We start from the raw sequence: 121,896 nt of genomic DNA on the forward strand, positions 1-121,896 counted from the left end.
AGGTAGCCACACAACAGCCATTTTATCATGTAGAGTTTGTTTGCAACCCGACTCTAACGTTGTTGAGGAGCTATTGGCGCATCTTTCCTAATGAAAGTTGGTGATGTGTTTAAAGCTGACCATTCGTCCCCGATAGTCAGCCGTCTTTCTCGCACTATATAGTCAATGCAGGAGCGGTACTTAACTATGCTGAAATAAAGAGTCCTGCTGTGAATATTTGCATCTGGGTTAGACTATTCGTTAATTACTAATTGGATAATTCGATACGAAAACAAGGATATCAGCCCACCAACACACACAGGCACACACATACGCACACGCACACACACACCCACGCACGCGCACGCACATACGCACACACGCACACGTACACACACAAAAGCGCGCGCGCACTCACGCACACCAGTGTCCCAGTGAACTTGGACCAAGATTTAAAAAAAAACCTAAGAGCTCTAGAGTAATATCGTACCGACTGCATAGCAGCGGCAGGCCTGTGTAGTCACGGCTAGTATTCTGTATCATCACGAATTATTAATTAATTATTTATTAATTAAACAAGTGCTTTAATTGTCACACTTTTTAAATTATTGCTTGCATCGCAAACATATCAATTGCAAAGCTGTACGGCACCCTAAATAACCTCCGAATCAAGCATTTATTTCATGTTGGAGTGCGCTTGGTTGATTTTTTCAAGAAAAAAGAAAAGCCCGCGAAACACGCGAAATATGAATAGATGCGCGCTCGCGCGCCGCTGCTCAAGCGCCTCCAAGCAACCTTCGAAATATATACGGCTGCACTCGTTTATCGTCGCATCGTACAAGGCTTCGTCATGCAGGGTGGCTCGAGAGGTTTCTCGACCTAACTAGCGCGGTGCGATAAGCAGTTGTGAACTCAAGAATGTTGTGCTCGATCATGAGGCACTCGGGATAGCTTTAACCTTCGTGTATCATGAAACAAAGTTAGAAAAGAAATTCAACCGATATTTAAAAAAAAAATAGCGCGCAAAGGAGCATGGAAAAAAAGAAGGCAGCTCTCGGAAAAACAGAAAAGAGCTACTGAGGAGTTTATTTCAATAAAAATAAACGAAAAGCACGTAAAGCGTCTCAGCCTTTTTTTAAATCCTCCACACTGATGACACTGAGGTTCCGGTCTACGCACAGACGTCGCGTACACTACTATGAGGGTTAGCAGCAAAGGACGCCAAACATCCGTTTCCGCTTCTTTAACTACCGTCGCAGACCTGCGTCGCTTTTTTTCTGAAGCTGCCCGTCTCGCAAAGCACTTCGTACGGTCTAAATATTGTTGACGGACTAGGGCGTCCTCCACAATGACACATCCGGAATAGCTTGGCTGTCTTCCTCTTGTCGTGGTGCTCCACCCCAACAGCCAGGATCATGTTAGCCTTCTGAACATTCGTGGAGGGCACGACTGTCTTCTTGAAGAGCAGGTCACTCCATGGCGTGGCACCGTTGAGATCTCCCGTTATCACCTACGCACCGGCACGTCAAGCGAAAATGAGTTACGTAATCGACAACAGCACATGCTGGACGTACAGATCCACCAAAACGCATTAGATGGACATAGTCTGCGCAACGTTTGTTTGTATTGCTAAAGGGAACAAAAGGAACATACGTTCCGGGCGCGCGTATCTAAAGAACAAGATGAGTGCGCAAAATTACAGTCCCATGTGCACCGCCACGGTTTCCCGGGGCGCTATTCTGGACATTCCACCATTTTCTTCGATGCGTGACGTAGGCGCGACGCAAACAAAATGGCGCTGGTGGCCCGGTTTTGCTTACGTAACGTGACGCCAACTTGACGTCTCGCCTAAGAAACTGAAATGAAGGCACTCAATGTAGCATTATCGGTAAAGCAAAACAGTTTTGCTCCGCAGTAAAAATAAAGCAGCTATCTCAAAGCGTATGATTATTCCGTCGAAAACGCTTCTCGCTTCCGTCGTCTGCTGCGTACAAGCCGTCGTCTGCTTCAATAGCTAGTATGCGTGTCCCTGGAAAATGGAATGAGTCATCGCATGTTGGCGCCAACGCGCTTGTTTTCTTTCTTAAGACAACATACGCGACCTACCAGTGGTGATGCGAGGACGATCTAGGCTACGTTATCGCTATTTCGTGAAACGCAAGTGACTCAGCCCGACTCGGTTGGCTGAGAAACGGCCGAATATCACTGATAGCGTTGCGCGCGCCAGAGATATCCACTAGAGCAACGCAAGCGCCGGCGCTGCCATCGCTTGTTCATTTCGCTGGTTTCTCGCACCACGGGAGGAAACTTCAAGGCGCCGCCTTGCGTACATTTTTTTTTATAAATTAGAAAGAGGCCGTTGTCATAACGTCTGATTGTTCGAAAAGGCATTAATCTCGATTACAATACAAATGCAGCAGTGAAAAGTGGACAACATTGCTGAAAGTTTGCTATATCCAACCAATATTATTTCGTATAAACGCCTTCTTTTAAAAAACGATGGCCCCAAACACAAATGCCAACACTACCCGAGAGCGATGCAAATACTATGAGCACTCGTTATGAACAAAAGATTTTCGTAGCGCCAAACGAAGGGGGAAATGTGGCGATACGCGTTCCTCTCGGCTGCCATTGCATATGGCTGCCCATTAGCATAATTCGCGCGGCTCGTCGCAGCAAAAATTATGGCGGAAAATCTCAGCAATGGCGGCCCAGCGCAACGTCACGCATCGTCAAAATGACGATTACGAAACAGCCCTTCCTGTGACGCTCCTCACGAGATATTCCTTCAGCCAATCAGCAAGCTGGCATGGCGCATATCTTGGATCGCCACCACATATTCGCGCAATTGCAGATGCATTGCACTGGCTTCTGCACGCTACCGCTCACATTCTTTTTGAAGCGCTAACATCACAATATATCTGCCAAGGACCAAAAAAATGTATTAGTCCATAAAATTTGCAGCTCCACGTCACGTTTCGTCATCTTGATGAAAACGCAAAATTGCATTTTGCAATACTTCCGCTTCCGGCACAAATTTCAAAACACGTGACCTTTCGACAGCCAATCAGAGAGTAAACATGGCGGATAATGGCGGCCGTGCAGCCGCCATGCGTGTCCAGAATAGAGCCCCCGGCTTCGAAATCCCTCCCCCTACGGCTCCGCTCCGCTTATCAATGGGTCAGCGGTGTGTTCTCACGATGCCGCAACAAGCACGTAGCGTGAAGCCCCGTGTCGAGTTGCCGCCGCTAGTAAAGCCGTGTATCCGTGGCTATTCGCTTGGGAGCGCTTGAGTAGCGGCGCGCGAGCGCGTATCTACTTCGTATTTTGGATGTTTCTCATGCTTTTGTTTTTTATCGGAAAAAAACGAGGCAAAGCTGAGCACGAAACAAATGCTTGATTCGGAGGTTATTTGAGGTGCGACACAACTCTGTAATATATATGTTTACGATTCAAGCAATTATTAAAATGTTCGCTAATTAAAAGTGATTGATTAAGTAATACTTCGTGATGAAAAAAATACTGGCCGTAAGTACACACGACTACGGCTACTATGCAGTCGGTACGATTTCTCTAGAACTCTTGGGTCTTTTTTGCTTAAATCTTGGTCCAAGTTAAGTGGATCACCCGATATATATATATATATATATATATATATATATATATATTATATATATATATATATATATATATATATATATATATATATATATGGTCTCTATCCTTTCATAACGTCAACAGACGGGAAATGAAAAGGGGACTGGTGGGCTCAGCACCACCCCCCCCCCTCCTTATGATGCCGAACAAGTGCAAAGAGGTGGTTACAGACTCTGTCAAAACTTTAAAATCAACTGCGCTTGCGATCGAACATGTCGTCGACCCACGCACTAGTGCCTCTGTAGAATTTTCTTTACTTCTACGCAGGCGAATAAAACAAATAAATGAAACGGGCCGCACATTAAGCTACTATTTCTTCTGATGAAATCAACTTCACTTTAATAACACAGTTAAAAGTTTATTCTCGCTTACTATGCGCAAATTGCCGGCTCACATTATTTTGACTACCCGCAGCAATGAGGATGGCACTCTGCTGCTGAGATCGCGAGCTCTCGGGTTCGATTACCTACCAAGGAGATTGCGCATTTCGATGAATGTGAAACGAAAAAAAAAAGAATAGAAAGGGCGCTGTGTGTGTACGTGTGTGAGCGTCTGTGTGTGTGTGTGCGCGCGCGTGTTTGTGTGTGCGTGTGTGTGTGTGCGTGTGTGTGTGTGTGTGTGTGTGTGTGTGTGTGTGTGTGTGTGTGTGTGTGTGTGTGTGTGTGTGTGTGTGTGTGTGTGTGTGTGTGTGTGTGTGTGTGTGTGTGTGTGTGTGTGTGTGTGTGTGTGTGTCAAAAAATAATTGCACTTGTCAGTTTTATTAATGAAAGAAGTGACAGGTGCATGCCCGTGTTGCAATTATGTTGACACCGTGTCGGGTTGAAGGTCAGCCGCTCACATCCACCAGCTGCTGCGAAGCGACAACGTGCTCTCCAGCAGTGGCAACGCCAACTGCTTCGAGCGCTAGAATTTACGCCGATCGCACTCTTATTCGTGACAGCCGCTTAAGGACCGGTGCACCATTAAGAAAAGATTCGTCGGTTGTTAATGCGAATAGTATTTTTGGCACTCTCAGACCAGTTTTATTTCCGGCTACCTAGATATCTAGCGGTCCCTCCAAAAATGTGGGCCGATCCCGAAGATCTAAAAAAACTGTGCCGTTCTGCAGTCTAAAAGTGTGGGCCGTTATCGTGGGTGCGTGCTACTGCGTATGTGCCACTGGGCATGTGCTGCTCTTCGATGAACCTCTCAAACACCAACTTTGGTCACTGCGTATTTGCCACTAGATATGCGCGGACTTCACGGCGGCGACGCCAGAAGGCGCAGCGTGTCCCCAGAAAAGCGCAAGAGCACCCGCGGATACGGGACGCATTTCGGCCATTCGCAAACTTGGATAGTCACCGTAGGTAAGTACTGGTTTTTCGTCTGTGTTGCAGACGACAACCATCTATGCCCCGTTTCGCATGCAGCAGGCAACGCTATATGAAGGTTGGGGAGTTCTTTCATTACTCATATTCGCGACAAAAAAGAAGAAAAAGCAACGTTCCGATCACACGCAGTGTAGGAATCGATGTAAGCCAAGCTTTCTACGCTGTTTGCGTTCATTGACGGTATTTCGTGGTGATGTTGACGGCATTCGACAGTCGGGATGCGATGTGTAATGTTACCTTGCCTGCACCGCTTGTGTTTGTCCACGTAGTACACAGAACACACAGAGAGACGTGTTTGGTTGAGGCGTCGTTGTGCTCCGTTGTTCGTAGCCAGCGAAAAAAAAAGATTTGCACTGTCATTGGATCGCGCGGTGCATCACATCGTGGCAGAAGTGTTCATATGCTAAATGGCCGCTTGCGTATATATAGTGTCATCCTGATGCTGCGACGCCGGTAGAATGACAAGCAAGGGCGCGTGAGCGGAGAAGTATGAAACGCAGTGCTGAACGTTGACCGTCCGAATTCCCCTTGCAAAAACGGGATCGATTGTACCATCAGCTCTGGAAGTTGGTAATATTATTTTGGAGTGGCAACTCACGAGGCGCACACCGAAGACCTACCTCCTGCATAATAAACCTTGGCAGCCAGCCGTTTTCGGGTTTCCTCAAATCGACCTCGAAGTCCCCGGTGAATCTCTCAACGGCATCCTATTTACACCGCTGCTGTCACAACCAGGGATCAATGCCCCGGGTGCATATTGAGCGAACCTGAGCGCAAGTAAGCGTTTGATTTCTTTTTGCGTCGCCGAAGGGCTAATGTAGACAGCTGCCAGTGCAACGTCGACGTCCCCGTACATGAGTTGCATGACGCATGCATCAGCAACGCCGTCGACCAGTGCGCACCTCGCTTCTCAATCTGGTGGCACAAGGACAACACTGCCGGTCCAGTACATAGATGGGCGGCCATGTAGTTCTTGTAAATGGCCATTCCAGCGCCATCTGATAGACTGACGCTTCCAGTTGGAAACGGGCAATCGGTGCAATTGCGGGTCGGCACTCCACGTCTCCAACACGGCCATGGTGTGTGATTTCGGCATTACGCAATACGCCTCTATGTTCGCGGCGTGGGCGTGTAAACGTGTAAACTTTGAACATTGAAGGACACGATTGAGACGTCTCCGTTTCCTACGGCTTGTTGCAGCCTATATCGATCGTGTGATCGTGCGAGCCAAGCGCTTAATTTCGGCTAATTTAGCAGAACCATCTCATCACGCAGAGTTCGATTCGCAGTAGCATTGCGATGCTTAAATGTGAAGTCACCGCTTCTATCCGTTAAGTACAAGCCTTACTAGCCGCAGAGGGTGCCTCTTATCGTAGTCGTACCCAACCTGTGCATATGTGCCACCCTGTGATTTGTGCATTGGTTTGCACTGGTCGTGATTGCATTGGATCGTATACGAGAGGAAAATTGACCCTCTCGTATAACGTTACCGCGCTTGCACTCACTGGGGTAGTATTGCAGGCTGGTGCCGTGAGCTCTTAACTACGCCCCGATGGGGCGTGCAAGGCAGCAGCAGAAGCAGCAGCAGCAGGAGGACCAGCAGCAGCAGTGGAAAAGTAAAAAAAGGCAGAGGCAAAGAAAGCTTGACTTTAAAAATTACGGCAAGTCCTACGCATTCGTTCTATGCGACGTTGAGCGAAGCTTTCAATTAAATTTCATGCAAGAAGGCGCATGCTGCGGGCAAATTAGTCATACCCAACGCACACGTTAGATTTCACGTGAAGCGAAACGTTCGTGAAACAATTATTAAATGTTGTATAACTTCATTGGATGCATACATTTTGTTTTAATCAAATACAACGTACACTCTCGTGTAATGTTTATGTACCGCGCAGGTTCAAACTTTAATGTGTAATTTCTATGTTTATGCACTACACTGTTCGCAAACTACGTATACATACGCCGAAATGCGGATGCTCAATGTGGATTGTCGACGCAGAAATGTCACGAGGACAAAGGCAACGTTTGATGTTTGTCGAGAGAAGAATAACGAGGGAATGTGTAAGAAGAGATTACCTGCCGAAACGTATGTAAATACGTTAAAGGCTCACATAAGCCTTATGTCACGGTGGCACATATACCCACTGGCCCAAGAATCTGGGAGGCCAAATATATTAAATATACGAAAATGAAACAAGTCCTTGAAAAACAGGAGCTATTCCATTAAGATTAATGCGTGGTTTAGCGATACCGATAAGTCGACGTTATACTTACAGGGTTTTTGCAGTAATTTATTGTTTAAAAAACAGGAAAGATATGTCTGCTTATTGGCACTATACTTTGTTGCTCAACATTCCGTATCTATATAAGCCTGAGCACCCAATGGGGCACACACAATTTAAAATAAAAAATAAAAAATAGAGAGCCCGAATGCCGAAAATCAAGTCAGTCGTTCAATATTGTGCGCTATTCCATTAATGGGTCTGTCGGCTTTTTATATATATATATAAGAAGCTACATTGTATGTACTACATAAGTTGCATGTCGTGATATACTTCTTTTATTACGCAGAACAGAGGTGTGCTAAAACGAATGATTAAACGCAATACAATATATATATATATATATATATATTAGCACGGCAAGCGAAGAAGAAGGCGCTGCGGGGTCCCGCGCGCGGACGTTGAACGCCTTGGCAAGCAGATTAATTCCGCGACAACCGGGTTTTGCAACTTCCCAGACGCAGCCTTGACTTTCCTACAGCGCTGCTGTAGGGGGAGTCTCGCGTCGGCCCGTTGGTCTAGGGGTATGATTCTCGCTTTGGGTGCGAGAGGTCCCGGGTTCAAATCCCGGACGGGCCCTTAGTTTTATTTTTTTCGGTAGCCTTCTGTAGCCTTGCGCCCACAAGTTGCAATTGTAGTATCTGAAGTAGGCATCATGCGGAAAGTGTCGCCGATGAAAAAACTGCGCTGCGAAATTGTCTGTTTTCAGGGGCTTTACGTGCAAAAATCGCACAGTGCGTGACCCCTATATGTGACGGCACGTACTATACTTGCGGAATACCCGGCCGCGTTGCCTGGATAAGCGTGAAACGGAGCAAGTGACGTCTATAGGGCTGTCTATAGAATTATCTAGGAAGTAAAGACAGCTGACCGCAAGGCAGGCGCAATGGAAGATCGCCGGGAGAGGCTTCCGTCCCGCGAGTGGACATGATGATCACGCATGTGGCACGAATCTCTGCACGGGTCTCGGTATATCGGCCAAACTTACAAGTGCGCTGCCTTCAAGAGCGCGGTTCAGTCGGCACCCCCACGCGAGTGTCGTGCGACGTATAGTGTACTAGTACTATAGTGTACTATAGTACTAGTGCATCATAGTGCGACGTTGCTCTGCATGCATGCGTGGTGAACGAAAAACTAAGACGGTTGTGCGGGCCGAAAAGCGCGGCGAACTTCACTTCAGAGGGACGTATAAGAGGAACACGCGAAGAGACACGTCCACAACGAAGCTGCCCAGCGTCGATGGAGATAAACCCTGGGCGTTCTATATTCCGGGCATTGTCCAATTCCGCCATCTCGTCAGCTCTGATCGGCTGGCTCGGAGGGCTCCCCGATTGGCTCAAAAAAAAAAGAACAACAAAGAAAGAAAGAAAGAAAGAAAGAAAGGAAGAACATCCGTTCCAGTATTCAACAACATGCCGGTATTATAAAAATGTCCCGAATGGCGCGCCCAGCCGAGCTCAGTATGCGAGGACACTATAAAGGCCTATACGCGAAGCTGCGTTGTCTGACGTCTCTCAAAGAATCGTACTCTGCCTACGTGAGTGCGGCGAACCACTCCAACTGTACATCGCGAACGGCGACGACGTGAACTCATCACTGCAGCTTTCGAAACGGCTATACATGCCAAGTGCGCCGGCACGCGTATACCGCGGCGCGTATACTCGCACCACGTTTGAATAGATTCACCCAGTAAAGAACGGCGTCGCCAGCGCCTTCTTCCGCACGTCGAAGAATCATGCAATCCATTTTTTTTTTTTCATTCTTCTTCTGCCGTTTCAGCACGGCAAGCGAAGAAGGCGCTGCGGAGTCCCGCGCGCGGGCGTTGAACGCCTCGGCAAGAATATGAAATCCGCCAGAACCGGGTTTTACAACTTCTCGAACGCAGCCGTGACTTTCTTGCAGCGCTGCTATTGGGAAGTCTAAGCGTCGGCTCGTTGGTCTAGGGGTATGATTCTCGCTTTGGGTGCGAGAGGTCCCGGGTTCAAATCCCGGACGGGCCCTTAGTTTTATTTTTCTCCGAGCCCTTCCCCGCCCCACTCCCCCCTTGAGCATGAATGAAATGATTTTCCACGAGAGCGATGGCTAAAGGAACTCTTTCGAATGAAGGAAATGGTCGAGAGGACGTTCGTCGATGCAGCCCGTTTACAAGTCCTATGTGCAGTCGTTCTGGTTCAAATGCGAACTGCAGCTGAGTGTGTGGCTTTGCGCAGCCCAGCGGAAAGCGCAAGAACTTATTTATTTAGTGTCAATTGGCTTTGCACCCATCATTGAATACATGTAGGAACGGGACCAGAGACAAAACAGGGGCGGTGAGGGAAGCAGTGACGTCACCGCATAATTGTTAATTGAACGACGGGGCTGGAGCGTCGAAGGAAAGCAAAAGAAGATAGAAATAGTAACTCTGACAGTGTCGGTGTCTGGAAAGGGAAGAAAGGCATACGGGCATCTATAGCCAGCACGGCGGTTTTAAAATACATTTGCTTTCCTGCGCCTGCGTGCCTGCTGATGACGTACACAAGTGGAAGGTGGCCCCCTTGCTGGTGCGTACAAATTGTAGGCACAGAGGCCACAAGCGGATGTGTGGCGCACAGCAGACCATATCCAGAGGTCGTTAACTTTTTTGCGCACAGAAGAACGCAAACCACAGCGATGAGGCAATGTTCATTCGACAGGAAGTCGTACTTCGTATATATGGTTAACGACAGCGGTTTGCTTGCTGCTGCCTTCGTCATGCAGCACAAATTTCGCAAGTAAGAAGAAAGGAAGCAAGAAATAAACAAAGAAAGAAAGAAAGAACCGCAACAGTCTAGGAATCAGCAGATGTCCGGAAACGCGCCCCACAATAACATAGCAACGGAAAGCGAGACGAATGACTACGTTTCTACGTATTCCCGAGGTCATATACGATCGGCAACAAAATAATTGCGAGAAAAGGAGAAAGCAAGATGGGATAGTCTTGGCAAGGCAAGTTGACGTTGGTCTGGGAGCGTACAGTCTGCCACGCGATGACGTAGGAATGCAGCGGCCTGATGTACGATCACCGCACGTTATAGGCGAAAAAAAATTAATTGCTAGAGGAGAAAATGGAACACGAACTTGCCTCTTTTCGAATTTCGCGTCCAAACCCCAGAACTTGTAGGGGTCAGCACGACGTCACAGATTTCAAAGTGTTTTCAGGCGTTCAGGCCGTTTCTGTGCTGAAGAAGTCTTCAAAGTTATCTAGTTTGTGTCCTTGCTTACTTTAAGACAAACCTTCTTTACTTTCTTTATCTATAAGCAATAAACTAATTAATGGGTAGACGCTGTAAAAATTCGTGATGCATAAACGGGAAACTGTCGCGCGGAAACTTGATGGCTTCGGCCGTCTGTTTGTCTTTGGCCGTCTCCGATTTGACATTTAGGACTGCTCAGCAGTGCTGGAAACGCTGCGCACGTCAACGCTCGTTGGCTGGAAGCAGCGGCTGGGGCAATCCAGGGACCATCTGGGGCGAGAAATCGAAAACGTCATTTAGTTTTTGCGTTTGTTCCCGCTTACCAAGCATTACGAAGTTTGTGTCCTTGCTTCCATTAAGAGAAACCTTCTTTAGCTTTAAACAATGAACTATTTATTCAGCAGACACCCATATAACGGGAGCTGGTGCGCGGGACCTTCTAGGTGACTTCGGTCACCTGTTTGTTTTTGGCCGACTCCTATTTGACGTCCAGGACTGCTCAGCACTGCCCGAGACGCTGCTGACTGATTTGATTTCTTTTCTGTACTCTCAAAAGTAAACTTTACAAATTCGGCTTTACCTAATATTTCCATTTAATGTACCTTTTACGTAGCACTACTCTTGCCGCCACGGCTTTATCGGTCATGCCAATCAAGAACGAGTATGCATTTGTGAATGCAACGCATTCAAGGATAGTGCAATGCCGGCGGTGACAAGCACTTTCTGCACTACTGCCCATCCTTGGAAAATGGAAGTCTTGCCCTCCCTGCAGCTCCAAATCAGCCACACGGAAGACCGTTCACGTTGCACAGTATAATTATATGTATCTTAAGACCACGGTCTCGCATATCATAGCTCTATAAAACCACAAATGTACTGCTGTTATTGCTGAAGCCAACCAGACTGACTGAATTAATTATTTCTGGGGTCTTACGTGACAAAACCACGATTTGATTATGAGGCACGTAGTGGTGGGGGACTTCAGATTAATTTTGACTGCCAGAGAATACTTAACGTGCCCCGAATGCACGGCACACGGGCTTTTTTGCATCTCGCTCCCATCGAAATGCGGCCACCGCGGCCGGGATTTGATCCCGCGACCTCGTGCTTGTCAGCGCAACACCAGAGCAGCTGAGACACCGCGGCTGGTGCCAGCCGCACTGAGCGGCCTTCTGTGAAACACAACGGAGAACTTTCACTACGTTGGCGACAGCACTGGACTTCCCTTCTCCTAATCTCATCACCCCGTGCCCCAGTACAGGGTAGCCAATCGGGCTCAGTCCTGTTTGACCTTTCCCGCCCACAAAAAGGTAAATGAATATTTTTTTCTCTTTCTTTGTTACCGTCACGATCTAAGCGTCTTTCTGTTTTCTTTCTTTTTCTCTTTTCCTTTTTTCTCATTCCGAAGACAGAGATAGTGGTGAAAACATTTTGTTCGTAGGCTGGCTCAAGAATGGTTTTGCTTAATCATTGCAACATATACCTGCTGGGTAACCCGGTGCCAAGGCGAGCGTACACGAAGCGCGACAAACGAGGAAAATACTCTGTAAGCTTCCGGCTTTCACTGCTTAGCCACGTCACACCTCGCGCGGCATAGTGTAAACGTTAACGCGACAGTCGAGGAGAGAAAGGCGCGCTAAGGTGTACGTGAGCGCTGTCGAGACGGGACAACTATGGCTTGGGATGCTGAAGTTAGCGTCTTGTCTATAGTTGAGTAAACTTTGCCGTCAGATCTCAAGGCGCTGGACGAAGCGCGCTGCGTAAATCGTATGAGTTGCGTCAGTGCGGGGGACTCACTTGAATTATGCGAATGACGTCGAGAACGAACCTAAGTAGCAATGTGCTACAGGATGTGCTACAATGTAGCAATCAGAAAATGCTACATGATTTGCATTATTAAGGCGAAAGCATTATATGTCTCGTCGTCCAGTAGACCTTCGAAATCCTTGAGCGAAAACGCAGCGACGATATGAAAGGTATAACCACTATCATCATCATCCTCATAATCGTCGTCATCATCATCATCAATGGCTTATTGGCCTCGAGCTCCACCACTGGAAAAGCTGGCGCCACCGTCGGCGTGACGTGCTAGGAGGGATCACGTGGTCATAGCGGCCGCGTCGGCTGCTTCGGGCGCGCCGAAGCGAGCTGAAAACGAGAGTTTAAATTCCCTCGTATGCTGCGGTCCTCATTTAGTGGCAAGATTTTTCGCTTCGAGTGTCTCCGTTACAACGCTTGAAAGCACTACAATAGGTAGTGGCTACCTTTGAAGGCGCACAACATGGTAGGCTACTGCTCGGTGCCGCAATGCCGGACGCACGCAACGGAGCACGGTGTCAGCCTTATTCACGCGTAGCCGCAGGACAAGAAGCTGTGTGAAGCTTGGCTCGCGAAACATAAAACCGGCAAACAGACATCGGCTACAACTCGGGTATGCAGCAAGCACAGACGCGAGGAAGATTTCTGCTACGGCGCCCGGTCTGCGATGTTCTGAAAACACGCACTGAGACGCTCGCTCGAGTCCGCTGCCCGACTGTCTTGACGGTTTGGTCTATGAACTTGTCGATGCTATAGAAACTGGCAAGTTCAGTGGAGTGGAAAGGCAGCGGTAAGAAGCACATTAAAAAAAAAGCATGGCATATGGTCATGTTTGTGTTATGAATTAATGCACTGGATTACAAAAAAGGAGCAGCGGGGAAGTGCACGCTGAGAACACCGATAAACATACAGTGCAACGCAACTCGAGAAATAGTATTGAAAGATCAAAGAATTTAGAAGAAAAAAAAGATTGAATCGTCGCGACGGCACATCAGTCTCCGCGTCGAAGTCTCTACAATGAAATTATTTTTGAACAGCTCTGATAGCGCCCACGCAACAATGGTTGCTTGTATACTGTCAAATGCTCATATTCTGTGGCCTAAAGCTCATGGGACGATGCGAAAACGCGCGCGCGGAGAAAGCGAAACAGTGCGCGGACAAGCATGCAGACGTGCAGTCGGTCGCTGCGAATCTGCGCGATCGCTGCATTGAGGCTTCATTTTATTACGCTCCATTTAGTTATACAAACACTATAAGAACATATTTCAGATAGTTTGCTCTCAGCGTTTACCCACCTTTCACGCAAGAAGCCGGTTCGGGAGACTCCATAGCGGCGACCGCGCGCAGTGGCGTTCACTGTACGCATTCGGTAAAGAGATAGCGTCTGTAAACGATTGCGTGCTTTCAGTTTGCCCAAGATTATTATTTAGATAGTAAGAAACTTTTCTTGTTTCGAAAGTACTTACAGAAATGTCCGGGAGAGCTCGCGTGTGGTGTTTTCAGTGAGCGCTGACAGCAAAACCTATGAGGAGCGCGCCACGTGATCCCTCATACTACGCCAGCGAAGTGCTTCCGATAGATGGCGACTCCGTAACTCCTCGCCGCCAATACCCCAGTAAGCAAACAAGATGGATGATGAAGATAGATGATAAAGCTAATTAAGTAGATGACTAAGCGAGAGGGATGACTAAGCGAATTAAGAGGATGAGTAAGCGAATTAATAGGAATGACTAAGCGAAGTAGACTAAGGGAAAAGTACGTCATGTGTTCGTCTTTAATGCATCGGCACTTGGGCTTTTGCCTTCAAGTGGTCTTAGGGATAACATAACAGACCCTGTGATTTTGAATCTTTACGCTCGTGTGGGGTCATTTTAAGTTCACCTTTTCTTCTTCTTTTCTATGCATGCATGTGGTGCTACCGTTTATACGAGGAGTGGATGTCGCTGCGGGTACGTAGGCAGTTGCCCTACGGGCGCTGAGGGCCGGTGAGGTCGGTCTAGGTGGCGAATTCCCCGCACAGATAGCAGACGACGTTTCTGTGTGTCCAGAGGGAGATCGGGGGTCCCGCACCCTATATCCAGACCATACAGAGTCATTCGTTCTGCAAACAGATGTTTCATTATTCATTCCTTCTTTCACTCTACCGATACGCTAGGTCGTGGTTTGGCTTCTCGGAAGAGATGAAATCTCAGGAATACGAAGGCGTGAAACGAATGACACTGGTTAAACAATGGAGCTGAAGCCAACGTAGCGACAAGGAGACTTTTTTTGTCTCTACCACTTGCCAATAAAAGTCCCCGACGATGACGAGTCTCATTGTGGAAACGTTGGCTTCGGCGACATTCCTTGTTCGACCGCTGTTATACTCGGAAGAGGTGAAGTGTTTCGCGGAAGGGCTAAGTTGGATTATGATTAAAAAAAAGAGAAGAATATGCACATAGAAAGTTCTTTCGTTAGAAAATATAGTAAGGACTAGATTGAATAACTTGATTTTGCCTTTAACGCAGGGACTTCCGTGTACACGTGAACGGAGAAACCATTTTCCTCGGCATTCGCGGAACATATTATCATGAAGCTTCTTGCATACGAATTAGAAAGCTAAGTGTAACGACTCTGTGAGCAGATATTGTGCTTTAACTTGCGGGAGCCTGACGAAAATTAAAAAAAAGCATAAGAAAAACACTCAGAGGCCGAAAATGTAAAAAAACTTTGAAGCGTCAACTTTGCAGTGACGCAATCTTGCACCGAAAGCATGTCACACTTACGTAAACGTCATCGATTACAGCTTTCAAATGAGTCAAAATATGTTATACAGTGGCGCAAGATTTAACATTTATTTGCTCGTAGGACTTTCGCCCAATTGATGTAAGCGACGTAGCGATTTCACAGGAGCTCTTGAGGGATATGTGAAATTTATTTTGAAGTTTTTAGAAACTTTTTTGTTCGCACTAGCCTTCTGGAGCTTTTTAGGCCTATCTAATTGCCGCCTACGCACCCTGGATCATTTGTTACAGCTCCTATTGCTGTGAACCATTTTATGCTTACAAACAGAGCTCCCGGAGTACTTCCGGTTAAGCCCTCTGGAACAAGCCCCGAACAACACAAGTTACAATAGCCTACAGATTTATAGAACTCTCCAGCTGGCACCGGTTCTGCTTTAAAGTTGGAGCGTTCAACAAGTGAATTTTGCTGTTAAGTACAAAAAAAGAAAGAAATCGTGTACATGCATGAGCTCGATGCCTGGCGCACGTTCCTTATATCTGAACACATCAAGAATGTGTGTCCACCGTATACTATGCGACATAATACTTCTTTTTTGTCTTGGCTAATTCGACCGTCATAAAACGCAGGGCAGGAAGTTCTCTGAGATACTGAACACACTGCAGTGACAGAGAGGATAAAAAGCGTCTATGCCGTCGCGAGAACGCAACGCTGGTCTATTACAACACCCGTGGCTAGGCGCGAGATCTAGGAACACGTATCCTTTCCGCCCCGGTATGGCCGATACACCAATGAGAGACACGTGTGGTGTCTGCGGAAACTGTCGAATGCCCTTTGTGCGCTTGCCTTCAAGATACGCGGCTATCCAGGGCATATCTTATGCGCTCGCATTATAAAAGCTGACGTAGCTCCAACGGAACACTTTCTGAAACGGAAATCCTTTCACCCTGGCCACATGGGTTGATGGCCGCAGAAAGCTCTTCGTGCGCTACTGCGGTACGTTTTACTGGAAACGTTTCTTTTTGTTTATGTGAAGGCGCACCAGTTTGCGCAGCACTGCTGCAGTGCGTCATGATTTGTATTTTAGTTATACGAGCGCGGTAACCAGAGTTAAGCGAAACCTTAGCGAAGGCCGGCATATCGTACTTACGCAATGTCGCAAGAAAAAGCCCACCCGCGGTAGTTCCGTTAACCTTGTCCAATGCATACGTTGACGGCTTTGTGGGTTTTCATCGCAACTGATCATATCTGCAACAGGCTGTAATTGAAGTATATCGTAACCGCGGTTAGTGTTACCGCGTCTTATAAGATATTACGAGCGGAAAGACAGAGAGAGAGTAATCACTTCATTCTAAGGTTTAAAAAAACGCATCGATGCCCTCAGTTCAAGGCGTCGCTGGTGACGTGCTTTAGCGTTAGGCCGATAAAGTGCGCAAGGACTTTAACGATAAAGACTAACGATTGTCGGTCGTGAAGGGCGGTTGCGGCGGTTAGCCACTCGGCGGAAGGGATAGGTGGGAGAGATGAGGGTTTGGGTAAGGGGGCGGAGCTAGTGCTAGTCGCAGTAGTGTTCATAAACATCACAGAAACAAGCTCATATAGTGTCTCTCAACATGCGTCAGTATATATATATATATATATATATATATATATATATATATATATATATATATATATATATATATATATATATATATATATATATATATATATATATATATATATATATATTGTGGAGAGGGGGGGGGGCGTTCAGATAGCGAAGCTGCCTGAAATCCGAGATATCAATGTACGCCGATGACATCTGCGTGTGGACATCAAGTGTAACACGTCCTCGGGTGCGCGCGAGGCTTGAAAAAGCTGCGAATTCAAAATCGGCGTATCCTGGCGAACAAGGTCTCCAGATTTCACCTGAGAAATGAGCGCTGGTCGCGTTCCCGCGGGCCAATGACGTCCTACGCTATATTTATCAACGGGAAAAATCTCTGTTACACCACATATTCTTAGGGATGATCATTGATCAAGACCTCTGCTGGAGTCCCCATGTGGCCTACCTGAAGAAACGCCTAACGGCCATTTCGACCTTTTCAAATTTCTTGGAGTTAAAACGTGGGATACGTCAGCACGGACGATGTTACAACTCTACAGGACGCTGTTTCTCGGGTATCTGAGGTATATCTTACCTGTGCTGAGCCATACCTGCAGAAGTAACATCCGCACAATCGAGAGTGCACAGACGCAGGTACTCGGGGTTTGTCTTGGATGGCCGCACTGCACAACAACAGCGGAGACAATTGCGATAGCTCAAGATTACCCAGTCACAACTCATATGACATTGGAAGTGCTCAGAGCACACATCAGGCACGTTGCACTCGCACCTTTCCACCACCTCGCCGTGCTACCGAAAGACCGGCCCACTGCCTCTTTTTTACCAGAAGATATCGGCGTACCGTGACTGCCTCCCTTGAGGTTACACCTCTGCCGAGAGGCTTCCGGCACTTCCTTGGAGTTTGGCTCGCCCATACGTTAGACTCTCAGTACCGTGAATTCGAACCCCCAAAGCAGGACATTCTTCGCCAACTCTCAAGCAGGTATCTCTAGTCATGCTGCACGAGACATACAAGGACCATCTCCATATTTACACTGATAGCTGGACAACTGTGGACGGATCTACAGGAGCTGCGATCTTTCCCGGAAAAGCCGTGACCATTCAGTTTAAAACATTTCACCGGATAATGTCGACTGCTGCGGAGCGTGCTGCACTTCGCATGATCCGTGGAGGTCTACCACGAAGATGGAGCATACTTACCGACTCGAAGGCACCCCTGCATTGTTTGTTATTCGCTCTACGCCATGGACCACAAGACTAACTTGTGCTAGAAATAAGGCAGCTACATCACCAGCTAGCAGAGAAAGGACATGACATTACTTTTCAGTGGCTCCCAGACCACTGCGACACCAAGGGCAACGAAAACGTCAATGAAGCTGCTAGGAGGGCTCACGAAGATGCCGTTAAGGAACCCATCCCCCTATCAAGAACTGAAGCAGCAACAATGCTTCGCATACTAGGGCTCGATGCCACACGATCCATGTGGAACACGCCAGGTTTGCGACATACTCGACTGCACCGCCTGGACCCATCCCTCCGACTACGCATTCCACCTGGATTATCTCGAATCGATACAACAGTTCTCTGCCGACTATGGCTAGAGAAGGACTTCAGTTTGGCCTAGTTGGCGTTTACTGCATATCATATTGACCGCAAATAAAGACAGGGACAGCGGAATAGAATACAAAAACGACACGGGCGGTAAAGGGGAGTGTCTTTCACGAATGCATTTGCTTGCCGCATCGGAATGGCTGACAGTGCTACCTGCGATAGTTGCAACAGCGAGAAAACAATCGAACATATCCTCTGTTACTGTCCACGCTACAGCTCAAAGAGACAGCAGCTCGTATCGGCTTTGGCACACCTCGATGACCGGCTACCTTCTCAGCAGACCAACTTGGAGTGCTGGCTAATGCATTCCTCACACCAGAAGGCGATGAAGGCGCTACTGAGGTTTCCCCGGTCAAGCAACCTGCTTGAACGACTGTGCCACTCCTGTGTTCCTTTCTGTTCCTTTGTGTGCATGTGCGTGTGGTTTTCTTTTTTCCCCTTTCCCACTCTTTTCGTGTTTGTGTACTTTTTTAAATATCTTTCTATATCCCCTTAGCCCTTCTTCCGTTCATGGTAGCAAACTGGATATCTATATCTTCCGGTTAACCTCCCTGCCTTTCTCATCTATTTTATCTCTCTCTCTTCATTTATCTATATATATTTCGTATATCTACTGTCAGTGATAGATAGTGTTGTATTGCTAATTGCTTAGGTAATCATCGTCGGCTATGCCCAAAATGCCTGCCTGTATTAATGATTATTTGCGTTGTAGTCGTCAAATTGATTGTGTCGTTTGCTTGTCAAAAGGGTTGTCTTTCTCTTTATTGTATTTCTGGAAGGCTGGAGCCAGTTAGGGTATATTTTCCCGGCTTCCCTCATCTTTATGATGAAATAAAGAAACTAGTACTGTCATTGTTTCTAAACTCCACACTCCTCATTGCTGCTTGTTTCTAGAGGAGCAGACAACCTGACATTGTCGTTTCTTAATATATTCGTTCTTATCGCGGAGACGGACAGCTGCGCCTAGAATTAGGGCCTTGATACTCTGGGAACGCTATGCTCTCAAATTAGAAATAATAGAGAGTTTTAGAATAGGGGCCCCAAACGTTTTGGGGCCCCAAAGAAATAGCGTCGAAGCCACTGCGCATGCGCGAGACGCAAACTGCATTTAGGTTTTGCGTTGGGAACGCTTTTTCACCGATTTAGCGGGAGCTCAAATAGCGTTCCCAAAAGCTTTGCGTCAACAAACATGGCGGCAGCCATCGAAGTGACGGCTCTAACCTAGCGCCAAACTGGGTTTGATTCGTGGTTATAACGCGTGAAGTTCGCAAGCTAGGAGAAGTAAATGCGGTTATCGCTTTATCTCAACTAGCGTGTGTAATGAAGATTGGTTAATTAGACGCCGCTGATTCCGAATTCGATTGGGGATTTTATGGCTCCTAGGCCTAACACGGCTAGGCTTGGCTGGTGAAGGCAGGTAAGGATGGTTTGCTCAAAACTAAGCGCAACTAATTGTTTGCTGCTTACAGAATAACCTCTAAATTGTAATTAAACGCGAATACACGCAAGCCAATATTACTATTCCTATCATAAAATGGTATATTTTATTTCATTATTTCTAATAGTTTTTCTTTGACGCCGTAGTGGCGTTGTCAGCGCAAGACGCTATCCGCAAACGTAAAACCCTATTTTAAAGCTGTTCACTCCCAGCTGCGTGCCCCAACGCCAACACCCGCAAAGCTCTTTGGGGCCCCAAACTATTGGATTTTATGGCTCGTAGGCCTTAACAGCTTTAAAATAGGGTTTTACGTTTGCGGATAGCTCTCTAATGTTAGCACTTGTGGAGGCGTCAAAAAAGAAAAAGAAAAGAGAAAAAAGGGGAAAAAATAAAGGAGAAAAGCTTGGTCCAAATTTTCGGGGCGTTTCCTTCCTTTTTTTTTTAAATTGATCGGCGGCCTTCGCAAATAGTACATCCCAGAATTGCCTGACATGCTAAAGCGTATAGTCATAAACCCTTTTCTGTACATACGGCGTTTAAAGCACCAGCAAGCAAGCAAAGAATGAGCGAGAGGAAGAAACAAACAAACAAAGTGCGGGAAAGGAAGAAACAAAATGACGATTTGTGCGCTACGACGTCGCCTCAAGGTTCAGGTGCCGCGTCGCAGATCGCTGAGCTCCGTTTATTTTTCTCCTTCGTGTACCGCCAAACTCGTCGCATCGCATACAGACGGTTTCGTCCGCGTCTCACAGCGGCTGATCTTGCGCACACTCTTTCTACCACGCGGCTGACGAAGTCCCGTGCCGCAACGACAGATGTCGCGCCGTTCGACGAAGACATAAAGCCCCTGAAACTTCGTAAAGATAGCGCCACTCTCCTCCTCCGCCTTCACTCCTCCTCGTTTCTCCTCTCTTTCACGCTCCCTCCTCGACCATGGCGCCGCCTACGATGCTCGAGCGCAGCAGACGACCTTTCGCAGAGTGAATGCACGCATAGCAAGGCAGTGCTCTTTAGGCGTTCACGTTGGCTTTCCAGCTCCGCGTAACTTGGTGTACAGCATAGAATTTCTAGTCGGATGCTTATACAAATTCGGTAACGGCAGCTTTTGTTTCATTTTTTGATAACTATTTCTTAAAAAAGTATCTGAAGGAGTGTTAACGCTGTGCGTTGACGACTGCGAATGTATCGCGTGCCCTACAATTAGGTACGCAGCATTTGTCAAGGACGTGTCGCAAGATCTTGTTGCGAATGGTTGTAAATAACACGTTTACCATCGAATGACAACCTCTTGGCTTCCAGCAAGCCCTCAGCCTAAAGAATCCGCGCCGCCCTTACCATGTGAATTCGCGGCGCGTATCAGCTATGACGTACAAAGGCTGACGGAGATCACTGCTCTGAAGGTTCGAAAGTGTATTACAAGCTACAGTGCCGCCAACGTGCGTGCTTGCCAATCTAAGCGCGCGCAAAGCCTCAGAGGTGGGCGCTGGCGCTATTATGCTTCTCGTGTCTCAACGCCGACAGAAATACCGCGGCCGATCATCGAGTCGGGACTGTGCGTACACAAGAAAATAAAATGAGTTTTTAGCGTTCGTGCGCGAAGCGGGAGCGCGAAAACAAGTCTTGACTCAATCTCAAACAAGACCACTGTGGCCTTCAGTAATTTTTTCAGGTTAATGACTTATCCCGAATAACACTTCATCGTGCGTTCGTTCGTCCGTTTACTAAGTGACGTACTTGTCGCGCACTGAGTTGCACTGAGGGGCATGGATTGAGGACGGTTGCACTCCCTTCGAAGTAACATTTGCGAGACATTACTTTATTAGTGAAGTCATGATCGCGCAAAGAATCCCCCCGCAATGACGCGGCAGGAATTGCGGCTAGTGAAATGATGTTTTATCCATAGGTTAAAATGATATGTAACGGCATTCGAGTTGCAAGTTAACAGTTTATTTTCACATAGATGCATTACAGATTTGCCTTTGCAGTCACAAGTCCGTGTGCACCATTTATTGTCTCATTGCGTAAATAAACGCACCAGCAAGAGTCCTACAGCAAGCGCGTCTCAATTAGGCATGGTGAATGTAGAAACTAATAGTGGCATAGACGAGCAAGCGAATGACTATATGAGCGCGCGAACTAAACGAGCGAGCAAACGACTAAACGAGCGTGCGAACGAACGAGCAAACGACTAAGTAAGAACGACGACTAAACCAGCCAGGGAACGGGCGGGCGACCTCACGTTTTCTTTGCGAGTGCTCCACCGCCGCATGTTAAGCTTCGCACACTTTGAAGCTCACGCGAATTAGCACATACGTCTCAGTTACCTATGATGCGGTCGCTCGACTACGAACGCACCGCGTAACACGGTTTCGGGAGAGCACGCACGCTTTTCATCGGTGCCTCTGTATCCCAACTCCACCGGGCGACCGCCAACGAGGAACACGAACAAATGTGGCAAACAAAGCTAGTCTATCTAAAGAAGGCTAGTGAGTAACCACAAAAGGCAGAGAGCTGCTCTCCTGAGGCGCTTTCATGATCGAGACTGAAATTTTATCAAAAGGACTGCGCTGAATCTTAAAAAATTTCGTAATCAAGTTATCACACGCAACCTCGCGTGCCCGCGAACTCAAGCCGGTTGGCGTTCAAAACGATTACGCGCACCAAATATGACTAACACGAGCACGTAGTGCGCATATAAGCAAAGCAGACGTTGCGTAAAAATCATGTTAAAGCGTGCGTACAAAAGACAACATGCACAGTGAACTGTGCAATATGTACTACGATATTGCCCGCAGCACAATACGCAAGCCTGGCACATACAACACTCTGAGAGAGCCACAACTTACATCACATAGTCGCGCGGAGGAAGTTGGTCGGAAGTTCTCCCTCCTGATTCGGTGACGCCATGTCTTTCTTCTTGACCCGTTGCGCTTACCGGACGGTATCGCGAACATATTCTTGCCTTTGCTAAAACTATATTGGCATCCAAACGCGCAGCAGGTCATGGTAACAAAAAATTATGTGAAGCGACGTCGCACTTGCCACAAAACATCCTTCAAGGCGTTCACAAGATCAAAACAACACAGTATAGGAACGGAAGGAATGCCGCCAACAAGCGCCGCTTCTCGAGCAAAGATGGCACTGAACCGCGACTGTAAACAAACGAAGCCGGCGCAAGGGGCCACGTGATGCCATTAGGCCAATAGCGACGCGGCGTCGGCTTCGGCCAGAGCGCTGGAGGAGGAAGCGGCATTCTTCAAAGCGTGGCACTACTTTACGAAGTTTAAGGGGCTTTACGAAGACATGCAGATTATAAAGGACAGACTGCAGGCATGGGTAGAGAACGAGGGGGTACTTGGAGAGGTACAAAATGGGTTTCGGAAGCATAGGAGGCTAGAAGATAATCTGTTCTCGCTAACACAGTGCATTGAAATAGCTGAAAAGGAACACAGACCCCTATGGCTGGCTTTTTTGGACATCAAGGGAGCCTATCACAGTGTACTTCAAGAGGGCTTGTGGGGCATTCTGGAAACTTTAGGAGTGCAAGATGGAGTAACCAATTTCTTAAAAGATATCTATAAAGGTAACCGGGTTATTATACAATGGGAGAAGCAGGTTTCGGAGCCTGTAATGATTCGGCGGGGGCTTAGGCAGGGGTGCCCATTGTCACCTCTGATGTTCATGCTGTACCTATACAAGGTTTAGAGGCCAAAATACAGCAAAGCGGACTCGGCTTCAACCTATCATTTTTCAAACAAGGAAAATTGATTGAACAGTCATTACCAGGACTGATGTACGCGGATGACATTGTATTAATGGCTGACAATGCAGAAGATCTGCAGGAATTAATGGACATATGTGGTACAGAAGGAGACAGATTAGGCTTGAAGTTTAGCAAAGAAAAATCAGCAGTCATGATTTTTAATGATAACATTTGCGGCGAGCATAAGATACAGGAGGCCACGCTGGAGATAGTCGATAAATACAAGTACCTTGGAGTGTGGATAAATAATGGCATTGAGTATCTGACAGAGTACGAAAAATATCTAACGACTAAAGGTAACAGAAGTGCAGCGATTATGAAGAGTAGGGCACTGTGGAACTACAATAGGTACGAGGTAGTACGAGGGATATGGAAGGGGGTAATGGTACCAGGCCTGACTTTTGCCAATGCAGTTCTATGTATTAGAACAGAGACCCGGCAACAGTTGGAAATTAGGCAACGTGGTGTGGGTAGGCTCGCTCTGGGAGCACATGGCAAGACACCAAATCTTGGAGTGCAGGGGGATCTGGGATGGTCTCCTCTCGAGAGCAGAGAGGCTAGTAGCAAGGTAGCATTTGAGGAGCGATTGAGAAAAATGGGAGAAATTCGGTGGGCTAGGAAGGTTTTCAGTTACTTATAGACGAGGAATGTTGACACGAGGTGGAGGAAGCGAACTAGAAAATTGACAAGCAAATACTTGGGCAGTAGCGGGGGGACAAGTAAGGAATCATCTGTCAAGAAAAAGGTTAAGGAGACAGAGAGGGGTATGTGCAGTACAGAGATGCACACCAGATCGACATTGGAGACATACAGGACGTTTAAGCAAGAAATAGCCAAAGAAAATATTTACGATAACTCTAAGGGAAGCTCATTGTTGTTTGCAGCCAGGACAGGTGTACTGCGGACTAAAACGTAGCGAGCCAGATACCAGGAGATAGATTTGGTGTGCGAGGCGTGTGGAGAGGAGGAGGAAACGGCTGAACAGCTGATACTTGCTTGTAAACAACTTCACCCTGCAGTTGAATCTAACGGGGAACTATTCAAAGTTTTGGGTTTTAAAGACAGTGAAAGTAGAATAGACTTTGAACAGGTAGAAATAACTAAACGGGGACTATCTGATTGGTGGATAATATCAACGCAAAAGTAAAGGAGTGAATACATAGGTATGCATGCATATAGAACCATTAAAGGCTAGGTGGCGCGCGCCGCCGCCGCCCGATTCAGAGGGTTGAGCCTCAATCATCCATCCATCATCCATCCAGCATCCATTTATCCATCCACATCCGCTTCCGTGTCTACGCGAGCGTCTGCTGGATGCACCTTCCTCTATGGATGCGCGACGAACAAATCCCCGCCGCATGTCAACGCGCGAGGGGAGGGGATGGGGGATCGAGGTAAGCATACCGACGTCTACGTGGCACTATAGTCGAGAGGCGGCCAGTCTCACGCAATCGCGCGCCAAGAGCCGAGTGTGCCTCGCACAGTCGCATGACACATCGGCGAGGGTCACAGGACAAGCGAGCGCGTCACTTGGCCTTGACGAAGCGCGGCGCGCCCCTACGCGCACAACGAAACCTGCTTCGCGCGGTGGGGGCGGCGGGCGGTTGCGCTCCAGCGATTGCCCGCGCTTGCAGAGACGCTGCCGTAAGGAGGCGAGGTGATCTGGCCACCGATTAGGGGGCTTCGCACGCTCCGCAGTGGTCGAAAAGCCTTGCCACCCCGAAGGTGAGGCTTCGCGGTTTAAGAATAACCCGCTTACGTCATCGACACAACGGGTGGAGCGCGCAGCAACCCTGCAAACGTGCGTCAAAGGTCACGTCTACTTACGTGTGACTATACAAGCTTAAGAAAACCTTTCTCGATCGGATCGCATATTGGCGTCAATCGAAGCGCCTCCAAAAGTCCGCTCTTGCTTCGCGGCACTTGGCATGTTACATGATGACCACGCTCGGACGCAAATAGAAGAACGTAGCAATGCGATGCGGGCGTGCATCTATAGCTCAAGTAATTAGTGGGGTAACGACCGCCCAGCGAGCACAAAGGGTATATCGAGAATACGGTGAACTGTGGGACCCATCAAACGTAGCGGTACTAACACGAAAAAAAAAAATGACTGTGGACAAAAAACAACACCAATGACGGCAGGCGAGGAAAGTGATGAACGGCAGTGCCGACAGTCCGTACTGTTTTCTGTCACAAAGCTCGCGCACCGCCTTTAACTGCGGATTTCCTAGACGCAATAGATGGTGAACCCTTATTACACATAATTTTTTTTTTAGAAGAAACGAAATAGTATTCTTTATCAGCAACTGCACACTAAGAAGAGAATGTGCGTGTCACTTCACGACACTCATCTCACTTGCACCGAGGAGCGTAAGTGCACTCGGCTTAGTTGTAAGAGCGAGTGATAAAGGCTGCATCGCGTAAGCAGTGGTCATTCCTTTTGAAACGTGAAGACGTGTCAAATGTTCTGCATTCCGTAGCTTCTAAAAGCTTAGTGAAAAAAAAGTACTAAAACCCTAAACAAGGTCAGAGGAGGCACAATGCAACGGCGACATAAACTTGGGCTCATAAATACACTTCGTAGAAACTCAATAAGGTCAAATTTACTTTCTGTCGATTGTCGATTTTGTCTCGCACAGATTATCCAGTTGTCCGCACTCGCAGTTGAGCTTGATGTTGAGGTTGAGTTTATTCAACCACGTGGCAGGTATACATAAGAGTACACATAGCCGTGGTTAGGTGTGATGGAGAAAAAAGCTGCATTTTACAGCTTGACTGGCCCCATCACCACGAAAACAAAATTACACAATTAGAAAATTACAAGCAGCGGAGAGCGACAATACAAAAAAAAACACGCATGTGGCCCGTCACAGCAAAGCGTAAGATAAAACTCTGAAATACATAAAAAACATTAAGTAACAAAGCAGTAGATAATTGCATGACACTAATTATCCATACCAAAAATGGCCTCATATTATATGAGTCGAACATCCGGGACATCCTATGTAGTATATCAGTTTTTGACAAGAAACGTAAACTTTCAACTGTTAATTTCCATTTGTTCAGCAAACTCGGAAGACAGAAATGTAAAGTTTGCAGTCCATAATTAGTACGAGGACATGGTACTTACCAATTCTCTCTATGTCGAGTGAGGCGACTGACCGGATTTGGTTGCAAATCGGCCAAAGTACGTAAGGGGGTGCTTCCTCTGCGTATTTCTGATTTAAAAGTTAACAAAATCTGGTATTCTGAATAATTGTTTACTCTTAAAATTCTATACTTTCTAAATAATGAAGCGGTGTGTGCGTTATGTGATACGCCTTCAATTCACCGCAGGATTTTTTTTTTTTGCAGCACAACCAGATTATTTAATGATGCTTTAGAGCGTGTGGACCAAACCAGGTGAGAATAGTATAAATGTCAAGAAAAAGAGCGTTATATAATAATAGTTTCTTGTTTTCCAGGTAATATATTCTAACACCGGAGCAACACATCTAAAACTCTGCAAAATTTATGGCTTATGTGTTCAATATGGTAATTCTATGCCATATGTTCGGGAAAGAGAACACCGAAAGTCTTAAGTTTGGGAAAATTCTATTTCGTTATTTTTAAGGGTTAGCTTGAGAGACGTTTCGTATAATTTGGATTTCGCATGGAACAGTACAGCCTTGGTTTTAGAGCAATTAATGCGTAGTGAATTTGCTATATTCAACGCATATATTTTATTTAGTACTTCATTATATTATTTAGTACTTCAATAGCATTAATATATATAGTAAATAACAGGGGTGCCAATATGCTGCTTTGGGGTACCCCATTCTTAACTTTCATGGATGATGACAACTCTCGGTTGATTGATACGCACTCTTGCCGATTTGATTAATAGCTTTTTATTAAGGTTAAAACGACACCATGAACGCCATAACATTGGAGCTTTTCTAACACTGTAGCGTGATTTATCCTGTAAAATGCCTTGGAGAAATCTTGGAATATTCCTAGGGTAAGTTGTTTTGCTTCCTTAGCCCTTAGAATCAATGCGTTTTGGTAAATTGAGGCACTTTCGGTAGACAGGCCTGACTGTTAGCCGAACTGTGACAACGTAATAACGTTATGTCTATTAGAAAACTTAGACAGTCAAATGAAAATAAGTTTTTTCGCGCCCCCTAGAAAAATCCCGCTAAATTGAAATCGGTCTCTATACTTACCTAAAATTCGCTTGTCTCCGCCCTTATATATAACCGTTACTTTAGCAGTTTTCATTCTCTGGGGAAACACTCTTGTGGTAAACGCGAGGTTATAAATCTGTACTAAGCAGGCACATATGACATCTAAGATAAATATTATAGGTTCTAAACTTAAGCCATCTATGTCCTCGCTTTTACTCATTTTGAAGTTTCAAAAAGCACTGATGACCTCCTGTGCGTCTGTGGGATTTGCAAACAAAGAATCAGTCAGAGCGAGAGGCAAATAAGCTAATGAATCGCAACTATGAATACTGTCAACCAATGAGGTAGAATACTCATTGAACTTCTTCGCGAGCACTGCACCCTTGCATAATTCATTGTTGATAGACAGCTCACAAATATCGTTAGGCACTTGTTTAGTAGGTATAATAGAGTTTAGTTTATTCCACATCAAACATTAATAAGTAACAAGTGTGTTCAGCTTGTTTTTTTTTTATTTTAGTGAGTTTGCTTCTGTATGCCTTAAAAGCTTTAAATTTATCCGGGTCTCGCTTTATCAAAAACTCTCGATATAGCCAGTATTTCTTATTTACCATATTAGGTATTGCTGAAGAAATCCAAGGTTTGCGCGCCCGCCTTGGTCTCTTAGAAGCTTTCTAAATAAAATGCTTTTATACATAGAACATGGCGTATCAATGAAGAGATTATAAGCGAGATCAGAGGAGGAACAAGATAGAACGTTACGCCACTTTTATTGTGTTAATTTTGTCTATGTTCACATCTTACATTTCGCACAGTTCACATCGAACCCACTACAATGCCAGCTACAATGAGCAGAAAGGCTGATAGGACCATGCGTGGGATTTCCTCTCAGGCACGCGTGGTGTCCTCCGAACTGAACCGAAACTGTACTTCTTTCTCTCAAACAGACGAAGCTACGCGGCAGCTGCAGGAATCCCCACCGAGGTGGCCCGCTGTGGTTACGAGGTTTCGCAGCTAAGCTCGACGTCGCTGGTGCGATTCCCCGGCAAAAGAAGGCCCACGCTATACCTATGAACCGATCAAAAGCCGACGACATCTGTTGAAGCCAGGCTTCAGCTTTGGGAGGGAAACAAAGTCACATCACTGGGAGCGAGGGTTGTAGGGGTTGAAGGACGGGCTTCGGGATGAAAACCCAAACTTGGGAGTATTTATTCTACATTATGTACAGGGAGGTGAGCGTCAATTAACAGACGTACAGTCATTACGGGCCGGCAGCAACTCGGACGCTGCGGCCCGCGGCAAGAAGTTCGAGAGAGGTGAATCAGGGAATCAGGGACTGTCCCAGCATGCTCAGGTCTCTCTGGAAGGCTTCTTATAAACCCTTCGAGCACTGTAAGTCACGTCATGTTTGACCAATGGGAGAGTCCGCTCCGATGACGCCACTTTCAGCCAATGGTAGGCGCCCGTGTCGCGGTGTCACACCTGGCGGCTCTCTGCGGTCTTGCCTCGCAGACTGGCAATGCACTTCTAACGAGGAGAAGGGGAGGGCTGCTCATGGAATTGTCCGAGGCCCACCTGCTAATCCCGGCGGCGCACGAACTTGTTGGCACGTGAACTTGTTGCCTTAAACTTGTTTGCTCGGCCGCTCCTCTGGAATGTGCTTTCCTGCTTCGGCATTCCTCAATTAGCTGTGCTGCGACTCGAAGTGGTTCGGGGAACTCGAAGTAATCGCAGGAAACAGCTCCATATCTAACAGCTCGTCCTCGCCCCGGTTGTTCTGAATGGCCGGTGAACTCAATTCGCTGGCCATGAGGAACGCTGAAAGAAGCTGCAGGGTACTGGGGTCGAGCCTCGTTTGACAACCCTCGGGATCCTGGGCCCTGGAGAACATACGTCAAACAAACCAAACAACACAGCGCTGCACCACGCGTAAGCGCAGGCTCTTCACCCCTGACTCGCCAGGCTATTACTGAGTCAAAATCAACCCTGATCTTTTAGTTCCCCAATTTTGACAAAGCAGTTCCAACCACCCTTCCAAACAGCTATCCATTTCTCCTCGATTGCCGACAAGACCAGAGTACTATTGTTGTTGCAAAACAAAAGGGTCGTTGACGATGCAAACAACAAATGAAAACAGCCGAACATAACTTAAGTGGCCTAACCACACGAACAGCATGTTTCCAATCTATCGCAGTGGCGTACTTATCGCAAGTATTGGTGCCACTGAACAATATGGTCAACCTCACAAGTACGTAATCACAAGCGCACTAGCCTTGTGGTCACTAAACAGAACGCGTACTTGCGTTGTAGGCAAACTTTTCATTCACGCTTACTCACGTTTCTTCCCTGAAAGTCCTACAGGACACGTGACATAAACGAACAATTAACTTGCGGGACTTATACACTCCGCAGAACCCTTAAAATGATGCGTCTTTTACTAACTCTTTCCACGCACGTTCACTAAAGAAGTCAGAATACGGCTGCCCTCCACACACACTAGCAACCCAGTCATAAAGTCTGCTTCCTTCCGTCCACACAGGACACGCGCTAATGGAACTAAGAACGCTTCTCCGTGCAAATCACGCACTTACTGAAAATCTACGCGCTTAACCTTAAAATTCAAAAAAACACTTAAAAAGAAAGAAGGTTAAATAACACACACGCACGTTACGATAGGCCTCTCAACGATAACCTTGACCTTCAGGTTACTCACATACACACAAAAAAAGAAAGCCTATATACTTATTAATGAACATCTCGCGAGACTACAGGTTTACATAAAACGCGTCTTTCAAATCACGGAGCTTCTCAAACGAAAACACAAACAAAGCTCAAACCTTACATATTGAAAGAGCTCCTAGTCTCAAATCGCGAAAATTTGCAAATGTTCAAAAATAAAACAAAACACGTTTCACTTCTGTGGAAGCTCTCTTGGCTTCCCGTTCCCGATTGCTTACGACTGACTCATACTTTCAGCCGGACCCGTGGTGGTCGCACTTTACAAGCTACTCTGGCTACGGAGGAACAACAAAAGGGCTGACTAACTATCAGCTCCCCCAAGACGTTACGGTCTCCTGCCAATTTGCGTCCTCGCGCCCCGCTTTCAACACAAACTCGATTGACCGCGTCGCTACTCCCCACCTGGTCTCGTCCTGCCACCTTGCGTTTCTTCGAACTGCACGCTGAGCTATGAAAAGAACTACGGAACGACGAGGAGTTTAACAGCCTCGTGCCCTCTGTCCGCGTCCGTGCAGAACATTCTTCGCGGTCCCCCTTTGACCGGTGGCTCGAACGTTCTGGATGCGTCAACATCGTCCTAGACGACCGCACCTTCTTCCTCGCGCCCTGCCCTTTTGGGTTTCTCGCCATTTTTGGCGGCGCTACATTAATTACCGACTTTCGGTCTCTACCGCGCTTCTTTTTAGGGCGCTTTCTCTTTGCACTCGCTTTCATGTCGCCTTCTCGTGCTTCGTGCTGGCCGGTACACATTTCGTCGGCCCAGATCGGCCTCTTACCCGCACAGTCTGAGTGATTTACATTTAAACCTACTCTCACTTTGCCTCGACTGGCGGACAGCCCAACCGACTCTGGCACAATGCAGCAGGCTTTACTCGAGTTAGACAACTCGCACTCTTGCGAACTGCCCTCTACTACATTGCCCAGCTCACGCTGTGCATCGGCACACAGCCCGTCGGTATCGATCGCTGTCTCACGCGCACAGTCCGAATGATTAATAACGGAATCATCCCTATCTAGGCTATCTAGACTGGCGGAGAGCCGCACCGATCCCTGAACAATGCAGTTGTTCTCTCGTGAACTACGGAGCTCGCCATCCCGAGAACCACTCTCAACTGCATCGTCCAGTTCGCACTTCACTTCTGCACGCAGATCTGACCTGACATGGGTGCTCGCGTCTGTCGCGTCAACAGTACCCTTTTCCTCGCTAGCAACCTCGCTAACCTTACCAGCGACGCACACACGCGGCAACTGTGCCAATTTGTTCGCAGCTGGCCTAGCTGTCTCTACAGTCATCTGTTGGCACAGCACCTCGTCGCTCTCACTACGGCCTTTAACGGCCTCTGTTGCCACTAAGGCATCATTAGCAGCTAGCCTTTTCCCTTCACTTATGAATCGGCAGCCAATCTCACAGGCACTACTCTTCTCGTCGGCTTCTGGCGAAAATCTGCTAGATGCTTCCTCATTCTTTCGCTCTGTACTACCTACAGAATTCTCAGACAGCCGTTGTCTCTGTGCCAATAACTGATCACAATGCTGTATCTCTTTGATCAGTGCTGCCTTCTCTCTCTCATACTTTTGCTCACGCTCAAGCCTACGTTCCTGATATTCGCGTTCGCCTTCCTTCTCACGTTCGTGACGCTGACACCTAAGAGTAAGTTCTTGAAGCTCCTGCTTCCGTTCATTCTCGCGTTCTTCACGCTGACGCTCACTCCTAAGTTCACGACGCTCTCGCAAACGTACACGACGCACACGCTCCCGTGGCTCCTGTATCACCTCCCAAGCAAGCTTAATGCTTTCATCATCATTGCCACTATCATTAATCGCCTTTATGATAGCTGGCGTTTTCATCCGTTCGTCCGCCTCAACTCCCAAATCGTCGCACACCAACAACAAGTCTAACCTCGTCAACCTTCTAAGATCCATGGCAGCTGCCCCGACAGGTGGTTAGAACTGTTTTCCTTAATTAATTTGTGCAAACACACAATGCAACAAACTCCCGATTCCCAGAACTATCAAAATTGAACACACAACCTTTGAGTCTGGCGAATCATAAGGAAAAAAACCACGCGCTCACTTACAGTTGCAGCACCCTGCCATCCGGCTCATCTGTCCGCTGTTCCCGGTTCCTCCGGACTCCCTGGGTCGAAGGCTCGCTCCTTCTTCGCTACTCCCAGTTTCTTCGGACCTCTTTCGACGAAGGCTCACTCTTCTTCGCTCTTCCCGGTTCCTTAGGATCTCTCTCGACGAAGGTTCATCCGTAGCGCTGCCACCAGCTGTTGCATTCGGAGGCGATCCTACCGCTGCCAACCAGATGTAGGGGTTGAAGGACGGGCTTCGGGATGAAAACCCAAACTTGGGAGTATTTATTCTACATTATGTACAGGGAGGTGAGCGTCAATTAACAGACGTACAGTCATTACGGGCCGGCAGCAACTCGGACGCTGCGGCCCGCGGCAAGAAGTTCGAGAGAGGTGAATCAGGGAATCAGGGACTGTCCCAGCATGCTCAGGTCTCTCTGGAAGGCTTCTTATAAACCCTTCGAGCACTGTAAGTCACGTCATGTTTGACCAATGGGAGAGTCCGCTCCGATGACGCCACTTTCAGCCAATGGTAGGCGCCCGTGTCGCGGTGTCACACCTGGCGGCTCTCTGCGGTCTTGCCTCGCAGACTGGCAATGCACTTCTAACGAGGAGAAGGGGAGGGCTGCTCATGCTCCATTGTCCGAGGCCCACCTGCTAACCCCGGCGGCGCACGAACTTGTTGGCACGTGAACTTGTTGCCTTAAACTTGTTTGCTCGGCCGCTCCTCTGGAATGTGCTTTCCTGCTTCGGCATTCCTCAATTAGCTGTGCTGCGACTCGAAGTGGTTCGGGGAACTCGAAGTAATCGCAGGAAACAGCTCCATATCTAACAGGGTACAGTGACTCTATAGCGAGAGTGTGAGTCGCATCGTTGGGAGTTTCGTGTCGATTCGCGATAGAAATGTAACAGCATGGTAGCGAGCGCTTGCGATCCCGAACAACCGATCCTTAAAGGAACTCCATTGCACAGTGCAACAGAATTTATTCTTGGCACATTCTCTTCACGTGGTGAGCGCTCCGAACGAGACCGCATGTACGTGTTTCTATGGCAACTGCAACATCCGATTGCGAAACGAAAACGTCACGCCTATACATGGAGCCCGTCGGACCACTTAAAAGATAGCTTTTGAAACGGAAATTTTGAACCGAAAATAGAAACAAGTGTACAAAAAGAAGAAACGTGTATACAGCTAGAGAAAGCGCTTGGCAACGTTTGTGCGATCACGCCACGCGAAGGTCTCTGCTTTTTTTTTTTCCTTCTGTAAACACGCGCGTTGCTGTGGGATCTCTTGAGAGAACGCTGCTGCGGCAAATAAACGGCCGTTGACGCACGACAGCAAGACACATAGAAACCACCCTACGCAGGACATCTCTATCGCGCTAGAAGAAAAGAAAACAAAGCTATAAAATCGCTTGTTCACAACGTGTGCAGCCTCGTAATAGCGCAATGATCGAACACGATAACGTTCGATCACAATAACCTGTGCAGAAACTTCGCCGGTTCCGAGCTCGCACGCTGCCCAATGGTTATACCCGCGGGAAAAAGTACAAGCGTGGCCAATAAGTGTGGCCAAGTGTTTGCCTGCGGATTATCTCGTGTTCCGGGCTCCCTTGGCAGCGTCTCGCAATAGATCGCGAAGCTCTCGTGTTTACTCGCACGATTGTGCCGTCGGTATTTTTACACGTTAAGATATAACTCCCACGGTACGCTTGGCTACGCTCTTGATGTTGCGTCACACTTGCACAGCCGCTCAGCTCATGTAGGGGCAGATTAACCTGTGGGCTAAGGGGGCTGCAGTCCAGGGCCCTCGAAGGCCAGGGGGCCCCACGAAAAAATATGTTTCCATCGCGCACCTCCGCACAACTTGAAAGGGTCCCTCACCAGTGCCCCGTCGGAAATTTTGGTTATACAATAAAAGCACTGAAGCGTCGGCCACAGTAGCGTTCTACAACGAGAGAGAGATAGCAAATGATAAATGAAAGGTAAGGAGGTTAACCAGGACTTAGCCCGGTTGGCTACCCTACATTGGGGAAAGGTCAAAAGAGACGGAAAGGTTAAAAGAACAAGAGAAAGTCCACTGAAGATATCATTCGGTCACTCAATCCGGATCACGGACGGTGACTCAATCCGGTAGCTTTAAAATATCGCAGCAGCGCTTTTGTGGCTTTTTGTAGCTGCGATATGCGAGGCCATGGTCCCAAGATCTTGTTCGAGGTGAACGGTTTTCTATCTAACTGATTGAATGCTGTGCAGATGCCATGTCTCTCATTTTCAAAAGATGGGCAGTAGCACAGTAGATGTTCTGTAGTTCTAGCACGAGAATTCTTAAAAGGGATTTAGTAGTAGCCGAAACAACAGGAACGAGTGCGTTTTGCGAGCAGGCGACCTGCCATTCGTCCAGAGGGGCTCTCTTACTTCGCTCGACCATCGCCCGCAATAAACGGCCTTCCTCTCAATAGCCTTCCTACAATACAAGAGACGAGGGTTCACTTCCTCGTCCTTTTTTTGTAACGACACCCGCACCGCAAATGACGAAATACGTCCATCTTATACTTCCAAGTCGACCTGCGATGACTTTTGTCGACGTGATGACCGGTAATTAATGTAAGTAGACGGATCGGTGAGGAGGTGCAAGAAGCCAGCTATTTCTCCCTCGTTGTCGATTCCACGCCAAACGTCTGCCGTGTTGACCCACTTGTTTATATATATTTTTTTCTCCAGAGGAGGCTGCGCGGCTAAGTTCACACAAAGTAATTGTTGGGTTTGGATTAATTGAAATGCCCACTGGTGAATTCCTGGCAGCAACCGTGTATTCTCTTCTTCAGGAGAACCGCATTCCAATCGACAGCTGCCGAGGCCAGTCCTGTGACAATGCCAACAACATGGCTAGGGCTTATTAAACCCTGAATATGGCAGCGGAACTCGAGACATGCAGGCTCCCATCAAGAAGAACCCATTAGCTATTTACGTACCATGGTGCGGTCACTCTTTAAACCTGGTTGGTATCTTGAGTGTAGTTTTCTGTGTCGAGGCAGTGACAATTTTTACCCAATGTCAGGAGTTGTATGCGTTCATTTCCGCCTCGACAAAGCACTGGAACTACTTGAACAGCCTCGAACAACATGGAAAGCCTCCTTTTTTTTTTTGAAAGTTTGTCGAATACAAGTTGAACTCGGCATGCTGACTCAGGCAAAGAAATGGTTGCTAATTTCCGACGAATGGAGGATTGTCTGCGAACTGTCGCTCAATACGAATGAAAAGCTGCTAACACTTTCGTAGGGGCACGACATCTCCTCAACAAAGCTATCGAAACTCGAAACCGCTTTCATCGCAACTTTGTGAAACAAAGTCTTTTGGAGCAGTTTGGCAAGACCATGCAGTGTCGCGCTCCAGAAGCCTGGTTTAGTCTTTGCAACGACTAAGGCCTTGCTAAATTTTTTAGACACCCATGTCGGTTCTCTCCGCCATAAGTATCCATATTTTTTTAGTACCCCTCGTGTACCCCTTTAGTATCCCACAGTACCGCTCGTGGTCTCTTGAAAATGTTGTAGCAAACAAATGTTGGGCATTTCCCCCTAATGTCTCTACAGCCATTAGTATTTGTTTATGTATTACCGTCTCGAACTGTGAGACCGAAAGCTCATTTTCAAAGCTTCCCTTTATTAGGAATTTCCTGCGCTCCACCCTCGGCGAGAGGAAGCTGCACTTCCTAGCCATTTTGTCTACCGAACGGAACTTCTTGAGGAATATCTTTTTGATGAACCATTATCAGAGCGCGCTTGCAGCGAAAGCTGCAATATGCATTTTGAGACGGTAAACTTGTTTTCGCTACCCGATATCGTTATCACTTCATTTAATTTTTTGTATGTGAATGACACCAAGTGTAAACAGAATATACTGACACAAAGACAACCGAGCGCCCTATTTTTATTAGCCATATCATAAGAAGCCAAGAACCAAAGACAAAGACACCAGGAACAGCATAGGGGAAACTACTTGCACTTACTAATTGAATTAACGCAGTGTGAAATTAATAGAAACGAAAGGGAATGAAAAAACAACTGGCCACAGGTGGGATACGAACGGACGTCTACGCGTATATGTGAATATGTATGTATACAAGAGATGATTTTACCGGCACCTGTCTGCACACCTGTGCCCTGATTGGCCACAGCTTCGGGGCCTCACTTGCAGCTAAAGCGATAGCAAAGTGGCAGTCGCACTGGACTGTTCCCTTTAAAGTGGACCGCGTTGTGCATAGGAGCTGTTTAGCCACCTATAGTTAGTAAATTTCCTTTTGAAATAATAGTTCTTACGGTAGGACCGACTCCAGGAAGGTCTGATGGCAGTAACCTGACGACATTGGTCGATTGACTGATTGACTAATTGTGGCATTGAAGTTTTTCTACTTGTGTCACTGAAAGTTGTTCTATGCATAGCCTCTTGATCCAGGGCTATCCGATTAAGTGGTTTTCCCAGCTCCTTATAGCATTTTGGTGTTGTTGTTGTTGTTGTTTCACACTCAGCTCATTTGAACGACTTGTGGGTGCTTTCCTCTCTTCTCTTTTTCTTATCATTTGATTACTTTGTCTCCCTTTCCTGTGCCCTTCTTCTACTGTTCTGTTAAAAGTAGCCGGTTGTGCATGGTGCCATTTCCGAACTTTCCAGCGACAACCCATCTCTGACCATTTCGTTTTCGTTTTTTCGCTTCAAACAACAGTAACACCGCGTCTCGCGACTGTTCCTAGCAACCTCGAAGCGTTTTTAAAAGCAGCGTTACCCATTTTGTGTTTCGTAATCACCGCAATGGGTATACTTTCTTTGCGATACAGGGTTAGTCAAACGCATTTAAGGGATATCACGAACACGAAGAGCGGAGTGTGTCGTTCTTGATACATGCAGTGCCGTCAAACTGCAGTCGGAGTAAAGAGCCGTACGTGCGCAGATACATTACGGAGTTCACGACTTCGCGTCCTATCTTCTCGATCTTCCTATCCTACCACGACTTCCGTCCTATCTTCTCGACCGTCGCTCGCGTTAACATAATTTTGATATCATACTTGCGGAGCGCTGCAAACTGTATGCTTTACTGCGAAGCTCGTCAGTAGCTGTATGCGCCGTCTTGTTCGAAAGGCAAAATAAAAAAGAAATGAACCTATGCCCTCTCGTGTATGTACGTCAACCGTACGTCAACCGATGAGCATTGCAACAAAAATAGAGTTGCACAATGCGTGGGGAGCTTAGTGTCAGCGCATGAATTTGGGCCACTATGGCAGCGGGTAGATTATTTCGCTCCTTCGATGGCTCGAAGAACGACGACAGGTGGGCAGATGTTACAGTGGGAGGAAAATAAACTGGACGTTAATGTGAGCTGACGTATACATAGAGAAGGACAAATCACTGAATGATGTAGGTGGCAGTGGTGAAACTTGCGCAAGAGGCGAAGTCTTGCTTTCTCACGGCGAGCTGACAGGCTAATCATGACGCTAGCTTTACCTTTGAGCTCAGTACCGCTGTAGTTACAAGAGTGGTTGTTTTAAAACGTATATATTTCATAATTTTGAACAAATGCCGGTACCTGAGAAAGGGCAACTAAGTTTCTTTTGCCCCGAGTGCAATTACGTCACTAGCGAAAGCGAAGTCGATGTACTTTTCCAATCTTCTTTGGGTTTTAGGCCATAAAATGGTGAAAGATGGGTGTAAATACGCTCGAAGGAAAACATGATCAAAAATGCGATAGCTCAGGTCGATTCCCACTTTCTCAACGTCGTCGCAGTTGTTGTTGTTGTTGTTGTTGTTGTTGTTGTGAGGCACACCTTATTTCTGGCCAGTTTGTATTTTGATTTTTGGTATTTCTTTCATTGTTCTTGAGTAACGAATTTGGCGTTTTGAGATAGCCGGGTCGGACCTAGCCTACCTTCCACTGCTTCTACATCTAAAAAAAAAGAAAAAAAATAACTCGGTACCTGTTCTCGTCCCACTCAGTCATCGGCCTGCGCAGTGGTGGTTTTACCGGGCTACCTGCAATGTCCAACGCAACCCTGTATTCAGTGTCTCCTCATCATTTGCATTCAAAGACACTGCTGTACCACCCTCACAGACAGTCCAGATAACGAATTGACCGTGAACTCACTTCAGCTCTCGGGGGCCATTTGACCGAGGCGCGGTAAGAAGGCACTGTTACGGCAGCAAGTCTAGAACAAACACATGCGTGGAGATTAAACCCCGATATTATTCCGTTTAGTCTAAACGAAGGCGCGTCGAACGGCGCGTCGCGTACATATATATATATATATATGCTAAACACAGGAATACCCCAGAAAGTGATATCAGTCTCGGTAATCGAGCAAGGAAGGTCGTTCGTTCGCAGCTGCGATTGTAATCACGGCGCGCTGAATTTATGCTCAACGACGAGACACACATTACAATTGCTTATTTTTTTTTTCTCTCTCTCTCAATGGTGCGCTGGAAATAAATTCCAGAAGGCCAACCGCGCCCCTTTCATTTCTTACGTTATTTTTCTTATATAACGTGCCGGTCGATCACCTGAAACTATGCCGTTAAATGAAAGTCCTATCGGTCGTACGTTCGCTTTCTTCCTTTTCAAGCCACGTGACTACTAGAACTTATGGCAACACGCGTTGCTGCCATTTGCATATTCTCAAACGGGTCCTTGAAACGGCGCCGAAAGCCGTTTTGAGACGTCTGGGATGGCATACCGCTGAAACAGCCTCTCACGCGGTCAAACTCGTATCGTAATAAACAGATTGGAACTGGTTATTTGAAGCATCGAGAGTTGGAAACTGAGCGCTCACCCTGTCGTTCTTTTATCTTTCTTCGTCTATTGCGTTGTCAAGTTAGGTTGGGTTACGTTAGGTTAGTTTTGCTGTCAGCGAGACGGACCAACTTGCCCAGATAAACGTATTACTGTAAATAATTGCGCGATGTGCCTCAAGAGACCAGTACTATGCGGAGATGTCGTACTGTATTCATAACAAAGTCTGCGAGATTTTTGGCTCTGGTTTTACGCTGAAGAAAAAAGAAGATAGAAAATAAAAGTAATGATTTGAATTCTGCGGTTTTACGTGCCAGAAGCACGATTTGATTATCAGGCCCACCGCAGTGGGGGAACTCCGGGTTAATTTCGACCACCCGGGGTTCTTTAACGTGCACCCAATGCACTGGACAAGGCTGTTTTTTTTTTGCATTTTGACGTGAGAAATACTGGGAGGTGCAATTTAAGGATTCCTTTCGCTCAATTCCAACTCTTTCTTAGCATCCACCGTTCACGGTCGGGCGATACCGGCGATTGGTGTGTTCCAATTGTGGCCAGTATCGAAGACAGTCTACGTGGACAGCTAAGCTGCTAGCTTCGAGCCTAAGTAAAGAAAAAAATGCATTTGGAACCGCCTGGAAGACGCCCCTGCGACGTGACGCCAACTAGCTGCAAAAAAAAAAGCTGTAAAAAAACACATATTATCAATGTATTTTAGCTCTCTGCGTGTGCGAACCTATAATAAATGCAACGTAGTTTACATTAAGCGCATAAAATGAAGCTTTACGACGTTTTCTTTTGTGCAGATCGACGACGTTCCCGTCTAGTTTTCAAGCTTCCTGCTAAGCCGCCATCTTGTCTGGGCAGCAAAGGAGCCTGCATTGTTTTCACTTGGATGCTGCCTTCGCGAAGCTGTCTTCGTTGGAACGAGAATTGGAACGAGAGTTAAGATGCTCGCTGTCCGCTTATCCGCCTATAGTTTGCCGTCTACGGCGAGTACTGCAGCACAGCCAACGTATGCTATAGGTGGACCGCGGCTCGCAATACTTACGATGTGCGAAAAGGAACAGCATTGGTACAGAATTGTTGCGTCATCCCTGCGACGATCGTGACAGGGACTTTTTTTTAATGATGCTGCGTGTTCAAGTCGGCAGTCGTGTGAACACCTTCCTGTTCGCCCCACGACGTAGCGGCTACAGCGCATGTGCGGAATCAAGTGCACACAGTACTATGTGTGCGGCATTCAACGAATATGCGAGCACATCTCTTAGAACAACGCTATTTGTATCGTTTCTCTCTTGACTAACCCGCCTGCATGGTGCACCAAGCCTGTTAGGTGCACTGAAAGTTACCCATGTTCCGGCCTTGCGCGCTACTTTCTTCCTTTTTCTTTCTTTCTTTCTTTGTCGGACACGCGGTCCAGCTGCCGCCTGAACACACAGAACTTGTACACGTAGGCTATTTGTGCCAAGGCTGCCGGCAAAGAGACGGCGGAACTGGGCGAATTCATATAGAGCGAACTGCTGCTGGGCGTTCTTAATCCTTTCTTTTACCGCAATTTGCCGCCATTAACGTGTGCCTCTTGTAACCCTATTACAGGCTTTCTGGCGGATGTGCAAAAGCAACTGCAACGGCAATATATATATATATATATATATATATATATATATATATATATATATATATATATATATTGCATTTCGAGGCTTTAATGAGCATAAAAGTCTGTCCTCCCTTACACAGTTAAGCAAAAGTTTAGCTAAAGATCGGCGTTCTCCCCGATATCGTTGCGGGGCAGAAAACGTCAACCAGCGTACGCGTGTTCAACGAAGCCGCATTAGGGAAATGATCCGGAAACGGGAGCGACGACAGGAAACGGAGGGCGCAGGAACAGCCAGCCAAATGCAATGCGCGTAAACGGGAAACCGCAGCGTTCTGGAGGCGGCACTCGAGGCCTTATAAGAAAGCACAAAGTGAAGCACGGTGGACAAAGTAATCAAAGACTGCTCTTGTGTGGCCCCTCATTAGTGTACGATGCCTTTGATAGCTACTTCATCGAGTCTTTCCTGTCCCTGTTAATGTTATACTTCAGCCTCGCCCAGTTGTTGTTACTGCTGCCTCAAAACATCAGTCATTCTCACGAGGGGTTACACCGCGCTGCCAAACTGGCAGAGCGGTGTACTTTAACCGAAATAAATGTTCGCTGAAGTCATACGCATCATTGCATTCGTAAGACATTAAAAAAAATGACCCCCTGCATTGTGTACGTTTTCTGCTGTACGCCTATCAGTCCTATCAGTATAGCCGCTTTCTTACTTCCGACCTCTGTTATGAATTACTCGTTTATTGGAAGATTCAGATAGCTAATGTCCCTAGATTCCGTTTTCTTTATTTTTTTACTTAAAGAATGAAATAAAGAAGGAAAGAGCAAGAGTAAGGAACTTCAGCGTCCGTCAAACAGAGCACGTCAACGATTCGCTAGTGTCAGTCTAGGATGCAAATACAGGGGACAGCCAGATTATGGCACACCGCTACTGATATTTGTCTCTGATCGCTGAACCTTCGCGCGTTTCCTTTATTTATTTTCCTAGTTACTTTTCTTGGCTGACAATTTACCCAACCACTCCATGTTTAATGCTCCATCGAAAAGGACCAGTATGAGCCTAGTTCAAACATATATGCATTCAGCTCCTACACAATTCGAGCCATGTATAACATAAATGCGCACATCTGTGAGTGTCGATGCCGTGAGGCCATCGATTACAAAAATGCGCCTTTGAGGAAACTTCTTAAGAAGTCGTTACGACCTCTTGGAGTTACAAAATTTTCCGAGGGATCCCCATTGCCGCTACATTCCTCACAAATTCAGTGTTGCATACGGTACGATTTCGTCACCTAGGTAATGACAGCTCAAGTACTAAAAAGGATGAAACTCAATGCTTTAAGTATAACTAGTTTTAATCTGCTTATCCCGACGCGAGTTTAACCACTTGTACGGCTGTTTGTGGGGTATTCCATGCTAGATGTCTCAAAACAACTTTCAACACCGTTTCAAGGGCCCGTTTAGATAGCATTTCGTATTAACGATGTGGTGTTGTGTGGTCGTGCGCTGGTGTTTTTGGTACGATTACGAGCACGACCACGAAATAATCGCGACGCGGAGAAGCGCGATTTCAACACCGAACTGCTAAGTGAGACCTGCACGAGATGACGTAGAAGAGGCGAGTAGAAGCAATGTTCACTGGTGTTATAGAGAGGCCGCAGCGGATGTGGACTTGGAGTGAAATGACGTTAGGAGATGCAGGAAACGAATGCAATGCGTGCGCCATTCCCTGGAATGCCGGTATCGGGCGGTGTCGGCACGGCGTCGTTCCTTTTGTTTGTTGCGTTCGCAACAGAGTTCCCCGCTCTGCGCAGCGCAGTTAATTTTTGGTCTGGCGTAATCTGTATTCACGCTGATACATTCCTGCGCTTCCGTTCTTCTTCACTTAGCGGATGCGGTAGCCTTGGCGCCATTACGGTAAATGCGACTGCGCTGCGGCGATACGAACTGCTGCGGAAGGCCGTGCAACGTGAACTGATGATGCAAGCAAACTACTGCAGGTGGCGGCGCCAGCTGCGCTGATGACGTTCTGATCCGAAGCTCCACAATTCTGGCGCGCGCCCGATTGTACACGTCACGTGGTCACAGAGACGCGCTCGTACCCCTGCTCGCGCGATCGTCTTCTTCCACAGCTGGCTGGCTCTAGCTTGAAAGCGATGGTCTTACGCGAATGAGTGACGGACGGACAGTGTTCTCGTCGGGTAACCATAGAAATGCTTACGCATTTAAAATATGCATATGGCAGCAACACGTGTTGCCACAAGTTGTAGATGTCAGGTGGCGTTAAAAAGAAGAAGGCGAACACGGCGTAGGACTTTCATTTTACGGTAGTTTCAATTCATTACCTGGTACCGGGGCGTTATGTAAATATAACAAAATAAATGGGAGCCGAGTGGTTAGAACTCTCGAATTAATTACCAGCCCAAAATTGGGAGGTCGACAAAGAAAACAACAGAGCAGTTGTAATGCGTTTCTCGCTGCTGTCTATAAGTTTAGCGCTGTGATTATAATCGTAAGTAACTGTAATGCAAAGGAAGGCATGTGATTACGTTTAGTCAATGAGTGCATTCACTGCGCGGAGAGATAGAAGTGTACGTTGTCAATGGGCACATGTTCCTTGTGTATACGGGTGTTAGAGTATCGTGTGCACATGCTTTCCCACACGTGTTTTACCTAGAGATATTATATCCGCTTTTTTTTTCCTTTCTTTTTTTCTCCTTCTTCTGGGTGAGTGGTGGAGTGGGAGGCACTCTTGTGTCGGCTGTGGCAGGCCATTGTCAATTGTGGGCCACTTAATTGTGAAGTGACCGGTTCGACTGCCAGTAACAACTGCGCGAATGATGTGTACTTATACAACATCTTCTGTTGAAGAGGCACCTCCTTGTATGCCAGGCCAATAAAAAAATAATAAATAATTCCTCTTTTCGCTTTTTTTCCCGTTCATCTACCCACAATAGGCCGAGGAAACACAGACGTTGGTAAAGCTTTCGTCCAAATTCTTCAATCAGCCTTTGTCCGAAAAGATCACCTTGTGACCTTGGCCGGATCCCTGCCGTTGGCGACAGTGGCCTGGACTTTGAAGAGTATTGGCGGTTCAAGTTCATTCTATCACCGCCATTTTCGTACGCATCACCAACACGTTTCTCTCTCTCTGTCTACTCTCATTTCCCTTCCCTAATGGTAGTTAGTAGGTGAGAACCTTGGTTCAGGCCGACGTCTCAGATTTTTCATCATAATCAATGCCTATCTCTCTATATCTCTATTTCTGCCCATACTAAGCATATTCATTTAAGAAGACATTTCTTTGTATACGCTGATCACATCGCCTTGAACTCGTCTTTACGCGCTATCTGCGTCATGTTTCCTATATTACAGTATATAGACTAAATTCTTCATGTTGCACACGTACTGTTGCGATCGTAGCACATGAAAAAGGAAACTGCTGTGTATGTGGCTTCGTTTGGTGATTGTAGCCCTCCCACCGTAATTTTCGTGAGCATAGAGAGAACGCGTGTTAAACGTGCATTACTAGCCATATGTAGTAACTCTACTTTTCGTACTAGATTTCGTAGACATCGGAGAACATTTACCACCCACGTAGTTTGATTTTGTGCATGACGACAGAGGTTAACAAGACACATGTGCAAGATATTGAGAGAAAAAAAAATATTAATTTAGTGGAGCTAATGACTACGATATACTGAGTCATGTTCTATATACCGAAGTAACTGCGATCTTCCTCCCATAGTCATCGCAGTATTTTTCAACTTGCTGTTTCTCCGGCATACACAGGTACTGCGCACATACAGCGCAACGTAACAACAACAATAACAGCAACGAAACTGTACACATTTATATCCGACAGCTTTCTCCTAGCTGCTTTTCACCTACGCTTAACCTCAGACCTTTACGTTCGCTCTCAGTGATGTAAACATGTTTTTAATGCATAAGAGGGTGCTGCCTAAACGCCGCATTGAATAAGAAAGTGCACCCGGCAATCTTTGTGCATTTGTTCCCGCAAGAAATAACATGTAAACTGAGTACCTGGGGCGCTAAGCTTGCGTGGCCCTGAAGACGATTAACACATACATAAATGAAGAACGAATACGCCGCTTTAGCGTCGCAAATGTCTAAAAATAGCTCGTGACTGTCACGGCCGCTCGTTCGTTACTGCTGCCTAGAAGAAAACAAGTAGGCTCGAGAAAGAGAGCCAGAAGCCCACCTTTACACCCCAACCACACTCTACTTATGGAGATCCCCAGTGGTTACTCCGCACGATGTGACGTTCGTTCGCGGACCGCACGAAAAAATGCTCCACAAAGCCCGCGTAAGCAATAGCAACACTCGTTATTGGGATGTTCGGTTCATAGTTTCAGAAAACCAGAAAAGAAAAGCGACCGACAATGACCTCACTGAAGAGAGAGAGAGAGAGAGAGAGAGAGAAACCAATAACAAGGGGCAGCGGGGGGTGGCTTCTTCGAGTACCCAATTATCCGAGGTTCGCGAAACAAGGAATGCCTAAGGAGTTCAAAACAAGGTAGCCGAGAAAAGGTTCGCCTTCTACGAAACCTGGAAAGGGATGGCGCAGCTGCTTGTGTAAGAGGGCACGGATTAAGCTCGCGCCGTATACCCATAGGTGGAAGGGCAGCTTCTGGGGGAAAAAAAGAGAGAGAGAGAGAAATAAACCGCCCAGGTGCGTGCCATCCGAGCGCATTCAAAGTGAACTCCACCGCGCGAGCGGTCGACGGTCATACGGATTGACGTCATAGGGGATTCGTTTGCGATGGCGCGATGTATAAGGACCCTCACTGTGGAGAGAGGCGACCGGCGCCTCGGGGTGGCGGTGTGCGACGTGGAGGGACTTAGGATTTGGGGCGTCTGCGTTCTGTATAAAGCCTGTGCACATTATATACTCAAGAGGGATGATCGGAGGGAATCGGGTGTAAAGACGCGAAGGAGGCTTCTGAGAAGCAAGTCCGGCCGTGCCGCATTCGTATTGCTGTAGATATGACAGCGACGCAAGCACCCCGCGGAGCACTGGTTGATGCTATTGATAGGCGTCGATTGATGACGCGATCAGAGCGGCAGATACTGCGCTCCAAGGAAAAAACGGCGGCTGAATTATTCATTATCTCTTCTTACGTGCTCGGAACGAAAAAAGAAAATATGAGAAGGGGGACACAGGCAAGCAAGCACGCACACCACATTTTTGTAGCAAAATGGAAAACGAAAGTAGACGGCGTCATTCGGGCGATAGCCGATGGTGCGCGAAGATTGTCAGCACACCACGCACCAAAGCGGAGATACATCGACACAGCACGCATTGACGTGGCTGGTCGCATCGACGAGGTCGATGGATCGAGCTCGCGGACGAGATTTTTGCGAGCACGTGGGGCGGTGGACGTCGCGAACCGGGCTAAAACGGGAGATTAGTCGTAACCGAGGTGTTTCGCGAATTGGCTCCTTACGCGTGATGTTCGCGCAACTTCCCGCTTTATCTCTGCCACTCAAGTAGTCGATCGATTTCAACCAGTTTTAACGCGACAGCGTTAAGGAGCTCATGTCACAGAAAAGCCGGTGTCGTCGGCGTCGGCGGCGTTGCCCATGAGCGATAAATCCCAGCAGGCACTTTTCTAAAACGCATCCCAATACGCACGAACAATCAATGTTTTAGTTATTATACGATATGGCAGAAAATACAAGTTAAGGCAATGGACCTGTGCAATTTATTACAGTTGGAATGAATCAAATGCACACTTGTATAATTGGCGACAACCGAACACGATTTGTTTCCACAAATTCCTCGTTTTGCGGTGCTTAATTCAAAAGCAATTGTTGACTTCATTTCCATTGGTGAGTTCTGGAACTATTACTATATAAAACTGCAGCAAGCTACGCGACCGGATACTGCTGAGACATCAATTAAAAGCTCGATGCGGAGTTTGGTGTGTCCGCCGGCTGTTTCCGCTATGCAGTCGTTGTCACCGCCAACTCGTCCTCGTTATCGTGTCGTCGTCGTAAGGCCATTTCGTCCTCATCCTGACGTTCACCCTCGCCACATTTTATAAAAAGGGAGAGAGAGAGAAAAAAAAAATGGCTGTGGCTTAGGTAAGTTTAAGCCCAGGATGCGAAGCATACTAGCCTTTATTTTAGTTGTTGAACCACTGTTTAGCCTGGTGAACTGCTGTTGCTTGGCTATATTTGGTTCGGCTAGACGAAGAAACAACTCATGCATTACTGCTTCGCCTTCAAGAGTGGAACGCGACAGCGTTCCCGTCGACCCGCCAAGGCGTGTAAGACAATGGGCTACAGGGCAGCGACTACGTGCCCCGCATTGGACGCGGTGAGCGTCGAGCAAAGCAGCGTTCGGCGCGGCAACGAAATGTGCGCCTGAGCAAGAGACGCACGCCTTAGAAACAGCTCGTTTCTAAGGCAACACCGCATTCACTAGAGGCGCTTTTGTACCGCTTTGAAGCATCTTACTCGTGGCTCAGTGGTAGCGTCTCCGTCCCACACTCCGGAGACCCTGGTTCGATTCCCACCCAGCCCGTCTTGCAAGAGTTGAGCCAAAGCCACTTCTCCTCTGTCGTGACGTCACGGTGTCACGTGGTTTCATGGCGACACCGCCGCGCCTGAGGAGCTGGGTTGAGCTCTCGTAATATGCTTCGCATAAAAGAAAAAGAAAGCTTTGCCCACTGCCACCACAGTGTATCTAATGCTGCTCCTGCAGCCATGTGCGGTCGCAACTCTTTTCCCTAACGCTCTCGGACCACAAGGCGAAGCCCGTCAAAAGTGGGTTAAAGGCCAACTGCAACACAATTTCACTTTGGTTACGGCAATCGTAAATGGGTAGTATATACTACTAAAGCAACCTTTGAAAAGCAAGCTTGCAGTGTCAACGTCTCTGACAGTGTGGCGCCGTCGGCACGCACTTACGCATTCACCACCGCGTCTTCCCTTCCACTTCCTCTCCTTTCTATTCCTCTGTTCCCTTCCCCCAGCGTAGGATAGACAACCAGACGCTTTTCTGTTTTACGTCCCCGCTTTAATTCTCCCTTTCTTCTCTCCTGCCAGGCAAAATTAAAGGGCTTCTCTATTGCCTCTTTCCCGTCCCCCAGAGTATAGGGTATGCCCATCCAAGCGCATTTCTGATTAACATCCCTGCCTTCTCTCTTTCTTTCCCCCTCCTCCGCCTCCTTGTATTTCTGTACTTTTCTTATTGGCTGGACCAAACAAAACGATGACGCGTGCACCACGGTGGTTAGCGGATGTGACGTACGTACCAGCACGTCGCCTCCGTGATTTTTTCAGCGTGCCGCGGGAAGCCGCGGGTGCTGCCTAATCTCAGGGATAACACCAGGATTTGCAGCCGATATCTTGTACGAGTTCGAAAAACCGACGTTCGGTTCCGCTTCACGCGATTGTACAGGCCGTCGATATCGCGGCCTATAGGTCTATATAGGCCAATCGCGTGAGGTGAAACCGAACGTCGGCTTTTCGAACTCGTACAAGATAGCGCCCCTAAGCCAACGTTCGGTTTCACCCTCACGCGATTGGCCTATATTGACCTAGGCCGCGATATCGGCGCGGCCTGGTCACAACGTTCTCAGTAACTTCCGGTGAATGATAATGACAACTTTCTCTTCTTTCTTTCTTTTTCTTTTTTTTACAGTTTCACTATGAAAAGCGTCTACTTTCGCGAGCTTTCCGTGATTCATCCATTCGCACTTCTCGCGGAGATATAAGTATTATTTGAAACTACGCTTCTTACAGGGTCCGAACTTTCTTTGCAGTTGGCCTTTATGACACACGCGACGATTTTTATACATCATTATTTTCATTAGTGCTTCAGTGATTTTCAGAAACTATCTTGAATATATATATATATATAAACTGCCTTAACTGAAGTACATCTTTCCGTGGTAATGTTTCACTCTTTCGTCATGCTCTCCTCCTCCACCTTCCTCCTCGCACTCTCTTCTTTCACCTCCCGCTGCGCTCTTCGTTCGCTTTCATCTCTCGACTGTGCTCGTTCGCTCGGATACGCCGAGGAAAGGCGCCGAGGCACGCCGACGCTCAACGCACGAACGGGTGTCTAAGAGCTGCGCTCTAAAATACATTGGCGGTGGTGAGTTTCGAGCCTACAACCCCACGCTCAGGAGCCGAGTGTCTTGCACACTGGACTAAACTAGCGCCTCCTATATGAGGCCTGTGCACTCTGCTTTAAGACACCATGCTACTTGGATCGAAATTTCCGCTGCCAATTGGTCGGCGTGACGAAATCGGTTACGTCGATATCCTCGCGGCTCACTCGGGAGCGTCCCCATTCGATTCTATGGCAGTCGGGCAATGTAGCATGACGTCACGGATCAAAGTGCACCGGCCTTGTGCGTCTCAACGACCTCGCCCGCCCGCGAGGAGTTCATAACTCGAAGGACCACTTGAACAGCGTCGTTCAAACGTGCGTCAATGCTTTAGCATTGACAACTCATAGGAGGTGCTGAGGTGTCCTCGGATACAAACTACACCAACGTAGCTCCGTTGAGTTCGTTCGTCACACATCGCTCTCACGCCGCGAGGCCATGAAGGACTCGAGAGTGACTCTATACTCGTGCAAAGCACCGAGACAACGGTGAATAACACGTGATTACGAGAGCTGAGTCGCCGTACCACGTTATTCACGACAGCCATCGTGCGTCGAGCTCGCTTGGTGAAGGAGAGCCGGTTACCGGCGCGAAGCAGTCGGCGCCCAATCAAAAGTGTCACCAGGATACAGCGTTGAGCGTTTCCTCTAAACACCGTCCATCTGTTGCTTCGGGACAAGGCGAGGCTTCGCCTGCCCGGCTGCGCGTGCTGCACGTGCGACGCTTCGGTCTCGTATGCAGACAGCGCTTGAGAGCCCGTGAAAGGAGCACGGTTGCGTGGCATTGCTGATTTGCTTTGCTTTTGCCTCGAAGTGAGGACGGACGGTAACTAAGAGACGCAATCGCCACGCGACTGGTCGCTCGAGGCACTTTGCGTGTATTCCCGGGCTTCTTTTGTGCTTGGAAAAGTGCTTTCATGTAGCACGTATTGAGCAACAGAAAGCTGCGACGGGAGTTTTTCATGTTGCTCTAGAAATTTCTCACTGACACTTTTAATCTAATGGTAATATTTGAGAAGTTGACGCATTAAGGATATAATTATGTAATTAATGTAAACAGAGTATCTCCGAGCGACGGCTAACAAGATTACCTTGGTTCTGTCCAGCTACCTGGCATTCGCATATTTTTAATGTTTGAATCAAGTTACGTGGGATACCTTACATACCGGGTGTTTCAGCGAACACTAAAATCTTTCATTCTTTTTTTTAGTCTCCTGTGGCAGATGGCACAATTCTAGGCCATGCGCTGGTCTAATCGAAGAGGCTGACATTACTTGGACAAACAATTGAAATAAATAATGAACCAATGAACATTCACGAATTAAGCTTTTAACTAGTTAACTTCTGGCACGCATTGCAAGTTTCTAGATACTAATTCTCGAACTTTGTGGAGAAATGCATTGGCGTTCCAGTTACCTTTGAGCTTCAATGCATGAAACGACGCCTGATTAAGAAAGTACGTGGAACGACAGTGCATTTCTACCGCAACATTGGCGGCGTTATCTCGTAAATGGCGTCATCTTATTTTACTTCATTTTTATTCATGAGGCCAGCGTGTCAAATGGGCTGTAAAAGCGCCAAGGCAAGATAGTGTCCGGAGGAAAGTCTTGGGGGCCCGTAAGGCGCTGCAGCGAACCGGAACCCGCCACGATGAAGCCAACAGTTGCGAAGGAGCGGCTGCTCCTGTACTTTGTCTCAGTAGTTTCGTGCAATAGGGCCCAGGCTGCAGCGAGCTCCCCGTAAACGCGGACGCTCGCGCGGGCACCGAAGCGCGGGTCGGCAGAATCTCGGACGGATGCGCTCTTCGGATTGGCTGAGACGCCGGTAGCTTCCACGGTGTTGCACAGAACTACTGTGAAAGAGAGCGTACGTGCCTGTATACGATCCCGATTTCGCGCGCGTCATCGCTCGGAATTGGCTATCAACGCGAGTCAGCTGGGTGGTGCACGCATCGAGCCGAGTCGACACGCATGAACGCGGTGGGCCTGCCGTCGCCGACGCTGACGAATTGTCAACGTATCACCGCGATGACCTTGGCTTCGAAGCTTTTCCTTGGGTTGGCTTCGGCCTATCTTGTATTGGAGAACGAGTCTACACTCATTGGATTCTGGAGCGGGGGGCTATCTCGTCCGCCGCGTTGCAGCGTAATCACTAAATGTAACTCAAATCAAATCAGTAGCTGATTTGAGTTGATTTCCTTCTGGGAATAGCACGTGGTCATAGTGCGAAATAGGTCAAGCATGTGATATAGGAGTAGAAAAACACATGAGGTGGCGTCCAAGAAGCAAAGAAAAAAAAAGCTTTGGGGGGAAGAAAATGAAAAATAACAAAGATGAGCTAACAAATAAGCCCGGGAAGTGCTTTGAAACAAACAAAAACTTCTCTAGGGCAGAGTGAGCATATATGTCTGAAAGTGGGTCCAAAAGTGGATGCGGTCAGAGAAACAGTATTATGAATAACATCACTCCGGCCAATTCGCCGAAACAGTGCACTTAGAATACTTCTTTTATTTTCTTGCGATGACGGAATAAGAGTGAATTACCAGTCGTTTTGGCGTCTCCAGAAAATGGGCATAGAGGGGCAGGCCATTTCAAGCCCTACGAAGATAGAAAGTTAGGGCAAGCGTGCGGCAACTTGATATAGCAAAGAAGTTTTCACGTCTTCGAGTTCAGCAGAATTTTCTGTGGTGTCAATGCTATAGGAGAGATCGCCTGATGTGGCGTAATATGTAATAAGCAGAATTGCGTCCCTCCGGAAGCGAGCGGAAGCCTAGGAAAAAAAAAAAAGGAAAGGCCACAAATGGACTCGATATGGATCATACAGCCATGGTAGCTGATCACGAAGCGTGTGGTCGATAGCCCTTACAAGGACGCTTAGCTATCTGATTCCGGAGAAGACACAAAAATAGTGAAATGTGACTCGTTGGTATACCTGTCATAACAAAGGTAAAGAAAGAAAAACTACCGCATTTACACGAATTTCAGCAACCTGTTTCGCCGTTTATTTTTAGCGCAGTATAGCGCTTGCACGGCATTCTGATGCGATGTCGAGTTCCGCCGATGTTGCTAAATTCTTGCTTTCGACAGATTCCGGTCGTCTAACTGGTAGAGCAAGACGGAAAGCGATAGCCTCGGCGCACTGTATACTGCGGACACTAGCACAGAACATGATGGATCGTCCCCTCTTCGCCGCAATGGTCACAGACCGCGGTGTCAGCCATACATAAGCGGAACGCGCAGGCATTGATAAACGCGACACGCAACCATAGCCTACGTAAAAGAGCCGCGTCTCCTCGGGGAAGCATTAGTGGAAGTCGAAGGCTCAAGGTTTGATACAAGATGTATAATGGGGCATGCGTGAAACGCGGGCGAACAGTGACGTAGATTTCGTTACAAATGTTTGAATGTAACCCAACAAACATTGGGCCTCTTCCGTAGCTGAAGCCAAGAGCAATTCATCCACGAGATGAGAGAGAGAGAGAGAGAGAGAGAGAGAGATAAGGAAGGCCGGGATGTTAACCAGTCAAGAGTCCGGTTGGCTACCCTACGCTGGGGGAAGGGGAAGAGAGAGAGTATAGAGACGCGCACGGACAGTACTAGAGTCAAAGCCTCTCGTGCAAACCAGACGTTCTCAGAAAGCACAAAAGTGCCTTCACTGCCTTCTGAGCCGTTGATCGGTGGGGACGGTGCTCTAGTACTGCCTGGTCACTCAATGTGTTGGACAAAGATAGTTCTGGTGCTTGAAATTGAGGACAGTGGAACAATAAGTGGTCAAGGCTCTCCTCGCATCCGCAAACATCACATGCAGGACTATCAGCCATTACAATTAGTGCAGGCAACGTGAAGGCAACTGCCAGCCACAATCGACACAGAAGAGACGCTTCGCGTCTGTGCAGTCCTGCAGGACGTCCGAGTTGCAGTGAAGGTTTTAGTATGTGCAGTCTGGTGAGCCTTGTATGTGCGCTATCCAACTTTGCTAAGGAGAGCATGCGTGCTAGAATGCGAAGTTGTCTCGTAGCGTCGGTCCTTGAGAGAGAAATGGCTACGCAGCGGTGTTCTTTGTTTGACGTCCGAGCTGCCTTATCTGTGTCATCATTTCTAATGATACGGCGATGGCCTGGCATCCATTGAAAAGCGACATCATCGCATTTTCTCTCAAGTGATGGACAAGTTCTACGATTTCACACGTGAGCTGATCGTGCGTTCCATGTCGAAGAAACGACTGCACACAGTGCAAGGCCGGCCTTGAATCGCAGAAGACTGCCAATTTTCGACGACTTTCAGCATTTGGCACATCATGCGCGTCGCGGAGAGCCGCGAGCTCTGCAGCTGTAGACGTAACTAGTGACACGGGAAGTCTTGAACCGCTGGGTTATTCACATTGTTGGTATAACTACAGCACAACCTAAACTGGTTGATGTAGTTGAGCCATCAGTATAGACGTGTGTGTAGTCGCTGTATTTTTCGTACAGGAGTAAACTAAGTTGCTTGAGTGCAGATGGCGGCAAGTCTGACTTTTTCTGAGGTCCTGGGATTGTTAGGTTTGCTTGAGCGCGACTCACACATCATGGAGGAATCGTAGGTTTTGCCGCAGGTGCGTAATCTGATCGGAGAGAGGCACGGTGTGCGAACACAGTTGTACTGAATGTCGTGCGAGCCTATCTACTGGGAGAATTGGAAGGTGGTGGGTAGGGGTCCAGGCGAAGTGTCTTATGTGCACACGCATTGTTTCAGTGCTAATGTGCGTTCTAATAGTGGAATCTTGAGCGACTGCAATAACTTCAGTCGTTGACGCACTCGGCGGTAGACCAAGGCATATCTTGAGGGCTTGGATGCTTTGGATTGTGTTCAGGTTAATTCTGCAGGTGTTGCAGATGACCGCTAGGCTGTACCGCAGGAATCCAATAAAGAGGACCCTGTAAGGTTGCAGCGTAGATTGTATTGACGCTCCCCACATTATTCCTGCTAGGAACTTAAACATATGGCAAATTCCCGTCAGGCGTTTTCTCACATAATTCACATGAGGGGTCCAGGAGAGATTTCTGTCAATGCCCCCCCCCCCTCCCCCCCCAAAAAAGATCTGTGGATTGCGCTGTACGAGATCAGCTGTCCGTCGACGGATATCACGTATGGAGACATTGACTTCCTGGTAAACGCCACCACTGCACACTTTTCATATGATATATGAAGTTTTTGTTCTCGAAGGTAGGTGGATGTTAAAGTGGCTGCCTTCTGAAGCCGCGCGCGAAGCTGCAGTCGCGTGACACCCAAAGTCCAAACACAAATGTCGTCGGCATAGATGGAGAGCCTAACGGTGCATGGAAGGATGTCGGTGAGTCCAATGAGTGTTAGAGTGAACAGCGTTGGGCTCAGTACTCCGCCCTGAGGCATCCCACGGCTACTGCAATGCTGGGAGGTCGGGCCATCCTCGGTAAGCATGTAGATAGCTACTAACCCAGAAAAAGATCTTGCCACCAAGTCCTACTGCCTCTAACGCGTTGAAAATTGCTTCGTGCCTTTCGTTTTCGTACGCTCCTTTAACGTCCAGAAACAGGGCAGCAAATAGTGTTTTGGGGGACTTCTGGTGCTCGATGTACGTCACCAAGCCGATAACATTGTCTATGGAAGAACGGCCACACCTCAAACCGGCCACTGCATCTGGACATACCTGGTAATGTTCGAGGTACCATTTTAGCCATGCTAGAACCATCCTCTCCATTAGTTTTCCGATGCAACTGGCAAGCGCAATTGGTCGGTATGATGCAATGTCTACCGGCGACTTGCCAGGCTTGAGCAGTGGAATTTGGCGACTGGTCTTCCATTCCTGGGGAACCGTACCTGTCTGCCAGGAGCTGCTGAACAAAAGCAGGAGCACTTTCGGAACCTCTTCGTCAAGATTACGTAGGGCACTGTAGGTGATACCATCGGGTCCTGGTGATGATGAACGCTTGCACAAAGCGATTGCAGCTTCGAGTTCGTCCATGTTAAAAAGACTGCCCATGCGGGGGTCGCGTGAAATCGGTGAGTGGGCGAGCGTCGATGTTCCAGGGGACCTAGTTTTGCCTCCAATCCTCCTGTAGAAATCGTCAGCGACGTCAATCTCTCTGCATTTTTGGTGAAGGGCCAAAGAATTGAAAGGGTGGCGCTGCTGAGGGGTTCCACGGAGACGCCGTACAGTTCTACATATGTGAGACAAAGGTTTTCGTAGATCCAAAGACTCACAGAATGACATCCATCTTTGCGATGCAAGCTTGTCCATGTGAAGCTGAATTTTCTTTTGAGTTGTTCTGGCCAACCTCAGGTCATGTACAGACTTTGTGCGCCTGTATCTTCGTTCTGCACGGCGACGAATTGCACGAAGCGTCTCCAGATCAATGTCGCATTCAGTGCGGGTAGACGTTCTCGTAAGAGAATGCGTGGTAGCCTTTATGGCACCCTTTATGGTGTCCTGTAGGCTAGAGGACAACTCATCACGACAGCCATATCTGACAATTGATTTGAACATCAGCCAGTCGATACATTGTGTGACGCCTGCTAACTTGGAGTCTGTCAACCCTTCAATCCTAAGATAAGTGGGTAGGTGGTCACTTCCCCGCATTTCAATATCCGGAAATCACCTGACCTTTCTAGTGAAGGAGCATGAAACAAAGGTGAGGTCCGGGCAGCTACAGTAGACAAGTTCCACGCAGAAACGTGGGGCTTCCATCATTTAACAAGCACAGTTCTTGTTCGGAGGCAATTGACACAATATTCTGCCCCTCGAGTTTATCTTAGAACTCTCCCAGATATAGTGGTTGGCATTAAAATCTCCAGTCATTACAAAAGGCTGCGGAGCCACTGTCGTGATTTGCCGTAACCGCTCGCAGTCCAGCCGACTTGAGGGCGATACGTAGGCTCCACCTAAAGGAATGTGAGCTTGCCTTTCTTCCCTGTCAGACTCTGCTAAAAGACAGTAAGCCTTATCTTAGTCCATGTTTCCGCGAAGTATGTTGGAAAATCGTTCTACTTGGCGATTGCTTCCCATCGACCTTTGGAGAGTATTTAGGTGAGCTATCGCTAGAAACCGTTCAGGAGTGGTTGGCGGCGACAGCAATAAACCGATGCAAAAAAAGAAAAAAGAAAAAGAAAGCAATACAAAAAGGAAAGATAAAACTTAGATAATAATCTAAAAGTATGTGCTCTGTCTGAAATGAACAATGTAATTTATGTAATTATAATAAAAACAAATAAAAAATAAATGGAGGTGTAACCGTATAAGAGTGTACAATTTTAAAGCTACTTTCATGCCTCTAGGTGTCATTTTTATTCGTTAATTATTTCATTTATTCATGTATATTTTCCAGGGTGAATCTCCTGTCCTTGAATGTACCTTAGACATAAAGCTATCCACGTATAAAGGTGCTAATAAATGTGAATCGTAACGCACATAAAATGCAATATGAATTCAAGTCTGATTAGAATGACGACATCGAATCTTGAGTTACAACATCGGTAACATTGTCGAACCGAACATCCCCAACAATCTACGAAGGAACACTTGACGCAAAGGATTCGTAGGGAAAATTACGTACGCTGAAGTACGTAGCGTGGCACAACCCCTCTAACAAGTGAAAGCGCATGCGTTATATATCAGTGTTGTAGTGGCCATGGTTTAGCCTGAAGAAAGAGAGATAAAAAAGTTTGATTATATTAGGAGAGGTTACATGTGAAGAAGCCGAAAGAAACGTTATACTGCCGCATTGTGTTGTTTGTCTATAGTCGGGGGACCTCCGTAACACAGTTGTTATCATGTTTGGTTTACTAGCCATACCGGCGCGATCCTCGTCGTTCACCGCTTGCTGACCGCCACAAAACATTGCTGTGCTCGTGTCGAATGCTTTTGAATGTGCGTGTCCGTGTATGAATATATTCTCCAAAGAATCGGCACAGCATTATTCTTGCACCGACTGTCGGCGGTGGCTGTCCGCTTCATTGCCACATTAGTTTCCTTGCCGGGCACAATTTCGACCCAACAAAGGTGTTCCAAAGATCCTTGGGTGCTGTCACGTGACAGTTGGCGAATTTGCGTAAGCAGACTTCCCCTCAAGTTCAAGTTGCCCTTCACAATATGGCCGACCTCATGCTCGCCGCTCTGCTAAAGCTCGGGTGCAAAGAGTGGGGAAGGAGCGTGAGAGGAGGGGGGAAAGATAATTTATGCGCGGATACCACGCTCTTTGGGAATCGGTGTAAGAGCTTCTCTCTTTGGTGTTTGCGAGGAATAAAAATGTTACTGCTTAGCCACGATCAGCGAGCACAGAGCACGCGGCCAAGTTGGACACGCTCTCACCGAGAAATGCGCCTCTCGCGACATAAACTTGGGGCCCCCCGGAACCACAGACACGTCCGACAGAAACTGTCGCACGCACTACAAACGAACAATTAAACTCTTCCGGCACGAGTTATTTCTCAAAATTGGCCGTACTGTATCAACCCGAGTCCAACAGCCAACCACCGCTATACCACGTGGCCAATGAGGATAGTTCTGGTCCTGACTGTTCGTGATACACCGTGCAAGACAAGACGATAAGCAAAGAGGGAACAAAGTGAAAGCGGGAGCCAGCGTTTCTACAAGTGGACTGGCCTTTTTCAAGGCATTGACGAAGATAAGACCACTTGTCGAAATGTTGGCTCCTGCTTTCACCTTGTTCTCTTTTTGCACATGGTCTTGAATTTCCATTTCCCGCCTTCCTCCTGTCTGCCGTGCAAGACAGTGAGCCAGTACCCACAAAGTGGAGGCATTAAAAGTTTATGAAAAATATTAGCACGTTTCAGACAACCAGCTTACAAGCATACCAAAAGAGTAGGATCAGCGACACTATAACACATGCGATGAATCCTAATTCGGCTTCAGTTAATTCTTTTATGGAGGGTAGGTCAGCGTGTATACGTTATAACATTGGGTGCGCTATTTCGGAAACTTCCCAACTTCTTGAGTAACCTGGCAGTGCGTACAGCCATGGCACTCAAATCCACATTCTGCTTCAAGTTTACTTCGCAGCTCTTTGGAGTTGCACAATATTCTTGCACACTGGAACAGTGCTGCTGCCAATATACGCGCACTGAGGACGGTTTTAGTCCACCTCCGAGGTGCTATCTTGAACCTGAAGCGCTGGACCCTCGTTACTGTGTATTCTTGTGCTTGTTACCTGAGCACGTTGTGTGCGAGTGTGGAATGTCTGCGCACGAGTGCGTAATTTCATGCGTTACCAACCTTATCTTGAGTAGCATGGTAGGCGTATGGCCGCGCAAACATGACCCATCACTCACTAAAAAATGTCACTCTCTCTCTCTCGCTCACCGAAATTTACGTTCATTTCTATGACTCGTGTTCTGAGTCACGACAAAGATTCACTAAGTATATCTACTTTCTCTTCACGGCGGGCGCTGCAATCTATATACTTTTCTGAACCGCCGTCAGTTTATCGATTTCGTTTTCACTCGAAGATAAGATCGTTCCCGATACAGCTTTATGTTCTGTAACCTCCTGTGGCCGACAGCGATACACATATATATATTCGTCGAAGCTATCCTCAGCCTGATAACTGTGGTTTTACCTACAATATCACTCGCGATAAAGCTGCGAAGTCGTTTGTGGTTTCCTGTTTGCACTTTCCACCAGTAGCAGATAGGCGCCTGACATTCTTCTATTGAGACCTACTGTGGAACAGGGCTCCGATAACTTTTTTTTTTTTTTACAACGTGACGATGATATGTTAACTGACAGAGAAATGTGGTAATGACTAAGGAGCTCACATTAGTCAGCGAATGGCAAACGACACATTGTGATATTTTTGACGGTATATTTTCTAGTGACCGAGCTGGCCTTTATCACTTTCTTATACCCCACCCTTCATTGACGCTTTTTTTTTTTTCTGAGTCACTAACCTAGGCAGACGTACACTTAAACCGAACACCGTACGTTCTCTTTTTAATTTTATTTTTCGTAGCAACATCAGCCCATTATTCAAGAATATTTCTGAAGCGATAAAAATTGACTCACTTATAAAAACAAAAGCGTGATTTATTTTTCTGAGTTTGGTAAGATGACCACGCGAAAGGTTGTCGTCAGAAAATCTCGATGGACCGAGGATGATTCCACGTAATGTCACATTATAACGTGATAGCGTTAAGCACCCCCTGTCGCAGAAAATCTACTCTTCTACCACCAAAGTTCCTCATACCTTGTCTTTCATTCTTTACAAATTTATTCCTCGGGATTATGAGAACGGCAGCCCATAAACCAATGTAACGAAGAAAAACACCGACAGCGCATATCCTTTATGTTAGCTCTTCTCGGACCTAAATATTAAAGTGCGAAACAATAACAGGAGATCGGCCCGTGCAAGAGGCGGCGTGTCTACCAGAAAGCTTGCCTTCGTGCATAGCGTTCGCCGCCAGCGTTTCCCGGTAAACGTTACGGTTACGTAAGCTACAGTTGCCGGGAAGCAGGAAAAGCAGAAAAGGGTCTTTGGATGCTATCGCGTTCCACTCTTAAAGGCGAAGCTTTACAATCATCCATTAAAAGCTCGCCATCAACGCACAGTGATAAAGATCCACCGCCTTTCACACCGGACTGAAGTTCAGCATGCGAAAGTGACAAAAGTAAATTCGATGGCGGAAATCCAGTTTTCCACGCGCTAAGTTACTAACTGTTTCTGTGCATCGTATTTCGTCAAATTAGTTGTGGGTCGGTATTTCTGTCATGGTTCAACTAGCAGCCACTTGAGGTGGCCAGTATAGGTTTAGACATCCACCTAAGGGTCCGTGCAAATCACACGCAGCGAATCACTGCATCCGTATATAACATTTAGTTTCCTTTTTTTCCTCCTAACATCAAGAGGAAATGTTTTGGAGCAGCTAACGTGAAAAATAACCGCATACTGCATGTGAAAAACGCAATACAGATATCTAGCATGCGATCGAAGTGCTCGTAAACTTGCCTAACATCTACGAAGCTCACATACATACATACATACATACATACATACATACATACATACATACATACATACATACATACATACATACATACATACATACATACATACATACATACATACATACATACATACATACATACATACATACATACATACATACATACATACATACATACATACATACTCCATTTTGCGAAACGAGGTGTGGGCTCCGAACTAATATCAACTGCAAGCATCGGGAGCCATTTTCAACATGCTAATAAAAACGAGCCAGAGAACAACCAGAACACTAAGTATACGAGTTATCTTGATATCGGTTGCGTTTTCGCGCCTTTTGCATCTCCGCTTCAAACTGTTACGAGTAGGACGTGCTGTGCTGTACGCCATTAAACATGCTTGCAAATAAGTAAATAAGTAAATAAGTAAATAAATAAATAAATAAATAAATAAATAGAAACGTTCTATGCTGGGAGGCAGGAGTTCAGTTAGCTTCGCCCAATTTCCCCTCCACTTCTTGAGACGGAAATGAAGCCGTCATTACTTGAAGGCGGTGAGTTTCAGTTCCGTGAGCTCTTTGCCCAGCAACTTTCCACCCGTTTCCACAGGTGAGCTTCTGTCCCCGGACCTCTTGGTCGACGTGGAACACGCGCACTGCGCACAATGGACATAACGGCCTTGCGCAACTGATACTCGGCTATCGTAGAGGCTTTCCGTTGCCCCAGCGGGAACAGACCTAGTGTAAAGATCAGTGTGCCAGTGCCGAGCATGCTGCCCAGTTTTTCACATTTAGCTACCGCTATGCGCTGTTCCCCCAGTCAGTGAACCCCGAAAATTACCGGGACTGCGTTTGACATGTCGACAAGGAGTGAAATATATGGGAGTGTAGCTCCTGCCTGTTTTCTTTCTTCTTTTTTTTTAATGACAAGAAAAGAAGAAAGGAATGTCGAACACACGCGTGCAGCTCGGGACGCAAAAACACGTGACCAGAAAGAGACTCTCTCTTCACGGCCACCCCTCAAAAAGGGAAGAATAGTTGTCGAGGATCATCCGAGAAGCAACAGCGCGCTGTTTTAAAAAGGACGGGGGATGGATGAGTCAGGCCTTTGGTCGCCATAATAGTGCCTGAAACAGGTCTTCTAAACTCTCCACTCCACTGTCTCCTTATTGTTATACAGATTTTTTGTGGTTGTTTGTTTACGGCGTTCTTGTGAGCGAGACCACTCACGATAAAAGAAGAATGTTGTTCAGCTCTCGTTGTTTACACACAGAACGAACCAATAAGAGTGTCCAAAACCCCGAGACCACTCTACGAACGTTCTCCTCCCTCTGCCACATCACCCTTCGTGGGAAAGAAGCAATACGGTCCCTACGGACGCACGCACGCTCATCTGATGCCAACAACCTCTGGCTGCGCGAACCGGTGAAAGTGAAAGCGCCGGATCGGCTGTTAGGAACTGGCTGCTGTCGGGAGGCGAGGAGAGGACGAATAGCGTAATCGAAGCAAGAAAAGGGGATACAAATACAGCAAAAACCAAAAGTAAGCCATGTCAGCGCATACGGGGAGGAAGTGGCAAGGGCTGAGTGGCGTTTGCACTGAGCGCGGAGGTGTCACGTGACCACTGACGTCAACGCGTCAGTCACCTCCCCTCTCCTCCTCCTCCTCGGAGCGCGTCTGTGTGTTCGCAGTACCGCGGGCGACGGCGTCCGGCGTGTCGACCTTGGGAGCTGAGAGCTCCCCTCGAGGCGCATATAAAGAAGTGAACAGATGCGGCGGCCGTTGCAGAGAGAGAAACTCTGGAACGTAGCCGCAGCGCGAACTTGGTCTCCTTTTCTCTTAGTACTTACGAACCCGAAGCAGCAGTCGGTCGACTGACATTGGCCGCATTCACTTCCGCGCTCCTCTTTTAACTTCGCCGCCGCGCCGTTGCTTCCGCCGCGCACCGTCTGCCGCCGGAAGGGATTGGCAGACGACATTTCGACTGACAGACGAACACGGTGACTCTACGGAGGAAGTAATTCCAGCAGCCGTCGCCGCCACGCGAGGGGAAGTGTTGGAACTAGTGAACAAACACCACGTCCATTCGAAAGGATTTGCCATAGGAATCAAACGACGCCCTCACGCACCATCATGCCACATCTCAGGCCGGGGGATGACGAGTTCGGCGAGCACAATGTCATCGTGACGCGCGTTCAGCTGGAGGATTTCCGGAAGAAGATTCTCGAGGAGATGGCTGCACACCCAGGTAAAAAAAGCAACTCAAATACGATGCGGGCGATTTTATTCCTTACTCAATCACTCAGTTCCGCTAATTTCCTTCCTTAGTTCAACTTTCCGTGTACGCTGGTCGAAACTCAATTTATTGACTGAGCGACGAGAAAAAGTGCAAAAGCTTGCTCTGTTTGCTCTGAACTATGCAGGGCTAGTTAACTGGGACCTATTCTTCTGGTTAAACCGCCTTTTTCCAGTATTCTTCTCCATTTTCTACTCGGAGCTGACAATAACATTTCATTGCCAAATTTTATTTTACAATACAGAGTTTACGAGAAGAAGAAGAAAAAAAAAACGAGAAGGGTAGGAAAACTGGCTTAATAAAGAAGACGGCTGTAAGGTGCGCAATTACAGCGAACGCGAAAGGTCATAGGGTCCAATGAATCGCACTCCGACAATTTACAATTCAATACCCATTATTATAGCCGCGTCGAAAGGCCGCTTCATATAGCAAAGTCATTTGTGACTCATTCAATTTGTCCATGTCATTCAAGCTGTCCTGTAATATTCGTTGTGCATCGAAATCAGGCGTGGCGTCATGGAGACGCGCTGTGCGGGATCGTGACTCATTCGGTTTGGCTGATTTCCAAAAGCTCTCGAATGACCATAGGGACGAGTCACAAACGAGACTACGTAACGTGGTCAAAGACGGTGCGTGCCATTCGGCCTGACTCAGAAATCGCATGCGGCAATGGAAGCTAATCATCACGTGTTCGGCCCTTTAATTACAGAACAAACGTATGTGAGGCCGTTTGGAAAAGTGAGTCACGCCGCCTATGACGACTGTCACCACTGTATGCGTCGCGGAAAACTTATCATACGTAGTTTATTTATTTCTGTTTTTTTTTTCATCGAGTTATAAGCGCGCTGCATTTCCGTTGCTCTGTGTATAGTGGTTTTAGCTCACCTTTGATGGTTACGTATGCCAATGCGGTTGCGTTCGTGCCACTGTGTGTGTCCGCAATTGTAACAAGCGCGCTTTCGACCCCTTTTCCCAAGCCTATAGCTAATCACTAGTGCTATTACGAAGTGATGGGTACAATGACACTTCCCTTGCGTTTGTTCGTAATGCGGCACCTTGTATTACATTACCAAAGCGTGTCGAGCGCCATCACCATCGCCCTCGTCATTGGTTTCACTAAACGCCTCAGCGACCTGATATACCTCTTTTCGTGAGTCGATGAGGGAACGGCGCTGTCAAATATTGCCACGCTCTAGCTACATAGTCGCTATATAAAAAAGAAACAAAACGGTGGGCAGATCACCGTGGGCCACCTCTTTCGGTTTCCCTCGAAATAGGCTATGTAAGTTTTTAGCCTTAGAATGCAGATTAAATTCAAATATGTCGGTGTTCCCGGATTAACGCTGCCTGATTGGCGTCGCTTCAACTGAAACGTCACAGAAGCGATTAAGATGGTTATCAAGGGCCACCGAGAATGTCGCTTTAGGCAGCGTTATAAGCGGGCATCAGACCAAGATTAGTGTTGTCCAAGAACGCGTGAAGCATGCAGAAATAGCAAATAAAGCGACGGGTGGGAGAAAAGAGGTGGAGGTCGGCGCAAATGCGGCCAGAGTGTCACAATGTGCCTATCACGTAACGGCGGCGCTTAGGCGGGAGCAGCAGTCACATAAATTGGGTTCAGTGAGAGAGTTGCGAAACTTGCGAACCCAGCGCGAAGAAAAGAAAAAAAATCGCGAATGTGCATATACGCTTCGGCACATTGCCCACTAGGACAGCCACCATGAGCGGCCAACTGCTAAAACAAAAGTAGCTGATCTCTTTGAACGCAGATCTATTTGGCTGACGCTTATCGAATCTCCTCATACGAGATGGCCGTGGTATATATACAGTCCGCTGAGCGCGTGCACTTGTGACGGACCAATGAGGGCTTCGGGGAGCGAGATAGAACCTCACCGGAGAGAGATGGCGAACATATTTCATTTCACACCTATAGTCCGGTCTCTTATGGCCCCAGGAACGCCCTGACATGGGATATTAGTGTATCTTGGAAGATTACCAAGACAGCGCAGGGCAGGGAGAGAGCCAGCTTCAGAGGGATGTGGGGCGAAATGACAGAGAAGCTTCGAGGAACGTTTGCGAATATGCAGGGACAACTTTATGAGATACCGGGCTTATCGGAATGACCGCCACAGCGCCTTCAATGTGGGCGCCCCGCAGTTTGTTCGAATGCCCAACTTTCAGTAGCTGCTGCTATGTGCTGCGGAAGGCAAGTTTCAGCAACTTGATATCTATCTATCTATCTATCTATCTATCTATCTATCTATCTATCTATCTATCTATCTATCTATCTATCTATCTATCTATCTATCTATCTATCTATCTATCTATCTATCTATCTATCTATCTATCTATCTATCTATCTATCTATCTATCTATCTATCTATCTATCTATCTATCTATCTAATCTATCTATCTATCTATCTATCTATCTATCTATCTATCTATCTATCTATCTATCTATCTATCTATCTATCTATCTATCTATCTATCTATCTATCTATCTATCTATCTATCTATCTATCTATCTATCTATCTATCTATGTTCTTTTTTCATTGAACTGCGTTCAATTATATTTCATTTCCGAAAGGTCATGCTTCAACTCGATACGAGGCTTCACAAAGCTGCATCAGGATTCTTCTCAACCACGGGACTGGACTCCACTCTGTAGTGCGCGTAATCATGTTTTGCGACGATATCGCTGGCATACGCTATCGGCGTGACTCGATCCGTCACAACAATCTGGCTGGGAGCCGATCTAGATGCCTCGAAATCGGATATCTGCTTCGGGGTGCGACAATTGCACGTTCGCGGCCTGCTCCGTTTCGTTGCGATGGCAACCGTGCCTGCAGATATATTTTGACAAAGAGAATACAGGGACATGTGGCGGGGGAGATAAGCAGGGGCACGTTCGGCGAATGTTTCGAACGCCACGTCAGTAATGGTCGGAACCAGCTTTCGAGGGCCAATAAAGAACGGTGAAATGACTGATGTTGATTACCACTTTAGCGCAATAGCGTTGAGGGCCCAGTGTCGCAGAAAATCCGGCGTCGGTGTCGGTGATGCCCGTAGGAGAAAAATCATCCCGAACCAAGCATCCCGATCCTCGCAGGCCTTCCGCGTGGATCGGGACGCCAGCGTTTCCAGGAAAACATTACGGTTACGTAAGCTGCAGTTGCCGGGAAGCGTGAAAACCGGTCGGGGATCTTTGAATGCTACCGCGTTCCACTCTTAAAGGCGAAGCTCAAGGGTCCTCCCTATCTTTCGTCTCGTTGCAGCGACCGCGAGACGCGGCGTAGTAACTTGAACCGAAGGTGCAGCTCTCGAATTCTCATACTTGCCTTTGAAAGTCTATGTTAGGTGACAGCATAACCTCACGCGTCACAGACAAAAGAAAATATGGAAAGACGGAAGGCATGCGTCTACATTGCCTGGCTTCTGCAATGCAACTCGTCAGCTCTTTCTGTTTTAACGGCGTCACCCAAGCAACTAAAGAGCTTGCAATGCGTGAAGAGCTAACATTTAAAATTCCACCTAAACCTTCTGACGATTGCATCGTGCATAACTACAGCGGACTAAAATTTAAGATTCACCGCTCCATGCCTTCTGGAAGGAAAGACGCTACATTGAAACCTTGTGGAAATTCACAAACGGGCGCGGCCTTGAATAGTAAAGCTTAACGCGATAGCATCGACACGCAAACGAATGTGCGCCCGCTATTACAGGCCGGTGTGACGTGGTTTTCAGTATAGTGAACTCTTTAGGTGTTACGAAACTGGTTTGAACGCACCACACGCGAGAGGTCATTTTGAAGTCTCTACAGGCTGCGCCTTCACTTGACAGTCGATGCTATAATCCTCGTTAACCTACCGAGCACTTCCTATCACGACCCCATCACGTCACGCCGCCTCGTTTTTTTTTTTTTGTGCTTCTGTGGAGACTATAGTGCGTCGTGCGAGTTATACCCGGTTCCTAGAGCAACACGACGTGGACGGCATTAATCGCCCCCGCCCGGCGTTCGACAGTTCTTGTGGTACCGCCTAGTTATGCTGTGCGTCCTAGCCCCGCTGCCGTATCCGTATACGTGACTTAGTTTACGCTACTATATATGCATCACTTTTCTTCACGCACGGGCGTGTTCTACGCAATGCCCGTTCGATGTGTAGCAGCTGTTGTCTTCACAGCCGTCCTCCATTCTCGTCTTCTCTGTTTCCACACAGGAGGTTTAACCGGAATGTTGGCGAACTGTGTAAGCGCGACCTGTTTTAGATCACTTGTGTACAAATAAGGTATAACTCAGTGCCTACACGACATTATGCTGCTGGGCACATTGCAAAACTAATTTACACCTTTATTCACTAAGAGAGTTAGTTATGAACCGATTTTACACCCTTATCACTCTCAAGGTGTGAGTTATAGGCCGATTTACGCCCTTTTCGCTTTCAAAGGCGCAAATTAAGGAGTGTAACGGTATGAGTTGCAGACTGATTTGAACCCTTTTCACTTTTAAGGTTGCAAATTATTTTACAGTGCTCAATTAGCACAAAGCTCGTGCAGTTTTATTCCATGTCTCTACGACCGCATTCATATGGCGACGGTATACGAAAAGAGTCGCTCACGTTGCGAGTTTTTGTGCACGGTTAAAATTTCAACCACCTGACTGTGGTAGCAAAAGGCCTCGGTAAATCTTGATGACGTGGTTAATGTTCACCTGGAGCTCTCCACTACGGCGTATATCATATCCTGCATGTTCACTTACATCGATAAATCGAATCAATCAATCAATCAATCAATCAATCAATCAATCAATCAATCAATCAATCAATCAATCAATCAATCAATAAATCAATCAATCAATCAATCAATCAATCAATCCTTAAAAACTATGAAGTTTTGCCGCCTTTCACATAGTTGCATACATAGTCGTTGCGGCTTTCCTGCAAGAGGAAAGCTTTCTGGAATGTTTCGTTTGGATATGAACACGAAGCTTCGTTGGCTAATTTTGGTCAGTGACGTCACTGTATTCAGATCGACGCTTTAAAGTAAAATTTCGCTCTGGAGGACGAAGAGAAATTTCACGGAGCCAATGGCAGTAAGCATGGAGGCTAAGCAATAAGTGTAATTGATTTGTTGGCAAAAACTCTGTCATCAATAATGCCATTGGGCAGGGCTGAATGTACATCTATTATGTACATTTTACCCTCCTTAGCCGTCCTAATAGATGCATGTAGTTCGCGGGATTGCGACAGCGGGTTCAGTTGCGTATGGAATAACAGTTTAAACTTGACCCAACCACTTTTAATGCGAACAATTTCTATGCGAATAATTTTTGCCTCGTACTAGGTACTATGCTGTAGGTAGGCTCCTATTTCACCTCGTTTCAGACCTGTTCAATAATAAAGAAAGGTCGTGTCCGATCGTGGGCTTCCTCCCAGGGTACCCCAGCGCAATAGCACGATGCTCTATACCCATTAGGCCACACACATATGCGCACATTTCTCGTACGAAAGCCGTCTAGCCCTTTGAGGCAATTGGCGCATGGGGCAAATCGAATAGCAGAAATTAGCTTTTAAGAAAGAATATGCAGGTCCCACGCACTGTGGGAATCGATGTAAGCGAAGCTTTGCCTGCCGTTTGCGTTCACTGGCGTTATTTGGTTCCGATATATTGACGGCATACGACAGTCGTGACGTGATGTGAAATGTTACCTTGCCTTCTACGCTTGACGCTTTGTGCGAGCCTTCGTCTCCTCGGCACTAAGTGCACGCTTCGGCGCCATTCTGGGTTGTAGCGTTGTAGCTCACAAAACTGCCTCTTCTCTCTATTCCCTCGCTAACCGCAGCCGCGCAGGCCCTCCAGGTGGCGCTTACCTTGTCTTACGTACATTCTTTACAAAGTTATTTCCTCGGAATTTTGAGAATGACAGCTCACAAAGAAATGTCATGAAGCAAAACACCGACAGCGGATGCCTTTTATGTATTTTTGTGAGACAAGGCCACGCGGCCGTTAGTGGCATGCGTCTCAACTAAGTTCCGACGTGGCCGGAATTAGCGGCGTGCAAGACCACAGCAACCGCAGCAGCAGCAGCAGCGGGAAAGTCGAAGAGGTAAAGAAAACTTCGCTTTAAAAGTGAAAACATATGCCCACGCGCTGGTTTCCATAGGCCGCAGACACAGGAATGGAACGCGAGAATAACTGCCAACATTATCACTGTCCTTGGCGTGCGTCACGTCGCATAGCAAGAAGTCGCTTATAAACGCGGCAGTGCGACAGTGTCCGATCCTTCGATCGTGGCAGCTGGAGCTTTGCGACGTTACGCGACACTGTACCGCCTTCGGTATACGCCCTGTCGTAACTGAACAACTTGTATCGTTTACTCGCCGGAGCACAATAAATCAGCCGCCGCTGAAGAACCCCCCTCCCCTCCCGCCTTTCTTAAACAAGAAGCGGTGTCTGCCCCGCCCCCTTGCCGAGACGTGCTGGCACTTCAGCGCTGAGGGCATCGTGCGAGGGACGCTACCCTGGATCCGCTCCTGGAACCTTGATACAGGTCGGCCGGCACACGCTGTCTGTAAGGGGGTTACCGCTGCAGACACCCTGGTCAGGCAGGGAAGTCTGTGGCCTGCGCCCAAACATGTTAATTAACAGGCGTCGGTGGCAGAGGGATCGGGTACCTGAAATCTTTTCCCAATTTTTTGTACTGTACGTTCGCCTCATCCACTTTAGGTCCAACTTTCGGCAATTCTTTTTCTGAACAGGGTAATATCTCAAGAACGCATCCACTGCGTGCACGCGGTGCCTGATAGGTGATAGGTACGGGTGTAGAATGCACCGTGCTGAGAAGAAAGGAAGAAACCGGAGCCCAGAGGCAGGAACGCAGGCACCGAAGCGGGGGCTACGTGCGGCTATCGCTTCCTCGCAAACCGACGGAATGCGATGCGAAAGCGACACCGCGCTTCGATCCGGCGGATGTGTTTCAGAGGCTTTCTCGCGAGAGGGGCCGGCCTCTCCCCCTTCGGTGATAACGGGTGTCGAGCGCAGCAGACAGTTACTGCACTGCACTTTAACCCAATTATTTCCTTCCCAAACAAGAACCTCTCTCCTCCCCGTCCTCTCCCTTTAAAATCGTGCTTGCTTTCTCGCGTTCGTCTCAGCGTGTAAGGGCACTCACAAGGGTGATCACATCCACGACCGGCGCCACGTGTGCGATCGGGTTTTTCACGTGGGCCGCGACGGTTTCCCGCGTGTGTGCGCAGCGGCGACCTTCGGAATGCGCGCCCGACCGTGTTTCCACGCTACATACGTACGCCACCGAACCGGGGTGTATCGGGATAGCACGGGTCTCGTCGCGCCGTTCCAGCTCGCAGCGCGTGATGAGAGCGCGTGCGCTAGGCGACCGATGTTATTTCTTCCTGTCGCGTCGCCGGAACGCGTCTCCCGCCATCGTTGGGTCAAGGACCGAATCCCAAGGGGCGGACGTGCTACATTCGTTAGGTGCTCGCCCCTCTGTCGCGACATAATGAGCGTCGACCTTGCGGTTATACTGGTCTCCTACGCGTGCATATACCGGCGCAAACAACGCGAGACGTCCGTCCGTGCTTCCATTGTTTCCCTCCCGGAGGCACGCCTCGGCGTTTGCGCTAATTTGCGAAATTTGCAACGGAGTTGGCTTGGCGTACGATGCACAGAGCAGGTAAGCAGTGGCTCGATTGGGAACAGTGGGGATACACGCACAAAAAAAAAAGAAGGAAGGGAAAGGCATTCGAGAACGGAAGAAGATTCGGTGATGCAACGAAGTTTTGTAAGTATGGGACGAAGTGAGAGTGGGAAGAAGGCAGGTGTATGATTCGGAGATCGTTGACAGAGGCGGCAGAGGACTATGTGGTGCGAAGAAATTGGGAAATTCGAGGGTGCTAGTTGGAATCGGTTGGCTCAGGACAGGGGTAATTGGAGATCGCAGGGAGAGGCCTTCGTCCTGCAGTGGACATAATATAGGCTGATGATGATGAGGAGGAGGATGGTGATGAGAGAGGCGTGCGTCCTGTAGTAAATATGTAGAGTGACAGATGATGACGATGATGGTTATGACGACGACAACGCCATTAAATATCTGCTATGCTACACATTTTTAACGTCCTTCGCACAGCATATACAAAGAAGATGTTCTGGGTTGTCGCATAAAGTCGATGACGTTCTTTTCAATGTGAATAGAAAAAAAAAAAGACTGTATGGGGTGGAATTCTTTTTATTTACTTTTTTGTTTTATTTTTACAAGGAAGGGATTTACGCCCTAAACTATGAATTGTCTGCAAGAATAAAGGAAAATCGAAAAAAAAAATCGCCCAAGCACTCCGTACAGCCGGTAACCAGCGAAGCTGAAACGTGCGGCCCCGGTGTTTATCTCTGGCTTAATCCCGACGGTTCATTGAAGTCGTTCTCAATTATTGGTAACGTCTTTCTTAATGAAGTTACACACACCTTCGGCGGCGACGGAGAGAACGATGTTAGTGACGGCATGTATGCCCGCAGTCCACCGTTGTCGCTTGCTTTCGATGCCTCGAGTTAGCTCGGGGGCGTGGTTAGCAGCATCCGCCCGCCAGTGACGCTTGCGATTCTTCAAAATTAAATCTGGCCGTCACGTTAGACAACGAATGGCTCATACCCTCTTAAGCAGTGGCTCAAACCCTCTTAAGCAGTGGCTCATACCCCCGCAAACGCGGCCTCCCTATTACGACGACAGAAGAGAAGTGAAATTCTACACTGGAATGACGAGCGGCAATGGGGCATGCTGTGGAAGAAGACGATGACGCTCGAGCCATTGCTGATGATGATAGTTTTCTGTAGACAGGCGCGGACAGACGCATTTTCGTTTCGCCTAGCTATAAAGTGCTCCGCTTCAAAAAAAAAAAAAGAAGAAAAGAAGAAAAACGAAAGAAAAACCGCTCACAGAGAGACGGCAGTTAACGAATGCTTGTGCTTCTCTCCTGCGCGGCTACTTCTTCACGCTAAACACATTGCGCAAGAACAGGTTGTTGTCGTCTTCGCGCACCGAGAAACACCTGCGAAGAAAGCAAAGGAAAAGTTGTAACAGAACAGCATTCTGCCGAGTAGCACAAGAAGTTTGCTTAAGGCTAAAACCCATCCAACCATATACCCAAGGACGCGATGAAATCAAAGCTTTATGAGAGGGTTGTCTTGACGCATTCAGCACTTTTTTTTTCTTCTTTTTTTTTCATGGGGCACGGCGTTTAAACCAAATAAGAGCCGCGTCACGACACATAAGGGAATGGCAGGACAGGATTTCTGGCAACGTCGCAAAGAGATCGCGCTGCGATTTGCGGCCGCACGCCCTCGCGTATACTAGATGACGCAACCAAACGTGTTTGAAGGAATACAGCTGACGTGCACCGCGAAAATCATGAAGACTCGCGCGAATCTCTTGCGAATGAAACGCCCATGTCCTGACGCTTATGGTTCATTCCGTCGTCCGTCTTTTTTTTCTTCTTTCTGAAGCGCCCAAATGACTTCTGTGCATTTGACGCTGCATGATGCATATAATAAACAGAAGTGCCTGCTTTGACGAAAGAAGAAATCACCCAAATAACCTCGACCTATACTTTTCCTTATAATTGCGCTTGCGAAGAAATAAACGGCTACGTCGTCTTTTCAGTGGTGAAAATGAGCGGCTGACACACCCGTGCTGAGAGGTAATTTTCCGGAGGGACCCGTAATGCGTCGCCATTCCAGCATGAATTCACCGCCAAAAAGAAAAAAAGAAAAAAAAAAGAGGGACGCGGAAACACAGAGATGCGTCGACGCCACCGTAAGAACGAAGATGTCGCTTAGGTTGGTTAACACAGTCTCAAGGCCGCGGTTAGTACGGGAGGACTAAGAAGAAAGGCGAACGCCAGACTGTGCCGTATACACTCTGTACCTGCGGTTTCTAAGAGGCTATACGGCCCAAGTGTGGCGGTAGACCCTAGGTTCAGACAAGCTGTTTCATGCGGAACTTACGAAATCTGCACGCAGAGAGAGAGAGAGAGCGACAAGTCTCTCAGGCGTAAAGTTACTGCATGTGTGCTCCCTACCGGGAACATATGCAGTATAACTCTACTCAGACCGCATGCTCGGGAGTTCTCACTTCTTTTTAGTCACCCTGTACTTGTTTAGCCCCAATAACCTAGCACAATAACCTAGCAATAAGCACAATAACCTAGCAATAAAACAAAAGGGTGCGCTGTGAATGTTGGGCATGCCTTTCAAGAGTAAAGCATACATATGCCGCTAGTTACAAACGCTTCCTATTCAGAAAGCTTGAAGATATGTCGTCACCACCATCGTCACCATTATCATCATCTTCTCTAATATCTTCATTTCAATTATCATCAACACTGAGAAACTGTGTCCTCTTGCCTTTGGGAGCAACCGGCTTGGGAGCTTTCGAGCAACGGAAGTACCATACGTATTGCTGTACTGCATACACGCCGTAATAAAAGGGGCGGGGTCCTGCTGTCCTCGCTTTTGTATACGCGCAGCACTTTTTACACACGAAGGCAGCGGTCTGAGGCTGTCCAGGGTGCGTTTCCTCTCTGACTCGCTCCTGTCATGTATACACACGCTCTGGACCACCCCCCGACGCTGTGTGCCAGACAGTGGCAGGCACAACAGCAGCAGCAGCAGCGGCAGTGGAAAAGTAGAAGGAACAGGCAAAGAAAGCTTCGTTTTAAAATGCAACGACAAAAGGAACGCAAGCGTACGCGCTTGCCCTTTGGTTGTGCTACTGCAGTCTCAGCCGGCAATCCTGTCTCGTTCGCCCACTCTTCACAACAACGCAAGTCTTCATCCTTTCCTTTGACGCCCAGTACTGCGAAAAGGATTTGCGTGTCGAGTCTTCGCGTCCTGTGAAAGGGGGTGTCGTTAGGTCTCTTCATGTTGATGACACGTCCAGCTTAAGAGAGAGAGGTGTCGCCGACCAACAACACCACCGCCGTTTCACTGTCAGTGACCGTGCTGTTACGGCGAAAAGAAGTAACAATGAAGAAGTCGTGCGACAAGCGAACGAAATGCCAACAAGTGCCAGTCTGAGTCTTAACAGGAGGGCACCACTGCCACGTTGAAAATGGAAGTGAACAGTGCGCTTGGCACTTTAAGGAGGAACTCCAGATCACTGTATACGGACAAAATATTCTTTCTAAGTTATATCTCTGTAAATTTGGAGGTAAGGCGCTGATTACTAGAACAGAAAATCAACGCCAAACTTGCAACCTCGGCGACCAGTATACATCAGTGTGGCGTCACTGATTTCAAAGTTGTTGTCTTTTTCTTTTCGGTATTTTGGCCGTTGTTAATAATAATATTTGGGGTTTTACGTGCCAGAACCACTTTCTGATTATGAGGCACGCCGTAGTGGAGGACTCCGGAAATTTCGACCACCTGGGGTTCTTTAACGTGCACCTAAATCTAAGCACACGGGTGTTTTCGCATTTCGCCCCCATCGAAATGCGGCCGCCGTGGCCGGGATTCGATCCCGCGACCTCGTGCTCAGCAGCCCAACACCATAGCCACTGAGCAACCACGGCGGGTTTTGGCCGTTGTAGCACAGCAGAAGTTCTCCAAACTTCATAAGCCCAGTCACTGACTATACTTTAGAATATAAAGTGTAGCCTTTACCGAGGAAAACTTAACTCAAACCCAAGCAGTCGGAGCAGACGCAATCAAAATCCATGACGTCACAGTGAGCGGGCGCGGGAACTTCGAAGTGGCGTCGTCATATCAGTCTTTCGTTTTATTGATCTTTTTTTCGTCCTTTTTGGTCTATCAAGCTTCCTGTCATGGTAAGAGTGGCCTTTCTTGTCTCTTTTTTTTTCTTTTTGTATCCTATAAGGCTAATTGGTTACTAATACGGTTTGTTATCGCGCCTTCGTTTGTCCCCGAATTTGCAGACCTTAAAGGTCGTTCAATCGCTAAGCCGATAACTTTCCCAGCCGGCGCCGAGGGTCGCCTTCACGACGGTCGCCGTTGTTTTGAGCTAGGATAACAGAGAAGCTTTATTCCATAATGATCTGCTAACATACTAACCTTACCCGACGCGGTGGCTTATCGGCTATGGTGTCGGCTATGCTGCTAAGCACCAGGTCGCGGAATCGAAGTCAGGCCGCGGCGGCCGCATTTCGATGGGGGGCGAAAAGCAAAAAAAACGTCCGTGTCCCGTGCATTGGGGGCACGTAAAAGATCCCCTGGCGGTCAAAATTAATCCGGGGTCCCCAGCTACGGCGTGCCTCATAATCAAAGCGTGGTTTTGGCAGGAAAAACCCCGGAATTCAATTCAATTCAACATAGGCACCCTATCTCTCGTATGCACGGCCAACTGCCACTGGCCCCATTGCTTAAATGATATTGCGCGACATAAAAAACGACACGGACGTGAAAGAAGACGACACACCAAGCGCTTGGTGTGTCGTCTTCTTTCACGTTCGTGTCGTTTTTTATGTCGCGCAATATCATTTAAGCAATGGATTACCAACTTGCCCGGAATGCTGCTCTCACTGGCCCCAACGTATAATCTTTGAAGCCATGACCACGTGGCGGGAAGTGGGTAGGAGGGGGAGGGTCACCATTGTCTCGTTCAAGGTTAAAGCAGACAGCGTTGGCGACTCGCCGCGACAGCACACGTCCTGATTTCTCGCAAGACACGCGAGGGATGGCGAAATCACCCCGGGTATAGAGCAATTAATGTACGTCGAGAGTTGAAATTTCCTGCAATTAAACGAGAAAGTGTAGCTAAAACCAAAGCGGTGTCTTTTGTCTTCGGAGTACATGCAATATGCATGCGGCGCGCCAGGATTATCACTTCTTTTTTTTCCCTGCAGCGGGACCACATAACGAAGCATAAGCGCGACAGCGAATGAGGAAACACAGTGCCGATCGGAAGTCGAGATAGCGTATAGAAGAAACGCACAGGCGAGCGCTGATCACTATAATGTTGCGAACCGCGCGGCGTCTACCCCGACAATGTATACGAGCTACACTTCTAATTTATTGGATCCCTGTGTATATATATACGTATATAAGTCGCAGAGGCTACTACACGCATGCATTTGCTGAGAAGAAATGCGCATTATAGGCGAGGCACCCGCGCCCCGTAAACGCCTGCTGCCGACTGTACGTGGTTGGATCGGCTTCTATTAGAATCCATGCACCAGCTTGTCTAACTCCGCGCACTCACTTTCATGCAGGACCCGAGCCAGCTCTAAGAAACCCCCGATTTAGAGGTCACGTGTTCAGACTTCGCGTAAAATTTAGCTTTCTCTCAATTCCAGCATTCCGTGATTTTTGCGGCCCATTCGCTACGAGCAGACTACGCAAACGACAAGAATAAGGTAGTGTCGTCCATTGTTTATGGAGGGCAAGGGAGCCGAGTTTGTGTCGCGCGCCATGCGCATTAACGACGCAAAGCGTTGGGGATGCGCCGGTCGCGCTGCGTGCGCAAAGCCCCGCTTGAGTATACTAAATCTTAAATCTCCAATTATTTTTGCGTTCAACCACCCGATTCTTGGCCCATCCCTCAGTGTGGGGACGTGCCATGTTTTGGAGTATCGCCAACATCGTTGTCGCTTGCAAAGCTAATGGGCGCTTCGTGTCCCATCTTGTTCTATACTGAGCAATGCAACTATTTCTTACAGCGATCACAGTATTCCTAAAACGTATATTGCGTGTACAGCATTCAGAATAGACATTGTTGTACGTATAAGAGAAAGTGTATGCATTGCATACATGAAATGCAATTCGCAACTTTTTTTGCTTTTGTTTTTAACTGGGAAAACAGTTAAGATTCAGAAGTGTGATTTGCCTATGTCCGTATGTGTATACGTCAGTCCCTTCCGTCCCTTCAATTACGCCGTCGTGCCGCCTCCTCACACTAAGCTGCTTGACCGTATCCATTTGACGAAGATTTTTTTTTTTTTTGGTCTGCTGCTCTTTATTCTCTGTTTCCCGCGTTCCCTCGCTCAAGCAGAGCTAAATGCTTCGGGAGTAACCGACTATACTCGTGCAAGGTCAACATCTGCATTCGCCCAGCAATAGACGTCTCTCTTTCAGACTCCGCGTTGTGACACGACATCGACACGAAACAATTACACATCGTCCGGATCAACGAAAGTGTGAGCGGCAGCGGCACGCCGTTTCTCAGCTTCACTGCCGGCATTTCAGCCGCGGTCATCGAAATATCTTGGTTTCCGTGAAGACAATTACTGACCTGCCGTTCGCGGCAATGCGCGATACGCTTTCGACCGGGCTTTCGCTGCTTTCTAAATCGAGGCGCCCGTTCCGGAAGCACATTCCACTCAGATAGCCGGTCTTGCATATGTATATGACCCGCTGAATAACAGCGTATAACATACACGGGTATACGACCGGTATACACATCGAGCAGCCGATATAGAATCTGTGCACGCCCGTGTCCTTGGCCAGCCGAAGCAGGCGCGCTTGTGTTCGAGTGGCCCCAGCAGGTGCGTCGGATAGCGCGACCCCCGATACGCATCGATGTGCCCCACGCGCGCGAGATCGGACCGGCGATAGCCAGCAGAAGCGATGCATGGCTCGAGGCGCACACATTGGGAGCGCCTATATACTGCGGAGCCTTTTCTATACAGACCGGAAGTTGTCAAGGGCGGCGGTTGCGGGAATATGTATATGCGCGGCATACGTGTTACTATACGGCACTATGTTCGATGGGAGCTGCAGTTATTCGCGCAGTTAAGCGAGCGTGGTAAATGATATAGTCAATTATAGTGCCCGAATTTACCCATAACTTCGTCATTCCGGTTTCGAACGGCTTTAAGGCTTTGCAAATCGACCGTTTTCAACCTTCTTTTGTTTCACCTTTACTGTGCTACGTGCAGTCACAATCCGCGAGGTTTCGGGGACGCAAGATACGGGGTTTCGCGATCGCCTTTATATGGTTATTGCAGCACCATACTGTTGACGAGATAGTCAGGCTCTATACGTATGCATGGCGTTACTCTTAAGTGGTGTCACGATTAGCTACTGGCCTTCGTCGAGGCTGACCGGGGCTTTTAAGTTAACATTTATGAGCTTTTTCCTTCTTTACTTCCTTTAAAAAAAATTATGGGTTTTAACGTGCCAAAACCACTTTCTGATTATGATGCACGCCGTAGTACGTGGAGGACTCCGGAAATTTGGACTACCTGGGGTTCTTTAACGTGCACCTAAATCTAAGCACACGGGCGTTTTCGCATTTCGCCCCCATCGAAATGCGGCCGCCGCGGCCGGTATTCGACCCCGCGACCTCGTGCTCAGCAGCCCAACACCATAGCCACTGAGCAACCACGGCGGGTTTCTTTACTTCCTTTGTTGTTGTTATTGTTGTTGTATGCATTGACTATTGCCTGTGATACGATTAAACATACTACGAGCAATGTTAGCAGAAAACAACAACAGCAAACAAGTCGCAATAATTATTTTTAAGAGCAATGCTACAAATATTTTTATCATACTATACTGCATGCATTCAGATCGCTTTCAGTATCGGTCCACAGAAAGGAAGCCAACGTACACGGTGACTCAAAGGCTTGCGTCACAGTAGTTCTTCTTTAATTTAATAATGGTGGGACCTCTTACCGCAAAATTAACAAAGATATACATGTTTTTAGAAGAGTACTTCGTCAGTCTTAAACCGATTTTACTCGTTAATTCTTCCTTTAACACTGCCTTATCATAATAAAACAATCTATACAGCACTGGTCCACACCAGTACAGTGTCTACTTGTGCTATGTACATGAATTTGTTTCAAGTTTAGTCCTTTTCCACGGCTTCGAACGACTTTCTTGAAGCTAACTTGTCATCTGGAATTTGTCGTACGGCTGTTGTACAAACCTAATTAAGTGTGACTCTTTAGACTGATTTGATTATTTTTCAGGACATTACAAACAAAAAGACAAACAAACAAACAAGCAAACAAACAAACAGAAAATGTCATCGCATAAATGATGTAGTGATGATGGGAAATTTGTGAGTTCAAATTTTGACGTCAGAACTTCATTATATGGATTCGTTTGTCAGAGATGACATGTTATATCTGTTGTTACACATTTAATTACCGCAAAGCCGCAATTAACCAACATTTAGTTTATCAGCTATTAGACAGGTAGCTTCTACAGCAGTCAATTCTAAGGTCACTCCGGCAGTTGAAACTTTCGGCGACAACGATGGATTTCACATAAATCATCGTCAGGCTTAACGGGCTGACTCCAATAAGTTAAAATATGCACTATACATCTAGACATATTACTTTGAATCATCCATCCGAAACGGAGCAACATAATCGCGCTTGCTTCAATGACTCGCAGCATCTCGCACAGGCTTTCCTACATATGGCCAGCGGGGAAATATAACCGAAAAAGAGCATACAAAAACAACAACAACAACAACAACAAAAAAGTGTTGCTTTTGTTCATGTAGAGACGACGTCCCATCGGTTGTACTGCCCTGAACGCCATCATCTGAGCGAACCAGGACCGCAACACGGCACCGTTCCAAGAAAACGCGTACGAACCTCTACTATATATATATATATATATATATATATATATATACATATATATATATATATATATATATATATATATATATATATATATATATATATATATATATATATATATATATATATATATATAGCTTCCACAACGGCGGCGTAAAGCTGTGCAAGGTTTCTCGCTTCCGGCAAACAGAGGCCATAGAGTTTGGTTGGAGAGCAGCTGGGCCTGTTAGGCATATATATACACACAGCCGCGCAGCACCTCTTCCTATAGCCCTCCTTTCTTTCTCTGTCCTGTTTTACTTTCTCGTGTCCTATTTCCTCCACGTTAGCCTTCTACCGACTTCGCGAGCGTTGTGCAGGCTTGACAGTTGCGGCACATGATTCACGGTACCGCGAAGGCAGACATAAATAAAGAAAAATAAAAAAAAAGGAGGACACAGGCTTAGACTAGTTTCGCAGCTTGAATTCATTTACTGTGCAATTTACGGCCGCGACGACTAAAGCAGGGAGACGACGGCACGACGTCATCGACAAAGCCGGCCGCATGCTGGACGGCAACGATAGCCGAATGTTCGATGAAACTGCGTTTGTAGGAAAGAGACAGTAAAGTGAACATCCAAGGAACACGTTTTTACAGGATGCGCGCAAAACTGCCGCAACGGCGAAGTGCATGCACTCATCAAATGCAAGCCCGCATTTGCTTTCGACGTGCAGAACACCGTAATGTGGTGACCACATGAACCTTACTTAAGGCGTATTTCTGGCGCAGACTCGACGTGCCCATGTTAAGATGTACGCGATGAACGCGCTATAATAATGACTGAAGTGCATTTTACGCGCGTGGTGGCTGCGTGGTACGCAGTTCGTCGACCGTATCAGCGCCGTGATTCCCCCACTACAGAAATGGGGTGCGTCGACGCCGGGGGTCCCATTGACTTATAGTTATGTCTGAAGTACGTTCCGTGCAGCCACAGCGCAAAGGCACTGAAATCCAGGTGGTACGAAGCTGTACCATTCACCTTCGATCTTCGGGACGGCGCAGTCTGATCATTGCCTTTCCAACGAATCGTCAAGCGGGGAGAAGAAGGAGTCGACTTGGGCGAGTCCTTGTAGTCATCTAGCGTGTAGCATCAGCGCAGAAAGAGAGGGAGGGAGACAGCTAGAGAGAGAGAACATCTGATCGCTCTGCAATTCTCGCCGTTGCGACATAACACGCCTTCAGACATGCGACACGACGCGTCGCAACCGTCACACGGTAGGATGCGCTAAACGTAAGCGCCGGTGCAGGCTTTAAGACGATTATCGAGCTGTGCGCTAGTAAAATCAATAATGGATGGAACTTACATAGAAGATAGACAGGAGCCCACGGAAAGTCGGCGGTGTTTGAAGAAAGCGGATGAGATCGCGGCGAAGAGGGCAAAACAGTGCTTTGCATACCTAGGCATTCCAAGCGGGGCCCGCTTACGTCATAGGCATAATGTGTTCTCGTTCCCGCTTCCTTGTCTCGTAGTGCACCGACCTCGTAATCCTACATGTGACTTGTTACGTACGTGCGATAAGCTGTTGTTTTTACCTGCGCCACAGAGCGTTTGTCGTGTCGCTTCTATAGTCAACAACGAAGAAAGAAAGAAAGAAAGAAAGAAAGAAAGAAAGAAAGAAAGAAAGAAAGAAAGAAAGAAAGAAAGAGTGGGCAAGGTTCCTTGCTCACTCGTCTCGCGCTTGTAGCTCAATATGCACCTAGTCGCCCTCTCCGCATTATCCATTGCGAGCGAAATAATAAAAAGATGTTCTTTTTATTATTTTATAATTTTTGTTATTATTATATTATTTATTATTTTATTAGAAGCACTTTTTGTTCGGGCCTTCTTCCAAAGTTCTTTGGAAAAATAAACATGATTTTGATTTTGATTTTGATGTTCTCAAGTTTCAGTGCGCGTACTATAGCCGCTTATACCAGGACACACGAAGAAGCCGCGGGAAAGACCGTATTTGCGGGTACTGAGAGGACCGAAAGAAGTCGCAGTACCCGAACGCTTTATCTCTATACTCCGAGGTACACCGCTCTATATATAGAACGAAAAGGAGATCTCGCTGAAGGGAACTAAAAGAAAGGTATTCTTGATATGATTGACTGATTCTCGAGTGTAACGCCCAAAAGAAACACTGGGGATATAGGAGACTCCATAGTGGGGCGCTACCTATTAAATTTGCCCGCCAGGGATTCTTTAACGTGCGCGCACTCTAAATGCGCGAGCGATTTTTTTTTTTTTTGCATTTCGCTTTCTTCCATATGCTGCTGCTGTTGGGGCAGGGAGTCGAACCGGCTACTTCGTGCTCAACTGCAGAACGGTTATTGAGCCACCGAGGCGCGCGTGGGCATACTTTGTAACGCATGTACGTGCACGTGCGTGCACGCGCGTTTTTTTTTGTTTTTTGTGGAATGAGAGGAAAGGAGAGCTAATGAGGGATAGGTGCTGCGTCGCATGTCCCTGGCGCCGACGGTGACCACCGCAGCCGGCGTCACTATCCTGCGATGTGATTCCCTGGCGGGATCGACGTAGCCGACTGCGAGCACACGCGTGGCCTGTTATGAAACCCCGTATAGCAGTTATCGCTGCAGCCAGCAGCCTGTCTTCTGCACCTGCCCTCCGCTGCTCGCGCCCCTATGCACGTTTTTCTCTTCCTTGCGAGGCACGTAGGGAAAGCGCTATCGGGGCCTGCCATCTCGAGGGCGACCGCATATGCATGCACGCGAGCTGCTTTGCGTCCGTGCATTTGCGTGGAAATATATAGCGAAGCTCGAGGCCGCGTTACGTTCGCTTTCGGTTGTCGGCCGGTTCTTCGGGAAATGTAATGAGTGACGCAATCGATTACGCAGTGTCCTTCTTTTCTTTCTTGCCTTATTATACATTTTTGTCGCGTGCATTTCAGTGAAGGGCGATAAGAAGGTCCACCGGAAATTACTTCTGGAGATAGTGTGCGTTCGATATTGCCTCACTGAATTAATTTATTCGCACATTCACGGGGAACGCGAGCGCAGCTTCGTGGTACTGAAAATAGACTGCTGTAGCCTTCTGAAAAGCTGATAAGTGCCTCGTTCTTGTCGTTGCATATCCCTCTGGAGACATGCACTTAATGTCGGCGAATCTTTAGTGGTCTTCCGTTTACATGGTGTGCATAGTGCTTATATACAGCGCGGGAAGCAGATAATCGAGAATACCTCTACACGCTTACAGGTATCGAGAGGTGAACTAGTGCACATGTCCGTTCTTGATTTCCGCAGTCTAAATAGCGCATTCAAATTAAAATATGAGTCGGGTCTAAATCTTACTGCAAGCGTCAGCTATACACCGCGTTATGTATAGACGAGTTATAGACGAGTATGTATAGACGTTATGTAGACGAGTATAGACAGCGCGGAGTTCTTTAACGTGCGCCTACGGCACGGTACACGAGCGTTTCTGCATTCCACCTCCATCGGAATGCGGCCGCCGTGGCAGGGCATCGAACCCGGGACTTCAAGCTCTACAGCAGAACGGCATATTGCCACTGAGCTGCCACTCTATATGTCTATCTATATACTCAAATACCTCGCGCTTTCACAGAGGGGTCTATCTTTAGTATGCGCTTTCGTAAGTCGCAGAATGTTCGCGTTATTTTCTGGTATACTGCACCTGAAGAGCTGCCCTCCGCTTACGTCCGTTTCAGCGAACCGAGCTCACGCTATCGAATATTGCCAATATGCCGCAATGTCGAGTGCGTACACCTAACATTAGCTTGCCCCATCTTCAAAATACCGGACCGGATCTCAGAGAGAAGGGGGGGGGGGGGGCGCTAGCCTACAGCTTTGATCAGCCTCGTCCATACATAACTTCGAGCGACGAACCCGCGCGAGCCTCTTGGGGCTGACCATGGCCCCACGAGGCGCGCGAACGGCCGTTTATTAACGGCAGATGCAGCGTGGTCTCGGGGTCAGCGGCCTCGCAACATCTGTCGGTTACGCCGTTGTGTCGTAACACCTCGCCCGGCCGGACGGTCTGCCCCTCTCGCCTCGCCTGTATGTGTATGACCGCGGCCGCTTTCCCTTTAGCGTCTTGCCGGATGCCGGGCGGAGGGCACGCAAACACGCGTAACGTATTCCTGGCGCATCGCTGCCTTATCGATACAGGAAGCTATAGAGGTTTCATTGGTCTTCGAACCGTTAACACGCGTCGACGACTCTTCTCGTCAAACGCAGCCGCGCTTCCTTGCTGTTGGTACCGACGTCTGCGGCGCTGTGAAGTGATCACCAAACGACGTTAGGTGTGATGTTGTTCACAATGGAACAAGGGAAATGCAAAAACGCCCGCGCGTATCGTGCATTGTGCGCACGTTAAAGAACCCCAGATGGCAAAAATTAATCCGGAGTCCTGCAGTGTGGCGTGGCTCATAATGGTTTTGGCAAGTAAAATCCTAGAACTTAATTTTAAATTTCACTGCTTACAATCAGCTGATCCTGGCGATAACGTAGGCGAAGTGCCGTAAAGACCACAGGCGGACGAAAACCAATCGGAATAAAATAGCTACCAGGACCAAATTTCGCAACTTGTTTTCGAGGGAACAAACAAAAAGCACAGCGGCTGCTTGCGTATTCAGCACTGCATCCAGGCAGCGCGCGCTTCCCCACCGGCCTGCTCCCCCCCCTCCCCCCTCCTGCAGTACACATAACCCACAAACAACAGCTTGCTACAGCCGAGTAGCAACAAGGAGATTTGACGAGAACCGCTTTTACATACGGAGCCTGTCGAGCACGCACTCGGTGACGTCAGAGACGGTTTCTGGTATTTTTCTTCTGCGGGCCTAGAACACGATCCCAGTCATGCGCAACCGGTATCTGGTGTTGTCTCTCTCGAGCCGGCGGCCCACGCCCCTCTCCTGGTAATGTACACACGAGCAGGGGCGCCGGCGAGCTGTCGGTGAGAAATGCCACGGCTGTGCGCGCGCGAGAAAGAGATCGAAGCGCCGCGGACGCCCGTCTTGTGTTGCGTGTCCCGTATCGTGCTCGGTCCAACGGCGGCTCGAAATGGAAAGCGAGGGAGAGGGGCTCGCGGTGACCCGCCGAGCTGCGTGCGTCAGAGACGTGACCTTTTAATCGTGCAAATCTATGCGTGTGACCCCACCGTCGGCAGATTCTAAAATAACTTTGACAAAATATAGGCATACATTTCGTACTGCACGGGGCGCACATGTTTGCAGGGATGCGAAAGATCAATACTAAATCAGTTTAGACTTTATTAGCTCTCCCTTTCAGAACTTTAATTCATTTAGCAGGAAATAAAGGGTTAAAAGGGGAGAATAAAATAAAGTCCGACCATAACTCTTTCTTGTTCATTTCCTTATTTTATTTAAGTGCGACCTCACTGCAAGTACGTCAGGATGACGTACGTTACAGATGATGCAATTGCTTCTATTTGGACCATTTTGTAGCGCAGTAAAAGTTCTACAAACTTGCTATGTTGAGTCGTCGGTGCTTCTTCGCTTATAAGCAATTAATTAGACAAGTGTAAACTGTCATAATTTATGAAGTCACAGCGAGCTGGTGCAGGAACTTCAGGGCCGCGTGTGTGTGTGTGTGTCCCTCTCCATCTCTGGACTTAGAGATAGAGAAGGAGGGAAAGGCAGCGTGCACCTGCAAGATTGCGTTTATTCGGGATCGTTGGTGTGCATGGCCATAATACAGAGCACCGCGTACACGGGGCATCTGAAATAATCGTAAAGAGCGCTTGATGCAGTACGTCTTTTGTCTGTGCCACGCGCACGCGCTGTTTTGCTTTATTGTATCCTGCCCAACACGAAAGGAGAAAACGGCGAAGCTATATATTGCTCACGCATCGCGCTTTCCCGCCACGCACACTCAACCCGACGGCGGCGATGGAGGTACATGTCGGCACAAAGAGAAGGCAATGGGATCTGGAAGAAACCTTACCAATGACACACGATTCGCCTACGCTTCCTTTTACAGAAAAAGCTGTATATGACTAACCTTCCGTAGTTTTTTCGGCGTCCGGCAACAGAAACGGAGTTAGCGATTTCTAACAATCCTATACGGGTGCAGCAGTGTGGCGACGTAGATGTCAAAATGCGAAACAGATTAGAATGATCGCATTGAAAAATAGCGTGACGTCGAGGTTATCGCAGTAGATAAGCAGGAGAGGTATCGGCGCCAAAAACAGCTGCGTTATCGATGGGGCGGACACGTATAGTTCGAACACCCGAAGAACAACATGCGTTCGAGGAGCGCCGGAAGGAACAGAAAATGAATGTAAACGGCGCCAGCGCGAAACGACCACCGACGAAGAACGTTCCCGCGATGCTGATCGAAAACGACAATCGCGAGCCCGGGCAACCATTCCACTCTGTGAAGATGGAATGGCACCCAAAGCACTTTGTTTTTCGTTTGGCAGCTCTGACTGTCGTCAACTTTCGCTGCCATTCCATCTTGTTAGAGTGGAATGGTTTTCATTTCTTTCTATTTTTCTTCCTTTTCGGAATACGGACGTCGTTGAGCCCCCTGTAGAATGCTGCTTGCTTTGTCCCGTGTGTCAAATGTACGTCCTTGATACAGCCGGCTGCCTCACGTCATAGACGCTTTTCAAGCGGAATACCCAAGGACCATTTTCAACAGTGCAACACCTCCTAGCAGTGAAGGGAGAGAGAGAGAGAGAGAGAGAGAGAGAGAGAGAGAGTTGAAAGCGGAGGCGTAGATTTGGCGAGACAGAGCTGTGCTCGGCAAGGGTGACGCTTTGTGAAACGCTGACGCATGAACTGGTCTTATAACGCGAGAAACTTATTTCACGTTTCATCGCAATCGTCTCGAAGCGAGGGGAAATCAAAGCAAAAAAAGAAGACGCGGAGAGAGTGGCGCAACGTGTGCAGGAGGTGATGGCGGACAGACAGAGAGACGAGGAGAGACTGCAGCGCACCGCTAATCAGGGCAACGGAAGAGGCATTGCGATATTTCTCCCGACTAACAACTAACCGGCCACGTGTCGAAGCTCTCCACCACATGCATGCACTGTCGCTCGCGCTATATGCCTCGTGAATGCAAATAGTGACGCACGCATCAAAGAGGCCTTCCCGGCCTTGTTCTCACACTGCACGCTGTATACACGGACACGCGTACGTCATATAGGAGACACAACGGTTGGTGTTCAGTGTCGTCAGAGTTTCCTGCGCAAACAGCTCCTCCGTACGTTGCACGTGCAAGCGGCGGGCACGAGACGCTGAATCACATAGCACCGCCCCCTCCCCCCTTCCGTCCTCTCGAGCGGAAAACGCTATCCGACGGGCTTTGACGCCTCCAACGAGGAGGCGCGTGACTCTGCTTCCTCCTTAGCCTCAGGCATCGAGTTTCTAGGGGAAACTCCGTCTCGCCTGCGGGACGTGCTTGTATTGGCGGTTCAGCTGTACTTAACCTTTGTCCTTCCGGCTTCAGACGACTTGGCGACTTTGCTAACCGATTATCCACAACAACATGCTTCCGCTATAAACGCCACATTTTGAATTGAGTGCGCGCGGAGACTAAATCGCCTCGCTGTGTTTAGAAAACTATACGATGCACTTGAAAATTTAGAAAGATGAAGCGTAATGTACTGCGCCGCAAGAACGTTTGAAGCCACAAGCACGAAGCTAAGATAAATCCATGCACAAGCACTCATTCCCGTGGTGTAAAGCTGAACGGTTGTGGTGCTGGAGATCGTTCTCAGTTTCTTTATTATTTTTCTTGTTGCGGGACTTTATCGCTGCAAGCTCCCATGAAATGATTGATGCGCGAATAAATTGCGTCTCAGTAGCTGCAAACGCACCACGCCCTTCTCACCAACCTCTAGTCAGCGACGTTGTACCCTGACGAACTCTGATAAGCCGATATCCGTTATCTGCGTTCTCTTACAGCAGTGCAACAGCACTTGATTAAAAGGCAGGGTGGTTGAGGGGAGAGGGGGGGGGGGAGTTGCGGTTTCGAGAGGTGACTGCGGTAGTGTGGATGGAGCACGTTTATCGTTAACTGTTTTGCAAAATTTACGCTTGCGGCAATTTAATGAACATAGCTATTTGTGTTAGTTGCGCCATAGATATTGGGAACACGCAAGATTACCCGCAGATGGTGTATATAGGCAGGTGAAAGCTAGGTCAAGCATTCATTTCGGGACCCTCCATCCTACACCCAGGTCGTATCGCTCAGCGGAATAATTGTGCAAATATGCAGTATAAGTCACTTTCGTTTCAGAATATTTTGGCTTTATTGAACGTTTAAATGTGTAAATAAATATAATGAGAAGTTGGATCCGGTGACCTCACATTGTGTTGCCATTACTTTGCTTTTCAAAAAGCGTTTCACCTTACTTTTGTCCCTGCATCATGAGCTCGAATGCTGAGCGCACGCAGTGTATTAAATCGGAACTGAACCAAAAACAGGAGGGAAAAGAAATATCTTTGCGCAAACCGGAATTGAACCGGAAAGTTGCGAATTTTTTAACTCCTGAAGGAAAGCGAAAGGGAAAAAAGTAGATTTGCGGTTCATGTTGCACACTATCTCTGGGGCTTCCGACGTATAGAATTGCCTGAACTTGTGGATCAAACATACTACCTAATTTGTAAAGGTTTGCGGTCACTTTAGAAGCGACATCACCGCTAGTGCGGTTTTCAACGTGTGACCGTCAGGAGGCAGGCATGTTCATGACACACTCATGAGAATCTGAAATTGGTGACTGTAATATAGCTCGCCAGCGGCGGGAGACATATATTAGTGTTCAAATGAAACATTTCTTAACTGGGCTGTCGCTTTTGACCACACTGGCATGTAAACTGAAGGAAGTGCTATATAATTGACATATTGTTTGTGCTGTGTGCTTCCGCAGTTATTATTATTATTATTATTATTATTATTATTATTATTATTATTATTATTATTATTATTATTATTATTATTATTATTATTATTATTATTATTATTATTATTATAAGAATCAGCATTAGGACCACTCCTTTTTAATATTCATTATTGATGTTCCTTCTGCTGTTAGTAACTTTTCATTCCATCTATACGCCGATGACATCAAGATTTCTAAGGAAATTCATACTGTTGGTGAGTGTCGCATCGTGCAGTCTGACCTGTTTCCTTTTTCTAAATGGTACAAAGATAATGATCTCATCTTGAATGCGGCTAAGACCAAAGTCACTACTTTCATCCGCAAAACAGCAAGCATTTCTTTTTCTTATTCTGCATATATTCTGTAAGCTCTGTCAGATAAATGATCTCAGTGTACCTTTTAATACAACTTTACGCTCTTCAGCTCACGCTGAACGCGTTGCAGTGCGGAGTATGGGCTCTCATATAGCGCTGTTTGCGGACTATCGACAGAATTAAATTCTCCTAAACCGTTCCTCAATTTGTACACAACAATCTCGCTTCCTCAACTCGAATCTGCGTCGGGCGTCTGCAATGGCATTTCTGGATCCAACAGTGACATTACAGATCGGGTCCAGAAAAGTTTTTTTAAGCATATATCATCACCGCTTTGCTAACACGGACGCTGGACCTTGTTCTAACACTGTTGGATTATTGTCATTTTGTCTTTACTTCGGTGCCGATGTAATCGCCGCTAACCTTCAGTTTCTTTTCAAACTCTTTCACGGTATCCTCACGTACCCCTAACTCCTCAGTAGTATCATATTTCGTATTCCGCGCAAGATCACCAGAGAACATATATACCTTTCCATCTTCCTGCCTGTCATGACCTAAGCTCAACCGTCCACAGAATACAGAGTCTTTAAAACGCTTAATTTTGTGACCTTGATATTTTTCATAACTCGCTGTCTTTGTTCTCTTCCGAGATCTGCGCTGCTGTGTGTCATAGTTTCTCATATTGTTCATCTGCCCTTCTCCTCGTTTTCTTTTGTATTCATTTCGCGCCTTGTTGTATGTGCACTCTTCTTTTCAAGATTGTTCTTTTCATTCAGCGCTTTCTTTCTTTTTTTTTACTTATATGCCCCTGTCATTGTGCTTTCTTCTTTTTTCTTTAATGCACGCGTGCGCCAGCACTTAGACCTCATGGTTGTTCATGGGCACAGTAAATGATTGATTGATTGATTGATTGTTTGATTGATTGATTGCAGTTTTATAGCCTTTCTGTGGCAGCCGAGGAGCACCGTCCATATTTACTGCAAAATAAATCTTTGCTGTTTTCCTGTTTATTTCTCAGGTTATACGAATGAACGCAAACCGGTTTGAACCGTTATTTTGTCGCTCCGGAGTTGGAAGCGTTTTCGTCTGAACCGGAACCAAAAATGCTTTAGTTGGCCTCTCTGGTTGCGCGTAATGTGCGCGCGGCATGCACACACGTCTACACAGACAGTGAGAATGTTGCTCACGTACGGCATTAAAGAATCGCACAGCCTCCGTTTCCAATAATCCGATATGATCAGCGGGCTATTCCACGCGGATTAAGGGCTGGATAGCGATCGATGCCTGCGTCGTTCCTCGACCCTCTCATGTGTCACTGATCTCACTTTAATGCTGTTACACGATTTACCTGTTGGCAAGGAGAGCGCTCAGAAGGTGACGTTGTGTTTCGTTAGATCAAGCGGCTTGTGCCGTCGCCTTTGACTGCTTGACATTTCTTCTCTTGCGAGCATGTTTCTACGAAACCTTCCCTTTATCTGTCTCTCGGCTCTGTATCTATAGCCTCCTGTCGTGCATCGTATCCAAGCGGAAGCTCTTCCGGTAAACTTCTCTACCTCTTTCTCATTACGCCCTCTCTCTTTAACGAAGTGCGCTCGACGCTAACGAGAAAAATAATCTACCAGGTATAAGAGCGAAAGAGTGGGTGCGTGGCGGTCGTTCTCTTCGAAACCACTTGAATTAAGTAGTAATTCATCGACACTTCTTCCGGACGTCCAAGAACCTACAGATAGCCTGCACGCGAGTGCACATGCGTCAAGTTGCTACAAGCGTGTTCAGACTCCCCGTATATTGCCGACAACTCACAAGTGCCTCTCTCCTGAAATGCATTGCCTTCCTGCATTACGTCATATCATACACCAACGTCCTGCCAAAACAGACTCCTCCGACGCGTACGTAGGAGACACGTGCACGCGACAGAAGTGCGGCGCAAATTAGGTAGCCCACTACAGGAATAGGAGAGGCCATGGTGGGCGCCCATAGCGCGCGTCAGTGCGTGCGTCGCGTGATCCATCAAGCCCGGTTATAGCAGCGCCGCCAAAAAAGAAGTGTCACGTCACCACCGCATTAGGAATACATAAGCAGCATTGTTGCTGCGCGCGTCGCAAAGACGGAGGAAGGTGCCTGCGCCGGCCGAAGGTCACGTGGGCTTGTGGACAGAAGGCGTCCGCGATGCGGCAGAAAGGCGGGGGACGACGATAAATGCCACTTCCACGCCAAGCGGAACGCGTCACGTGATCACGGCCGCGAGGGTGTGCGCGCGTATATAGTATATACCTGTTACGTGTCGCATCCGAGCAAAGGAGCGCTGGCGCGTGTCATTGACGCCGATCTCCGCGGGCGCCGCCTGCTTTGCATAACGGCGGCCGTCGAAGCGTGCAAAGCAAGCGGCGGGCGGCGCGGGAGAGCGAGCGACGGGAGAAAAGCGCCAGCTTGCAGCTCGGGGCGACAGTTGTTTACGGAGTGCCAAGAAAGACTCCTCTCTCGGCCGTCCGCGCGGTGTCTGCCAAGGTCTCACCCCCCCACCCCCTCAGACCCCGCACCTATAGCTCTGTTGGGAACAGCCCCACGGACGCTCGAGCGAAACCGGCTTCCGAGCAGACCCAGCCATGCAGAGAAGCAGTGTGCACTGCGCTGTTGTTGCTGCTGCTGCTGCCGCTGCCGACACTGAGTGGTTTCTCCCGTTCACCGCCGCTGAGAGCAAAGGCGAAGTCGCTATAATATCGCCATGGAATAAACGTGAAGAGAACCTGTTTTTTTCTTCTTTTTTTTTAAATACACAAGGCGTTGTGTTAGCATCGTCGATTACCGAAAAAAAAAGAACGCGTTAAGCAAAGCAGTTCACAGGGTCGAATGTGTTCGAAGGTAAAAACTGAGATCCTTCGCGGCCCGAGTTTGCGTCATGAGACTCGACGAACGGACGATCCATAAATTGACCTCCGAAAGAGGCTTGCGCGCGCCCTCGTTAAGTGTGCATCAAGTGATGGCTGCCCGCGTTATGTAAAGCAATCGCTATAGGGGAGCTATGCGAAACGACCTTTCGCAGCGACTGCCCGATAACATGCACATCCTCGTGATACGCTTTTGATTTGTACTCCTTTATGTAAACCTTCGTTACGGGTTTATACTTAACGGAAGTGCTTTGACTCGCCGGTTCTTACGGAGTTAATGTATGCATGTCCTCTGCCCCGGCAGAAAGCGTCGGATATATCTCGTGCTTTTCGGCAGGCGTACATGTCACAGTCATGTGAACGAAGACGCAATGAACAGACGACGCGTCAGTCCGCATTCCACCAAACCACTTAAGTTTAAGCTCGAACTCGAACGCCAACGCCGCCTATTCGAATACATGTAAAACGTAAAAACGCATTTCTGAGATAACCACTGGGCTGACTTTAATTAAATTTGTTGCATTTGTGAAAGAAAGTTAAATTCCAGTGACTGTTGGAAGTGGAATTTAGATTTGAGGCCTGAGTTTCTTTAAACGAGTTTTCAAAAATTGGTTAATTTTGAAAAAAATAGAAGCACGAAGTTTAGAACTTCGTAGCTTTGCACATAGAACAGATATCGCAGTTCTATAAACTATATGCATCAGAGTATTCAAAGCGGACAAACCTGATATGTCAGTTTTTGTCTTACGCGAATGTGTTACCTTGTATGCATGAATTTTGCAAATGCCCCACTCACATATCAGTGATAAACTTGAGAGCCGTGTGTAACACGTCGATTTTGTCCGCTTTAGATGTACTATTGGATGCAATTTCCAGAATTGTTATATCGCTTTTGATTGCTAAGTTAAAGATCTGTAAACTGTATAGTTTCGTTTTCTGAAAATTTGCGATTTTTAACAGGTTTATTAAAACATTGCCGGTCTAAATCGAAAATTCGCTACCTACAGTCGCTAGATCATAACTTTTTTCTTTTAAACGCAACAAACCTCAAATTTTGTGCAGTGGTTGACGAGAAAGAAAGGATTTCTTCTTTCCCATGCATTTAGACAGGAGCCCCCGAGCTAAAGCTTCCTCTTAAGCGCAAGCACCCTGATAAGACAGCGTTAATTAAAGGAGCTAGAGCACCGCACAAGAACTGTATATAGTCGTTTTTCTAATTACGTACGCGGCCTTTTTTTTTTTGCCGTTACAGGACGGCTCAGACAACCGTCCTCTTCCCCAACAGCGCCATGCGCGGCTGAGTGCATACACGTGCGGTAAAAAAAAAAATGGCCAGGCTTAGCTTGGTTAAGCCAAGAATGCGTTGCATATTGCGCGAGTTGGGGCCCAGCTTTTCCTCCGGCTGTCGTGACGTCACGTCACGTGGTTGCGCTAAAGGTCAATGGTGGCTGCCCGGCCGCGCCCAAAAGCTGAACTGAGTGATTGCAATATGCAACGCATAAAAATAGAAGCAACTTAATAACAAACACAGCAAACTTAAAAGAGAATAGACCCACATATGAGACGCGCAGCAATGATCAATGGCTCATACCCTCAATGGTGGCTGCCCGGCCGCGCCCAAGGGCTGAACTGAGTGATTGCAATATGCAACGCATAAAAAGAGTGTGCAATAACGGCCTCGTCACTTGACTTTGTGTGCAGAGCTGTACCACCCGAAGGACGTGCAGCGGATCAGCGAGAACGACGACCTCTGTCGGCGATACGTGCGCCACAAGGACCTCGACATTCCGGCGGCGCTCACCTGGGCGAAGCACTCGCTCCGCTGGAGGAAGCAGTCCGGCATCAACGGTAGCGTGCACCTGTCTTATACGAGTTACGAGCGTTTCGCGCGATACACGCAGATGTACAGAAGCGCCGCAGATGTCCATCTGGGAATTTCAGCGGGTTCATATATAGAGTTCTAGGGGGTTGCCTAAATTATCTGGTGTTGACCCTGAGAATTCCCGGCCACATATTCTTTTTTTTTACTCGTGAATAGCTCGATTGCTAAAAAATTCCCCCCGAAGCACTCCGTACTGATAGTTAATCATCGCAGCTGAAACGTGCGGCCCCGGTGTTTATCACTGGGTTAATCCCGACGGGTCATTAAACGATGGCTTGGTAGGCTGCCGGATCCTCGGTACGCACTTGCTGCTTGCGCTCGCCTGCACGAGCCTGTTCTTGTGTCCGGGCTGCAGCATCGGCGCGGCGTAGACGAGCTCGTTCCTAGTTCTGCTCGCGGAGTTGCTGATCGAAAGCTGCCTGCTCCTCAGGAGAACGTATGACGCGTGGCGAAAGCATTTCGGAGACGGAGTGAAAATGCTGCGCGCGCACTCGGCTGCGACAGCAACGACGTCACTACTGGCGCAGCCAGTCAGTTGCGCCGGAGGAGTTTTCGGCGTACAGACGACAGACGGACGGACGGGCGAATCTGCTAGTCGTATACAGCTTTGCTGTAAAGAATTGTGCCACTTAGAGTGCTTTTAAGACGGAAATTCGTCTGAATTCAACACAATCCCAACTTTTTTCTCCTAGTATTTCAATCGTACAGCGCGAGAACAGTTAACAACAACAACGGCGACAACAAATAAATAAATAAACAAATAAGAATTCGGGCAGAACTCATTTGCCATGACTATCCAAGTATGCGATTGGCATTCCTTTTCGAGACGAAAATGAACTCGTAGAAAGTTTAATTTCTTTTTCATCGAACAGCGCCGCGAACGAGGTTGGCGCACATTTTTTAGACTGCACCATATGCGGGATCGGCTCACGAAAACGGTTGGATAAATAGTCGGAACAATGCCAAGAACGTTATTAGCATTGAAAAAGAACGTAGCAAGGGAAATTTTGACAGTTTCACAGTTCATGTCAGTGGTAGGATAACTACCATGCATTATTTAAGGTGCCGTAATAATGTAACATTTTCCTAATAACAAGATAAAAATATGGGGGCTGTTGAACACGGTACATCTCAATATTTCTGCAGCGTTAATAATATTTATTTATTTATTTGTTTATTTATTTATTATCAGTAATTACATAAGCAAGTATAGTACACATATAGTAAGCCAAGGTAACACTATAGTAAACGTCACTTATACATGAATACACATATGTTTATAGGTTAATAATATACGTCTCTGGCTTCTGCGAGACACTTTAGTGGCCTGAATTCATTTATTCAGGATCCTTGGCCAATTTTGTTTATTGTATAATCAAAGTAGTGCTTAGGTTTCTATAATGTTTAAAACAACACAACTGAGTTAACGTGCACCCAAATAACGCGGCATACACGAGCGTCAAATTTTCGCATTCCGCCCCCGTCAAAATGCGCCCAGGGAAATCGGGAATCGTGCGCGCGACCTTTTACTCAGGAATAAGTATCAACGGTAATTATGATGATGTATAGTGTATAATGACGCAAGGGCGTCAGCGGTATTATGCACTGCATTTCATTACACTGAGCGTCTGCGATAGCGGTATATATAAAGATTTGAAGGTTATTTGCATTTCGCGCCGATCACGATGGTGTGGCGCCATGGAATTCCACCGCGCCTTCTCGTATTTCGGTCGCATATATACTCGTGCAGGGAAAGTTTCCCAATTTCGCCGCGTTAAGTCTGTGTTTGCGTTACGTTCTAGTGCTGCAGTGTAATACGTAATCCTTATTTACTCGGCGACGCCTAACTGTAGCTTCTATAACAGAACGGTATACACGTTAAAATTACCTGATGTCACAGAAGGCTATGCATGTATAGTATACGAAAATGTCAACGGCGGCGTATATAGGGAGGGCTACTATAGCATTTCATCACTTGCGTTGTTTCTCCGGCTTTCAAAAGACGTTAAAACACTGCTCCCGGAGCCGCCTTGGCAGTAAGACTGACCTATTTGCTTAATCTACACCCATCAGGCTTAACCCAACATTTCCTCTCAGTGTCCTTCCAAGTAGAGAGGATATGGAGGCTGCATGCCAGGCGGCTGGATACGCAGCACACGGCGCCAACGGTCACAGGGCACCGTCGTTAAATAAAATTGTTAAATAAAATTAAGTTATGGTGTTTTGCGTGCCAAAACCACGATCTGATTGTGAGGCACGCCTTAGTGGAGGACTCCGGATATTTGGACCACTTGGGGTTGTTTAAGGTGCACATAAATCTAAGTACACGGGTGTTTTCGCATTTCGCCCCCCCCCCCCCCCCATCGAAATGCGACCGCAGGGGCCGGGATTCGATCCCGCAACCTCGTGCTTCGCTGCGCAACACATATAGCCACTGAGACGGCGGGCGGCACCGTAGTTGCACTGAAGCGTGCAGCTACTGCCGTTGCTTTTTTCTTGTGTGCATGTTGCTTTTTCATTGAGCCGCTATATAGCGACTCAGTGAGACAAAATGCACGAAAGTAAATGGTTTATCAGCGTCGTTTTATACTATCTGCGAGAAACTCAAGTTGGGTGGGGGGGAGTGACCGATGCACTGCATAAAGCGCGCTGCATAAAGTGAAGAACGCGTGCCAAAAAGAAAGCGGCGCGAAACAGTTGGACAGTGCAGACATGCTTCTAGCGAATAGTGGCCACCGACGACGACGAAGGCTCTTGGCAAAGGACGCACGGGGCTGCATGCACGCAGAGTGGTTTTCCCGCGATACGCGGCACGCCATGGAGACTCTTTTCCAGCTTGGCGCAGACATCCACCCCGCCATTCTTCCACGTTTTATTCGTGTGTTTATTTTTCGTGTGTGTGTCGATCGCGTCGCACGACAAAGCGATATAGCTGGTTTGTCTGAACCGGTTCGTGAGAAACTGAACGAACCACGCATTGTCAGGATTGGGGGCTCAATCCCATCGTCCGTGGTCCTTTGCCAAGATTGGAGTACGGCATGAATTCGAAGGTAGCTGGCCCATGCCGTCGTCCAAGTTATTTACGCTGAGATCGTTGATGAAGTGAAGAACTGCTTCTCATCGAGAACGAGGAAAAAGGGTTTATTTACAGAAATTAAATCAGTCTAACATGACTGCTTGAGAAAAAGAGTAACAGTCCAACATGACTGCATGAGAGAAGTGACTCAGTCTAACATGACTGCTCAAGAGAAGTGTCCTCAGCATTCGCACAACCACAGTTTTTATACACTCGATCCGCCGGTCATACGACGCGGCGACTGTTCGTTTACTCATCACCAACTCGCAGCTGCTCTGAAGATCAGTTTACGTACACAAAGGCAACCGCGCTCTGATGCCCGACGACGGCGTTGGCGGGGTGCCGTTCCGGGAACTATTGGTGCCGCTCGAGGGTCGCTCGTTGTTCTGCGCCACTCCGAAGCGTGAGAAGCACAAAAATACGTCGTTCCCGCGGCAGCTTGTCCATGCGTGTCAAATCAGCTCCGCGTTGGGGAACTCCGGAAACATTGTTCAAACACCGAACTCGTTCCGCCACAATGTCGATGGGGCGGGTGGAAGGCGGCGGATTCCAGCACAAAGGCCGCTTCTTCGAACGCCTCCCCGCTGCAGCGACGGAGAGGGGGAGGTGCGCGTCGTGTCGCCCTGTCGTAACTGTGTGGCAATCTTGTTTCGCAGCTCGCCATTCTTGACAGCGCCTCCATGGCCCGGAAAGTCTCGACTGTCTAGCGCTGACAACCGCTAGGCAGGAAGAGAACGGCTGCTGGTCAGGGGGGGGATTGATGTCTTGGCTCGCAGCGACCACTTGTGCATTGATGTCACCGCCCCAAAACATCCAACAAGGACAGGCAACTGCAAAATGAACCCCACAACACGGCTCTGCGCCGAGATGACGTGCATTGGCTCTCACTTTAGACTCGCTAGGCTTCAAAAAAAACAACAACAACATAAGTGCAGAAAAAAAAATGCTACATTTCACTATGCCAATTTCTGAAGCAAATTCCTGCTGACAAATTCAGCAATTAATGGAGGGAATTCTGCTGAATGAGAGGGGATTTTTTTCGCCTAAAGAAAAGCTAACACTAGTAACCCTAAAATTTAGGCGGGACCCTCAAACGCAGAATTCAAATTAGCCTGCTCAAACCATCCGCATTGCTATGCAACTTTCCCTTCTTATATCTAACGCAGAAGTTGTACTCTTGGAGAGTGAGGCTCCATCGGAGCAAGCGGCCGTTTTTGTGTGACATTTGATTGAGCCACGTCAGAGGACAGTGGTCGGTCTCGAAGATGAACTTCGCTCCGTACAAGTAACACGACAACTTCTGGGCGGCCCAAACCAAACAAGCGCATTCCTTCTCTGAAGCGCTGTAGGCTTCCTTTCTTACATTTAGTTTACGGCTGGCGTAGAGGATAGGATGCTCCTCGTTATCGTCGCCGACCTGACTAAGTACCACGCCCATACCTCTGTCGCTTGCGTCGCATTGAACTATGAATTCCTTTGTGTAGTCTGGCGCGCGAACCACAGGGCGAGAAACCAATAGCGTTTTCAAACTTTGGAAAGCGTTCTCTTTGTCCTTATTCCAGTGTACGTTACTCGGTGCTCCCTTTCGGAGGGCGTCTGTTAATGGACTTGCCAATTGCGAGTAATTCGGAATGTACCGTTGATAGTACCCCACAAGTCCCAAAAATGAACGAAGGTCCGTTTTCGTGCGCGGCTGAGAAAATTCTCCAATCGTAGCTATTTTCAGCTCAGCCGGCTGTCTCATGCCTTGACCGACAACATGGCCCAGATAAGTAACCTGCGAACAACCAAACCTACACTTTTCCGCTTTCATCGTTAAGCCGGCTTCCCTCAACCGTGAGAACACCTGTTTGAGGTGCGATACATGTTGATCCCAGCTGTCCGAAAAAATGGCCACATCATCAAGATAAGGTAAGGCGAACTCCTGCAAGTCCTTTAGGACAATATCCATTAACTTAGAGAAGCTAAACGGCGCGTTCTTCAGCCCGAAGCTGAGTGCGAGAGGGCGAAAAGTGCCTACAGGCGAGATGAATGCGGCATAGCGGCTGGCACTTTCTGAAAGGGGAACTTGCCAGTACCCCCGCACGAGATCTATCGTTGAAATGTATTTAGCAGCGCTAACTCTTTCAATTCGTTCCTCAATGTTGGGTATCGGGTACAGCTGATCCCTAGTGATCGCATTTAACTTCCTGTAGTCAACACACGGACGAGGGTCCTTGTTAGGGGTTTCTACGAGTATTAGCGGTGACGTGTAGTCACTCTCAGCGGGCTCAATAACTCCCAACTCTAGCATGCGCTGTATCTCTGCCTCCATAATCTCTCTCTGTCTTGGAGACACCCTGTAAGGTTTTGATCTTACTGGTTCGGTAGAGGTCAGCTCAATTTCATGCGTTATCAGTTCGGTTCTACCCGGCCGATCGCTGAATCTGTCGAGATATTCCCCTAACACCCCTTTTAGCTCATCTAGCTGCTCGGGTTTTAGAGCGTGCGAGCTTACCGAGTGTTCTACTACTTCTTCTAGGCCGATTTCAGAGTTGGAGGTCGCCCTATATTCGTCAAACTTGGTACTAGTGCCATCCGGCTCTTTGACGGTATAGTTAACGACTCCGCTCCGCTCTACATACGGCTTCATCAAATTACAGTGATATATCCTCACTTCCTTCCTGCGACCGGGCATTCTCAAAGCATAGTTAGTATCTGAAAGTTTGTGCAACACTTTAACGGGCCCGTCCCAGTGAACTTCAAGCTTGTTCTTTCTTGAAGGTTTGAGGATCATTACCTGGTCTCCGGCGTTAAACGTACGAAGCCTCGCATTCTTGTCGTAATAGAATTTGGCGTTCTTTTGAGCTAGTGCCATGTTCTTTCCGACTAGTTCTTAGGTTGCGCTTAGCCGTTCCAGTAAATTTAGCACGCATTCAACCACGGTTGGACTCTCCCCTCTTTCCTCCCACATCTCTCTTAACATTCTCAGTGGAGACCGGAGTGTCCTCCCATACACTAGTTCTGCTAGTGTCGCCTCATGTGGAACCGTTCGCAAAGCAAACAAAGTTGCCGGCAGACAGTTCTCCCAGTCCTCCTTGTGCTCGTAACAGAGCGCACGCAAAACTCGCTTAAGCACCGAATGCCACCTCTCTACACTGTTTGACTGAGGGTGATAGACAGAACTGTGTATTAACTTTACCCCGCACTTTTGCAAGAATGTGGAAGTCAGTGCGCTCGTGAATACTACTGACCCTTGATCTGCCTGAATTTCGGCTGGAAACCCAACTCGTGCAAACACTGTCAAAAGCGCGTCTACTACTTCGGTGGAGCTGAGCTCTTTCAAAGGGATTGCTTCTGGAAACTTGGTAGCCGGACACAGCATGGTAAACAAGTACCTGTAGCCTGATTTTGTTTTTGGAAGAGGCCTTACGTTTATGTGGTGGTGCTGTGGTGTTGAGTGAGGGATTAGATGGTGGGGTAGGGCGCGGCGTCTGACTGCGCTCCTGTTGTTTTTGTTGTAATCGGGTGATTTCTGCACGCTGCTTAGTGATTTCGGTTCGCTGTTGTTCTATTAACTGCCTCATTTGTTGGAGTTCTGCCTCGAGAGCCTGTATCTTAGGATACTGAGCATTGGGAGAAGAGACCGTGTTAGCCCAGCTCACCTGTGGACCGCTGTTAGTCGGGGTCGTTCGTCTCCCGGAACTCGACCGGTTCCGCGACGTCCCGTCGGAGTCGGTGGCACTTGGAGTTGAGCTTAGTCTCGGGTAAGACCGAGATCGGCTCCTACTGCTCGATCCTCCGGGAAAAAAGCTTGCACTGGTTTCTTGGCTGTTCTGCGTCGATCGGCGTTCTCGCGATCTACTTTGCCTGCGCTCGTTAGGGATGTTCTGTTCTTCCACCGATAGTTTCTGCCACTGTCGTTGTCGGATGATGTAGGGGATTTGGAAACGTTTCCTGCATTGCTTTGAGCCGGAGAGATGGTTGCCGTTGCAGATAGCGCATACTAGTTCGCAGTCATGGTCCGTTGGCGGGTTTTGCTTGCCGCACCGGATACAACATTTTTCGTTCGGGGTGGGGCACACATCGTCCCGGTGGCAGAAGATCATACAGACAACTCTTCAGACATATCACCAAGATTCGAGAAACTAGAACATATGATTACTGAACTTGCCAACCAGATGCTTCAGCAACATCAGGAGAATGGTGCCCACTTGCAACAAATAAGCGCACGTCTAGACGCTCTGGAAACCAGAAGCACCAACCTAGAGTGTCGGGTAGCCGCGACCGAAGCCAAAGTACTTCGCTGGGAGTCGAGATTTACATCCACGGCCTCCGGCTCCCTTAAGGGCGTGGCATCCAAACCCTATGACCGTCCACCCCTATCCGAAATCTCCAAACCGATCGCTGAACCCCCGCCACCTCAGAATGGCTCACACTCCTAACTACAAGATCTGGCAGTGGAACTGCCGTGGGTTTCGCCGCAAACGGGGAAACCTTCAGCAGTTCCTTCGGGGTAAGGCGGCCCCTGATATCATTGCCCTTCAGGAGACGGGAGGCCACGCAAAATTGGCAGGGTACAAATCCTATAATGCTTCTGGGTCGGATTCCACCACCGCTATTCTAGTTCACAGAAATCTAACAGTCATTAAACATGATATTGAAGAAGTCGACATAGACCACGTCTTTATTGAACTCATTCCTAAACGTAAGGAGGATGAAAGCATATTCATTCTTAATGTTTATAGTAGCCCAAAGTGCCGACGTCACAAGTTCGGAACTCTATTCAGGAAGGTTCTCAGAATCTCCCAACAAAAGGCCATATTATTATTAGGTGACTTTAACGCTCCCCACACTGCATGGGGATACCGCACAGAGGTAGTCAAAGGTCGTAATCTTTGGCTAGAAGCCCAACAACAGGGACTGACTCTGATCACAGACCCCCAGACACCCACCCGTATCGGGAATAGTGTCAGTGTTGACACCACTCCCGATCTAACTTTCATCAAAAACATAGGCAACTATGATTGGACTAATACCGGGGAAAGCCTCGGTAGCGATCATTATATCATAGAGATCCACATTCAGGCGGGTCCACCCCGCAAGAAGGGCAAACGAGTTTCGCTCACGGAATGGGACCGCTTCCGCCAGATTCGGGAGACAACCGCCACCGAGCATATAAACGATCTCGAGGCCTGGATCGGGGATCTCAGAGATTGCGTGAAACGCGCCACGAGGGAAATCCCTGAAGACGATGGTCTGGTCGAGGTGGATAGCCGCCTCCTACACTTGTGGGAAGCCAAAAACAGTATGCAAACCCGCTGGAAAAAGAATAAACTAAATCGCACACTCCGCTTGCGCATCGCGCAAATTAACATAGAAATCGAGGAATACGCTAACCAATTAACCAAAAACCAATGGGAAAAGGTATGCGACAGCATGCAGGGACAACTCGGTCTAGCCAAAACGTGGAATCTCCTCCGATACCTTATGGACCCGGATAAGAGTAAATCCGAGCAGAGGAAATGCCTCAATAAGATCACTCACCAATACCAGGGCACGAACGACGAGCTCCTCACAGAGCTCAAAACCCGGTACATAGGCACAAATGCACAAATCCCCCAGAAGCCATACACTGGTCCGGAGAATCTTAACCTAGACGCACCCATCCTAGAGGCTGAAGTACGAGCCGTCTTGCTGAAACTCCGAACTAAATCTGCACCAGGCCCCGATGGAATAACAAATAAGACCCTCCGAAATCTAGACGACGTATCTATCACTGCCCTAACAGAGTACTTCAACCGCTGTTGGGAAACAGGTTCTATCCCCTCGCAGTGGAAGCATGCACAAATAATATTCATACCTAAACATGGTAAGCGACTACAGCTCGAGAACTTGCGCCCGATCTCTCTGACCTCATGCGTAGGAAAACTCATGGAGCACGTTATACTTAACCGCCTCCACAATTTTGCGGAGGACAACAACTTATTCCCGAACTCCATAATTGGCTTTCGTCCAAAACTTTCCACGCAAGACATCATGCTTCAGCTTAAACATCAAGTTCTGGACCACATACCCAAGAATGGTACCCGGGCTGTCCTGGGCCTTGATCTTATAAAGGCCTTTGACAACGTAGCGCATCAGGCTATACTAGAGAATCTGCAGCACCTAGGTGTGGGCCAGAAGACCTACAACTACATCAAAGACTTCCTCAACCACCGCACAGCGGAACTAAGAATAGGAGAACTACGATCGGACAAGATCCCTCTTGGAAGTCGTGGCACCCCGCAGGGATCAGTTTTATCCCCGTTCCTCTTTAATTTAGCGATGATCAGATTACCGGAACAACTTAATCAGATTCCAGGTCTACACCACAGTCTGTATGCAGACGACATTACCCTGTGGGTGGTTAAAGGTAGCGATGGAGATGTAGAAACCACGCTGCAACAAGCTGTAGACACGGTTGAAAAGTACGTTACCGACAAAGGCCTCGCCTGCTCCCCGCAAAAATCAGAACTCTTCCTACTCAGAGCCCCTACAAACCGCAAATCCGACACTGCGCCATCCCCAGAAATCACTGTGCGAGCCGGAGGAGGCGCGATCCCGGTGGTGACCACCATCCGTGTACTAGGCCTCTTCATGCAAGCTCACGGGCGCAACGGCAACACAATTCACAAACTGGAAGCATGCGTTCAGCAGACGATGCGACTCATTTCAAGAATTGCCAACCGAAACTCTGGCATGAAAGAAGCCAACCTCATAAGGTTGGTACAAGCCTTTGTTCTCAGCCGCATCACCTACATCACCCCGTACCTCTGCCTCAAAGCGGCTGAGAGAGAGAAAATAGAGGGGATTATCCGGAGGGCCTATAAACAGGCTCTTGGGCTACCTATAAGAACGGCCAACGCTAAATTGCTAGCCCTAGGTGTGCACAACACCCTCGATGAACTAGTAGAAGCGCACCTTATATCTCAATACGAAAGGCTAGCTCAGAGTGCCGCCGGGCGAAACATCCTCCAGAATCTCGGCATCAACTACGAGTCGATGCAAAGCGTTAAAGTAGACATTTCTCACGATCAGAGGCGCCATCTCAAAATTAATCCACTCCCTAACAACATGCACCCCGAATTCCACAAGGAAAGGAGGGCCGAGCGGTCCAAAGCCCTACATCAGAAATTCCACGCCTTCAAAGACGTAGTCTATGTCGACGCAGCAGAATACATAGAACGCAACTGTATGTCCCTTGCAGTGGTGGACTCCTCAGGTCAAATACGCGCTGGTGGTTCAATTCGCACCAGAAGCTCCGAAACAGCGGAAGAGGCGGCTATCGCTCTGGCAATAGCCTCCACACATTGTCATTACATTATCAGCGATTCCAAAGCAGCAGTACGCAATTTTGCGAAAGGTCGGGTCTCGGCTCCCGTAAAACACATAATAGACACAAACCAACACCCACGACCAATCCACATAATTTGGGCACCAGCACACTCCTCCCTACCCGGCAACGATGCCGCCCACACCACCGCTCGAGGACTCGCCAACCGAGCACCCGGACGGCTCACGCTAGGATCAGGGAGGGATCGCATGGTCAGTTACCAGGAAATAACTCAGCACTACAGGTTAGCCAGGGCAGTGTACCCGCCAGCACACAAATCGCTTAACAAGCGACAAGAAGTAGCTTGGAGACGACTTCAGACGAACACCTACCCCAACCCCGTAGCCTATCACTACTACTACCCGGAGCAATACCCTAATACATGTAAGCATTGTCAGCAAAAAGCGGATCTATTCCATATTATGTGGTCGTGCCCAGCCGAAAATCATACAAATCACGAAATAAGTAATACTGAGCAGTGGGAGGCCGTGTTGCTCAGCTCCGACCCTGACCTGCAGGCCAAGGTCATCGAGAGAGCTGAAGAAGCCGCCCGGGCCCAGGGGCTCGTGGCTGCCTAACAACAAGGTCATCCGTCAATACCTTGTTTTCAAATAAAGTCTTTACTCACTCACTCACTCCTTGGAAGAGGCCCCACCGTGTCTATTACAAGTCGTCTGAAAGGCTCTGTTATTAAGGGCACTACCTTCAGTGGAGCTTTCCAAGTCTCTCCTGGTTTACCAGAACGCTGGCAGGCGTCGCATGATCTTACAAAGTTTTCTACATCTTTGAAACAGCCAGGCCAGTAGTATTCCATAAGCAATCTTTCCTTTGATTTGTTTATGCCTAGGTGGCCGGACCACCCATTTCCATGACAAAGACTCAAAAGGTCCTCCCTATACTTAGTAGGTATGACTAACTGATCTAAAATCCTACCCTTTCGATCTCTGTAATGCCGATACAACAATCCTCCTCTCTCATGTATCGTTACGTTGCGCCTAGCAATGCCTTCTTTAGCTGTGTCACGTAATCTAGCTAAGCTCTCATCATTCTTTTGCTCAGCTGCCAGTGACTCTCTATCCACGCGTAAGAGTTGATCAAAGTTCTTTGAGGCCGGTGATAATAACGACCCTGTCTCGCTTGGGAGCGCGTCTGCTTGCTCTTCCTGCAGGCTAGAGCTCTGACACTCTAGTGCTACGCTCTCATTGAGCTGGTCAGCTGGCAGGCTCTCCTCAACTGTTCTTTTGTCCCTCGGGCCTAGCTCGGATTCGGGTATCGAAGTTATCCCCTTTTCTGCTTCCGCTGGAGGAGCTTGAGCATTTTCAGCCGAAAGCGCCGCGATCTTACGAGCTTGGCCTCGGGCCAATGCCTGTACTATGCCCTCTCCCAGTTTGAGCCCTCTGTCACGCAGTAACTGATTCGAACGATTCGAAAAGATGTAGGGATACTACCGTGACAAAAATTTGTAAACTGCAGCCTCAGTCTCTAGCTCCCCGAATGGTCCACTGATTTTGACTTTGGCCATGGGCAGACACACGCTGTGTTCTTCTACAACCTGTTTTATCCATGCTACTTCTCCGGTGAGAGAGAGAGAGAATAAACATTTTTATTAGGTGAAGCAGCTAGGGAGAGGCGTCCTCAGTCCAGAATGCCTTGAGCTCGGGCCGCGTCCTGGGCCCTCGCAATCAGCTGTTGCTGATCCTCGAGGTCGGAGCTGGCCAAGGCTCTCTCCCAAAGCTCGTTAGTGGGGTAAGGGTTCGGATGATGTAATGGTGCCGCTCTGCAACCTCCTACTATGTGCCTGAGGGACCCGGGCTCTGCGCAGAAGCGGCATTGCGGAGAGAATTTTGTAGGGTCTATGAGGTGATTCCTGGTTGGGTGGGGGAATGTATTAACCTGTAGAGCTCGGAGGAATCGCTCCTGCTCTCTAGGTAGTGACTTGTGTGGGGGTGCATATGTTCTGCGGGTTAGCTTGTAGTGTTGTGTGATGTCTTGGTAAGAGACTAGAGGGTGCATGCGCTCGGGTTCAGATTCCTCGGCGTCGGCTCGGTGAGTCAGATCTCGAGCCACGTGGTTGGCGACCTCGTTGCCAGGAATGCCTTGATGAGCTGGCGCCCAGATGATCATGACTGATCTCGTTGGCGGCTTTTGATGGATGATCCGGAGTGTAGTGGCATGAATTCTGCCGCTAGCAAAGTTGCGGCACGCCTGTTGGGAGTCGGTCACTATGACTTCAACCTCTGTTTGGGAGAGAGCGAGGGCTATGGCCGCTTCCTCAGCTTGGAGGGGATTGTTTCGTGTGAGCGAAATGCTGCTCCGATGTTCTGTGTTGACGACTACGGTGGCTGTTGTGGCTGCGCGTCTGGAGTAAGAAGCCGCGTCAGTGTAGGCTGTAGAGGGTAAAGTTCCGTATCGCTTGTGTATGGCCAGGGCGCGGGCCTCCCTTCGCTCTGCGTGGTGCACTGGGTGCATGTTGCGAGGCAGAGGACGTACGGTGATTTTTCTCCGGATGGCATGGGGTAAGCTCACAGTCTGAGGCGGCGGATGGCTCATAGGGGCAGAGAGCCCCAGGCGTAAGAGAATGGACCTCCCTGCTTCCGTAATCGCCAGCCTTGTTCGCTGACTGGATAAATGTGCCTCGATCAGCTCCTCGGCTGTGTTGTGCACACCTAGTCGTAGTAGGCGTTCTGTGGACGTACTGATTGGCAGACCCATCGCCTGCTTATATGCCTTTCTGATCATTGTGTTGATTTTCTTGAGTTCCGTCTCGTTGAGTAGTGCGTACGGAATAGCGTAAGTTATTCGAGACACGACGAAGGCTTGGACAAGCCGAAGCGTGTCCGCCTCCCCCATGCCTCTTGTCTTGGTTGTTATTCGCCGGATCATGTGCGTAACTTGGGCTGTTGTAGTCTTAAGTCATGCGGGCTCAGCTGCGCCCCCCAAAAGTCGGAGCTACTCCTGGTCTCACCGCGAAAGAAGCACAGATGCGACTCGCCCACTATCAACATACAGCTGGAGGGACACACCATCGTTCCGTCTCGGAGGGTAAAGATATTGGGAGTGGTTTTCCAGTCGGATCGCACCAATAGAATATTAATTCAAAAGCTTAAGTCTCCGGTGAAGTCATCTACCATCACGTAAGACGGATGGACAATGTCCAGCGTGGCGGCACTGTCTCTTAGCACTCGGCATGGTTTTCCATTAACTTGCAGGTTGTGGAGATACGGACTTAAAAGTTCCATATTCTCATCTTTTTCCTCCACGTAGGAAAAAACTACGCTAGACTTCTCGCAGTTTACAGCTATATGTCCCAGTTTGTGGCATTTGTAACAGCGAATTGGTCTAACAGATTCGAATTTTCTTTTCTGTTCTTTTTGTGCGGTTTCTCCGTTAAGTTTCTCCTCGCTCTTTTCTGCGGGCTTTTCCGCCATGTCTACAGGCTCTGATCGTCTAGTTTGCGCACCCCTTTTGAACGGAAATGGTTTCCGCGGTCCATTTCGACCGTCCCAGTTTCCCTCCTCGGCGTTCAACTTTCTGCGGGTTGCGTACTCTTCGGCTAATTCAGCCGCCCTTTCCACAGTGTTTACATTACCTCTGTCTTGCACCCACAGTTTCACAGCTTGGGGGATGGTTTTGTAAAACTGCTCTAAACACATGCATTCAATGATCATGTCTCTGTTGTCGTACGCTTCCGCGCTTTTAAGCCACTCGACTAGGTTGGCCTTTAAGCTATATGCAAACTCCGGATAGCCCTCGCTATCTTTCTTGCCTGTGCTCCTAAACCTTTGCCGAAAAGCTTCGGCTGAAAGGCGGTATTTCTTCAGGAGACTAGCCTTAACTTTTGCATAATCATATGCATCCTGCGCACTCAATCTGGCGATTACTTCCGCCGCCTCACACGGCAACATAGACAGCAACCGCTGTGGCCATGTACTCGGGCCGAAGTTCATCTTCTCGCAAGTCCTTTCAAAATTGCTTAGGAACAAGCCTATGTCGGTCCCGACCTCAAATGGCTTCAATAGCCTGTCCATGCGGTACGATTCTGCCTCACTTGATCGTCCCAGAGCGCCTTCACTTCCTTGAGACAACTCCAAACGTTTGCTTTCAAGTTCAAGTTGCATTTTCCTTAACTGAAACTCGCGATCTTTATCGCGTTCCTCTCTCTCTTGCTTTTCTCTGTCCCTTTCTTCTCTTTCTCGGTCCCGTTCTTCTCTTTCTCTTTCCCGTTTCTCTCTTTTTGAGAAGTTCCATTCCCATTTCAATATCTTCCTCACTGGCCTGATTGGAAATTAGCTCCAATAATTCCGATTTGAGCATTTCCTTGCGTACATCTAGGCCCAGTTCCTCACCAACAATCAACAACTCGTCTCTCAGCAGTGTCCTTAACTCCATGACTGCTGTTTTACTGCCTTGATTCTGCTCTCTAAATCAAGCTAGGTAAACACAACCTAGCTAACACACAACAATCTAGCTTCCCTACTGTTCTAAACAGAACAACCACAAAATGAAGCCTAGAGAGTCAAAGCAAAAACCAAGCACTCACCGCAGATACAGCACCATGTCGCAAAGTCCATCTCACCGCTGTCAGCCAGTTGTCAGGATTGGGGGCTCAATCCCATCGTCCGTGGTCCTTTGCCAAGATTGGAGTACGGCATGAATTCGAAGGTAGCTGGCCCATGCCGTCGTCCAAGTTATTTACGCTGAGATCGTTGATGAAGTGAAGAACTGCTTCTCATCGAGAACGAGGAAAAAGGGTTTATTTACAGAAATTAAATCAGTCTAACATGACTGCTTGAGAAAAAGAGTAACAGTCCAACATGACTGCATGAGAGAAGTGACTCAGTCTAACATGACTGCTCAAGAGAAGTGTCCTCAGCATTCGCACAACCACAGTTTTTATACACTCGATCCGCCGGTCATACGACGCGGCGACTGTTCGTTTACTCATCACCAACTCGCAGCTGCTCTGAAGATCAGTTTACGTACACAAAGGCAACCGCGCTCTGATGCCCGACGACGGCGTTGGCGGGGTGCCGTTCCGGGAACTATTGGTGCCGCTCGAGGGTCGCTCGTTGTTCTGCGCCACTCCGAAGCGTGAGAAGCACAAAAATACGTCGTTCCCGCGGCAGCTTGTCCATGCGTGTCAAATCAGCTCCGCGTTGGGGAACTCCGGAAACATTGTTCAAACACCGAACTCGTTCCGCCACAATGTCGATGGGGCGGGTGGAAGGCGGCGGATTCCAGCACAAAGGCCGCTTCTTCGAACGCCTCCCCGCTGCAGCGACGGAGAGGGGGAGGTGCGCGTCGTGTCGCCCTGTCGTAACTGTGTGGCAATCTTGTTTCGCAGCTCGCCATTCTTGACAGCATGCACATCGGAGTTGGTGGTGTTTCGGATCAGTCTCTGCGTATTTGTGAAATAATAGACGAAGTTACAGTAATCTAAATACACGCGTTCTTCTTTCCCCTTTTTTTACCTTGGATGATCGTTCACTGGATTCCCGCGTTCTTCTTCTTCTTCTTTTCTTTTTTTTTTGTGGAGCAAGAGAGTTCGATCCAGCTTCAGAAAAACCGCGCGACATAGCACGTTCGCTTCCTAAGCGATTTCTCTCACCATTGAACCTATGAAGTTTCAAGAGATAAGTTTCAAGAGGTAACTGATAAGAAGTTAGCGTATAGGTTATCGACAGGGCCTACGCGACCTACTAAATGAGAATCTGTGTCGTGCGCTTTGTATCTGTGGAAGCTGCGCCGATTCAGCGTCTGTTCCTACCAACCAAAAGCACTGTCAAACGCTGCCGGATTACTTGGCGCGGTAACACATGTGCAGAAGCTCCGCCCCCGTAGCTTTTCCTTCATTGCCACATAAAGTTGTACGTGAGTATAGTTGATGTTAGCTTTTCCTTATTGCCACATAAAGTTGTACGTGAGTATAGTTGATGTTGGGTACACGATAAGTGTACGTTCAGTGTCGAGAAAAGATTTAGTATAGATGATTTTCCCACCTCCCCTTTACCGTTTTTGCATTCTCTAGTTTGCCATAGCGTGACGTACTTCAACGAGTCCACAAGATCCCTGTATACCCACGTACAAACGCATTTTTGAGATTGCACAGTGAAACGTTACCTGTGAAAACTCGCTGCATAAAAAAAAAGCTATATTTGTATTTATTCCGAATTGTCGCCTTTGGGATGTGCATGAAACTACGGAGTCCTGCTTCATAAGTGGCAAAGATAAAGTATTGTTTTGGGATGTGCTTCAAAGCACTCCTAAGAAAGACTTCATTTTAAATCAGCATACCATTCTGTACTTGATTGCACTTCACGAAGAAGACGTGCATTTGATACGTATTTCTTAATCGGACTACATAGCTAACGGAAGGCTGCAGGCATGTTGGACTGAAACGCTGAGCCCGCTGTTTCATCGAAATTTTAGTACGCATGCATGCTCACTTGATTGGTCACTTGAAGGACACGTGTGAACCAACAGAGTTTCAACCGGACTGCTACTAGCTCTTCATAAGTTGCATGTCATCGTCACTCTTTTAAGTGCAAAACTTCTTGTTTTTCTGGGGTGCATGGTATGCACATCGCGATTTATAGGCGCCTTCTAGGCCATCAATATCTGATGTGTTGGCTAGCGCTTGCACGCTTCTCGCATATAGTAGTATATATGATGCAATAAAAAAGTAAAAATAAGTATGTAAAAAGGCGTTTGTCGCCCAATTATTAGGGCATCGGGCGGCTGAGCTGGGGGTCCGAGTTTCGAACCCCGCCGCCGGGTGCGTTTCTTTTTAATAGACCTTTTTTTTGAAGGGGGGAGGCAGAAGGGGGGAGGGGGGGCAGGGGGGAGCAAGAACCGGACCAGCGACCGACCGACCGACTCATGCAAAACCGTATAGGACGGCAGGCAAAGAAATAAACTGGTGCTAAAGGCCTCCTCGCCGTCTTAACTAGCGGCGGGTCGCTGTAACATGGCTGTCTGAGACGGCATCAGTGCAAGCTACGTATAGTCGCCGACTCAGCCACTGCGGTTTAGTGAGCACGCTTCAGGCGCTGTCAAAAAAAGAAAAGAAAAAGAGAAAACGCTAAAGACAGGGCTAGCTCTATTACAGGATACACTGTGGTGATTGAAACTTGTTGCGTATTAGCGTATAATTGCGCTGTTCGTACTCTATATTTTGTTTCTCCCAGTAGAAAATGAAAGGAAGGTAACACATGTTGTTCTCTTCGTTCTCCGATTTCAGATGCGACGGAGGAGGGTTTCCCAATCGAATTCTTCCACCACGGGACGCTCGTTCCATACAACACGGACAAGTTCGGAAGCCACGTCTGTAAGTTCTGACGTCACTGTCAGTGCGTGTGCAAGCATCTATATAACCGAGTGCTCAGTTATCAGAGGTTCTGGAAGTGCGCTCGTCTCCTTTGTCGTTGTTGCTCTTAAGACAGGCTTATAGGGTAATAGCTATATGGCTATAAATAGTGTAAGAAGTCTAGCAGGCTCGCTTGACCACCGCGGACTGCTCAAAGGCATGTGTGCGCTATTGTACCTCGACCATGCAGCTTGTTCGATTGTGCACTTGTAATGCATGCCTGCTACACACTTGGTCCACGTTGCTTAGAAGAAGGCGTCAAACTTCTGTCGAGCGCCCTATACAGTTTACACATTTAACTGCTGATTGGTATACAATGTCGCACCGTCGCGTGGTCACGATGGACACAACTTCCTCGACCCTGACTCGAAACGGGCTCCACCGCGCAGATCACCCATTACGCTAAAATGGCCCGTCTAATTGTCTGTACCGAACATCTTTATAAGCGATAGAGAAAGCTATAGTGCACAGAAGGAAGAAGAAGCGGAAACAAAAATTTGAACACTACATCAACTTCATCATTAGTTCTAAGATCGAACAGGCGCTGAAAACGCGCGAAGCATCTTGCAAACGTCGTGTTCCTTCCATAATCAAGATCTGCTTTACAATAAAGACTAAAGCGCTCGGCGAATATCTTTGACACGAGCATGCGGTTTCCAGACAAAGATCTTTCCAAATCTCAATTCGCACAACCTTAAAAATATCTATCTTTGTCTGCGCCTGCGGTTTTCTCGCTTTTATCAAGGAAGTTAATTTTGCTTAACGTTAACTCTTCTTTGAATCAAGCAATTCAACCTCGCCCAACGTGATTCCATCATGCATCTCCAACGCGCACTCCGTGCGAGAGAACGTGCTTTATCGCAGATCGTTGCGGTAGGTCTAACAAGGACTAACTACTCTCTTGCAACCAACGCTGCGCCGATAGCGTGTGGCACTCCTAGGTCGCTATTGCTTTAGTATAGCGTACATATAGACGTGCTATATAGCTTAAATGTATTACGGAATATCGGAGCGCAGACATTAACAACGGTAATGACGTCATCTTGTGATGATGTCAAAAAGCTCGCATTATAGAGACAGACTGTGTTTTTCCTTTTATATGTTGCTGCAACATGTCGACGACAGCGACAAAATTATCACGAAGACCGGTGTTCTTGTACGTTTTCTTTCTTCAAGACCCGTCTTACACGGAACGTTTCCAATGCATAATGGTTGTTCATATAAACCATCTCAAGGTGTCATCACCCGCACTTAACTATTTCTGAATACGTCTATATAGACGCGTGTGGTCTATGCGTTATGCTAAGAGATTCAAACTTTCGAATCGCGTTCGCACTTACTCCGTATGCTACTGCAGTCTGACTCCATGGCCGCATGTTTCCTCTGGTGCAGTGACCCTGCGCGTGAAACATCACCGCAAGGATTCCTCGATGGTGGAGGAGATGCGCAAGTATTTCGCCTTCTTCATGGACAAGATCATGTTCGAGAAGGACGCGCTCAGAGTGACCGTCGTGTTCGATTGCACCGACGCCGGCGTCAGCAATGTGGTACGCCCGGGCCCATTCTTTTGCGACCACTTTAAATACACTATATACACTATAGCGCTTGCGTATTTCCGACCTGCTATAAACGGTCCGCTGTGCCAAAAGGTTAGAGGTCAGATAGACAGGTGTACGTGTTTGTGTGTGTATAGTTCTTTTTTTCAATTTTTTATCCTTTTCTCTTTCTCACCTATCTCGTCCCTTTTTCCCTCCCCCAGTACAGGGCAGCCAACCGGAGATAATCTGGTTAACGTCCCTGTCTTTCCTTTGCCTTTCTCTCTCTGTCTTGTCAGTTTGTCCGCGTATTGTTGTTATGAAAGGAATAAACGCTCCGCTATGCGCAGCGACCGCCACAACGAATACCCGAAGTAACCAGCCAGCGCATAAACAGCAGTGTATAACGCCACGTGCGAGACACGATGTACTGTCTTTAACTTTTAAGCTCCGTGATTGCTCAAGACAATATTCAACACTCCAACAAAAGAAAAGACAGCAGAGGCCGAAACGCCGTCTGAAGCCGGAGCACTGAACTAAAATCGAACGTTCTGTCGCAGGACATGGAACTCGTCAAGTTCATCGTCATGATCTTCAAGGAACTGTACCCGTGGGCACTAGGTGAGTCCTGCCTTGAAGCCCTCCCTCTTAATCCTCCCCTGGTATCTGAGAACAGATCCTACAGACGAGATAAGACGACCTCGGTGAGGCGCCCGCGGTTCTATGTATGTATACACACTGCCTCGGCCCTGACTCCACGTCGGTGCCGCGTCCCCGGGCTATCGAACAGGGAAAGGCAACAGATTGCAGATAAAGCACGGCGTCGAAGGGCGCCATGCGACTATATTACGCCGCGTTGCACTGGGCGCGGCGTAATCTGGAATCTTGATGAGAAACAATCGTCTATATGTATGTATACTGCGGGCCACGACGTATATATAGCCCGCTGTTTCCGGTACACTGAAGCGTCGGAACGACCCGGTCGAGAAAAGACGATAAAAGTTAATGTGTTAAAAAAGAAAGAAAGAAAGAGAGGAGGAAACCGAAATACTGAGACAGGTAACGTGTGATATAACCGGTCCTTCGGAGATCGGACGTGCGATAGTACATTCGTGCAGTAAAAGAAATAAGAAAAAAAAAAGAACATTAGAGAAAAGAGGAACCGAACATAACGGCACGATAGAGCAACAAAAAAAGAGAGGTTAAGGTAGGCAGGACGTAAGTTGATTACGGTGGTGACGCAAATTCGTTACCTTGGTGTGCTTATAGCTATATACAGTACGTTACGCTTTGCTGAGAAACTGGTGAAGCTGTCTCGCTTGCCATGTACGTCGGACCACGATGAGATTAATTTAGCTCACGAAACTTTGAAGATACGCGGTTTGCCGCTTGACTAAAGATAGCAGCATTAAAAGAAAGCCTGGCGATGTAAAAGCGCATTCGCCCCGAGATCGCGTCTGCGACAAGTACGCGGATAAAATGACTTAACTGCAGCGCTACACAGGAGGACGTTGCAAGCGTCGGGTCACGGCCCATGTATAGTCACTGAGCGTTGAAATGTTCACGCGTTTACTGATTCAGCTCTTTCTTGTCCTCCAACGGTTGCGCAAAATACATTTTAAAGAAGAGCGGGTTGTAGGAGTTCATCCCCTTCAGTCACAAATTATGATCGACTGTCCATATATGTGTGAAACATACACAATTTTATGACAAGGTGCTTGAGACTTCACTGAAAGCAAGTCAAGGTGGTAGAATAATTCCTTGTGCATTTAATGATGAGTCATCACAATTGCAGAGTAACTAAATACGTGAATAGTGTGAAGTAACTCATGCTACGTCTCTTCGTACAATGAGAAGAATCACCAGCTCGAATTACATGCACAAGTTTTTGTCGGCGGCAAGCATTTCAAGAAAGCAAAAAGAATACTTCGAGGCTGCTACCGACATGCCCCGCATCAAACGTCACGTAAGACACGGTAGTGCCTTCACCAAAGCAGTAATCTGTAACGCTACATATCACTCGAAAGCAAAATGGAAGTAATTAGGTTAGCGGAATGCTCCACTATACTCTAAACTTAATGTTTATGCTCTATTCCTTGCTACCACTGCACAGAAATGGCAAAAATAGGTCGCGTCCGCAAACGTGAACGCCGTGACTGAAGGGGTTGTAACAGCTGATGTTGTATCTGCCACAGTACACGGAAAAAAAGTGTGTCTGTAACTCGACTACTTATGAGGGTCCGTGCGGAAGTCCGCGCACGTTTTCCTGACCCCTTATTTCCTTTTTCTTATTGTTTTCTCGTCTCTTTCAGGGTACATCATTGTCCACAATATGCCATGGATTCTTAACGGTAAGTGTGCTCCTGACTAGACTTTTCCCATATTAGTGAGCCCCATTGTTCACATTTATGCGTGTAGGAAAAAAAAGAAAACTAAACCGTTTAGACAGCTCTCTTGTTTCATTAATTCCGGTTCCCGCGCGCGCTTATTCTTCTCGGCGCACACTGGTAAGATACTTTTCATTTTCACAAGAAGGGGGAAAACAAGATCACGCCTTCTGAGCAACCTCAAGGATGCGGGCCCGTTCCTTTTCCGGACAAGCTTTCTGAATTTATATACCCCAGCTATCTGGCGACGTGAAGCGGACACCTTCGTCCTGTTCTTACAAAGAGCCCGTTGTCAAGTCGAGCGCGTGGATAACGACCTTGGCGAAACCACGGTTGCATTCGAACTGAAAAGGACAAAGGCAGCTGCGGAGCAATTGGTATTATTAGTGCACGGTCTAGATTTGGGGGGGGGGGGGGGGGGTGACACGAATGCCACAGTTTTTTCTCTCTTGTAACTCTCCTTCACGGCCCCGTCACCGGTGCTACACGCGGCTTTTACTGTGCCGGTTTTCGTTACCTGCCTTGGTTTAGTATGTGGATATACGGCGTCCAGCTGCTGAGCACAAGGTCGCAGGTTCAATTGCCGGCTGCAGCTGGTACATTCAGGCCGGGTGGCAAAATACAAAAGGCACTCGTTTATTCAGATTTAAGAGCACGTTATGGAGCCCCGGGTGGTCGAAAGTAATCCGGAGCCAATGCCACTGTATGCGGAGTCTGTCGATAGTATTGTGTTGATTGGAAACGTTAAACTCGAGAACGTAATCTACTTTTACCATCCGGATTTTCTCCGACGTTCTGGTTGGTGACGGCTCTGGTATTGCGCGAACTTGCAATGAACCGCCAGGCAGCTAGGCGCGCAGTTAAAATACTTTGGACAACTTCGATACTTTATTGTTATGGTATCTGTACAGCGTATAGTGTGCTTTCAAAAGTGTGCGCTTCGTGCGAGGTCCTTTTCATGACCGGGAAGTTGTGATCCATCCGAATGCAGCTTTGTGCTACATTCGAATGGATGACACCTTTCTCCTTTCATGAGCCTTCATTCACCTTGCGGACTTCCGCAGAACTTATTTGCCATGTTCGAGGTTCCTTCCAGTTTTTTGTTATTCGGTGTACTGAAATCGCTTTACACGTAGATTGCACTGGTAATTTGCGATGGGAGCGAATGTTAACGTTTCGGAGAAGTACAGCATCGTTCACATTTAGGAGAAACGCCCCATTAGTAATCAAGCCGCCACAATTTCAGCATATATTCCACTTCACGGGGGATATATGTGCTTCATACGACGCCTAATGATGATGTCCATAAACGAAAGAATAGTTTTCTGGATTTCATGCTGAACATCAGCCGGTGTAAGCTCTTGAATACTATAATTAGGTGTTTCCCCTTCAAGTGGCCGATCCTGTACATGTCGTGCTCAGATTCCACATAAGGCAACACAGGGTACGGCAGGCTGTGCTCGACTTAATGCGATTTTTTTTTCCTTCGCTTCTTTTACTGCGATAACAATTATATGGACACTCCAGGCGAATTCCAGCCGTCGGCGTCACCGTGATGATGTATATAAAGTCCAAGCGAAGATAACATCGCGGCCGCTCACCGTTGCTGTAGGTGCGAGCGAAAGCGTGCGAGGGTTAAGTATGGTAGGCTTGATGCGGCGGTGTCTTCTCGCGTTCGAGAAGAGTGGGGGTGTGTGAGCGCACTTGGAGGAGGGAAGGAGAGGTCAGGTTAGTGCACATCTCCTCTTCTATCCAGCTGCGGTGGCTGAGCGAGGCCGTGTCCCTTGCATGCAACTTGCGCTGGGTTCGAAGGCTAGCTGGCTGAGATAGCTGATGGCTTCGTGTGCGCTGTGCTCTCACACTCCTTGTTCGCGTGGAAGCGAGAGGCAGCACGACGGTTAGTTCGCTCGCCGTTGCTGCCGCTCTTCGTCACGCCAGCCTTCTGGCAGCGAGTGAGATGTGTTCGCCTTTGCCTGTGCCCGCGTGACAACGTGCTCGTTAATTTAGGTAATAAGCGAATGTTTACGGCAGTTTACGCAGCTGATAAAACGACTGTAACCTTACTTCGCATAGCTGTCTAATCATATGCTATCGCAATCAATGCTTCGCCTGTAGGGCAGAAACTGTGACTTTCTTTCTCCCTTATGCGCGAGACTAACACCTCCTTTTCCGTGGCTGCAGCTGTGTGGAAGATAGTGAAGACCATGCTCCCGTCCGACGGTGTGCAACGCGTGATATTCACCAGCAAGGACAGCCTCCTGCAGTACATCGACAGGAGGAACCTGCCCAAGTACATGGGAGGAGAGGTACGGCATCGACGATACCGCCAAGTTGCTTGTTTGCTTAACGGAAGGGGGCACTATGACGCCAGGCGTATTAGCACACCCACATGGAATGCAAGGGTATTCAGTCAGCGAGACCGGTAGCTAACGTCCACTTTCCAGAATTGCTGGGATCCAAAGCGGATGGGAGCATTAACCGGTCGACAGTCTAAATAATTTGAAGAGATGTTTGGAGTATTGGTGGAAAAGAAGAAGTAGGGAAGAGACTGACAAGACCCGATGCGTTACAAGCATATGTAACGTAGATATAGAAGTTTTAAGGGAGAGAGAAAAAATTAGAGATATAGGCAGAATGCTAGACTGATAAACATCTATAGATTACCCGGTTAGCTCAAGCGGGCTAGGTGCCCATTTGTCAACGCCCTGTGTCCCGAAGGGGATACCAAAAATCATCATCACCACCATGATTAGTATGCGTATAGCTTAAGGTGTTTAAAAAAAAGCTAACAGAAGGAGATTTGGGAAAACGTATTTGTCCTGCCTTTCGACAAGAATCGTGCCGGTGGTAATGTGATTCATCAAAACCGTCTCCTTCGCAGTACAACGAAAACGATGGCAGCGCCACCGCCATGTTAAACACACACACACACACACACACACACACACACACACACACACACACACACACACACACACACACACACACACACACACACACACGCACACATGCATTGTATATCTCGCCTAAGTGTCACCAACCTTGCGATTTCATGTAGCTATTCTGCGATTACACTTAGTAAAATTTGCGCTTTCGTTAGGTGTAATGCTTCAAATAAAATTTTCAAGGACGCTACAGGGTTTCCCCCCCTCCCCTATGTTTCAGACATTTTCACAGCCACCTTCGTCAGCAATCGTGACGCGACCGTCACTCTACCACAGCCGGCACCTTACCCCTCTACTAAGTGCACCGGCGCACTAATCTCATTCTTGCAGAAACCGCCTCCTTAGTATTCAAGCGTTTATAGAAGCCGAAATTCGGGACGAATGAACTGAAGTTTAATATTTCGAGACTACGTATCTCTGGGTAGTGATTCTAGAATGCCGCCCGTTCCCCGAAAAGGATAGTAGAAATGTTGACATCACGTCAGATTGATTGTGCTAATGAAGTGTTTTCTCTGTTGCAATGGACGGTCACGTAAGTCCTCTCTCTCTCTCTGCCCTGCGCAGGATACCTACGTGTACCAGTACCAGAAGGGCAACCCCCTCGGCGACAGGTGTCCGCGATGCACGCATCCCAAGGTGGCCATACCATGAACATTTCAAAGAAGCTCACCGAATGTCAGCGTTGACCGCCCGCGGAGAGGAGACTGTGATACGTCCGCATCAAAGTTCGAGAGAGCAACCCCTTCTCGGCAGGTCTCTGCGACGACGGTGCCAGCCGTGCTGTTCTGGATACTGTCGAATTCCGCCACATATTGTCCACTTCTGCAACGACGGCGTCTTGAACCAACGAGAGGGGCTCTAGCAGCCCCGCGAGCCAATCAGCTAGAACTGACAAGACGCCGAGTTCGACAATGCGGCGGAATTTCGCAATGCCCAGAATGGCAGGTCACGACTAGGTGCACCGTACCGACCGAACAGGAAGACGAAGCCATTTCCGTGGTCCGGAACAACGCCGACAATCGCTACGCCTGTTCTGTATTTGCACTTTCATACATCCCGATCCACCCACCTTGAATCTGTCGGAAGCTAGGAAGGTGTCTTTTATATATATATATATACATTTGAGCTAGTCGGTAATGATGAACGTACGATGGTGTGCTTTCCGTGTGCGATACTTTTTTGGATATATGGCGCTTGATCTGTAAAGACAGCAGTGACCAGAGATGAGAATATAGATATAACGTTGTCTGTCGATCATAAAACTGAACTCACGTCGTAATTTAATAGCCGGTTATGCAGTTCCCTTATTGGACGACATATAAATAACTATCAGACATAATATAAACGACTGTGTGGTTGAGTATATACATCCATCCATACGTGTACAGTCTTGGGCCCTGAGGGCACTTTCTTTCAGTTTTAAAAAGGAAATCTACTTCTCTGTCGCTTGGACGACACCTATAATAGACATTTCCTGCTTTTTTTTTTCTCTCTTTCTCTGTCTGCCATTCAAATCTTAATTTATAGCCGTTACCAGTGGCCGTACTTAGTTCCCCTACATGTACTGGATCTGAGCATGGTGGCAGCTGCCATCGCCCCGTTTCAAAGGGGACGCTTTACCCTTCCATCCATCCATCCAGAGAGGTCTCGTGTGTACGTGTCTCTCTGTCTTAAAGTATTTCCGCGTTTTTTAAATGTTGTTGTGCTTTACTTCTTCTGTTTGAGGAAATATTTGCCAGGCGGTCAGAGTTCTTTTGGAACGTTATCTTCACGTCCAATCGTTGTCGAGTACTCTATTGACGAGCGTGAGCGGCAATAACGTGGCGACGACAAGCAACAAAACAGTTCTGTGCAGCGCGGCGCATCATCCTGCTGGATGCGGTGTCGTGCGGAAGGGGAATTGCCACCGAAAAGGATCGTTACAGAGTGCGCGGTTCAGCACTGTAAATAGGCAAACGTTGGTATACATGCACACGTGACGCATCATACCTTTCTCCCTCCTGCCCTCTCTCTCTTTTAATCCCATCTCCTCCACCCCGCTGGCGCTGAGCCGTGCTCCCGCCTGGGTTGCAGAAAATAGTGCTAGCCTTTCCTCCTTCCCCAGAAGAACCACTTCTCATCATTTCTTTTTATTTGCTCCTCTGCATGCAGTTGTACAAACTATGTCAATAAAAAAAACTATATTTTGTGAAAACTTGCTTTGGCTTCGAACCTTTTGTCCTATACGGTAAATACCGAAGGTTCTTTTGTGCGATACAAGATTCAAGAAAGAAGTGGCCTTCACTGAGCAAGGAAGCGTTGTACCAAATCGTGCTTCTGGCGTTCTGTAAGTATACGCTTGGACATCGTCGCCAGTAGAGTACCGAACAACACTTTACCCTTCTATGCGCATGCCTGTGACCCGATGTGTGTATCCGGAGAAATCATTAGGCAGAAGCTGTGAGGAAGGAGCCTCTTGTGGAATGAGTGTCTTTTCTTTTACGAGGCAATCCTGTGAAAATGTGAAAAACACCGCGATGCCACAGTGCGACTTTTTTGTTTCATAAAGTAAAACAAGCAAGCAGTGCTACAAAGCGATAACGCGACTGATAAGGACTAGGGTATAGTGACTGCGTTATGCGCTTTCTAGTATGTTATCATATAGCATTTGAAGAGTAACAAAAACATTCGAGAGAGGAACGATAGCCGCGCAGTTTTGCCCAAAACGCGAATCGTAAGCGACAGCAATGTATTACATAACTACACAAAGTAAGGTTCGCAGTTTTATCGGGAATATAAATTGCAGTAAACATTCCCTTACTAATTAAATTAACAAGCACGGTCTGTGCGCGGAAGTAAGCCCTGTCCACCGAGTTCAATATTAGCATCTGGGGCCATGGCCCTTCCACCTAGCAAAAAGCAAACAGTAGCTTTTCTGGGAATTAAGATTAAACCCATCCTCATTAGCCCATTATGACGCCATGTTCAGGCCAACGTCGTCAACGTATACTGAATAAAACATGGTACGTTGAATTGATGAACGTAAGAGAGAGAGAAACGTTTATTAGACGAAACAGTGTCCCGAGCGAGGCCGGGTATCACCGTAAGGTGGGAGGGCTCCTTAGTCCAGGAACCCTCTGGCTTCGACTGCCCTCGTAGCCCTGGCGACGAGTTGTTGAACGTAAGGTTTTTTTTTTTTTTACCATTAGAAGAGTACAGCTTAGTACGCCACCATGCGGCACTTCAGTTTCCTACAGAAATGCCCTGGAAAGAGCATTACCAATGCTGACTCGGAATATGCGGTTTGGCAGGTAGCTTTCTTTAACGTTAAACGTGTTTCCGTGAATACGCATATCCTACAGATCTAGCAATATCCCGTAGAGCCACGTCGTGTCGTGTGCCTTTACCGTATCGAGGAATACGGACAAGACGTACTGATTGTGAATGAGTGTCACGGGAATTTGACCCGATGTGCACGAGATGGTCGGTTGTAGAATGACCTTTCCTGAAACCGCACTGATAGTGAAGCATTTTCTTAGATTCGAGGAAACGTAACATATGACGAATTACCATCTTCTCGAACTGCTTGCAAAGACAACTTGTAAGCTCTACCGGACACTGTCAGCTGATATGGATCATTACTTTGTTTCAGTAGTGGAACTACAATGGCCTCCTTCCATGGTGAAGGAAGGTATATCCGGCACACTCTTAGAAATATTTACACCCTTTGGGGCGTATCTTGTCCCACAACAATAATCGTCATCTGTGCTGCCCGCGTTTCCTTTCTTTAACGCTGCGAGCCCGGTACTTTCCAGTCACGAACGGCATATGCGCCTTATCAGCGTGACGCAGCATTCTCGACAGGAAAGTAGCGAGCGCCGAGTTTTCAGGAAAGGAAACGCAAGCAAGGCAGATGACGATTATTGTTGTGGGACAAATATACACCCCAAAGGGTGCAACTGTTTTAAGAGTGCAGCCCAAATGATGTTTAAAAAGTGCAAGTAACGTTATTTGTGTGTTAGTGTGCAAGTTCTTGATCATGACGTACGCGATCCTGTCAGCTTAAGGTGCAGAGCTCTTTCACGCGTTCAGTGAGGCTTTCAGCTCGACAACGCTGAAAGGACGGTTATACGAACGGTTCACGTAATCATCCAAAGTTCAAGGACAGTTCATTCGGTCTGCATTTCCAATCAAGTGTCTTACGTTACGTCATGTCTTCATATTTAAGGAATGACTCGGAATGATGAGCTAGAAACGCTCTGGAAGTGCTCCGCAAGACACCTGCCTGCTGTTTCAAGGTACTGGTAATGATGATGATCGACTAGAAGCGACACGAAGCTCTCTATTCACTAAGCGTGCTCGTTCCACGACCGCTCGCCTCCTGGAACGGGCGCCTCTTGTGGCAAAAGCTCCCTCTGCGGTCAATGCCCATTAGCTTCAGAGCACGCGTCAGGGGCAACGC

At 47.8% G+C, this 121,896-nt stretch overlaps 1 protein-coding gene, 1 long non-coding RNA gene and 2 other non-coding genes across 4 annotated transcripts; 3 read left to right on the forward strand and 1 right to left on the reverse strand.

The window, feature by feature from the left end:
- The first annotated feature begins 7,795 nt into the window (after positions 1 to 7,795).
- TRNAP-UGG (transfer RNA proline (anticodon UGG)) lies at positions 7,796 to 7,867 on the forward strand. The gene has a single exon. It is a non-coding gene; the product is annotated as a tRNA-Pro (tRNA).
- A 1,349-nt stretch (positions 7,868 to 9,216) lies between these two features.
- On the forward strand, positions 9,217 to 9,288 carry TRNAP-UGG (transfer RNA proline (anticodon UGG)). Its single transcript has one exon. It is a non-coding gene; the product is annotated as a tRNA-Pro (tRNA).
- Positions 9,289 to 61,658: 52,370 nt separating this feature from the next.
- LOC135914906 (motile sperm domain-containing protein 2-like) lies at positions 61,659 to 119,653 on the forward strand. Its single transcript, XM_065447844.1, has 8 exons — positions 61,659 to 62,191; positions 92,612 to 92,758; positions 110,463 to 110,549; positions 111,981 to 112,135; positions 112,684 to 112,744; positions 114,436 to 114,474; positions 116,692 to 116,816; positions 118,020 to 119,653. Exons 1-8 carry the CDS (start codon positions 62,077 to 62,079, stop codon positions 118,104 to 118,106), a joined length of 816 nt encoding a protein of 271 aa, XP_065303916.1. The 5' UTR covers positions 61,659 to 62,076; the 3' UTR covers positions 118,107 to 119,653.
- On the reverse strand, positions 70,467 to 81,636 carry LOC139057828 (uncharacterized). Its single transcript, XR_011513023.1, has 2 exons — positions 80,144 to 81,636; positions 70,467 to 71,296 (listed from the first exon to the last, which is right to left on the reverse strand). It is a non-coding gene; the product is annotated as an uncharacterized lncRNA (long non-coding RNA).
- Positions 119,654 to 121,896: the final 2,243 nt, after the last annotated feature.

Source organism: Dermacentor albipictus, chromosome 1 (genome assembly GCF_038994185.2).
Source record: "Dermacentor albipictus isolate Rhodes 1998 colony chromosome 1, USDA_Dalb.pri_finalv2, whole genome shotgun sequence".
NCBI lineage: Eukaryota > Metazoa > Arthropoda > Arachnida > Ixodida > Ixodidae > Dermacentor > Dermacentor albipictus.

What these genes read in the sequence shown, in the direction of transcription:
- LOC135914906 (XM_065447844.1), top strand. Translation starts at nt 62,077, where the DNA reads ATGCCACATCTCAGGCCGGGGGATGACGAGTTCGGCGAGCACAATGTC. An exon ending in GGAGATGGCTGCACACCCAG is followed by an intron (nt 62,192 to 92,611) that starts GTAAAAAAAGCA and finishes CTTTGTGTGCAG; the next exon opens with AGCTGTACCACCCGAAGGAC. An exon ending in CCAAGTACATGGGAGGAGAG is followed by an intron (nt 116,817 to 118,019) that starts GTACGGCATCGA and finishes TGCCCTGCGCAG; the next exon opens with GATACCTACGTGTACCAGTA.